The sequence below is a fragment of the Hemiscyllium ocellatum genome, chromosome 2, assembly GCF_020745735.1.
Source record: "Hemiscyllium ocellatum isolate sHemOce1 chromosome 2, sHemOce1.pat.X.cur, whole genome shotgun sequence".
In the NCBI taxonomy this organism is placed as follows: domain Eukaryota; kingdom Metazoa; phylum Chordata; class Chondrichthyes; order Orectolobiformes; family Hemiscylliidae; genus Hemiscyllium; species Hemiscyllium ocellatum.
Window position 1 is genome coordinate 57,856,376 of NC_083402.1, and position 144,179 is coordinate 58,000,554.

General features: G+C 39.9%; 1 protein-coding gene across 1 annotated transcript; it reads left to right on the forward strand.

The window, feature by feature from the left end:
* The first annotated feature begins 1,327 nt into the window (after positions 1-1,327).
* On the forward strand, positions 1,328-117,585 carry LOC132823281 (leucyl-cystinyl aminopeptidase-like). The gene is made up of 18 exons (XM_060836941.1): positions 1,328-2,019; positions 36,319-37,162; positions 42,049-42,187; positions 51,020-51,154; positions 52,719-52,839; positions 56,495-56,649; positions 66,460-66,573; positions 72,295-72,426; positions 81,034-81,165; positions 85,153-85,325; positions 94,620-94,717; positions 96,629-96,815; positions 100,109-100,265; positions 102,637-102,821; positions 109,414-109,575; positions 111,312-111,452; positions 114,333-114,414; positions 114,780-117,585. Exons 1-18 carry the CDS (start codon positions 1,998-2,000, stop codon positions 114,909-114,911), a joined length of 3,111 nt encoding a protein of 1,036 aa, XP_060692924.1. The 5' UTR covers positions 1,328-1,997; the 3' UTR covers positions 114,912-117,585.
* Positions 117,586-144,179: the final 26,594 nt, after the last annotated feature.

Genomic DNA, 144,179 nt, shown 5'->3' on the forward strand with positions numbered 1-144,179 from the left:
TGCACCTCACTTTTAAACAGTGTCCCCCTAATTTGCAAGTACCCAACCTAATTTGAGATTCGCCCACTCGTGGAAAAACCTTCTCAACATCTACCCTGTCAAGCCCCCTCCGAATCTTCTATACTTGAATAAAATCACCTCACACTATTCTAAACCCTAATGAGTCAAGGCCTAATCAAGTTAGTGATTCTTAACAAGCCAACTCCTTCATCCCAGGAAACTGCCAAATTAACCCCTTCTGAACTGTTTCCAATGCCAGTATATTCTTTCTTCAATACAAAGAACATGTATTGGACCCTCTTAATGGATAATTAGTTACCCAACTGTCCTTGGCAGTCTTGCCTCTGCTCTTCTGCCACAGCCATACCAGTTTGATACTAATACTGCTCAAGCATTTAACACTGGGACAGCATGGTGCCAGAGACCTGGGTTTGACTCCACCTCAGGTGACTGTATGTGTGGAGTTTGCACATTCTCTCTGTATCTGCGTGGATTTCCTCTGGGCACTTCAGTTTTCTCCCACAATCCAAAGATGTGCAGGTTAGGTGAATTGGCCATGCTAAATTGTCCACAGAGTCTACAATTTAGATTGGGTGCATTAGTCAGGGGTTAAATGTGGGGAAATGGGTCTGGGTGGGTTACTCTTCAGAGGATCGGTGCGGACTTGTTGGGCTGAAGGGCCTGTTTCCAAACTGTAGAGCTTCTATGATGACTGACTTTCTCTTTGCCACTTGTGCAGTGCCCAGGGCATACCTGTGCCAAATGCTCAGACGCCTGTGCCCCTAGCTTATTGTAACAGTGAAATGCCTTGGCACAGCTGTGACTGCCTTCCCTCTCCATCCTGTTTATGTATCTGCCTCTTCAGGTGGTCAGATTCTGAAGTCTGCCTCATCTTTCTGTCCTTTCGAAACATAAAGTTCACTTTCAGTGTAAAATATCTTCCTGGTCCCTTTATTATGTTTTGATTTATCCCCGTGCTACCGAATGGCATTCCTGATTCTGAACTCTTTCTTCCAAACGACCTGCTGCCTCACAAAGTATCTGAAAATGAAAACACTGGAGCGTGGAAGAAATGCGTTAGAATATCGGTATGTGAAGTATTTGGTCGATGCTATTGCTGATTGTAATTTCGAATCTGCTCTTTTTGAGACCTTCATTGGCGAACTTTATAAATAATGTAAAATAAGCAAGGACACGTGTATTATACATTTGATACCTACAAGATTTGCAGTTTCATAATTTTGACTCTGTGATGCACGACGTTAAGTGATGCAGAACAAAGAGAGTCGAGGGTTCATGCTGGTGAACGTACTGCAAACATTTTTGGTGTAAAACAATCAGGGACTGTAGATCGCCTGTGAAGTCAAGCGAGGACAGAGTGAAGTTCAATATTTTGTGTACTTTAGGTAAATTCACAGCTAACCACTGGGGAAGGACCAACAACTTCCCTGGTACTGCTGTCAATGTTTGAATCACAATAACTAGAAAGGCTGGCGCAGAATGTAACTACCAACACCAGGGACTGTGTGTCTATAGGTTCCAACAACAACAAAAATTAAAACAACCGCATCTACATGCCACACGATATCGTGAAAGTCAAGATGTGAAACTTGATATAGCAGACTCTACAGTGTGTAGCTCGTCGATCGACCGACAGCGCCTGGAGGAGGAACAGCTTACAAGTGCGAAAGAGGAAGGAAATACAAGTTAAGATGGTCGACAGCAAGCTGTCTTTCTTAAACTGCGAGATTTGCAAAGATGACCACATAAGGAGGAATGGTCTAGTTGTTCAGGAGGCCCTGTGCATTTAAAAATGTCCTCAAGAAAAGACTAGGTGACATTTCAGCTGGGCCACTCAAGATGTATTTGTTGCTGTAGTCAGTAGGTGTTGCAGTCCGGGCGCCTTGTTTATATAGCTGCCACCCTGTCTCCAACACAGAGCGGCTGCATTAGCCGAGAAGGATCGGGATTAAGAGCGGAAGGCCCCAGGCACAGTCATGGAGCCGGGTTCCCAGAGCGGTGAGTACAACCAGGGTCAGTATTCCCTGCCTGTTTGTGACAGCGGCATTGCATCAATAGGTGGGCAAGAAATGTTACAAAGTTAGTAGCAACTGTTGGGGGCGAGGAAATGTAAGGAAGGGGAGACAAACATTCAGGATCCAGACGCAAACCCGATTTTGTGAAATCTGCTTTTGCGTTTCATTTGAGTAACACAAAGGCAATTTATTTTGATTCTTGATTCGGATTTGAGTTTGACTCATCTGGTTATTATTTTCCCACCATAGGTCTAGTCTGTTTAACGTTCGCATTTCACATTCTTTCTGGGGACAAGCTGACACACCGAGATAAATCACTCTGTTCCCACTTTCCTGGCTGGTCCCAAGCTTTCCCTTACCGTCATCCCACGCTTTTCTTTTCAACGGGATTTTACCTCCCCGCTCGACAAGAAATGGGGTTCCTTGGAACAGTTACACACAAGTGCAGTAAATGTGGGACATAAATCTATTCAGAAAGCCATATAATGTAATCGGTTTATGATCTGCAGACATTAACTGAACGACTTCTTTATGACACAGCCTTGAACTTTTTGTTTTAAAAAAATCTTCCTTTATTGTATATCTGTTATTCCTGGGACGGTGCTTGCTTCTGTAGAGGGTTTCACAAACATGGAGGAGAAAGTGAGGACTGCAGTTACTGGAGATCAGAGTCGAGAGTGTGGTGCCGGAAAAGTACAGCAGGTCAGGCAGCAGGAGCAGGAGAACTGATGTTTCCGGCGAGAACCCTTCATCAGAATGTCGATTCTCCTGCTCCTCGATGCTACCTGACCTGCTGTGCTTTTCCTGCACCTCACTCTGGGTTTCATTAGCATGTTATTTCCATTGCTGTTTAACAAGTTACCCCAGTTTCTCGTTTGACATCTCCTTTCTGCCAGCCGATCCGAATCGTAACTGTGATTGACCATTCATGTTGTTAAATATTCTCCATTTCTGATATGCTAGTTTTGTCCCGCAGGTCCACATTTACGGTAGAAGGTAATATAATAGTGGCCACAAAATTATCTTGATAAAATCCCATGGAAAAAAAATGCAAGTTACAAAGAGTTTGAAGTGGTGGAAGCTATAAAGACAGTGTGGCTATCATCCCAAACATTTGTTCTGTGATGTGAATGACGGAAGGAATAACTCACAGTTATACAATATGTAAATATTGCTGAAAATATTGCAACTAAAATGAAGACTTTTGATCTAATCTTTTCACGACAGTAAAACGGTCAATAATAGCATCAGGAGTTTAATGCAATAATATTTCGTGTGATTTAAGAAAAGCTGGTATTCTAGTTAGCAACAGTTCCTTTGACTTGTCAGTCTTTATTCAAAATGATGGCTTATAGGTTCGGATGACATTGTGTTTGGTGGGAGGACAGTTTGCTTGCACTGTATTTTATTGTCATTGATGGGCCGCACCCTCACTATGAAAGCAGCTGTTATGCTGATCCAAATCCCAGTGTGTGCTTGGAATATTGCTGTCTAAATGTGGCCATGAATTGTAAGTTTTCACTATAGTTATAGTTTTCATTTTTAAAATTCAAATTCTTAAAACATTGAATAAGAATTTAAAAGCTTTAATGGCAAATTAATAGAATCCAAAATAAGTAATGCACCTTGGTGTAGGTTCCTGTACCGTACACATTGGTGTCATGTTCAGTCTGTTCAGCCAGGCTCCAGCAGTTGTATGATTGACGTGTGAGAAGGCGATCTTACTGGAAGCTGAAGGAACACAATCTGGTAAAATGTTGATCTCCCTTTCTTATCTGGCTCTCCCCTTGCCTTAAATGTATTCCTATTTTTGTCACACTTGCACCTGATTGGCTCCCATTTTATCTCCGTTCAACAGCAAGCTGAATGTGCATAAACATCAAATGCGAGTGGTGACTTGTGCCACCCTTTCTGCCTAGGACTGAAGACGGACGGAAGCAATGAATCAAACATAAAATCTAACAATGACTGAAGTAAATTAGATTAATAAAATTATTGCAAAGCCTAAAATCTTGAAAAACCTACCAGCTCCTGTGTTTTGTTCTTTTCATAGTATGTAAACTTTAGGTTTCAACTGCAATAAAAGTTTTCCGTTTAAACAAGATTCACGATTTTAGTATCATTTAAGCTTGCTGACTTGCATTGTGTTTCAGTCCAACTTTTTGTTTAAAATTCTCCTCATATTGATCCGTCCATGGTCTTGCTCTTTATTTCTGTGTTCTGTTTGGAGGTTACTTTGTACCTTAGAAAATGTTGATCTGTGCTTTGTGGCTTCGTCTATTATACGCACAAGTGGATGACAGAGGTGCAATATTGAGATGATTTTATTTCCAGTTATTTTGGAGTTTTCTTACTTTGCTATTTGTTTTTTTTAAGCTTCCTTCCCATGTTTGCTGTTACCTATTTGTCAGTATCTTGTTGCCCTTCAGTTTTGTATGCGCAACCATTATATTTGCATTGTGCATGTGTATGGAAGCAATTTTTGTTTTGTATTTAGGTAAACATTGCATTGTGTATGTTGTTTGACAAACAGATATGGACTTTTTTTAATGGGCAGTATGATTGATTAAGTGTAGAGCATCCCTAGACTTGACGTCTTGTCTCCAGCCAGAGAAATGCATCGAGAGGAAAATAATTTTGTTTTAAAAACAGTGAATATAATTTAAATTTGGATATAAATGCTGCAACAAGATGAAAAACCCAACTATAATTGACAACTTGGCTGAAAAAAATAAGTGGACATGCATATATATAAATCAAGACCTTGCCCAAGTAAAAACTGATTTGATATTTTGCCATTGTTTTGATTTTTAACATACATTTAGATTATTGTGCAAATTCTGTTTATTCAAAAACATGGTAGTTTTGAATTAATATTGCTGTCAATGGCATGTTTTGAAAGCATTTTTTTTTGGGGAGTGTGCTCTTATGATTAAATAGTGGGAAGGCTGAAGCTACTGTCTTTAGTCCATGCCGCACCTTCTTTTTTTTGCTTATTTCTGGCTCCATGCCTCTCACTTGCAACTGTCTAAAGCTGAATCAAACAGACCCTTTCAACCTTGGTGTTACATTTAACCCTGGGTAGGCTTTTGACTATATATCTACATCTTCACTAAAAATTAAGAATTACCATGCCTACACGTGTAAATGTCCAAATCCACCACTCTGCAGATGATTGTGGCTATCTTCTGAAAGCCTTAACCAAAGGACTGGAGGACAGCCAATGCTCGATAACATTCAAGAGGATGCAAAGAAAATTTACCAGAATGTAGCATGGGCTGGAGAGTTTCATTTATGACGAGAGATTGGATAGACTGGAATTGGTTTTCCTCAGAGCCTAGGAGATTGAGAGGGAACATAAATTATGAGGACCTAGATAGGATAAACAGGAAGAAACCTTTCACCATGATTGAGGGAACAGTGAAGATTTAAGGAAAGGTTTAGAGGAAATGTGAGGAAAACCATTTTCACTCAGAAATTGATGGGAAACTTGCTGCCTGTAGTGGCGGTAGGAGCAGAAATGTGCATAATAATTAAAAAGTATTTACTTGTGCAGTTGTGATGCCAAGGCATACTAGGCTATAAGCCAAGAGCTAGGAAAATGGAATTAGAATAGTTAGATGGTTGTTTTTGGCCAGCATAGCATTGATCAGTTGAAGGGTCTTTTTCTGTGCTGTAGAACTCTATCACTGTGATTCATTGTGTTTTTATTACCTGTTAAGTAGACGATTCCAGCTCATTCTTAGATTAGTCTCCCATCTTCCACCCTCTGTACAGCTCAGATCATTTTGTATTCTTTTTTGCATGTGTCCTAATTTACAGTAAGTCCCATGCACTCATCATACCAATGCTATTTATTGACATTGGCTCCCAGTCAGGCAACACCTTAACTTTAAAACTTTCATCTTGTTTTCAAATTTCACCTTCTTCCTCTTTCTCTTTGTAACTTATTCCAGCCTCATAGCCCTCCATGATGTGTGTTTCTCCAATTGTTGCCTTTTGTTCATGCACAATTTTAATGACTTCACCACTAGTGACTGCTTTCAGACTTCCCTTTTTGTTCATTGTGCTCCACCATCCCCATGTTGATTTATATGATATCTCTAATGTTATATTTCTAACATTGCCCAATTCTGATGAAAAGTCACAGATTTGGAAACAAAAGCTGTATTTCCCTCCTTAATACTTTAATGTGCTTTTGAAAACCATTTTTGTTAGGTTTTTGACCTAACCCTTCTTTATATAGCTCTGTCATTTTTTTGATAATGCTCCAGTGAAGCACCTTGGGATATCTGCTACAGCAAGTGTGCTTGATAAATCAAATTTGTTTGGCAGCTTTAGGAATGCTTTGTTACCTTCCAATTGTGCGAATTACTTGAGGATGCTGCTGGTTGAAAAATCAGTAAATGTGCAATATATTGATTAAATGTAAACCAGCAATATGAACAGAAATAATTATTTGATACAGCATTGATTGTATGCATTTATAAGGCTGTTTTTCATTGATTTCTGCAATGCTTGCAGCCTGGGTTACATTTTTGCAATTTAATAAGTCGACCACTTGCACTAGTGTTCCATATCCTTCAGCTGTGTGTGATGCATTGCTAATGCAAATGCGTTAGCTTGGTTTCTGAGCCACTTAATGAATTGAGCATAAAATGTAAGCAAATATTCCTGTTTGCTACAGAGAAAGTCAACATTGTCAAAAGATTCTAAGTGCAGTTTCAAGCCATGGCTAAATTGCATGTTTTAGTTTTTTAGATTGCTATTAAGATCCAATGTATGATTTGAATGAGAAGTTAGGTTTCCTGACTTTTGTCTCATTTCTCTCTTTATCCTCATCTTCAAAACCATATTAACGCATCATTTGTTTTATTGCTGCTGGGGTAAATTGCTGTGATAAAAATGGCTGCCGTGTCTGTCTGCAAAATGGCAGGTATCGTATTTTATTGCATGCAAAGTGTTTCTTTACACAAACTAGAGTGAGACTGTGGGTGACAGAAGCAGGTGACCCCATTTAAATTCATGTAAAAGAGAAGGGAATGTCAGAAATAAAGGATCACTAAGGGACTCATGGTGGAACTTAAGGAACTGAAAGCACCAGGAGAAAAAAATGTGACAGATAAAGTTTGGGGTAATAACTCTATGACACCCCCAGGATCTTCTGATCTTTTCCCTAACTCTCAAAGAGGTGGTTTCAGAAATAATAGATAAACATTATTATTCTGTAAAATTTCCGAGATTACAGTACAGTTCTTTTGGATTAGTAGTTATAAACCTGACATCTTGATTGAAGAAAGGAGGGAGGAGAGCAAACTGAGACCTACAGACCAATTTGCCAATTGGGATATAAGAATAAATGACCTTTTTCTAATTCTATACAGCATTGGTCAGCTCTTACCTTTTGGTGCTATGTGCAGCTTGGTCTTCATATCTAAGAAAGGCTGCATTGCCTTGGAGGTAGGACAGTGAAAATTCATGAGGTTGGTTCACTTCATTGGTCTCTTGGGATGGAAATGTTATCCTGTGATGGTTGAATAAATCTGAGAAGTTTAAAAACATTAATGGTGATCTCATGAAAACACAAGGTTCTGTGGGATTGGCTTACTGAGAAGCTGTTCCCTTGGCTGAGTATTTTAAAATATTGGGGAGCACTGACAATTAGTGAATCATTTCATCAATTAGGACAGCAATTACGATAAAGGTCGCTTGAATGATTGCAATTCTATGAAATGTCGACCTCAAAGATTGTGATGCTCCAATTTAACATGCACAATAATGGGATCATTATGTTTTTGATCATTTCAGGAATTAAGGAAAGTGGCAAGTGGGCAGGAAAATGGAATTGAGACATAGGATCAGCCACAATTAAAAGCAGGACCGGCACATGTGACCTTATGTTCTTAGAGAGAGAAATGGGGCAGATGTGGGGGAAAAGGTAATTACAAAAAAAAGTCTGGAATTGATCATGAATACTGACTTGACAATTTGGACACAGTTAGCCATTTCTTAGCTGTGCAATTCTAAGGCCAGCAGCAAGACTGTAAAAGGTTAAATGTGACCATGTCACAATTTGAGTACTCAAAATAAATTAACCCACCATTGTCCTTTCACCTCTCAAATAATATATGCAGTATTAATTTCATCGCTATATTATGCAGATTTTATTTTAAACCTCCAATATCCATTTTCAAACACTGCATTGATGATCCTCTCTCCCCGTCCTTTGATAACTCGCTGTCACTGCAGCATATGTTAGGTAGTGCATAATCTCAGCTGGACAGACAGAATTTACTTTCTGGATTGTAATCATTAAAATATGTTGGATGAATGTCAGATAGTTAAAGTGCTTGGTCCCATAGAGGAAATTTAGAGCCTCTGCTAGATCTCAGACAAAAATCCCCAGACCCCACATTGCAGCCTCATTAACACAATATGGAGATACTGGTGTTGGACTGAGGTATACAAAACTAAAAATCACACCAACACCAGGTTATAGTCCAACAGATTTAATTGGAAGCACCAGCTTTTGGACCGCTGCTCCTTCATCACAACCACCTGACGAAGGAGCAGCGCTCCGAAAGCTAGTGTTTCCAATTAAACCTGTTTGACTATAATCTGGTGTTGTGTGACTATTAACACAAATCGTTTTTGTTCTTAACCAACAATCAAAAAATTTGCTAACTGTAGCTTTCTAAATCCTCAGATCTGAAAAGGGACTTTGCAATATCTAGCACATGGCTTTCTGGTCGTTTCATTATGCAGGAATGCCTGCAATGCTCACCTATAAAATAGATGTTTTCAAGCGATCATAAGTCCTATTTTTACAGCCAGTTTGCTGGACATCTATGGGCTGCTTCATTTGTGCTGTGTTTGAGGCTGCAGGTACTGAAAGGTAACTTCTTGTCACTGTGCTTTGGATCCCAACAACAATCAGTTGCAAACAAGGTATTGAATTGTGCACAACGTAAGGCAGCTGAAAGTCAGTATGACATTTGGGACTTGTAACTATACACCACATGACATTTTCACCAGGCTGGCATTCATCCAGCTCAAGGATTCATCACTCTTGCCAAGCTTTATTGTTCAATTTGTCTTCTGTCTCAAGTTGCATGACAAGGCTAAAGGAGTAAATATAAAGGTTAGTTCACAGTTAGACACAACTCTTCTTTTACAGATGTACTTTGGGGATATACTTATAACTTTATGAAATAGGTAGTGGAAAGCCATTTTTTCTTTGTCAGGAGCTCAGTGTTTTTGAATTCAAATTAAACATTTAGGATGAATAATCAGATCATATTGGAGCCCCTGAGCTTTGTTTAAAATGCTGGTGGAAATTTGCAACCCCAACAGGATTCCTCCAATGGAGTTCACTCAAAATGACATGTAATTAATTTAGAATATCAAAGCTTGGAGGAACAAGTATTTTTATTTACAGATCACAGCATAATGCCTTTGTTCTAAGACTGCTCAAGAACTGAGTCTCCCTTCAAGGTCGACTGTGCCTTGGGGAGAAAGTTCCTGAACAGAGACTAGTGTCATGATTTGAGAGAGAAAAGATTTGTGTTGTGTTTAGATTAGATTACTTACAGTGTGGAAACAGGCCCTTTGGCCCAACAAGTCCACACCGACCCGCCAAAGCGCAACCCACCCATACCCCTACATTTACCCCCTACCCAACACTACGGGCAATTTAGCATGGCCAATTCACCTGACCCACACATTTTTGGACTGTGGGAGGAAACCGGAGCACCCGGAGGAAACTCACGCAGACACGGGGAGAACGTGCAAACTCCACACAGTCAGTCGCCTGAGGCGGGAATTGAACCCGGGTCTCTGGCGCTGTGAGGCAGCAGTGCTAACCACTGTGCCACCGTGCTGCCCACGTGTTATGCCTATGACCCTATAACGTGTTATCTTGGCAGAAGCTTCAGACTGCTTATAATGAGCTAACTAGGTAAATGGTTAGTGATTACAAAGATAGGATGAAAACTTTTACAAGTGGCCCAATAGAAATACAAAAGTTGAGAAGTTATGTTGCGGTTGTACAGGATGTTGATGAGGCCACACTTGGAGTATTGTGCTCAGTTTTGGTCACTTTGCTACAGGAAGGATGTTATTAAACTGGAAAGGTTAAAGAAGATATTGGCAAGGATGTTGTGAGGACTCAACAGTCTGAGATATAGGGAGAGGTTGGACAAGCTAGGATGTTTTTCTTTCGAGCATAGGAGACCAAGGGGAGATCTTATAGAAGAGTATAAGATCAAGACAGGCATGGATAGGGTAAATGCACACAGCCTTTTTCCCAGGGTTGGGAAATTGATGCCTAGAGAGCATCAGTTGAAGTTGAGAGGGGAAGGAATAAAAGGGAACCTGAGGGATATCTTCTTTACACAGAGTGTGGTATGCATAAGGAATGAGCTGCCAGCAGAGGTGATTGAGGTGGGTACATTAACATTTAAAAGGCATTTGAGTAGGAAAGGTTTTGAAGGACATGGGCCAAGTGCAGGGCAATGGGGTTAGCATGAATGGACATTTGGGTCAGCATGGATGGCTTTGGTCCAAAGGGCCTGTCTCTGGGCTGTAGGACTCGATGACCCTATAATAGATTATTAATAAACCATGTTTGAACAATCAGAAAGCCACACAGAAACACAGAAGATCAAAAATCTTTTGACAATCAGAATACAGACAACAAAGATGGACAGCAATGGAGCTCTTTCCTAGGTTAGATAGGGTGTTAAATTAAGACAAAAACCACAAAACCTGTGTGGCCTAGCAGATGTGTGCTCCTTGGAAATGGTATCTGAAGTTACTGTAGAAAAATGTGGAGCTGGAAAAGCACAGCAGGCCATGCAGCATCCGAGGAGCAGGATAATTGATGTTTCAAGCATGAGCTCTTCATCAGAAATGTCACAAAGTTACTGGGCAAAGAGTCTGTCAGTATTTTCTGTTTTGTTTTCTATCAAATAAACCAATTGTGTTTTTAATCATAGGACAGCTCACCTGCTCAGTTCTCTTCTATTTTTTTTTGACTGACTTACTGAGTAGCATTTTCATAGATTTTGTAGCATGTCATTTGCCAGTTGGCTAGGAGATAGCTGGCAAACGAGGTTTGAGGTGTTTGTGATTGGGAAGTACAAGAGGAATATGTGAAATCACATGAACCTCTGTGAATTTTGTCTTGCCCATACTGTTGTTGTGATCTCACCAGACATGCCTTCAAAGTGGTACATGAGCTACAAACTTGAATAGCTTTCTATTTAAAAGGAAGCAGCAGCACAGGTAAAGGTTGGTTCATTGCACAACTTCAGCTGAAAGCTGCTAAGAGAAACGTGGTACTGTTATTAATTGGAATACATTAAAAGCAGTACCGATAAAAATACTTGTAAAGATGGGCACAATTGAAATGTGGAGCTTATTCAAGAAACAACTACTGCTTGTCCTTGCTAAATATGTACCTGTCAGGCAGGGAGGAAGTGGTCGAGTGAGGGAGCTGTCATTTAACAAAGAAGTTGAAGCTCTCGTCAAGAGGAAAAAGAAGGCATATGTGAGGATGCAATGTGAAGGCTCAGTTAGAGCACTTGAGAGTTACAAGTTAGCCAGGAAAGATCTAAAGAGCTGCGGGGGGACATGAGAAGTCGTTGGCAGATAGGATCAAGGAAAACTCTAAAGTTTTCTATAGGTATATCAGGAATAAAATAATGACTAAAGAAAGATTAGGGCCAGTCAAGGATAATAGTGGGAAATTGTGCATGGGGTCTGAGGAGATAGGGGATATGCTAAAAGAATATTTTTTGTCAGCGTTCACACTGGAAAAAGACAATGTTGTTGAGGAGAATACTAGACACAGGCTACTAGACTAGATGGGATTGAGATTCACAAGGAGGAGGTGTTAGCAATTCTGGAAAATGTGAAACAGGTAAGTCCCCTGGGCCGGATGGGATTTATCCTAGGATTATCTGGGAAGCTTGGGAGGAGATTGCAGAACCTTTGGCTTTGATCTTTATGTCATCATTATCAACAGGAATAGTGCCAGAAGACTGGAGGATAGCAAATGTTGTCCCCTTGTTCAAGAAGGGGAGTAGCGACAACCCTGGTAATTATAGGCCAGTGAGCCTTACTTTAGTTGTGAGTTAAGTGTTGGAAAAGGTTATAAGAGATAGGATTTGTAATCATCTAGAAAGGAATGAGTTGATTAGGGATAGTCAATACAGTTTTGTGAAGGGTACATCATGCCTCACAAATCTTATTGAGTTCTTTGAGTTGGTGAAGAGGATACAGCGGTTGATGTGGTGTAAATGGATTTCAGAAAGGCATTTGATAGGTTATTGCACAAAATACAGAGGAAAGGTATTGAGGGTGATTCTGGATCAGAAATTGGCTAGCTGAAAGAAGACAAAGGGTGGTGGTTGATGGGAAATGTTCATCCTGGAGTTCAGTTACTAGTAATGTACCACAAGAATCTGTTTTGGGGCCACTGCTGTTTGTCATTTTTATAAGTAACCTAGATGAGGATGTAGAAGGATAGGTTAGTAAATTTGCAGATGACTCTTAAGATCGGTAGAGTTGTGGATAGCGCTGAAGGATATTGCAGGTTACAGAAGGACATAGATAAGCTGCAGAGCTGGGCTGAGGGGTGGCAAATGGAGTTCAATGTGGAAAGATGCGAGGTGATCCACTTTGGAAGGAGCAACAGGGCTGTAATGTTCAATGTTCTGTGGGGGTAAGATCAGTCTTTGTTATCCTTGCAGGCTTGTTTGAAGATTTCTCTTTCCAAAATGAGGGGAATTGAAAAACTGAAGTCAAAATTCAGGTGTGCTAACTTTGGAATTGAATAGTCAGAGGTTGTTTTTACCAGTAGTCTGAACAGAAGAGGTTTTGGGATGGATTAAAGGCTCCTTTATTTTGCTTTTACAAAATTTCTATTTGTGTCCATGGTTACCTGGTTCAGTATAGGCCTTAGTCGGTTTGCCTTCCTCTTCTCTCAATTGAGAGCACTTTCATTTTGATAGTATATCTCACATTTCTTGTTGGAGGTCTTCTCAAAATGGTGGCTTATAGTCTGTCTTATCGCAACCAAAGTAAAATGCCTGCAGTATAAACATCAGCTGAGAAAATGCTCCTTAAAGTGAAATAAATTATGCTGGGGTTCCCTGTGGTACCCTTCCAGTCTCTGTTCTCTCAGAAACTCTGAATCCTTGCACATTTTAGAAGCACGAGAGACGAAAATGGTAGTGCTGGAAAAGCACAGCAGGTCAGGCAGCATCCAAGGGGCAGGAGAATCGACGTTTCGGGCATAAGCCCTTTGTTGGCTCTACTCAGATCAGGAGGCTTAACACAAATCCAAGATTGTATCTTGTCAGATGTAGTGCATTTAGCTATTGACCCTTCACGGTGATGGGTTAAAAAAAGAAGTGCAGATGCTGTAAATCAGAAACAAAAACAGAAATTGCTGGAAAAGATCAGCAGGTTAACAGTGATGTGTAGTGTTTACCCTACATATTCAAGGAAGGCTCTCTCTTTTGTTCAATCAGTGGAAGTCTACAAATAACTACTTTGCTGATATCCATAAGTTTGTAGCAATTATTATGACCAGGTGAGGAATGGTAAATTGGCTCCACGCATTTCAACTTTCCCAGTTGACCATAATGAAGGTTTATGATTTTTTTTAACTGGAGATTATACCAAATGGGACAGCATCTAGCACAAAAAGAGGTTGAAACAACTATACAGATTAATGTCTTGATGGGTCTTTTGATTTGTAAGGTTTTAACCTGAGACCATGGTTTTTAACTGGTACATTGAATCAACATCAGTCGTGAATATTTCAGTTGTCCTTTGTGTTCTCTGTGTTATGAAGGTTCTTCTTAATCCATCATGCCACTGAGTGCATTTTCTTCTTGAGAGACAGAGAAAGGGAGTTTTCTCCAACTTCAGTTCAGCAGTCACAAAAAAATCCATCTGCACCCTTTTACCATAAACAGCAGCTTGAGATATAAGCTTGTCATCTTTTTAGTTTTTCTAATTGTAGTCAAAATTCCAACTCCAAAATGGGAAGTTTCCATGATGGTTTAAATCAAATCAGAAGATGAGGATCTTTTCCGCTGGACCCGAGTTGACAGATTTAAGTGCCTTTTGCTAGCGTGTTATTTCAGTTCAGAAGTTCTCATTTATTCCACCTTCATTCCATAAACTTGACTCGCTTGTGTGGTCAGGTGATTAGAGTGGCCGGTTAAGTCGGTGTTTTTGATCTTTATTTAAAAAATTGCATTTTACCACATGACAGTAGACAGTATTAAGACCAGATGGTGGAATTTGAAACCGATAGCCCATATTTCATCACTATCATGACAAAAGAAAAATTGACTCATTTTTCCAAGTTTTTTGAAAATGGTATACTGGAGGACATATCTGAGATTCTATCATCGATCGTCTGTTCTATCGTCTCCGCTACGGAAATTTGAATCAGAATCAGAATCAGGTTACATCATTTAAAAGACTTATTTCAATTAAAACACTTCAAATTTATCTCCATTGGTTTAGACATCAATAAAGGTTCAAAATATATGGCCATTGAGGGACTTTGCCCCAGGCCATCAGAAGAAAAATGGGAGTAAAACATTTCAGGATGTGTCATCCCTGTACGTTTTTGTCTTACACATTATGGCTCCTGCATGTTGGGAATGAACAATTAGAAATGCAGGTGTCTTGTTGAGAGCAGGAAGATAATGGGGTCTTGTGATTGACAGAATAGTGAGTTCAAGCAAAACAGAATCTGTGAGGAAGAGCTGCTCCATCAGCCACAGATTCTGTTTCTCCCATGCTGACTGTTCAACCTTCTCCCTCAGAGGTTCCCACTCTGCAACTGCTAGAGATCTAAAATAGAAACAAAATATGTTGGAGAGGCTCTGCAGGCTGGGAAAAATCTGTAAAGAGAGAAACAGAGTTAATATTTCAAGTCTGATATGACGCTTTTTCAGGATACAGGTTCATAACCTCTCTCCCACTCTTGCTGCTCCTCCATACTCAGAATCTATGACTGGATTCTTGGCTGCCTGGTGGGTAAAAGAAAGATTTCCATTTCCTGATTCAAGTGCATTTTAGATTCAAACTTAAATATTTAAATCAAAGGAATCCCTGAAAACCAAAACATAGTTTCTAAAAATCAAAAGTAGCACTCAAGATAATCTCAAAAATAGTCTTTGAAAAAGAACACAAAAAATAGGAACCAGCGGTGCAAGAGTAGGCAATTCAGCCTCAGAGCCTGACCCACTAATCAATGTGATCATGGCTGATCTCATCTTGGCCTCAACTTCACGTTTCTGCCCACTGCCCATAACCATTCAACCTGTTGCCAGTTGCAATTCTGCCTACCTCCTCCTTAAATTTACTCAATGTCCTGGCATTTACTGCACTGTGGCATAGTGAATTCCATCGATTCATGACTCTATGGCAGAAGTAATTCCTCAACTCAGTTTTAAATCTGCTCCCTCTTAGCTGAAAGCTATGACCTCTCATTCCAGATTGCCCCACAAGGAGAAATATCCACTCCACTTGTCCTTTGAATTGGGGTATATAAAGTATTAGAGGATTGACAATCTCCTGTCATTCTTCTAACCACCAGAGAGTGTAGGTCTAAATTGCTCAATTGCTGTTAAGGCCTAAACTCCTTAATCTCTGTCCATAAGACAAACCTTTCATCTCTGGACTCAATCTATTGAACTTCCTTAGAACTGCCTCCAAAGCAAATAAATTCTTCCCTAAGTAAATGACAAAAAATGTACACAGTACTCCAAGTACTCCCTACCTATATACTCTTATTTCTGTAGCAATAAATACTAAAATTCCATTTGCCTTCCTTATTCCCTGCTCTACTTGAGTACTATTTTTCTGCAGTTCGTGCACGAGGACACCCAGATCCCTTTGCACCATAGCACTCTGAAGTTTCTCTCATTTTACATAAGAAGTTGCTCTCTTATTAATGGGTAACCTCACAGTTATCCTTTTAAACTTTGGGGTGGCATGGTAGTTTAGTGTTTAGCACTACTACCTCACAGTGCTGGGGATCTGGGTTCTATTCCAGCCTCGGATGACTGTTTGTGTGGAGTTTGCACATTTTCCCTGTGTCTGTTTGGGTTTCCTCCCATAATCCAAAGATGTGCACATTAGGTGAATTGGCCATGCTAAATTGCTGATAGTGTTCAGGGATTTGTAGGTGAGATGCATTAGTCAGGGGTAAATGTAGAGTAATAGTTTAGGGGAATGTGTCTGGGTGGGTTACTCTTCGAAGGGTTGGTGTGGACTTGTTGGGCTGAAGAGCCTGTTTCCACACTGTAGAGATTCTATAAACTCTACCTGCTAGATTCTGACCCATTCACCCAAACTATCCATATTTATTTGTAAATTTCTTACTTTTCTCATTGTGACTTACATTCCCACCTATTCTAGTGTCACCTGCAAATTTAGCTATAGTACCTTCTATTCCTGCAGTATCTTCTACTGATTTTAAATGGATGGGTCCTGAAAAATTGTTTTGAATCCTGACACTGACCGCAGTCTTGTGATTTTGCTGTAATACTTGGTGAGCTATCTACTGTTTCAGCTGTTTTCACATGCTCAATTTTAGTGAACGTAAGAACAGAATATCAATAAGCAAATCTGTTGGCCTTTGAATTGGCCTAAAGAGGTTTACATCAAGGCATTTCTTTCTGTAAATTTCACACTGGATCACCTTGGCTAATAAGTCACTTTTTAAGTGTTGTTGCCGTGTTTTTAAAAATATATTTAAAAAGTAAAATCTGGATGTTTTTGAGGTAGAGTAAATGAAAATCGATTCCACTGATGCAGTGTGCCTCATGATCTAAGCTTGAATATTGTGTTAATACTGTTTCCGGTATGTATAGGATCCCATTTCAATAGCAACTACTGCAGCTTTAGGGGAATCAATTATTCTGCAGGCAATCTTTCAAGTACTTCTATTTACATGTGATAATACTGTATAATTTGGGTGTAAGACACCCTGTGATTGGAACAACAAACAACATCTAACCATAAATACAGTAACTAATGAATGACTGTAATTAGATGCAAACATAGGAATTCTGTGATCTCGTCCATGTCGCCAGAAATGTATGGCAAAAATAACAATAATAACAGTGATAGTTAATTGTAATTTCTTATTCTAATGTAAAGTGGAAATGCAAGCTTTGATATTTCCTGGAATGCTTTCAGTCTTGAGTATATTTTAAATTTGCAGATGTCCTCTTGCTCATAATGTTTTAAATCTTCTTTAATTTATTCTAAAATGAGGAAGGACAGTTACTTTGAGGAATTATCCATTGATGTTGCTTGCGTCTTTGCTTTCTGTTTTCATGTTTACTCATTTCTGTATGTAGGTGGAGAAGTGTTATATTACTAGCCATTTCAAGCTCTTGCAGTCTGGGAAAACAAAGTTAAATTTGCCTACATTCACTGTAGTTATTTTTCTGAGTAGGGGCCTCTATATTTCACAATCCACTAGATTTGGCTGGTGAGGATTCAAGCACACCAAGCTCTACGCTTCTTTGCCAAGACTCCTTGCTATTTCAGAATCATCCTGGAAAACAACAGATATTCACTTTCCCTGCTGCTGTCCTTTCTCCAAAGGCTCCTCTCCATTATTGATGCACCTCAGATCCCAAAGCAATTGCAATGACATCATGGACACTTTTGACACTGAAATCTAGAGAATCTGGTAAATTCCATCTGCTGCAATGATCTTTTCTGACAGAAACTTCTATCCACAGCTTTTTTTAGTTTCTCTCATCTTGCCATGTCCTCTCTCTAGTCTCACCTTTATTTCTGAAGCATCCCAAGATTTGTCCTTGACCTCTTCCTCATCAGATATACATGAAGCCTGCTTGTGCCATTTCTGAAATGAGGCATTAGATTTCTCATGTATACTGATGCCAGATATCAATGAGGCGATGGTGGTGTAGTGGTAAAGTCACTGGACTCGTAATCCAGAGGCCCAGGCTAAGGTTCTGGGGACAAGGGTTTGAATCCCAGCACTGTTTCTCATGAAATATAAATAAAGGCAATTAATCTGAAATCGAAAACTAGTTTCAATGAGCATGAACTATCATCAATTGTCACGTAAGTCCACCTGATCAGGAACGAACGATCAGTCCTCAGCAAAGGACTCACCTTCATCCCCCTCCGCCTACGCATCAATGAATTTAATACACGCCGTGACGTCGAACACTTCTTCCGCCGTCTCTGCCTCCGAGCTTACTTTCACAATCAGCACTCCCGCCCACCTTCCGAGGACCCATTCTCCCACCTCCAACACACTGCATCCACCTGGATACCCCATGCTGGCCTATTACCGCCCTCGACCTCTTTATTTCCAACTGCCGCCTGGACATTAACCACCTCAACCTGTCTACCCCCCTCCCCCACTCTACCCTCTCACCCTCACAATGCGCAGCCCTCCAATCCCTCTGCTCCAATTCCAAACTCACCATCAAGCCAGCAGATAAAGGGGGTGCAGTGGTAGTCTGGCGCACTGACCTCTACACCACTGAAGCCAAACGCCAACACCTCTTCCTGTCGCCCCCTCGACCATGACCCCACCCCACATCACCAAACCATCATCTCCCAGACCATACAGAACCTCGACCATACAGAACCTCACCACCTCAGGAGATCTCCCACGCACAGCTTCCAACCTCATAGTCTGCGAACTCCACTCTGCCCGGTTCTACCTCCTTCCCAAGATCCACAAGCCTGACCACCCTGGCTAACCCATTGTCTCAGCATGCTCCTGCCCCACTGAACTCATTTCTACCTACCTCGACACTGTCCTATCCCCCTAGTCCAGGAACTCCCCACATACGTTCGAAATACCACCCACGTTCTCCACCTCTTCCAAGACTTCCGTTTCCCCGGCCCCCAACGCCTCATCTTCACCATGGATATCCAATCCCTCTACACCTCCATCTGCCATGACCAGGGCCTTCAAGCCCTCCGTTTTTTCCTCTCCAGAAGTACAACAGTACCCTTCCACCGACACTCAGTCGTTTAGCCAAACTGGTCCTCACCCTTAACAATTTCTCCTTCGAGTCCACCCACTTCCTCCAGACCAAAGGGGTAGCCATGGGCACCTGTATGGGCCCTAGCTATGCCTGTCTCTTTGTTGGCTACGTAGAAAAGTCCATCTTCCGTAATTATACTGGCACCACTCCCCACCTCTTCCTCCACTACATTGATGACTGAATTGGCGCCACCTCGTGCTCCCGTGAGGAGGTTGAGCAATTCATCAACTTCACCAACACATTCCACCCTGGCCTTAAATTTACCTGGACCATCTCTGACACCTTCCTTCCCTTCCTGGACCTCTCCATTTCCATTAATGATGACCGACTTGACACTGACATTTTTTACAAACCCACCGAATCCCACAGCTACCTGGATAACACCTCTTCCCACCCTCCCTCCTGCAAAAATGCCATCCCTATTCCCAATTTCTCCGCCTCCACCGTATCTGCTCACAGGAGGACCTGTTCCACCACAGAACACACCAGATGGCCTCCTTCTTTAGAGACCGCAGTTTCCCTTCCCACGTGGTTAAAGATGCCCTCCAATGCATCTCGTCCACATCCCACACCTCAGACCCCACCCCTCCAACCGTAACAAGGACAGAATGCCCCTGGTGCTCACCTTCCACCCTACCAATCTTCGCATAAACCAAATCATCCGCCGACATTTCCGCCACCTCCAAACAGACCCCACCACCAGGGATATATTTCCCTCCCCACCCCTTTCTGCCTTCCGCAAAGACCATTCCCTCCATGACTACCTGGTCAGGTCCACGTCCCCCTACAATCCACCTTCCCATCCTGTCACCTTCCCCTGCCACCACAGGAATTGCAAAACCTGCACCCACACCTCCTCACTCACCTCCATCCAAGGCCCTAAAGGAGCCTTCCACATCCATCAAAGTTTTATCTGCACATCCACCAATATCATTTATTGTATCCGTTGCTCCTGATGCGGTCTCCTCTACACTGGGGAGACTGGATTCCTCCTAGCAGAGCGTTTTAGGGAACATCTGTGGAACACCCGCACCAATCAACCACACCGCCCTGTAGCCCAACATTTCAACTCCCCCTCCCACTCTGCCGAGGACATGCAGGTCCTGGGCCTCTTTCACCTCTGCTCCCTCACCACCCGACACCTGGAGGAAGAACGCCTCATCTTCCACCTCGGAACATTTCAACCCCAGGGCATCAATGTGGACTTCAACTGTTTCCTCATTTCCCCTTCCCCCACCTCACCCCAGTTCCAAACATCCAGCTCAGCACTGTCCCCATGACTTGTCCTACCTGCCTAGCTCCTTTTCCACCCATTCACTCCACCCTCCTCCCTGACCTAATACCTTCATCCCCTCCCCCACTCACCTATTGTACTCTATGCTACTTTCTCCCACCCCCACCCTCCTCTCATATTTCTCTCTACCCTTCAGGCTGTCTGCCTGTATTCCTGATGAAGGCTATTGCCTGAAACGTCAATTTTACTGCTCCTTGGATGCTGCCTGAACTGCTGTGCTTTTCCAGCATCTGCAGTCATTGTTTTTACCAATATAACTCCACCTGGCTCACTAATGCCCTTTACTGCTAAAAGATTTGCTGTTGTCACCTGATTTGGGCTCCATGTGATTCTGGACCCACAGCAAAGAATCTATATCCTTTAATAGCTCTTGAAATGGCTTAGCAGGCCACTTAGTTCAAGAGCAATTAGGAATGGGCAATGCTCATTTTCCATGCAAGAATAAGGGTGGCACAATGGCTCAGTGGTTAGCACTGCTGCTTCACGGGGGCAGGGTTCAATTCCAGCCTTGGGCAACTGTCTGTATGGAGTTTGTATATTCTCCCCGTGTCTGCATGTGTTTCCTCTGGTGCACTGGTTTCCTTCCACTATCCAAAATTGTGCAGGTTAGGTGATTTGGCCATGCTAAATTGCCCATAGTGTTTGGGGATGTGTAGGCTGTTTGCATTAAGCAGGGGTAGATATAGGATCGGGGAATGGGTCTGCATGGTTACTCTTCGGAGGGTCATTGTGGACTTGTTGGACCAAAGGGCCTGTTTCCACAATGTAGGAATTCTGTTTCAAATGATGAATATTAGCTGCTTATCCACCGCTTTTCTTGATCCTTCTGCTGTCTTTCTGTTTTCAGGCTGCTGAAAACCTTGATAAGCAGCAATTTCTTACAATCAAAAGTTGGAAAGTCTTGTCTTTACCCTTCAAACTGCTAATCAGAAACTCTATTCCCTCACCAATTATTGATTTTTCCCCCCTTATAATAGATGGTCATGACTGTAATGAGAAAGTTCTTTAGAATATAAAATTTCAGAATTATCTTTTCCAGACGATTGTGGACTTATTTATGAATATACTCAAGGTTAACTGATATCCTTTGGATAATAAAGGAATGAGGGATATGGTCAAAAATTATGTCAATGCATAAGTTGAGCCACAATCATATTGAATGCTATCGTAGGTTTAAAGGGCCATATAGCTGACCTCTTGTGATAGGTTAGGTTTATGCAAGTGTTGTTTTGATCCCGCCAGAAATCATGAACCCTTAAAAGGAATTCTGAACAGTCCTTGATTAATTAACAGAACAACTCATGGAATTTCACATTTTTATGCAATAAAACAATTTCAGTGCAGATGTAAAAGAATGAAGTGATGCTCCTTTTGTTAATACTATAGTTCATAGCTACTTGTGCTATGAACTCCAATCTGCTTATGTTCTCCCTTGTACATTTCAAGGATTTTGAAGATTCAGTCACTTTTCAGGACCAACCTAATGATGTGTCACAGGCTTCTAGAATCAGTCCAATTCCCTTTTATATGTAAACTTTCTTTGAGGTATAAAATTTAATAGAGAATGTTCCATTTAGATTTTTGTCAAGTGGGTATCCACATTCTTTTCAGAATTGCTTGACTTTGAACTTCCCAGCTTCAAATTGGCTTTTGCTTTCATTCTGCAAGGTAACTAGTGTAAATTTCTTCCTTTTAGCCCCTGTTTTAACTTGCATGCTTACCAATCACATGGTTAAAGATACATTGGATAAATTTGTTGTCACTGTCCTCCTTTTAGGTTGGGATCTAAAACATCTAAGCTTGTGTGGTAGAGGAAAAATGTTTGTTAGTCTAACCAGAAGAGGCTGTAATGATGTAATTTACTGCTAGGTAACATTCAGATAAAGGTTACTGTTTGTATGCAAGATACTATTACTGTCTATGAGGAAGCTCTTGACGTGTTCTTCAAGATCCTGAGCGGTCTCCTGAAAGGGTCCATATGGTGTTGGTGCCCAGTACACTCATCAACATTGACCCTTACACTGTTATACAACAACCTCCAGCTCGTCAAAATCTTCCAGCTTCTTTCCCGCAGATGAATTCCAATGCTTCAAACTGAGTGATTCCTGCTGTGAGGTGAATTATTTTTCAATCTGAGGAGCACTCCATATTTCTTCCTGTACTTTTAAACTAGCTAAATCATCCAGCTGAAGTCAACTTTCCTCTCTCGAAATACAGTCGAGCTTGGCGCTACCCATGCTTCATGTGGTGAAAGTGAAGGTTAGTGTTATCTCTGCTTAAAGTGCAGGCCAAACTGAAAATCCTCTTCTGGTTGCCCCAATCCAGTGAGCTGTAGACTACAATCTAAATCTATGGTGCAGCTACCTTTTGTGAAACTTGCCAGTTAAATTAAACAAAAACAAAGCTTCTAACCCCTACAATCAATTCCCTTTGTTAAAGTCACATACTTTTGAAAGCTTCTCAAAAAGAAATGCAAATTCATTATTTTATGTTTCACTTTGATTCTGTAACCCAAATGAAAAATTTATATTGGCAACAGAGTTTATGGCTCTCCGAAATTTTAGTCCGTTTAAAGAAGGTTCTTCCTGAACAATTGCTCCTAACCTCCACTTCAGGAAATTCTGATCAGCATAATGCTCATTTCCAATTGAAAGTATTCTTGTATGTAAATCATGTTAAATTCCACTGATGACAAAAGGTGTGATTCTCATGAACATTTCACATGAAGCTCAGTTATTCAGGATAGCTACACCACTGATCCAAAAGTAGCAAAATCTAAGCAAGTGTGTAAAGTTTTGAGCAGCAAGGAACATTGATGTTGTACGAACGTATTAAATAGCAGGAGTATTTGGCCCTTCAAGCCTGCTCTGCTGTTCATTAATGGTGGTACGATGGTTCAGTGTTAGCATTGCTGCCTCACAGTGCCAGGGACCATGAGTCTGTGTGGGTTTCCTCCCACAAAAAGGCCAATTTTTCACATAGGTTAGCTCATGTGTGGAATGAATGTCTAGATGGAAGTGATACAATTGCAACATTTAAAACACATTTGGATAAGTACATGAAAAGGAAAGATTTGGAGAGATATAGGCCAGGAGCAGGCAGGTGGGACTAGTCTAGTTTAGGATTATGGTCGATATGGACTGGTTGGACTGAAGGATCTGTTTCTTTGCTTTATGACTCAATGCGCATGTTAATTGAGCATGGTAGCTCAGTGGTTAGTACTACTGCCTCACAGCACCAGTGTCCCAGGTTCGATTCCACACTCAGGTGACTGTTTGTGTGGAGTTTGCACATTCTCCCCGTGTCTGCGTGAATTTCCTCTGGGTGCTCTGGTGTTCCTCCCAAACTCTAAAGATGTGCAGGTCAGGCGAATTGGCCATGCTAAATTGCCCATAGTGTTAGTTGCATTAGTCAGAGGGAAATGGGTCTGGGTAGGTTCACCTTCAAAGGGTTGGTGTGGAGTGGTTGGGCTGAAAGGCCTGTTGCCACAGTGTAGGGAATCTGATCTAATCTAAATTGCCCTGTAGTGTCCAGGGATGTGCAGGCTAGGCGAATTAACCGTGATAAATGGGGAGATACAGATATAGGCAAGGGGGTGGTGTGAGGGGCAGGTGGTTGGGTCTGGGTGGAATGCTCTACAGAGGGTCGGTGCAGACTTGATGGACCTAAAGAGTCATAGGGATTCTATGGTTCTATGAATAATATCTAAGCTGATCTGTTTGTGTTTTGAGATCCATGTTCTCATCAATTCTCAATAACCTTTGATTTAATTCCAAATAAAACTCCTTAAAAATAATGAATTGACCTTGTATTCCACACCTTGTGAGTCAGAGAGTTCCAAAGTCATACAATCCTCAGAGATAACATTTCTCCTAATCCCCTGTCTTGAAAGGGTACCCCCTAACTTTTAAACAGTGCTCCGTAATTTTGGACTCTTCCACAAAATCCGTTCATAACCACCTTGTCGAGACCATTCTGGATCTTATACACTTCAATTAAGTGAACCTCTCACTCCAGTGGAAAGGATCCCAACTTGTCCAACCTTTTCTCAAAAGGCAATCCACTCATTTCAGTTTTCAACCCAATAAGTCTCCTCTAAACCTTCATACTTAAATAAGGAGACCAAAATTATGCATAGTAATAGAAATATGGTTTTGCCAATGCTCCCAATAACTGAAGTGTACAACCTCCTTACTTTTATGTTCAATTCCTCATGTAACAAAATATAAATCCTGCTTGCATTTTTGAGTGTAGTTAAATCTGCATACCTTTTGTGTGACTCGCACTAGAGTGCTTCAATCCCTCTGCACCACAATATTCTGCAATCACCTTCCATTTAAGTAATACTCTGCTTTGACATTCTTCCTGCCAAAGTGAACAACTTCACATTTTCCCACATTATACTCTATATTATGTCAAATCCTTTGACCTATTTATATCTGTCTGCAACCTCCTTATGTCTTCTTCACAAAATTAAAAATAATTCAGTGCAGCACATCAAGCAACCTCATGTTTCCACCCTGTTTTTAGTAAGGCAACTGGTTTATTTGAAGATCATGCTATTTTTTAACATTTTAATTTTTTCCCTCCCTAATCGCCATCATTTTGCCATACATTATTATGCTGAAACTGCATTTAGATTTCTACATGGTGCATTGAGTCACTTACTGGACTGTTGATTGAATGGACTGAGATACAGGCTCTCTAATATTTCCTTTGTCTCTGCATTGGGTACTTAACTATGTTCTATAGGTTCTGAAGCAAAATAGTTAAGTGCAGGATCTCTTCAAATGTACATCATACCAGCCATTAGTGTTTTAATGTGCTGAAGCATTCTCCACTGATAAAAAGCTTTTAAACACTACTAATCTGAATTGCTAGCCAACTTTGCTGACCTTAATGTGCTTTAAAATCAGAAGTGTTCTACTTAGTGAGGCTAGACAGTGAAGAACAGAACTAATGCTTGGCTTAACACATTTTTTATAAACATTTATTTATAATGAACCACAATACATTGATTCACCTTCCTAAGCAATCACTACAGATTTAGTCTGTTTCGACTTATGGAAACATAAGTGAATCCTCAATTGATGATGCACAAAATTGTCACAAATATTTGGCTTACAAATATCCTTCAGGGGAGGAAATATACACAGTATGATCAAGTTGTGACTCCAGACCCAGAGTACTTTGGTTAATTCTGAATTGCCCTGTTAAATGTCCCGAGCAAGCTACTTGGTTCTATTAAACTGATACAGTAGCACAGCAATTCAGGGAAATGGTAAGAAAGAATTAGGGACGGGGAGTAAATGCTGGCCTAGTTCACTCACCAAAAATTCTTTTTTAAGTGACGCACTACTTGTCAAGAAGTTAATAATTCATGGGTTTTATTCTGTCTCCACCTTATTCACATCCGAGAATTTAATAGGCGAAAGTGGGTACTGAAGATGCTGGTATTAGATTCAAGATTAGAGTAGTGCTGGAAAAGCACAACAGGTCAGGCAGCATCCGATGAGTAGGAAAATCAATGTTTTGGGCAAAAGCCCTTCCTCTTGCCTGAAACGTCGATTTACCTGCTCCTCGGATGCTGCCTGATCTGCTGCGCTTTTCCAGAACTACTCTAATCTTGACTCCTAGAATTTAACATCAATTAACTGTAATCACTTAAAACCCAACTTCTATGCACTCAATAAACAAAAAGCACCAAGACAGATAACTGGAAATAGGAATTGTAGTGGCCTCATGCCCCTACACAAGACTTGTCACTTAGCCATATGGCTACTATAATTTACTTAGCAGTTAGAGAAAGAGCACATTGTAAGGTTGATCAAAGTTCTGGGTTGACTGCAAAAGTACATTTCAAAGCTAAAAAGGAAAAGTGTTGTTGCTTTATGTGGTGAAGTGCAACAGACCTGGGTCACCAAATAGCTGGTGAAGGTATCTACTCTTTGAAAGGGTCTTAAATATCTCAAAATATTTTTTGGCATGTCATCCATAGGTAAGTAAATTGTTGACAGACTGATAGCATAAATTGATTCAGCCTGAGCTGTGTAGCTTGTAGATCAGGCTTGCAATCTTTTTCCCAATCCTTCTGCACGCAGAGACTGATATTGAAATAATTAAATTTGAATGTGGCCTGCTTCTTGGTACTAATGATTGTCCTGTTAGTTTTCGTGAAATGTTATATTATGTTTACTGGTGATTATTAGTGAAAAAACAGGTAATTATTTCGCTCAAATTATCTTGGCCTCAAGTTCCAGAATGTCCTCACAATAAACAAAAATAGTTAGAATGCGTCATCCGTAAGTGTTAATATATATGTTTAGATTTAGTACTAGCTTGAAATGGTGTCATTAGAAATAGTTTCTGCTTTATTTTCTTATCTCTAACTATAGCCTTTTATATTAAATCAATGCACTGCATGCATTTTGTGTGGTGCATCATCTAAATTAGGGAAGAATTTAGAACTCAAGAAAACAGTCCCTATGAATATTTTACATTCTTCTTTGTTCTCCTTCCTTTCAAATTCACCACAATATTCTCCTGCAGAGACTAGATACCTTCCTCAGCTATTTGATGACTCAGGACTGTTGCACTTGACCCCCTGAAGCAACAACACTTGTGCTTTTTAACTTGGATGCCACACTCTTGTAGTGCATGCAGGACTTTGATAAACCTTACAACATGCTCGGTCTCTGTCTAACTGCTGATTAGACTGTCATCTAGGATGCAGAAGATCCCTTTCATCGCACTTAGCACCTGACCCATGATTTTCTGGTGTACTCCAGCAGCAGAAGGTGTCCCAAATGACAACCTTTTCATTCAGAACAACCCTCTCTATTTACAAATAGCAATCAGATTCATGTTCTTCTCAGTTCATTCTAATTACAAATATACATTTGACGGTTTATTTTCCACCTCTATACACTTTTTGAACCTGGAGCACCTTTCCATTGGCCAGAAGAGGAACCATCCTCATTGGCTGGCATTGGGCAATCACCACCTTGTTTACTGTTTGTTTCTGATCTCCACAAATCGAAGCAGACCCATCTGAAGTACTTCATAAGTACACTGATCATTAGCCTCTTTGTTACTCCTGCTCTTTCTAATCTATTTAGCTCTTTGCTTGTTGTTTCCAATTGTATAGAAGGCACTGGCTGAACCTTAAAAAGTGGCACCTATACATTGCCCTTGACTTTGGCTTGGAATGCCTTTTTTTTTGAATGCTGCCTGACTGGCTGTGCTTTTCCTTCTTACTCAAAGACCACTTTGCGCATTGTCAATGTCAGACATTTTCCTACTGATCCCAATTGTACAGAACTTACCAATTAGGTTACCATCATTTTGTTCCCTCATATCATTAGCAATGTCAAGTAAGAGGATACATCATCATATTTCACTCTTACACTAAACTGATATCATGCTAGAATAATGCTATTGAAACAGCTAATCATCTGCATACCAGTTTTATGCAAGTGTTTGTCACTTAGGACTTGTTGTACTTTCCTTCTGGATAAGGAAAGATGTTGTGAAACTTGAAAGGGTCCAGAAAATATTTGCAAGGATGTAGCAAGGGTTGGAGGGTTTGAGCAATAGCGAGAGGCTGAATAGGCTGGGGCTGTTTCCCCAGGTGCATTAGAGGCTGAGGGGTGACATTATAGAGGTTTATAAAATCATGAGGGGCGTGGGTAGAATAAATAGACAAGGTCTTTTCCCTGGGGTGGGGTAAGTCCAGGACTAGAGGGCATTGGTTTACAGTGAGGGGGTAAGATCTTAAAAGAGCCTAAAAGCCTGTTTTTTTCACACAAAGGGTGGCGCATGTATGGAATGAGCTGCCAGAGGAAGTGGTGGAGGCTGGTGCAATTACAGCATTTAAAAGGCATCTGGATGGGTAAATTAATAGGAAGAGTTTAGAAGGATATGGACCAAGTGCTGGCAAATGGGACGAGATTAAGTTAGGATATCTAGTTGGCATGGACAAGTTGGACCAAAGGGTCTGTTTCCATGCAGTATATCTCTATGACTCTGTGACTGTAAGTCAACTCTGCAGTAGCTATTATCAATGAGGAAAGTGTGGAACTCCAACTTTCAATTCTCCTGTGTTGGATGTTGCAATTACATAAGCCCCTTTTGATCGGATTAAATTTCCCAACTGTCCTCAATTGTCCTCAAATTGTCCCCAGTTGTCCTCGGTGCCGGTGTTTCAGTTGACTGGAATGACTGTACTGACTCCAATCTACCTGAATGTGGTGAACTCTTGCACAACGTAACAATCTCAGATTTCTCAAATGAAAAATAAAACAGAAATTCCACCCAGCCTTTGCTCTAATTTTTCTACTGGATATTGCACTGTAAGATTAACAAATGCTCAATTGCAGGCAGCTGTTTCTGAGCAACATTATTTATGTTTCCCAAATAGAAACTGCAGAAGAGATGCCAGGAAGATAAAAGCTCAAGTATTTCTCCCAAGTCATTCATATATTAGGAAGCAATTCCATGCTTGTGCAAGCTCGGTCCAGTGCCATTTAACTTATGGGCAAAAGTAAAGGCAGAAATCAGGAGAGAGACCCTCACTGGTGCTCCACCAAAATGTTCCAGGAACTTGAATCTCATTATGAGGAGACTGGTAGTCTTTTTGATGATCGCTCTAATCATAAGCTCACATCTTCCTCAACACCACTATTTGGTTGTTAAATTGAGTTAGTAACCTGTCTCTTGACAATGGGAATCCATTGTCAGGAAGTCTCATTGTGGTTAACTCAGTTGGCTGGTTTGTGGTAGAGTGTGATTCCAATTACATAGTTGGATTCCTGCACTGGCTGCGATTATAACGAAGGGCTCCCCTTCTCAACCTCTTCCCTCATCTGAGGTATGGTGACCCTCAGGTTAAACCATCACCAGTCATCTTTCTCTCTCCCTCGCTCTGTCTCTCTAATAAAAGAGCAGCCCTATGGCCCAATTTGACTACGGCAGCTTTACCTTTATATAAATTGTTCTCATTGAAACCTACTTAAAGCTGGAGTTTCATGTTGTTGCCTCCCATTGAACATTTGGACTATGGCAGCTTTGCCTTTAAATTGGTTTCAAGCAACTCCAGCTTGAAGTAGGCTTCAATGAGAACAATTTAAATAAAGCTGGAGTTTCATGTTATTTCCTCCCATTGAACATTCAATTATGTAGAACTGTTACCAATTGAAATATCAAAACTTTTACAGGGTTGTACAAGGTGGATTGAGAAGGCATGTTTCTCTAAGCTAGGCCATTTAGACCCAGGGAACATAGTCTTGAAGAAGAGGTCTACCATTTCAATCTGAAAAGTGGAATCCTCTACCCCAGAAGACTCTGGAGGTTCAATCGTTATGTTAAAGACAGAGGCTGAAGATGTCAAAGGATATCGGGATAGTGTGGTTAAATCGCATTGAGGTACAAGATCAGCCGTGATCCAGCTATGTTGTGGAGTAGGCTTGAGGAGCCAAATTCTGATCATTTTCATTAGGTTTGGCCCTCCTGAAGAGAGGTTGGTTATTACATTGTGACTATTGGCATGTTTGTCTCCAATGGCTCCCTGGAATGCATCTGCGATGTAGAATTTCAGGGTCATTGGAACTCAATGCCCAATAATGCAATTGGAACTCACTTCCTTGGCCATTATGGCTCACATATCAGTCCCACCCCTCAGGAGAGATGCCTTCTTTGGTGACCATTGTTGATCTAACCCTTGTGGTTAGGTAGACTCTGGCAGTAAGGTCACTGTCTTCATGGTCATGCTCTTGACACCCTTTGCAATCTTCTGCTGCTTCTCCACCATGAGGTGCAGCTGGCTCGGATGTTGCTGTTGTCTGGACCAAACTCCCACATACCAAATGCTTCTTCAAGTTTTGCTAGAGGACCCTCCTCCAGAATGAGTGAGGCTCATGTTACTTGAACACTGCCGATCTGACTGGAACACCCTGCTAGTAGATGTTGCAGTGGTGCTAGAACCCCTCTTGTGGCCAGGCCCCTCTCCAGTGAGATCCTTGCCAGGATCACAACTTTATTAAGGAATGCCTCAAATGACATCACTTGTAAAATTTTGACTTGACATAATAACATCAAGGCACCTACCTAATGCCATCTCCACACTTTTATTGCCTTCTCTGATCTATTGACAACTATTTCTTAGGTATCAACTCCCCCATACCTCAGATCTTTTTGTTTGTTTATTTTTGTCCATCTTTGTTACTTGAGGCTTGTTTATTTTTTAAAGAAACGTCATGTTATAAATAAGGGAGAAAAATCAGTATCTGGGTTTTCAAAAGTTGAACATCTGTTGGAAAGATTTGGGAAGAGACTGTTGATTGGAGATGGTGAATGTCGTACTGTTCTGAAATAATGTTGGTTGGATGGGCCTTTAGTCTGATGGAGCAGTCATTGCTGCCAGTGACGCTGTTAAAGTGTTGTATTAAATTGAATTGTGAATCATATACTGTTACATCTTCCATGAAACTACATTACTGCAGGAGAAAAAGCTGTGAAGAAAAGTTTATAACCACAATGCTTTGTCCATTTTGACATACATTGTGAGATGCTCAACGGATTAGATAAAAGTTTCCTGAACAATTTCTTTCCGTATTCTTTCGTGCAATGCAGCATTGTTGATGAGGTCAGCATTTTTCTGTCCATTCGTATTTGCTCTGAATTGAGTGGCTTGAGGCTCTTTCAGAGAGCAAATATAGGCCTTGTGTAAGGATGTCCGAATTCCTATCTGATGAACGAACAACAGGAGCATTAAGTGGGGCCTCTGGAATACGAGCCCAGTAACATTACCATTACATCACCATCTCCCTGATGTATTAATTATTACAAATTAATTGTGTATGTTCTTAAATCTGCTTCTTTGATTTTTGCAGGTGAGCTAATTGTAACAATTTAGAGTAATAGAGTGTTCAAACAATGGCCATCGTGTCTCTGCCAGTCATCAAGCACCAATCTACTCTCATTCCATTTTCCTGCATAGGCCTTGTGTGCTATGGCATTTCAACTGATCATTGAAATACTTTTTAAAAGTGGTGTGATGGTCTCTGCCTCTATCATCTTTCAGGTAGTGAGTGAGTACTAAATGTCCACCATTCTCTGGGTGAAAAAAAATCTTCCTTAATTCACTTTAAAACATCCTGCTCTTTACTTTAAATCTATTTCCCTGGTTATTGACCCCTCGAGTACCAGGAATAATTTCCCTATCAATGCTCCTCTTAGTTTTGCACATCTTAAGTTTCTTTTTAGGTTCCATGGAAAGCTGCCCCATTTTCGCAAAGTGACGATTAAACAGGCATATTTTAAGTAAGTCAGTGAATAAAATAGGCACAATGTGACCATTTTAAACAAATTTAGCTACGGCCATTTTAAAGTTTACTGCTGCACAAGTTTGTTCTATTTTGGCTGAATTCCTAAAGAAAATCAACAGTGCAGCTGAGTACAGGCAAGCTGTATATTTAACATTTATATTGGTCACAGCAATAAAGTTGGAATATATTAAATTGTCAATGTAATTCTTAATTGAATTTGGTTCTCATAGTGAATAGATTGTGATTTTTATTTTTGGTCATGTGATTTCCCACTTATCTTTTAGACTATGATGTTTTGATTTCCAAGGAGTGTACAGAATTATTTAATTGCTTCCACATATCTTGAACAAAGAAAGGGAAAAAGGGAATTTGTTTGCAAATACAGCACAGTGCACACTACACAAGATTGAAAAGGAGCACTTTCAACCTGCACAGATTGCTAAATTCCTGATTTATAGTTTTGCACAGGTTGTTCTGCTATAACCTGACAGCCACGTTCTTCTGCAACTTTACGCGATAGAAATCGCACTATGGAAAACTGTGATTAAAAATTGTCTTGTAGAAGATCGCTAGTAGAAAATCAGTATACCAGTTCAGTAGAAAGTTCACATTATCCAAACAGTGTTCACAATTTGTCAATCATGTTGTGGTCAATTCGTGTTGATGGAATGCGCATTATACAGAACAACCTTATTTGAGTTCTGTGTTTCCCCTCCCAGGCTAGAATTGGCTATAACTTTCTGTCAGTTCTTAAGGGATTAGTAGAGTCATAGAGATGTACAGCACGAAAACAGACCCTTCGGTCAATCTCGTCCATGCCAACCAGATACCCCAACCTAATCTAGTCCCACTTGTCAGCACCCAGCCCATATACCTCCAAACCCTTCCTATTTATATACCCATCCAGATGCCTTTTAAAAGAGATCCTCAGCTCTATCTCAACCTCTGGGGAGGAAGCCATTCAGCCCTCAGAGTTTGTACTAGCAAGGCGTTCACCTGTATCCCCTAACAGCTCAGAGACTTTCATCTCAGTGGACTGGGGAGAACAATTCAATGAGCGCTCCACTGACATTTCTGTGGCTGGTCAAGGTCAAAGTGCCCTGGGTTGCTCTGCCAGAGACCAGGCACCAGCTCAGTTGCAGGGAGAAGATGACCCCATGATGTGAGGCATTCATGACTTTGTCAGAATTCACATACAGTCACAGAAGCAGTAGGCAGATTTGTCAGAGACAGTTGGTAAATGGAGTTGAAGAATGGAGGAGTTCACCAATGTGACCAGTACTGTAATGGTTCTGGTGTCTGTGCCACTGGCCATCTCCATGGGCAGATTGGGTACCACTGTGGAGGCCCAGGTCCAGCACAGTATCTGCATGATGCATGCATGGACTTGCACTTTGACATTCTAGGTGATCAGCATTAGTGGCAGTGCCACCATTTGCTCACAGGAAGAGTTGCTACACTCGAGATCTCCAGAATGCTGCCTCACAGCACCACGGTCCCAGGTTCAAATCCAGCCTCGGGTGACTCTCTGTGTGGAGTTTGCACATTCTCCCCATGTCTGTGTGAGTCTCCTTCAGGTGCTCTAGCTTCCTCTCACAGTCCAAAGATGTGCAGGTTAGGTGAATTGGCCATGCTAAATTGCCCATAGTGTTAGGTGCATTATTCAGAGGGAAATGGGTCCGGGTGAGTTACTCTTCGGTGGGTCGGTATGGACTTATTGGGCCAAAGGGCATGTTTCCACATTGTAGGGAATCTAATCTAATCTAATCGAATGCTACCATTGTGCTAGCCTCCACAACTTCCTCTGACAGCTCATTCCATACACACACCACTCTCTGCGTGAAAAAGTTGCCCCTTAGGTCTCTTTTATATCTTTCCCTCCTCACCTTAAACCTATGCCCGCGAGTTCTGGGCTCCCTCTATCCCAGCGAAAAGACCTTGTATATTTATCCTATCCGTGCCTCTCATGATTTTATAACTCTCTATAAGGTCACCCCTCAGCCTCCGACACTTCAAGGAAAACAGCCCCAGCCTTTGCAACCCCTCCCTATAGCTCAAATCCTCCAAACCTGGCAACAGCGTTGTAAATCTTTAATGAACCCTTTCATGTTTCACAACATCCTTCCATAGTATATAAATGTTATCTTTGCCAGGTTGTTTGAGAAAACTTGTAGAATCTTTCTCTTAGGTAGGCCTTCTTTCAGATGAGTCTTGTATGGTACTGAAAGCTTTTGTAAATGCTGTTTTAAGACATTGGGTAAAAAAGTGTCTTGAGCAGATTTCAGATTTTGTTTTACAGGGAGAAAACAATCTAAACCACATTCTATCCAAACGGCTAATGTTCTCATGATCAACTAAATATTTCCTACAGGAAACTATAAGTCATTTGACCTTTTCATGATTTTTTTCCCTTTCCATTTGTAGCAAAGGAACTGACTGAGATGACTTATAAGTAATGCAGATAGTACAAACCACATTTTCCTGCCTGACAATGAATGTAATAGTTAAAGAGTTTAATCTATTTGAAAAAATTCTGGTAAAAAACAGTAAATGCAAAAAAAAAGACCATGAAATGAGTTTCTAAACAGTTGCCAGAAAAGTAAAAGGTGTTGACATGGTAATGATTGTTGCAAGCTTAAAAAAGTCCTTCAGTGTCAGATAAAAAAAATGATGTGCAAGTGTTTGGAGTGTTTCACAGTCATGCCTTTCTCAACGTAAATGACCTTTGTATAACTCGCTGTAACATTGCACCAAGTGAAGTTGGGATTTAAGTATTTCTTGTGACCATATTGGTTTTAGTCAATATTTTGTTTTGTCTTTATTTGGAGGACCAGCATTTAAATAGAATTCTTCAGTGTCTCAAAGGTTTTTACAGTCTTTGAAGTTTTTTGGTGTTACTGCAAAATGGCATCCAGTAACCTCATACAAACAGTACTTCTCATGATCGCATAAGCTGTCTTTTCAATTATATTTATTGAAGGATAAAGCTGGGAGACTAGGGATAAATCCTCCATCAATTCCTATGAATGACAATGCAAAACCTCCTCAGTACTGTGCTGGAGATTGTTGTCCTCGAGAGGAACCTGAACCCACAATATTCTGACTTCAACAAGAGTACATACAACTGAATGACATTTCATATAATGGATAATACTGATGTGGACTCAATGCACCAAATTTTCTCTTTCTGTGCTATAAGAACATAAGAATTCTGCCCCTCTAGCCTACCTAGCATTCATGAAGATCATGGTGATCTACCCCAGACCTTAACTCTTCCATGTAAGCTCCCAAGTTTTGATATTTTATACCTCCTCTTTAAGTACTTGCAGTGACCTAGCTTCCATAACTCTATCAGGTAGAGAAGGTATTATATTCCAGGTATTCATCCCCCTCTGGAAAGAGAGATTATGACCCATCTCAGTTTTAAATGAGTATCTCCTTTATTTTGGAAACATGTCCCATAATTCAAGATTTTCCCAGTAGAGCTTTTCAGCATCTACCTTGTCAAACTCTCTAAGAACTTTGTATGTTCCAATAAGATTACCCCCTTCTTCTATACTCTAATGAATAAAGGTATAACCTGTTTAGCCTTTCCTGGTAAGTCAATTCCATCATCCCAGGAATCAGCCTAATGAATCTCGTTTGAACATTGTCCAATGCCATGACAAGCACCAATGTTACACCATAGTTTCACCAGAAACATCCAGGCATTATCCTTAATCCGTGCTAAATTAATATTGAATTCTAGAACTTATTAGTTTCAGTTGTGAGTATCCTGTGGCCTCAGGTAAAGAGTTAAGGAACGTAGCAATCATTCAAACAATCAAACCTGCTGTATCACCATCTGATAAAACTTGCTGGTTCTTATTAGAAGCTGGCTATCAACAGGTTATGTTGATAGCCAGATGTGAACAACAATGATGGTCTTGCTCCTTGAGGTTGATGCTAGGCCTTATATTCTTTATTTAAGCCAAAGAAGGAAAATCCTGAAATTTGAACTTACTGTGGTTTTGAAATTTGAATTGTAGAGTGGTTATGTACAGAACTATTATAGTTTTGCACTGCAGTTCAAACTGTGTTTCTCTTGTGAATCCTAGAATTTCACAAGTTGCAGGTCATCAGAATTCTATAATACTTTACAACCCCATCAAATTTTCCCTTTTCATACATAGGAAATAATAGATGTTAATTAAATAGTTTTCACTGAAATAGTATAATTACTATACATTACATTTTGTAGTGAGTGGAAGCCTATTGCAACTTTCCCCTCTTTCAGAAATATTTGACTCTTGCTACTTCAGATATATGTCAACATCAACAAGCCCCTACCACAACCTGAGCTGCACATGTTATTTAATTTCTGAATAACAGATTTGATGTAATGGCTAATTGTTATAAGAATTTGATCCTGAATCTATCCGTTAGTAATTGGATGACATAGAGTATCTAATATTTATTTTATAATTTAATAGAAATACCATTCATGAGGCATTTGCCCTTGAGCTTGCTGGAAATATTTTGTACAGTACCAGTCTATGTAAAACACCCTGAATATATTTGAAACTATTTTGATTTGTGTCTTTCAGAGCGAGCCCAGTTGCCCAGAAACATGATTGAAAATAGCATGTTTGAAGAGGAACCGGATATAGTTGACTTGGCCAAAGAGCCACGCCTTCATCCCTTGGAACCTGATGAAGTTGAATATGAGCCCCATAGTTCACGACTGCTGGTGCGTGGCTTAGGAGAGCATGACCTGGAAGATGATGAAGAAGACTATGAATCTTCTGCAAGGTTATTGGGCATGTCATTCATGAACAGGAGTTCCAATCACCGCAATAACATGTCAGGGGTTTATAATCGGGAAGCATCATGGGGACCTTGTTCCTTTTCTTCTGCTCGGACTGTACTTGTTGGAGCATTTGTCGTGGTAATTATACTTTCAATAGCGATGGTCGTCTACTTTCTGCCAAAATGTACCTTCACCAAAGAAGGCTGCCATAAAAAGAATGCAACTTTAACTCCCATATATCCTTTGGCAACCAATGGCCAGGTATTTCCTTGGCCAAAGATGAGATTATCTAATGCTGTTGTACCAGTGCATTATGATCTTACTTTGCATCCCAATCTTACCACGATGAAATTCACAGGTTCTGTGCAAATAACCCTCCTAGTCAAGGAGGATGTCAATAACATCACTCTCCACAGCTATGGTCTCAATATCAGCAAAGCAACCATTGTTCCAGAGGCATCTACTCAAGCAAAGGATGTCCAGATTTTGGAATACAGACCACATCAACAAATTGCAATTACAGTTAATCCAGCACTATTGAATGGAAAAACATACACACTGAATCTGGAATATGCAGCAAATCTGTCTGATGGTTTTTCAGGATTTTACAAAAGCAGCTATCAAAGTAAAAACAAAACAAGGTAAACTAATTCTTGTCAGTATGATTTTCTTTGTGTAGTTATTATTCCCCACTAGATTGCATTTGTATATCGGCTTCAAACAAGGAAATAAGTCTTCTCAGTTTTGTCTGATTTGCCCTGTTGTGTACCATTGTTGTGTAGACTAGCTATTTGTAGCAGTTCACTGATGAAACTATCGTTTTTCTCGAAGTATACTGTTAAGTATTAACAATGAGCCTAGTTACTACATAAACTGGAAATTCAGGATATGAATTTAAATTTAATAAATCTGGTAATTTGTGGATGAGCACTCAAACTTAGCCATAATGGTCTGAAAATGACTGATCTCTAAAGTGCTGAAAATGTGTTGCTGGAAAAGCGCAGCAGGTCAGGCAGCATCCAAGGAGCAGGAGGATCGACGTTTCGGGCATGAGCCCTTCTTCAGGAAATGCTCCTTGGATGCTGCCTGACCTGCTGCGCTTTTCCAGCAACACATTTTCAGCTCTGATCTCCAGCATCTGCAGTCCTCACTTTCTCCTGATCTCTAAAGTGCTCAATTGTCGTTGATTATTCAAGTGACTTCTTCAGGAAAGAAAATCTGCCAGCCCAAATCAGTCTGTTCTACAGGAAGCAAGGCTGCATTGTGCAATTAATTCTTAGAGTCCTCTGATGTGTCTAGCAATAGATGGACAGTAAGTGTGGTTTTATCAACATTTCCCAGCAACACATTGTTTTCTAAGAAAAAAGTTAAAAATGTGGCCACCACTTTCTTTACACATTTCTGCAATTCGATGACAGGTTCACAATTTTTTTTTCTTCATTGCGATTTGGCCACAAGATGAACAACAAATTAGTTTTGGTTTTGGTTGGGAAGCACTGCAGTGCTCATTGTTTAAAATGGTCTTCTTGAACTTCAAATGTTTTGTTTATCTGGTCTTGCTTGTTTAGCCATCTTTGACTGCCAAAGCTATGCACTGGTCTTGTACTTCTGTGAACTTCTTTATCAGACAGTGAAAAATGGAATTCTTTTGGCATTGGGCCTTGAATCTGAGCTGAGTCCCTGACAAGCCTGAATTCAGGTTGGTCACTTTGTGACATCAAAGAATAAGGAAATCCACCCTTGCATGGACTTGGAATCATAGAATCATTAAGTACAAAAAAGCCCTTCGACCTGTTGCATCTGTACTGCCAAAATGCACGACTGTGTGCGCTAGGCCCTTAGCCTTGAATGTTATGACACTTCAAGACCTCCTCCAATTACCTTTAGAAGATTGTGAGGTTACATGCCTCAACTACTCTCCCATTCAGTGTATTCCAGTACACCCCACCACACTGTGGGTGTAAAACCCTTCCTATAAGATCTCTCTAAACCACTTGCTTTTTACTTTAAAAATGTGCCTCTTGTTCCTGACCCTTCAGCTAAGGAGAACAACTGATTTCTAAAAACCTTGTCCATGCCCCTCATACTCTTAAATACCTTAATCAGCTCCCCATCAACCTTCTGTGCTCCAAAGAAAACAGTTTGAGCTTATTCAGCCTCTCTTCATGACGAAGGTCCTCCATCTCAAGTGACATTCTGGGCAATTTATCCTTACATCCTTCCTATAGTATGCTGACCAGAACTGCACATGATACTCCAGCCATGGCCTAACCATAATCCTAGTACAGTTCGAATATAACTTCCCTGCTCTTATCAACTATGCCGCAACTAATAAAGGCAAGTGTCCAGCATATTGTCTTAACTACCCTGTTAACCTGTCTTGCCGCCTTCAGGGATCTATGAATAAGCATTCCAAGATCCAACTGTTCATCTGAACCTCTTAGTGTCCTGCCATTTATTGAGTACTCCATTGTCTTGTTACATCTTTCAAAGTTCATTATCTCACATATAGCAGGGTTAATTTCCATCTGCCCCACCGATGTGCCAACCTGACCAATCCACTTTGATCCTCCTGTGACCTAATATCTTCCTCTTCACAGTCCACCACCAAATCTTTGTGTCATCTCCAAACTTACTTATCATTCTCCTCCCCCACATTCTCATCAGCATCATTTATCATAAACAATAAGGGATCTGGCACTGATTCCTGTGATACACCGCTGCACACTGGGCTCTAGTCACACAAGTAGGCTTCTACCACCACCCTTTATCTCCTGCCATTAAGCTAATTTTAGAACCAAGTGCCAACTCACCCTGGATCCCATGAGATTTTACCTTCTTTTTCAGTTTCCCAAGTGGGATCTTGTTGAATGTCTTGCTGAAGTTCATATGAACTATGTCAACTGCCCTACCCTCACCTACACACCTAGATTTGTTAGGAGTAAGCACCTTCTGACAAAGCCATACTCAGTATCCATCCATTATTCAGTCTTGCCTACCTAAATGGTGATTCATTTTTCCTTGACTATTTTTTTCAATAGTTTCCCTACCACTGAAGTAACATTTACTGATAGTCCCCTGTCTTGTAAAGTGGAATCACATTAGCTGTCATCTAGTCCTCTGGCACATCCACTGTGACCAGAAACAATTAAAAGATTTGGGGCAAAGCCCCTGTTAAATTTTTCCCTTGTCTCCCACAACAGTCTAGGATACAAATGTAGCATGTGTACAATCTACAAAATGCATTGCAGAAACTCACTAAAGATCCTTAGAAAAGACCTTCCAAACCCACAACAACTTCCATTTAGAAGGACAAGGATAACAGATGTATATTGAAACACAACCACCCTCAAGTTCACCTCCAAGCCACTCATCATCCTGACTTAGTTGCTGGATCAAAATCCTGGAATTCCCTCCCTAGAGGTATTGAGTATTAACTCCCAGCAGGTGGACTATTGCAGTTCAAGAAGGCAGCTCATCACCACCTCAAGGGCAACTAGGGATGTGCAATAATGCTGGCCAGCCAGCAGCATCCACATCCCACAAATGAATAAATAAAAACACAATTACCTGGATCTGGGGATCTGTCCAATTTTAAACCAGCTAAATCTTCCAATTCCTCCTTGCTACTTATATCAATCCTCCCGAAAAATTCTCAATCCATCTTCTCAAATTCTGTGCTTGTACACTTCTTTCAAGTAAAGACAGATGTGAAGTACTCATTTAACATTCTATCAACGTCCTCTGGCTTCATGCCCTTGGTCCCTAATGAGTTCTACACTTTCCCTCCTTATTCTCTTCCTCTTGATATTCTTGGAGACTATCTTGGGATTCTCCCTGATTTTGGAATTCTGCCTAATCTTTCTCATCGCCATTTGTCATGCATCCTCTTTCCTCTCCTAACTGCTTCTTTCGTACTTCTCCAGGGCATCCATAAGTTTGCGCTGTAACTGATACATATCTATCGTAATCTTTTTATCCAGGCCTGAATATTCTTAGACATCCAGGTTCTCTGAGTTCTTGCTTTACATTTCACCCTAGAGAGAAGATGTAGGGCCTGTACTCTCCCAGTAACTTTTTGAATGCTGTTCTGCTGTAGATTTACCCATGGTGACTCAGTGGCTAGCACTGCTGCGTCACTGCATCAGGGTCCTGGGTTCGATCCCATCTTTGGGTGACTATCTAGATGGAGTTTGTATGTCTGCCTGGGTTTGCTGTGGTTTCCTCCCACAGTCCAAACATGTGGATTAGCCATGGGGAATGAGATACTTTTTAAGGGTTTGGTGTGTCCCTGATTGGCCAATGGTCTACTTCTGCACTGATATGATTCACGTAGTTCAAAGTCTGTTTTGGCCAGAATCTGCCTTGTTTTAATAAAATCTGCCTCACCCCAATCCAAAACCCATTTTGCAGACCATCTTTCTCCTTTTCCATAACAAACTTAAAACTGATGGAGTTGTGTCACTATCACTAAAATGATCCCTCCCTCCTTTGTTCCCCAGAATTAGGTCCAGTGCTGCACTGTCCTTTGTAGGATCTTCAAGATGTTGATGTGAAATTTGCCCCTTCTAAATCCTTTATTATATGATTATCCCAATTAATATTGGGACAGTTGAAATACCCAACTGTATTGTTATTTTTACATGCTTCAGTGAGTTAGCTACATATCTGCTCTTCAATTGCTTGTTAACTATTTAGGTTTTGTTACAGTCTTTTGACATCTGGCTTATTATTGTGAAACACATTCAAACAAAATTGAAGAACATCCTTGATTGAGCTAGAAATCGACAGGTTTGGTCAACTTTTGTTCTTCTGGCATTTGCAATCTCCAATCTGACCTTTATAGTTACTGTTCATTTTGAACTGAGGGCTGAGTTGCTACTCAGTGGATTAAATGAAGAGTGCTTATTGGTGTAGGTGTGCATAGTTTCCAGAAGGTATCTCAGGATAGCAGTTAGAAGAGACACGTATGCACATCTTTGGATTGTAGGTGGAAACCAGAGCATTCAGAGATAACCCATGCAGACAAGGGGAGAATGTACAAACTCCACACAGACAGTCGCCTGAGGGTGGAATCCAACCCAGATCCCTGGTGCTGTGAACAGCAGTGCTTACCACTGAGTCACCGTGCCGCCCCAGATTCTAGATCTGGCTAGATTCTGTCACAAGTGAAAACAAGGTCAATGTGTGGACCCTATAAAGTCCCCTAAGAAGCTTTCATATTTCAGTGAGGTCTCCCCCAACCCACTCCATTTCTCGTTATATGAAAATCACTTCATACCTGAACCTTCTGCAGACTGCCTCAACTGTCAGTGTACTTCTAAGTATGATCTGACTAGTGTCCTTTATACTCTTAGCAAGACTTCCTTACTCCATTCCCTTTGAAACTGAAAGTTTAAGGTTCAATTTCCTTTTAGGTAAGGTCTGAAAACACAAAATAATGGTTTGAACCATCACAGAGTATACAAGATTTCTAATAATTGGAGTTTATTTTCAGAACAACATGCTTTTCTCTGTCCTTTTACAGAATATTGGCTGCCACACAGTTTGAACCATCTTCAGCACGAAAGGCTTTCCCATGCTTTGATGAACCAGCTTTTAAGGCAACTTTTACAATCAAGATAATCAGGGAAGCTGAGCACATCGCATTATCCAACATGCAGAAGGTTAAGGGAAACTTTTTTTCTCATAATCTTATAATAAAACTATATGCCCCAGATTTTGCTGAGGTGAACTCCATTCGTTAAATCTAACATGACATGTTTGTTTACATTTTCAAAATTTTTGTTCATGATATAGTTGTAAATTTGAGCTGGTAATGGCTCAGTTTTGGAAATGGGATATCTGAGACCTTGACGAGCAATAGAACAAGAAGTCTAGCTCCCTAATCAAGAAGATTAAAGAGTTGTCAAATAAATAGAATGACAGAGAAGGAGGGGAACTAAATTGGGTGAATTCACAATCTAATCAGGTTCGCAAATGCAGACAAACAAGAAAAGAAAGATTGTTTTAAAGATGGAAAGGAAAAAAGGAAAAGTGAGAGGAATTTTTTTAAAGCCTGGAAGAATTCAGAAGCTGGAAGAATGGAGTGTCTAGCTTAACTTTTATTTTCTGGGCGGCTATTAAAATGTATGAACATGTGAATTCAAAGCAGGAGTGGGCCACCCAGTCTCTTGAGTCTGCTCCACTATAAAACATTAACAATATTAGGCCATTAAAAGGTATTATTTAGATTACTAGAATTAATTTTCTGTAATGAACTGAATTACTATTTAAATATAGTAACATCATGAAGATTACAGGGAGGCTAATGCAATATACTGTTTTGTGGCTCAACTGAATTAAGATTTCGATAGCAGATGGGAGGAAATAGTTATGGAGACTTTCAAAACTGGGAAGGTAAAAGTGGTCAATCGTTATGATGAGACAATACAAGATATAAGCTTAGGATTTAATAGAATACTAACGTGACAAACTTTCGACATAAAGATGGAAGGTGGCAGGACAGGACAATGAAATTGATGGTGTTGTCACAATGTTTCTGGGAAAGGGAAAAGGCTGTGTTTAATTGGAGTAAGTTTCTGTTCAACCAGGTTGAAGAATCTGTCTAACACTGCAATACTGTGGAAATTTGAATGTAGAATCGGTTGTGAGGTAGGGCTATGTGTTGTCAATGTATACATGGAACTTGATGCTTGAGATAATATTGCCAAGGGGCAAGAAGGAGTTAAGAAAGAAGAGGATAGGTATTCATTTGATTGTAAAGATAATGGCATCCATTTGAACAGTGAAGCCATTACTGGAGATTTTCTGTGCTTGCATAGGCAAGAGTGAATCAAGGTGAGGGCAGTTAAGCAAAGCTGAATAAAGAGAGGAATTGTAGAGGGATATTTGACTTAACAATGCCAAAGGGTGTCAAAGAATTTCAGAAGGAATGGGAAGGATATCGCTTTCCTGTCAATCAAGATGTTATTTATGCCTTTTCATTAGGACTGTAATAGTGGTGTTGAAACTTAATTGAAGCAATTAAGAAGTTACTGAAAAGTTAGGCATGAATTTTGGAAACAATTGCACTTTCAAGGACTTAGAAAAGAAGAATTATAGATGGGAGTTATATAACATCTATCATTTCGTGAATGTAGTCGATCTCACTATTTAAAATGTGTTGGGTTCTTGCTGTTGGTTTACTGCCCAAAGAATGCTGCAGCTGGTAATGGATATGTGTGGAAATGGTTGGCCTTTCCTCCGATAACCTTCAAACTTGCTACCAATGCTAACTAAAGAAGAGTCATTATGTGACAAGGTTACAATGTTTATGCATGCAGTCAGTACATTTAGGAGACGCAAAAGGAGAATGAAATCAGTAGAATGAAGATACAGTAACCTTGTCAGCACTGTTTGAAGTTAGAGTTACTGTGAGGAATTGAATGTTGCTATTACATTCCTTACGCTTGTCAAATGAGGTATTCCTGTTGTTATTCTGATGCATGCTTTTCTTTCGGAAAGGAGAAAGCTTTCATTATTCAAAATAAATTCCCCCAGTGTAGTACAATCTACAACAATCCAGGAGGTTGAAGCATGTTAGCTGATGACGGCAGACGGTTTGAACTATGTCTAGTTTTAAGTTGGCTATGAGGGAATAAAAGAGAAGCAACAGGTTTTTTTAAAGTGCATATTTAGATGTTACGTAAGACTGCAATTCTTTCACTTCTTCCAATGTTTACTTTCCTGATGATGTCAAGTAAACTTGACATTCATTTAAATTCTGATGAAAAGTTGCCACTTAAACAAGGTTACCAGAAGATCTCTGACATCTAGACATCAGCATCTTATCATAGGTTATATCTTAAGAGCGCGAAAAAGGTTACATTTTAATTTGTCAATTTTTGTTTTTTTTCATTTATGTCATAGAGTCAGAGGGTCCTACAGCAGGGAGACAGGCCCTTTAGCCCAAATTCGTCCATGCCGACCAAAATGCCCATCAACGCTCACCCCACTTCCCTGCACTTAGCCCATATCCTTCTAAACATTTCCTATCCATGTATTTGTCCAAATGCCTTTTAAATGTTGTTAATGTACCTGTCTCAACCACTTCAACCTGCAGCTCATTCTGTACGCGCACCACCCTCTGTGTAAAAACGTTGCCCCTCATGCACCCTTTGTTCTTTCCCATCTAACCTTAAACTGATGCCGTTTAGTCTGTGATTCCCCCAACCTGAGGAAAATGACTGAGTATATTCACTCTATCCATGCCTCTCATGACCTTACTCACTTCCATAAGATTCCCTCTCAGTCTCCACACTATAAAGATAAAAGTCCAAGCTTGTCCATGCTCTCCCTATAACTTAGACAGTTGAGACCTGGCAACATCCTTGTAAATGTCTTTCACACCCTTTCCAGTTTAATAACATCCTTCATGTAGAAAGGAGACCAAAACTGAACACAATACTCCAAGTGCTGCCTCACCAAAATCCTGTACAACTGCATTATAACTTCCCAACTTTTACTCTCAATGCCCTGACTAATGAAGGCCAGTATGCAAAAAGCCTTCTTCACTCCCTACCTACCTCTGACTCCACCTTCAGAGAACGGTGCACGTGATTTCCAAGGTCCATCTGTTCCACTACGCTTAATAAGGCCTTACAATTCACCATGAAACTTCTACTTTGATTTGACTTTCCAAAATACAAGAATTCACACTTAACCACAGTAAACTCTATTTGCCATTTCTCAGCCCAGTTCCCCAACTGATGAAAGTCCTGCTGGAATTTCTGATACCTTCCCCACTGTTCACGTTATCTTCTATTTTAGTGTCATCTGCAAGTTTACTAATCATGCCTTGTATATTCTCATCCAAATCATTGATATAGATGACAAACAGTAATGGGCCCGCGGCAACCCCTGTGCTACTCCACTAGTCACAGGCCTTCAGTCTGACAAACATCCTTCCACTACTACCCTCTGCTTCCTACCATCAAGCCAACCGTGTATCCAATTTGCCAGCTTTCCAGATTCCATGCGATCTAACCTTCCAGAGCAGTCCACCATGTGGAACCTTATCAAAGGCCTTACTGAAATCCATATAGACTACATCCTCCACCTTGTCCTCGTCAACGTTCCTGGTCACTTCATCAGAGAACGCTAACAAATTTGTGAGGCGTTATCTCCGACACACCAAGCCATGCTGACTATTCCTAATCAACTCGGAGAAAGTGAGGACTGAAGATGCGGGAGACCGGAGTTAAAATGTGTGGTGCTGGAAAAGCACAGCCAGCCGGAGATGGTCTCTCAAGTGACAACAGGTTATCTGACTTGTGGATTATAATTATTCTAGCACAGTCCTAAACTGTTCTACGTTACAGGAAAGTACAAGTGTTGCAAAAGATGAATAATAGAAGCTAATACCAAAAATCAATAGGAGATACAAGGTTTGGTTAGGAATAGCGTCAAAAGTGTGGTGCTGGAAAAGCAAAGCCAATCAGGCTGCAGCTGAGGAGCAGGAGAGTCAGCATTTCGATCGTGAGCTTTTCATCAGGAATGTTGGGTGGGGGGCCAAGGGGTCTGAGAGATAAATGGAAGGGGGTGGGGCTGGGTGAAGGTTTAACACATGCACCAATCAACCCCACCGTCCTTTGGCTGTATACTTCAACTCCCCCTCCCACTCTGCCAAGGACATACAAGTCCTCAGCCGTCTGCACCGCCAAAATCTAGCCAGCTGATGCCTGGAGGAAGAATGCCTCATCTTCCGCCTTGGGACCCTCCAGCCATTTGGCATCAGTGTTGATTTCACCAGTTGCCTCATCTCCCCTCCCTAGCCTTATCCCAGATCAAATCCTCCAACTCAGCACTGCCTGCTTGAACTGTCCTACCTGTCCATCCTCCCTCCCACTTATCCACTCCACCTTCCACTCCAACCTATCTCCATCACCTCCCACCTTCACCTACCTATCATATTCCCAGCCATCTTCCCCCCAGCCACACCCCCCTCCCATTTATCTCTCAGCCTCCTTGGGCCTCCCAACATTCCTGTTGAAGAGCTCATGCTCAAAACATTGATTTTCCCACTCCTCGGATGCTGCCTGACCGGCCATTGCTTTTCCAACACCACACTTTGTGACTCTACTCTTAATCAAACCCTGTGTCTCAAGTTGATTTTTGGTATTAGATCTTATTATTATTGAGTATAAGAGTTGGGATGTCATGTTGCGGCTGTACTGAACATTGGTTAGGCCACTTTTGGAATATTGCGTGCAATTCTGGTCTCCTTCCTATAGGAAGGATGTTCTGAAACATGAAAAGGTTCAGAAAGGATTTACAAGGATGTTGCCAGGGTTGGACGATTTGAGCTATAGGGAGAGGTTGAATCGGCTGGGGCTGTTTTCTCTGGAGCGTTGGAGGCTGAGGGGTGACCTTACAAAGGTTTATAAAATCATGAGGGGCATGGATAGGATAAATAGATAAAGTATCTTTCCTGGGGTAGGGGACTCCAGAACTAGAGGACATAAGTTTAGGGTGAGGGGGAAAGATATAAAAGAGACCTAAGGGGCAACTTTTTCACACAGAGGGTGGTGCGTGTATGGAATGGGCTGCCAGAGGATGTGGTGGAGGCTGGTACAATTGCAACATGTAAAAGGAATCTGGATGAGTATATCAATAGGAAGGGTTTGGAGGGATATGGACCAGGTACTGGCAGGTGGGCCTAGATTGGGTTGGGATATCTGGTCGGCATGGACAAGTTCCATGCTGTACACCGCTGACTCGATGAGCTTTGCATTGTACTTTCCTGCAACATAGAGTATGTAGGAGTGTGCTAGAATAATTACAATCCGTAAGTCAGACAACAGCATTTCATGCGCAAATGGATATGAGTGTGAGAACAAAGCATTTAGCATCCGCAGCCTGCATAAGTGTATCTTACTGACCTGTTGTTTTCAGCTTCTCCTTTTGGTTTCTAGCATTTGCAGTAGTTTGTTTTTTTGCGAGCTTATTAGCCATGTGATTGTAAGTTTATTTTAAATGGGAACTGAAGCTTATGTGTGAATTATAACTGCTAATATAAATTGCTGTTACATATACTTAACAAGACTGACTTCTTTAGATATGTTTAGTGGAAGATTGTAGCTGAAAATGTGTTGCTGGTTAAAGCACAGCAGGTTAGGCAGCATCCAAGGAACAGGAAATTCGACGTTTCGGGCCAGAGCCCTTCATCAGGTGTAATGTATTTAAATTAATCATGGTTCCATAGTGATTGTGTTCCCTTGGGCACAAAATTGGAACTGACAAACAGTACAGAGGTCAATCAAAGTGAGAGGTGTGGTGTATTGACAAGCAGTTCACCTTCTACCCAAGGTCACTGATACAACTTTTGTTCGAAGCATGGGTGGCTCAGTGATTTGCACAACTGCCGTATAGTGCCACAGACCTGAGTTCAATTCCACTCTCGGGTGACTCTATGGAGTTTGCACCATTCTGCCCATGTCCCTCCAGGTGCTTCAGTTTCCTCTCACAGCCCAAAGATCTGTAGGTTAGATGGATTAACCATCTAATCCCATAGTGTCCAAGGATGTGCAGGTTAGGTGGACTAACCATGGGAAATGCGTGGTTGCAGACATAGGGTAGGGGGATTGGTCTGGGTTGGATGTACTTTGGAGAGTTTGTGTGGACTTGATGAGCCGAATGGCCTACTTGCACTCTGGAGGGATTATATGAATGAAATGTGAAGAAAATGCAGTTCCAGCAAGTAAAAAAAAATCTTTCCCATTAAAAACCCATTAAAAACTCTTTCTCAATGAAAAACCTTGCTATTAAAAAAGGGCAGATTTTTAAATTGGAATAATTATCACAAGTGTTAATAATTCTATGTGAAGAACTGAAATATTATGCCAGAAGACATAATTGTACAAAAATTAGAACTGTAGTTGTTTCTCGTGATGATGATTAGGCTGTTTTCAGAACCCAATTTACGAAATATTCCAGTGATGAAATATGTTTTCTGTTCATCTACATGCCTAAAATAGTGTTTGTTTTCAGTTTCATGGGCAGAGGTTTCCCAGCCTACATGGAGCTTTTAGAAGGAACTTGGATTGGAGTCAAAAAATATATCTGTTTCCTGATTTTGGGTTAAAGTTTTGGAGTGGGGTTCTCCAAAATGTACAGACGGTTCTGTTAAAATGTAGACTTCAAAGCAGGAGTTTGTTGATACAACAACTTCTAACCCTCCTGTAGTGCTGAAGAGTATATTTTCATTTCCTTGGTGAGATCTAGAATGCTAAAAATTGCTTGTTTTTAGTCACTGAACTAGGCTATAGGGTGCCAGAAAATAGTTTACAGAATAGAATGTAGCTTCAGTGGTTAAAGTAAATTGGGTAGGATTGAAATTCTTTCCACTTTCTTCCAGGTTTATGCTAATCTGTTAACCAGTGAGTTTCCGACTGGACCAATAGTAAGACCTTTGTCTGCTGGCAATTGTTTAATTTATCTACTCATGGGTTATGGGTGTCGCTGGCTGGCCAGCACTTAATGCCCATCTCTTGTTGCCCTTGAGAAGGTGGTAGTGAGTTACCTTCGTGAACTGCTAGAGTCCATTTGTTGAAGGCAAATCCACAATGCCATTAGGGAGGAAATTCCAGGTTGCTGACCTAGCGACAGTGAAGGAACAGTGATATATTTCCAAACCAGGATGGTGAGTGGCTTGAAGGGGAATTTGCAGGTATGGTGCTCCCATGTATCTGCTACCCCTGTACTTCTAGATGGAAGTGGCCATGGATTTGGAAGGTGCTGTCTAAGGATGTTTGGTGAATTTCTGCAGTGCATCTTGGAGATAGAACACACTGCTGCTACTGAGCATCGGTGATGGAGGGAGTGGATATTTTGTGGATGTGATGTCAATCAAACTGTTTTGTCCTGGATGGTGTCAAGCTGCTCCCATCCAGGTAAATGGGGAGTATTCCATCACACTCCTGACTTGTGCCTTGCAGAAGATGGACAGTTAGGAGGTGGGTTACTTGCCACAGTAGTCCTAGCCTCTGACCTGCTGTTGTAGTCACTGAGTTTATGCGTCAAATCCAGTTTCTGGTCAATATTAATCCCCAGGATGTTGATAATGAGGGATTCAATGATGGTAACATTATTGAATGTGAAGGGGCAATGTTAGATTATCTCTTATTAGAGCTGATCATTGCCTGGCATTTGTGTGGTGCGACTGTTACTTAACCATTTGCCAGTTCAAAATGACAGATAAAGTTTTAATTGGTTAAGTTCCTCTGAGATATAGGATCTTTGATATTGATGGCTAGGCCAGCATTTATTGCCTGTCCCTAATTTCACAGAGGACAGGAGTTAACCACATTGTTGTAGGTCTGGATCACATGTAGGCCAGACCAGGTAATACCAGCAAATTTCCTTCTGTAAAGCACCAGATGGGCTTTTAAGCAATTCACAGTGACTACATGGTTATTATTAGACAAGTATTTCATCCCAGAGTTTTAATGAATTCAAATTTCTCTGTGCCACATATTGATTTGAAAACATGTCCCTCGGACATTAGCCTGGTGGTATAAATAAGTTTGCGGATGACACAGTAATTCATGGGAAGGCAAATGGTGGGGATGGCACAAATGAACAGGTTAAGTGAGTGAGCAAATACTTGGCACAAGAAAAATAATGTGGGAAAATGTGAGGTTATGCATTTTGGCAGGAGAAATAGAAGAACTGAATATCATTTAATTGGAGATAGACTGCAGGAAGAAGCAGAACTGAGGGGTTTAGGATTCCTCGTCCCGAATCACAAAAGGCTCGTACCAAGTTCAGCAGATAATAGGGAAGGCAAATGAATATTTGCTTTTATTCCAAAGAGAATGGAACGCGATAGTTAGAAGGTTGTGTTAAATCCATACAAGGTAGCAGTCAAATCACAACTGGAATACTGTGAACAGTTTTGGGTGTACTGGCATTGGAGGCAGACCAGGGAAAATTCACCCGGCTGATATGTGGTATGGAGGGACTGTCTTCTGAGAAAAGGTTGAGCATGTACTCATTGGAATTTAGAAAACTTGAGAGGCAAACTTATGTAAACATACAAGATTCTAAGAGGACCTCTGACAGGTTAGCTGTGAAAAGGCCATTTCTCGGGAAGAGTCTAGGACCATAGTGCATACGATCAGAGTAAGAATAGCATATTTAAGACAGAGATGAAGAGGAATTTCATCTTCAGTGGTAAGTGAACCTGTAGAATGCTTCACTGCTGAGGGTTGCCAAGGCTGAGTCAATAAGTATATCCAAGAATCAGACAGACACATTTTTTTTATCATGAAGGGAATCAAGGTTACAAGGAAAAGACAGCCAAGTGGAGTTAAGGATTATCAGATCAGCCATGATTTTGTTGCTGTAGTAAACTCAATGGCCTAAATGACCCATGTCTGCTCTTATGTCTTATAGACTATGGTCTTAAAACACTGCAGATCTTTTGATGATCAATATATCTGTACAATCTCTTCTAGAATGATACCATATCACTTGGCAATGGACTGTTTCAAGACACATTTGCAGAAAGTTTAACCATGAGCACTTATTTGGTAGCATTTATTGTGGCTGAATTGAAGAATGTCAGCAAGGTGACTGAAAATGGAATTCTGGTAAGTCATTACTATTCTGTAGTCATTCCTTCTATTTCATAGATGCTGGCAAGGCTTCATTTATTGTCTGTCCCCATTCCTCCAAGAAGGTGATAGTGAGCTTTCTCCTCGAATCACTGCAGTTGTTGCACTAATGCTAAACCTAAAATGGTGTTTGATACAAGTTCCAGGATCGAACCCAGTGAGAGTGGGCATTGAGTTCAAGTCTACATGGGAAGTAAGATTGAAGTGACGCTGTACCAATAACATTGACCTTTTTTTTTCTGATGGTAGAGTTTGCAACGGAAATAAGTGTTAACAGTGTAGCTTTGCTGAATTAATGTTCTACATGCTATAGCTTGTACATGCAGCCGCCACTGTGTACCAGTGGTGGAAGAAGTGAGCATTGAGTCCATTTGCAGAAGCATTAATCAAGCTAGCTGGCGCATCATTGATTGTTGTACCTGAATCTGTCTAAATGTATAGGGAGCCTTTCATCAGACAGTAGTCTTGTGAGATGATGACACATCTTTGAGGGAGCCAGTCATTAGTGCCCACCTGCTGCCCTGCAGGCACACTGTTGATGTGGTTGGTGCAATCCAAATTCTGGTGAATAGCGATCCACAGGATACAGCTGTTAAGAAACTAGTGTAGCTAAAAATCAAGAAACATTAGTGGATATTCTCATGTTTAAGATGCTCATTATGCAATGTATTGGTGGTACAATTTTAACTTGCTATTTAATAGCCCGAGTCTAAATGACATTATTACCAAAGGAGCTCTGAAATTATTAGTGAACAGCCCCAATCCTGATCTTACAATGATGAGGGAACGTCATTGATAAAGCAACTGGAGGTGGATAAGGTGAAAGACCCATCTCTGAGAAACTCCTGCCACAGTGTTCTGGAATTGTAACATCTGGCATCAACAATAATAAACATATACCTGTTACCAGTTGAGATGCCAGTTGTCGAAGAGGAATTCCTTTGGACTCCTGTTGACTTCATTTGTGCAGAAACTCCTTGATGTGTTACTAAGTTGAATGCTTTGAGATTACCTTCACATCTTGTTCACATTCAGCTCTTGCTCCCTTAGGTAAAGGGGATTTGGGGAAAAGAATTTTCACCCATAGTGTGCAGGGGGTCTGGAATGCACTGCTGGAGGATAGTTGAGGCAGGAGACCTCAACAACCTGTGAAACATATTTGGATGAACACTTGAAATTTCATAACGTTTCAGGCTGTGGGCCTAGTGTGGTAAAGGAGGATCAGTGTAGGTAGTTCTATATTTTTATCAGTACACACTGATGGGCTGAAAGGCTTCTTCTGTACTGTATAATTCTATGATTAGGCAGTATGAGGGTCAGGACCTGAGTGGAACCAGATTTACGCATTGGTGAATAGATTATGAGCGAGAATGTGTTTCTTGTTACCACAATGCCCAACGTTCTGGCCATGGAGATTGTTTTTAAAAGACTAATGGTCTGTTTGCCCACCCGATTCAAGAGGTTTTCTGGCAATGTAACTCACTTGTGACAAAACAATTCTATTTAATATTTCTAATCTTATTCTCTTAAATTTAACTAGGTATCTGTATATGCTGTTCCTGACAAAATGGATCAAATGCATTATGCGTTAGAAGCATCAATGAAGCTTCTGAAGTTTTATGAAGACTTCTTTAATATATCCTATCCTTTAAAGAAACTAGGTAAGTTAGAATAAAAACTTTTCATAATAAAGTCTGGACAAGCTGCTGCTGTCTGTCTATAACTGAGACTGAAAATAGCCGTAAATGTCTCTTGTGCATTATGCTATTTGGTGAAGTGTTCAAATGTCAGATACTGTGCCTCTATGTTAAATGTTATGTGCCCTAACACTGGAAGGACAGTCATGCCTGTGACCTCATTGGGTCATAGTTTCATGTGTATACATTAGATTATGAATGCATGTGCAGCCTGCATGCTTAAAGGATATCCCTACTCATCTGACTGAATGAAGCAATTGGATATGATTTACAAACCAACACTAAGCAAAATCATTGATTTTGTTGAAGTAACAACATTTGCACAAATATAAGAATTATAAATTTGCCACCTTCCACATTCCCTTTGACTTCTTTGTAGGGGGTATACACTTGGGGGGATTATTGCATGGCCTGAGCATGTATCACAACATACAAGTAGACTTCATCTTAGCTAACAATCCAACCTGTCAAATAGAACAAGAATCTTTTTTTGGCTATTAAATATGATGATACTTTCAGAATTCACGACTAATTCTGCATGGTGGAAATTAATTTTCTGAATGTCCAGTACAATGTTTAATTAGACACTCTTCAACATTGTAATTGATTAGATTACTTACAGTGTGGAAACAGGCCCTTCAGCCCAACAAGTCCACACCAACCCGTCGAAGCACAACCCACCCAGACCCATTCCCCTACCTGACACTACGGGCAATTTAGCATGGCCAATTCACCTAACGTGTACTTCTTTGGACTGTGGGAGGAAACCGGAGCACCCAGAGGAAACCCACACAGACATGGGGAGAATGTGCAAATTCCACACAGAGAGTCACCTGAGGCGGGAACTGAACCCAGGCCGCTGGCGCTGTGAGGCAGCAGTGCTAAGCACTGTGCCACCGTGCCGCCCATTGCAATTGAGATACTACAACCCAAACTGAGTCCATGGAAGCTGTATCTTTATAATGGAATTTGTCTAGCAGATATTCAGCTCTTGATGCAGCTATTTCAGAATTTCATAAAAGACTGAAGACTAAAGAATGTTATTCACTTATTGCCTACACTAAATTGAGAGGAGAGCCAAGGGAATAGATGGTACAGTGAGTCAGTTCATTTCCTTTTCTCTGTCAGTTGTAAATGGCTAAAATTAGATTCTCGATTGATGTCCCACTGCAAAAAAAATGTTTTTAACAGTTGAGCAAAAAATACCACCTGTTGTTGAGTATTAAACGGCAAGCTCACTCTGATTGTCTGAAGGAAATAGCCCTGTTTGGAGATCTGTTTAAAATTTATTACTAATATTCTCTCGAGGTGCATTTCCCATAACAAGGCAGTGATTCATCAGTAACAGATGTCAGTTTGGTCAGATTTGTATTTTCTGCAGAAGTACACATAACTAAAGAGGATGGCAAAAGACAGGAGATTTCTTAAAGAATGAACTTGCCATATTGCAAACAGAATGAAAGTTGCTAATTCAGCTCAACTTCTGTTAGTTCATTACTGCAGCTAGCGGCAAGCCCATCAGTACCCCTCTTCTTGTGTCCTGCCACTATCTGAACATTGGATCCATCTTACCTTGCACATTCTCCCTGTGTCTGCATGGGTTTCCTTTTGGTGCTCTAGTTTCCTCCTACAATCCAAAGGTGTTCAGGTTAGGTGAATTGCCATTCTAAATTGCCCATAGTGTTCAGGGATGCATAGGTTGAATGTAGAGTAATAGGGGAATGGGTCTGGGTGGGAGACTCTTTGGAGAGTTATTGTGGACTTGCTGGGCCGAAGGCCCTATTTCCACACTGTAGAGATTCTATGATTATCCATATCCATCCCTGTGACTCTCTTGAATTTCTCAGAAGGGTATATAGAGGTGACTAATGTTGTCTCTTCACAAGCAGCAGCTCCCACTGTCTTATCCTCTTCTCACTTGTTGACTTTCTCTCCTAGTACATTTGTCAAAAACTTATCAATTTACTTCTTGACCTGCACTGTATGTTTGAACTCTGACAGAAAAAAATCAACAGACACTGCCTGCTGTACATTTTCTTCCATCATGAGCATTGTCCTTTTGTCTTCCTTTGTTCTTTCTCACTATATGGTATTCTCCTCATTCATAACCACTCCCTCAGTCTTACTATCTCATCTGACCTCTCTGTCATCATGGTATCAATCACGGGATCATCTCTGACCACTTCCTGAATTTCCCACAATCCCTCTCCATTTCTGGGCCCAGCCAGTGCCCATCAAAACAGAGTTGAACAACAAATATCCTGTGTCCCCAGGACACCTGAGATTCTAGGGACACCCCTCAAGTTTTGGCCAGTTCATAGGAAACCATTGCAGCCATCAAAAACTACAGTTGGTTCTGCTATAATGCGTGTTTCTTCAATGTGAATTGGCGTTAATGTGATTGAAGAATTTAGACTATTATTTGTAGAAAGCAAACTTTCCTTACCTATATTGGCTATACTGCGATTAGTTTATAATAGCACGGTTATTGCATGATTTATTTATAACACGAGATTGCACGAGAACAGTACTATCATGTTATATCAGAACTGACTGTCATGCTAAATTGCCCAAGCAGACACATTTCTAAACTTTTATTTGAAAGTAAAAGTAGTTAACTGTATAGAAAAGTCATATGAGTCAAGGTTGATTGGCAGACAGGAAAAAAAAACTTTACAAAGAAGAAAAATAAACGCAATGAATGTGGTAAAATTAGTGAAGCAGGAAGAAAGTTGGCCTGATTGTTTTCATTTTATCTTTCTGTACCCATGAGAATTCTGCTGTTTATTCTCCAGCTCTACATCTGGCATTTGGATGAAATCATGTCAACACTGAATACTTGTGGGTTTGCCTCCTAGTGTTCTCAATGAAGCAAGGACATCAACTATCATTTCCTCTTCTGAGCCATAATAAGTGTCATGGTCAGGTTAAGATGAGCTTTTCATATCACACACCCTTCAAATAAATGAGTCAATCAATCTATAAGCTTTGTGGTAACTCAGGACTGGTCCATATTATAGTTGTATGCCAAAGCTTCAGCATATGGATTATGGCACATTCAAAATTCTTATATTCTTAAAATTATCTTTTACTGTGACTAGATACTGTGCAAGTTGAAAACAGGAATAGGCATAAGCCCATCAAGGCTCCTTTGCCATTCATATGGATTGTGATTGATCCATTACCCAACTCCATTTTCCCTCCTTCTGGTCCATATCCCTTGATATTTTGCCCACCTCTCTGCCTGTTTTTTGTGGTACAGTCATTTGCAAATGTGAATACTAGACTGACCACAGTGTATAGAATGTCTTACCTATTAACGTTACTTGACCTAATGAATGAGAAACCCAAAGTGCTATAATCTGATAAAAAGATCATTGATCTGACTAGTTAACTGAATTTCTCTGTTACAGATGATGCATGGCCTGCTGTTTAGTTTTGGCATTTTCTGTTTTTCTTTCATCCACAATATTTTGGGTTTGCAAAACAAAATGTCTGTAGCTGTATAACCCTATATTTTGAAATTCTGCTCTGTTTATTAGGAGGAGATTTGCTCAGTAAATTAACCTTGTGCAAGGCATGGCATTGAGTATTGTATTATTATGTCTTCCTTTCCCAGATTTGGTAGCTATTCCTGATTTTGAAGCAGGAGCCATGGAAAATTGGGGCCTAATCACTTTCCGAGAAATAACACTCCTTTACAAAGAAGATTCTGCATCAGTACTGGACAAACAGATAGTTAGTATGGTGATAGCTCATGAATTGGCTCATCAGGTATTTTGTTTAAGTTTCCATATATTTTGTAATAAATATTTCAAGCAGGCACTAAATGTAATTTTTCAAAAAAAAAGTTGTTTTATGGGCTGTGTGATTCTGACAAGGCCTATCCACAATTGCCCTTGAATTGAGTTGCCTTTTAAGCTGTTTCAGAGGGTACTTAGAGTTAACCACATTAATATGAATCTGGAATCACGTGTAGGTCCAACATGTAAAGGTTAAGAGTAGAAGAGCTGAATATTATTTAAATGGGCAGCACAGAAGGGCATTCTCATAATGAATCGCTAAAAGTTCAGTGGAACATAGGGAAGGTAAAATAAATGTTGACTTCTATTTCAAAGGGAATGGAGCATAAAAATATAGAGATCTTGCTAAAACTATATACAAGGCACTAGTCAGACCACAATATTGGTCCCCTTAATTAATTCACACAGGTGATGTGGGTATAGCTGGCTGGCCAGCAATTATTTCCCATCCTCGTTACCCTTGAGTTACTTCTTGAACTGCTGCAGTCTACATGCTATAGATTAGCCCACAATGCTGTTAGAAAGGGAATTCCAGGATTTTGACCTAGTGACAGTGAAGGAATAGTGATATATTTCCAAGTCAGGAAGGTTAGTGACTCAGTGGTGAACTTGCAGGTGGTGGGGGTGTTCCCATATATCTGCTGCTGTTGTCCTTCTATATGGAAGTGGTCATGGGTTTGCTATCAAAGGGGCGGCACGGTGGCACAGTGGTTAGCACTGCTGCCTAACAGCGCCAGGGACCTGGGTTCAATTCCCGCCTCAGGCGACTGACTGTGTGGAGTTTGCACGTTCTCCCCGTGTCTGCGTGGGTTTCCTCCGGGTGCTCCGGTTTCCTCCCACAGTCCAAAGATGTGCGGGTCAGGTGAATTGGCCATGCTAAATTGCCCGTAGTGTTAGGTAAGGGGTAAATGTAGGGGTATGGGTGGGCTTCGCTTCGGCGGGTCGGTGTGGACTTGTTGGGCCGAAGGGCCTGTTTCCACACTGTAAGTAATCTAATCTAATCTAATAAGGGTCTTTGGGGAATTTCTGTGGTGCATCCCGTAGATGGTACATACTGCTACTACTGAGTGTCGGTGGTAGAGAAAGTGGATGCTTGTGAATGTGGTGCCAGTCAAGCAGGCTGCTTTGTCCTGGATGGCATCAAGCTTCTTGAGTGTTGCTGGAGTTGTATCCATCCAGACAAGTGTAGAGTATTCTGTCACTTGTGCCTATAGATGATGGACAGGCTTTGGAGAGTTAGGAGGTGAGTTACCCGCTGCAGTATTCGGAGCATCTGACCTGCTCTTGTAGCCACTGTGTTTATGTGGTGAGTCAAGTTGAGTTTCTGGTCAATGGTTGATAGTGGGGGATTCAGTGATGGTAACACCTTAAATGTCAAGGGGCAGTGGTTCGATTGTCTCTTAGTGGAGATGCCTGGCATTTGTGTGCCATGAATGTTATTTACCACTTTTCAGCCCAATCCTGGATATTGTCCAGCTCTGGTTGCATTTCAACAAGGATTGCTTGAACATCTGAGGAGTTGCAAATGGTGCTGAACATTTGTGCAATCAATAGCAAACATCCCCACTTCTGACTTTATGAAGGAGGGAAGGTCAGTGATGAAGCAGTTGAAGATCGGCCAAGGACACTACCCTGAGAAAGTCCTCAGAGATGTTTGGGAGCTGAGATGACTGATCAGGCATGATTTTAACCAATGGGGAGTTTGCCCCGATACCTGTTGATTCCAGTTTTGCTTGGACTCATTGATGCCATATTCATTTGAATGCACCCTTGATGTCAAGGGCTATTACTCTCACATCAGCTCTGGAATTCAGCTCTTCATCCATATTTGAACCGAGGCTGCAAAGGGGTTAGAAGCTGAGTGGTCCTGACAGAACCTAGACTGGGTGTCACAGAACAGATTATTGCTGAGTAGATGCTGCTTGCTAGTTGTGTTGATACCACCTTCCATCACTTTACTGATGATTGAGAGGGGACTGATGGGGCAGTCATTAGCCAGGTTGGATTTGTTCTGATTTTGGTGTACAGGACATACCTGTTCAATTTTCCATATTGCCAGGTGGATGCCAAAGTTATAACTGTGCTACAAGATTTTGACTAGGGAAACATGAAATTCTGGAGCACAAATTTTCAGTACTATTGTTGGAATGTAGTCAGGGCCATAAGCCATTGCAGTATCTGGTGCCTCCAAATGTTTCTTGATATCATGTGGAGTGAACCGAACTGGCTGAAGACTGGTACCTTTGATACTGGGGACCACTGGAGGAGACTGAGATGGATCATTCTTTCAGCAGGAGATTGTTGGAAATGCTTCAGTCTTATATTTGCTGCGATCTGTTGCACTCTTCCTTCAGAACCTAACACACTGTGAGCTCCAGAATTTTTGTGTTTTCAGTCAAGATGTTTCCTTGCCCATGTTTAACCTGAAGACTTCAAGGGGTCCAGAGTCAATGTTGAGGACTCCTAGGACAACTGCCTCCCAACTGTATACCATTGTGCTGCCACCTCTGCTGGGTCTGTCCTGCCAGTGGGACAAGACATATCGGGGGATAGTGATGTTGGTGTCTTTAACATTGTTTGTAAGGTTTGATTCTATGAGTATGGCTCAATTAGGCTGTTGCTTTACTGGACTGTGAGACAATTCTCCCAATTTTGGCACCAGTCCTCAAATGTAGTAAGGAGGATGGTTACCAGGCTGACAGAGGTGACACGGTGGCTCAGTGGTTAGCACTGCTGCCTACAAGGGATCCAGATTTGATTCCAGCCTCAGGTGAGTGTTTGTGTAGAGTTGGCACATTCTCCCTGTGTTTGCTTGGATTGGTCATGGTCACGGGAAATGCAGGGTTGTTAGGGTAAGGGAATGGGTTTAGGTGGGATGCTATTCAAAGGGTCAATGTGGACTCTATGGGCTGAAAGCCTTCTACAATGTAGGGATTCCATGAATCTGCCATTGTTTTTGTCAGTGCCTAGTTCAATGTCAGGTGGTACATCTAGTTTCATTTCTTTGTCAAGACGTCATGGCGATTGATGCAACAGAGTGGCTTGTTTTAGAGGGCAATAAAAAGTTCACCACATTGCTGTGGGTCTGGAGTCACATGTAGGCCAAACCAGGTGAGGATGATAGATTTCCTTCCCTGAAGGGCATTAGTGTGTGTTTTTCTGACACTCGACAATAGTTTCATGGTCATCAGTAGATTCATAATTCCAGATTATTTTAACAAATTCAGATCTCACTATCTTTTGTGAGAATCAGGTTCTGTGAACACTAGTGAAATTTCTGGATTAGTAGTCTCGCGAAAATACCCTTTAGGTGTTCAAAGTTTGGGAGAAGATTTGTAGCTCGGGTGCTCGTTGTTGTGGTTGTGTTCGCCGAGCTGGGAGTTTGTGTTGCAAGCATTTCATCCCCTTTCTGGGTGACATCCTCAGTGCTTGGGAGCCTCCTGTGAAGCGCTTCTGTGATCTTTCCTCCAGCTTTTATAGTGGCTTGTCTCTGCTGTTTCCGGTTGTCAGTTCCAGCTGTCCGCTGCAGTGGCCGGTATATTGGGTCCAGGTCGATGGGCTTATTGATAGAATCTGTGGATGAGTGCCATGCCTCTAGGAATTCCCTGGCTGTTCTCTGTTTGGCTTGCCCTATAATAGTAGAGTTGTCCCAGTCGAATTCATGTTGCTTGTCATCTGCGTGTGTGGCTACACGAAACAACATGACTAGCTATCCTTAGTAGCCACACACGCAGATGACAAGCAACATGAATTCGACTGGGACAACTCTACTATTATAGGGCAAGCCAAACAGAGAACAGCCAGGGAATTCCTAGAGCCATGGCATTCATCCACAGATTCTATTAACAAACACATCGACCTGACCCAATATACCGGTCACTACAGCGGACAGCTGGAACTGACAACCGGAAGCAGCAGAGACAAGCTACTATAAAAGCCGGAGGAAACATCACAGAAGCGCTTCACAGGAGGCTCCCAAGCACTGAGGATGTCACCTAGAAAGGGGACGAAACGTTTGCAACACAAACTACCAGCTCGGCGAACAGAACCACAACAAAATACCCGTATTGAAGGTTCATTAGGTTGATTTCAGGTGTTTTATGAGGAGTGAATAAGGAAGTTGGGCTTATGCTCATTCGAATTTAAAAGAATGAAAGGCAAAACCTTATTGAAACGTATAAGTGGGGAGGTTGTTTCACCGCATGAGAGTGTTAGGACCAGAGGATATAATTTCAGAATGAGAGATTACTCATTTAAGACAGAGATGAGGAGGACATTTTTCTGAGGGTCATCAATCTGTGGAATTTGTTTACCACATTAGGCTGTTGAGGCTGGGTCAATAAGAATATTCAAGGCTGAGATCGACAAATTTTAATCAGTAAGAGGTACAGGGGCTATGGGGTAAAGGCAGGAAAATGGAGGTGAGGAATATCAGATCAGCTATGATCTCATTGAATGGCAGCGCAGATCCTGATAAGTCGAATGGCCTGTTCTCCTCCTATGTGTTATGGATCAGAAGATTAGATCACTGAGTGCTTTGTAGGGCTGAAGGAAGTTGCAAAAATTGGGGAGTGATGAGTTCCTGAGGGATCTCAACATGATATGCAGTGCATAAAAATAACAAAAAAGGTCAATTTTAATAAAATGGTACAAAATTCAACAATTCAGTGCAGAATTTGGCTGTTAAGATTGATCAAACGCCCTAATAATATGTTTTTGACATCTCAAAGTAAATCTATTTTGCTGTTGGATATTGTGGTTCATTTTGCTTTGCATGCTAAGCTTCCTATCTGAAGCCTTATTGTACTGGTAGATATGAATCTTTGCTAAAGATCATCAAACATCTGATTTCAGTTTCCAAAGTATGGTGTTTTAAATTTCATGTTTTGTTCTTAAGTTGTGGTACACCACTTTTTGTTTCAGAAATACTCTGTTTCATTCGACAGGAAAAGTTACTGACAAATCGAATTATGACGGCTAAATAAGATCACTGTTTTGGGACATTAATTAGATTTTGATGTAAACAGTACACTTTCTAAGCTGCCAGGAAGCCTCATTGTCTGGCAGATTATATGTCTTCTCATTTCCTGCGGATGTTCAGTTTGTGGCTGGCTGGAGTACACAACCTTAAGCTGCAATCTTGCAGCAACCTACTGTTGTCTTGACCTAATTCAGGCACTGTCCTGGGAGAACTGCTATTACAGCATTTCTGCAAGAATACAGCATTGAAAGTAATCTTGATTTGCATAAACATTTGTTTTCTTTTTGAAATTATTCCACGTATTGAGTGTCTGTTTGGCCTTTAGTTCCCCTGACTTGAGGAAATGCCTAGTTGATCCATTCAGTCGTCTTTACCAATGAATGCTAGTTATGTGCCTAAGCTAACAACTTGTCTGTTTCATTACATTTTGCCCTTATCGCTCTGGAGAAGTTGTTTGTGAATCTGGATTGAGCAGTGTTTAGAATTTGCTTCCTTGTAATGTATTCATGGTGTGTCCTATATTACTGTCAATAACATGTTAATGGTCTTTTTGTGGCTTGTTACAAAACCTTTTGACATGAAGTTCACTGTCAGCTGGGCACGAAAGCAAATCATTTTAGTTCAGCAACAGTCAATTGTCAACCTTTTAGACAGCAACAGGCACCACTTGTTATGGCTAAAGAAAACAAAAGACTTCCATTTATATAACACCTTTCATGACTGTGAGACATCTTTAGTAAATGAACCTCAGAGGAACCTCGATTATTGGAATGCCTCGGGCAGGGAGTGTTTTGTTCGGATATCGAATGTTGGGGCAATCGAATGTTCGGATAATTGAATGCTGGATATCACAGTTTAGCCAAGCATCGGGACCTTGCAATCTTGTCCGGATAATCTGAAATTTGGATAATCGAATGCTGGATAATCGAGGTTCCTCTGAATTTTTGAAATGTGGTCTCTGGTGCAATTAAGAAGCATATCAGTCAATTTATGTACAACATCCCCCACAGACAATAACATGAGAATTACTAGATATTATTCTGTTTTTGTGCTATTTGTTGATGTAGGGGAGAATTTAATCAAATTCCAAAAAGTCTCTATGAAAGGATTGCTCCTTTTAGCTAAACTGTAAATTGAGAGAAAGAACAAATAGAGGGAGAGATGTCTGCAAAACCTCCTCTGATACTAGTTTAAACAGAGAATAACATTTCCAGTCTGGAAAATATTTTGAATGGTTACATTATATTCTGAAAGCCTGGTTAACTCTTACAGGGATAACAATACTTGGAGTGGTGTAGAGGTAGTGCACTTATCTTTTAACACAATTTCAAGCAACAGTGTAACATTGTTCGGGAGCTGAAATAAGTCCTTTGATCTCTGCATTCTTGCTGCCGTGCTCAGTAAGTGGGCGACATTTACATCAAAAGCTGCTTTTAACCATTGACATTTGAGTGTTAGAAGCTAAAGATCAGAGGAAATCATCAATGTATTGAACATTGCGTTTCTAAACTATTAAGTACACATGAAATGAAGTCAAGGTTCAGTCTGTAAGGGAAATATTGTCCAAAATATAATACTTGCGTGAATATAAAATTGCAATTATAAACCTGCAAGTGCTTTTTGCTTACATTAAATCCAATATGCAGGCTTATGATCACTGTTCCTGAAATGTTACCCCACTGAAACTTGGATCATCTGGCATTGTTCGTTCTCTAATATCAGGTTTAGTGTAGCCCCTGCTCGAGCTGGACTATTTACATTTCGTTTCAGTAAATCTTCCTGGGCACACCTCACAAACTCCCCTCACCTGCTCCATCTACCCATCCAAGTGCCTGGCATTAAGCAAGGCCCAGTCTATGCAGGGGAAGCTAAAAAGTCACCCAACACAACAACAATCCTTTTGTTTTTACATTTTTCCATTATCCATCCACATATCTGTTCCTCTAGTACCTGCTGGCTGTTGGGGAACCTGTAGGATATTGGTGTTCATAACAGACTTCATTCTAGTGAGCCTTCTCTGAACTGCTTCCAGTGAAATATCTTTTCTCCAATAAGGGGACCAAAACTGCTCACAATACTCCAGATATGGTTTCACCAGCACCTTGTACAGTTGCAGTAAGATTTCCCTACTCTTATACTCCAACCCCCTTGCAATGTAAGCCAACTGGAGAAGAAAAATGTTGGAATTTGAAAAGGCTGTCTCTGCTCATCCAGAGCAGTGAGTTCCTCCTCTTCTTACCTATTGGTGGGTATATTGTTGATGCTGGACTCGGTTATGGTAGGGTCCAGAGTTGAAAAATGTGGTGCTGGGAAAACACAGCAGGCCAGGCAGCATCTGAGGAGCAGGAGAATCGATATTTCAGGCATAAGCCCTTCTTCAGGAATGAGGCTGGTGTGCCAGGTGAGCTGAGATAAAAGGTAGGGGGGAGGGAATTTGGGGGCGGGGCGCTGGGAATACGATAGGTGGAAGGGGGTGAGGGTGATAGGCCGGAGGGGGGGTGGGGGCAGAGAGATCGGGAAGCAGATTGCAGGTCAAGAGGGCAGTGCTGAATCCGGGGGTTGGGACTGAGATAAGGTGGAGTGAGGGGAAATGAGGAAGCTGGAAGCTACATTCATCCCGTGTGGTTGGAAGGTTCCTAGGCAGAAGATGAGGCGCTCTTCCTCCAGGTGTCATGTGATCAGGATCTGGCGATGGAGGAGGCCAAGGACCTGCATGTCCTTGGCGGAGTGGGAGGGGGAGTTAAAGTATTCAGTCACAGGACAGTTAGGGTGGTTGGTGCGGGTGTCCCAGAGGTCTTCCCTGAAACGTTCCGCAAGTAGACGGCCTGTCTCCCCAATGTAGAGGAGACCACATCGGGTGCAACGGATACAGTAAATGATGTGTATGGAGATGCAGGTGAATTTGCGACGGATGTGGAAGGATCCATTGGGGCCTTGGAGAGAGGTGAAGGGGGAGGTGTGGGCGCAAGTTTTACACTTCTTGCGGTTGCAGGGGAAGGTGCCGGGAGTGAAGGTTGGGTTGGTGGGTATGTGGACCTGACGAGGGAATCGCGGAGGGAGTGGTCTCTCCGGAACGCTGATAGGGGTGGGGAGGGAAATATCTCTGGTGGTGGGGTCTGTTTGGAGGTGGCAGAAATGACGGAGGATGACAGGATGTATCTGGAGGTTGGTGGGATGGAAGGTGAGGACCAGTGGGGTTGTGTCCTGGTGACGATTGGAGGGGCGGGGTTCAAGGGCAGAGGTGCGGGAAGTGGAGGAGATGCGGTGGAGAGCACCGTCGACCATGTTGGAGGGGAAATTACGGTCTTTGAAGAATGAGGCCAATGGGTTGTTCGGTAGAAGGTTCGGTAGTCCCCGGAGTTGCCGTCACTGCAACCACTTGCGCCCCCAGTGACATCACTCACCTGCTCAAGGACCACACCGCACACTACCCACTCCCACGTCCCACATTTTTCAACTCTGGTCTCCAGCATCTGCAGTCCTCACTTTCTCCCTGCGGTAGGGTCTAACTTATTTAAATTGAACTAAAATAGCTTTATGGTTTTCCCCAGCCTTTCGACATGACACAATCTTACTCTTGCCTTTGTTGAAATTGGACCTTTAGCACTTATTGGTGTATTGATTAAAGTGAGCAAGGAGGGAGATTGGAGATCACAGCTCTAGGACAGGCAGCAGCTGCCTCTAGCCATAGCTGAGCTGTTCAGTGACCAGACACAAGTTTTGAGAACATAACAAATGGATAAGCGAGAAGTCTTTCAGCCAACTTCAGAGACAGAAGGGGTATTTAAAGAATGTGTAACAGCCTACCTGCAATCTCTTGTCAATGTGTGGTGCAATTTTGTCCTAAAAGAATGCTGCAGAGCAGGTAGCAACTTCACAGTCATCTACAGGACAGCTGTGTATCACAAGCACTGTACTGGGTTTTGTGACTGTTTTAGATATTCTCTCTATCAACGTTTCCTCCATCAACCGGTCTGAATATTTTACATTCAGGAATATGCCCATAACTAGCTACCAAGAATATTACCTAGTGATGCAGTGAAATGATCTAACTGTGAAAATGTGTTATCATGTCTCTTATGTGCTCCTCCAGCATTTGAGTCAGTTATAAATGTTTGGTCAGGGAAGGCTAATAAATATGAATATAAAGCTCAAATTTTTTTTCAGACAACTTGCATGTCCTGTCTCTTTTTGTGGGCTGACTTGCATATCAGCATTCCTTTCTGGTAGACAACTCCTCTTTGTAAAACCTGATCCCCAGCAATTTTACCGACTAGCTCCAGGCTAAAAGTTGTGTGTTGGGACCTTCTGATCACTGGAAATAACAAGGCCATGTTCTTGTAGGCTGCAGGGTGACCATGTCAAATACCAATTTTGTTTGCAGACACATTTAGAGAGCAATCTTCACAGCAATGGACATTGTGTTTGTTTACACTGTGACAAGATGACTACCCACTCAACATCTGTAATGTTGGTTGATTAATTCTGGCTGGAAATCAGTGATCCTTACAGCAATTTGAAATGAGTTGTGAGATTCTCCAAACTGGTTTATCTTTAACTCACATTTCTCAGTGTTTGCAATCTTATGTTTTACTGAGTAATTTTATTTAAAAAGGACGTAAGTTTTTCGATATTCTTTTCCATTTGAAAGACATGGGAGACCATCATTCCAATAGCTAGGGAGTTTGCCAGCTTTCAGATGCTTAACCTATTTAAGACATTGTTCATGATATAATATAGATTGGCATTAGAGTAAATGTAAAATAGCTACCCTTCCTGAATTTGTTTTATTTTTCTCAGTGGTTTGGTAACCTGGTGACTATGGAATGGTGGAATGACCTTTGGTTAAATGAAGGATTTGCCACCTTTATGGAATTCTTTTCACTTGAAAAAGTATTCCCTGAACTCCAAGTGGTAAGTAAATAATTTAAAATTTGTGTTGCATCTTGAAAGCATTGTTCATAGCATGAACAGGGAACGTGTCATTCTGAGACTTCTGTTTAATCTCAATGACTATAGTTCATACATGGAGCTGGGGTGGTGTATATTAAAGTTAACGGAGGCAACTAGTGTACTTTTATATCCTAATATTTGTTGTTTCCTAGGAGTCAGAAGTTAAGCAAATCCTCTCAAACATGTTAGTACAGCTGAGCAGCAACAAACTGTTCGAATCAAATCCTTGACTATTTGGTTATGAAACAGTTAGTTTGTACAGCTGTACTGCCACTAGTGCCATCAATGTGCCACTAAGGAAAGTCATATATAAATGATTGAGAAGAAGTAGTGATTGCTGGTCCTTCATAGCTTTTTGTTGGAAATATCAACTTGTCATAGCACACTGGTCAATTAGCTGATCTACCTACTCACATTTCACTGTATAGCTACCTCTGAACCTGCCACAAACTGTATACCAAACATAGAAATGTTCCACAACTCCCACAAAATGCTGTCAAAATACAGAGATATGTACTGAAAGAAATATGTGATCATCTCCAGTAATACCATTGACAGCCTCGGCAAACACAAATTAAATGCTCAAATTATACTTCAAATAAAGGGAACATCTAACTGTAAATCATCTATGCCACAAAGGTACGTCTTGTTCAACCATAAACACACCAGTCACTTCTTGAATAGCTGTGGCATAAGACGCAAATTCAGTCTTTCCAACAGGGCCTCACTTTCCCATTAAATTGATCCTCAAGTTTGTTCACTGGCAGGTGTATTCCATTGGAGTTTTCTGGATATGTTTAACGGTGATAAGGAACATGTTTGTGAAACCTACCTCCTCACCAGCCTATTTTCAATCCTGATAGTATAGCCTTCTACAGTTTTTATTCAACCAACCTACTAATGACACCCGATTCATGATCTGATCCTTTGATACAAACTCTTGGCTCTTCTGAATATCTGAGCTATTTACACCACTTTTTTTAGGATCCAGTCCTTTTGGCTTGGTCATACATCATTTCTTCGGTCCACGCCCCCTACCAACCCACCCTCCACATCCGGCATCTTCCTTTGCTGCCGCAAGAGGTGTGAAACATATGCCAACATCTCCCACCACACATCCATCCAAGGTCCAAAAGGATCTTTTCACACCCAGCAGAGATTTTTCCTGCACATCCATCCACCTCATCTACTTTGTCCATAGCTCTCAATGTGGTCTCCTCTACATCGGGGAGACAGGACACCAACTTGTGGAACATCTCTGGGACAAACACACTAAGCAACTCCACCATCCTGTGGCCAACCATTTCAACTCCCCCTCTCACTCTGCCAAGGACATGCAAATCCTGGGCAGCCTTCACCACCAAATCAAATCCATCCACCCTGGAGGAAGAATGCCTCATCTTCTGCCTTGGGACCCTCCAACCACACAGCATCAACTTTGCCAGTTTCCAAATCTCCGCACCCCTCACCTCATCCCAGATCCAACCCTCCACTCGGCACTGCCCTCTTGACCAGTCCTATCTGTCCATCTTGCTTCCCAACTAACTGTTCCACCCTCCCAACAGACCTATCACAATCACCCTCCACCTGCATCCACCTATCGCCTTCCCAGCAACCATCCTCCCAGTCCCACCCCCACCCCCCCATTTATCTCTCAGCCTTGTTTCCCCCTCCACATTCCTGATGATGGGCTTATGCCTGAAACGTCGACTCTCCTGCTTCTCAGATGCTGCCTGACCTGAAGTGCTTTTCCGGCGCTATCCCTTTTGACTCATACATCACTTTCCCAGAGTTTTGGGGTTCATTTCTTTTGCAGTCCAAACATAAAGCTGACCATTTTATAATGAGCTTGACTTGCTCATAAACACACCAAGTACTAGATAACTCCATCCTGCTGCAGAACTTTGTCTAGACCTGGATTCTGAATGCCTTTGCCTCCAGCTCTCCGTTTTGTCTGCCAGCCGCACAGCTTCTATTCTTAATTTCCTTGTTAAAACTGCTTCAATTCAAGGGCAGCAAGCTCACATTGACTGGTGGGTTTTATTATACAGAACATTAATATTGACTCCTTTACAGTTGGTGCAAATTCTTAAAATTCCTTTCCATACATTCTTAAAAAGGTATGTAGAAATATTACAGACGTTTGTATTGTTTCAAAATTGTTTGCTTCTGCATCAAAGGTGATCACCAATATTAAACATCTGCTGTTGAACTCCTCAGTTGTGCTTCCATCACCTCTAGAATGGACTTTTCCAGCTTCCTCCTGGCATGTCTCTCACATTGCATCCTCCGTGAACTTCAGGTCATCCAGAAATTTCAGCAGGTCCTGTTTCCCTCCTTTACTCCCAATAACCTACATCGGTTCATTTTCAAACAATGTCTTACTTTTAAAATTCTTGACCTTGGTTTCAAATTATCGCAAGGTCTATCCCCTCCCTATTATTGTTATCACTTTCAGCTGGACAAACTCCCAGATATCTGCATTCCACTAATTTGTGACTCTTGTGCGTCCCTGATTTCAATTGCTCCAACATTGCTGATCAAACAAGTTATCTCTCACGCATTATAAACATTGTTCATACAGATGTTGCTTCCAGAAGTAGTTCAAGTGTAGTGTGCAGATGAACTGGAACTTAAGGGTTATATACAATTAGAGCTTTGGATTGCTACAAGTAGGTTTGTGGTCAAGTGTTCAGTTATCGATGACAAAGGCCTGTCAATGACTGTGATTGGTTCTTAGGTACCTGGACAAATTGGGGCTGTGTACAGGCTAGTGAGAAGCCTTTGAACCTCCATCAGCTCAGGAGCTGCCTCAGCTCCTTGCAGTAAAAGATATTTTAAGCCTGAAGAAATCTAGTTTACTGTTCATTCAACAATTGCTGTAAGCTATGACTTCTAATTAATAAGTCAGAGACCTTTTATAAATATAAACCATCGCCTGTGCCTCCTACAAACAGTATACACATCCAGAGAAGGAAAATTGAGAATCATATTCTGATAAGCACAAGAACTATCTCAGTAAATCTTGAAAATAGTTTTCCCTCTGTCCGTAACACCAACATTACTAATGGTTTTTATTAAGTACAGAAACCTGGTCTGTGCTTTCTGTCAATCAGGGTCCAAGAGTCAAGTAGGGAATGAGACCATAAGACCATAAAATATAGGAACAGAATTAGACTATTTGGCTCACTGAGTCTGCCCCATCATTTGATCAGGGCTGATGTGTTTCTCAACCCAATTCCCCTCCCTTCTCCCTGTAACCCTTGATTGTTTTACCAATCAAGAATATACCTATCTCTGTGTTGTATACACATGTGGCTTAGCCTCCACAACTCACTGCGGCAATGGGTTCCACAGATTCACCATTCACTCGCTGACGAAATTCCTCCTCATCTCAGTCATAAAGGGTCATCCCTTCTCTCTAAGGCTGTGCCCTCGGGTCCTAGTCTCTCCTGCTCATGAAAACATCTTCTCCATTTCCACTCTAACCAGGACTCTCAGTATTTTGTAAATTTCAATGAGACCTTCCCTCAACCTGCTCAACTCCATTGAGTAAAGACCCATAGTCATCATATGCTCCTCATATTATAAACCCTTCATCTCTGGGATCATTCTTGTAAACCTCCTCCGGATCCCACCAACACCAGCACCTCTTTCCTTAGAAATGGGCCCAAACGGTGCAAAATATTCTAAATGCATTCTGATCAGATCCTTACATATCCTCAGCAGTACATTTCTGCTTTTGTATTATAGCTGTCTCAAAATAAATGCTAAGATCGCGTTTGCCTTTCTAACTACAAATTGAAACTGTATGTTAACCTTGAAGAGAATCATGAACTGGGACTCTTAAATCCCATTTTGCTTCACAATTCAGAGGTCTTCCCTCAGTTAGAAAGTAGTTTATGCCTTTCTTCTTTCGACCAAAGTTCACAACCTCACACTTCACCACATTTATTGCATCTGCCATTTCTTTGCCCTCTCCTAATCTGTTCTTCTGGCATTTCTTCACTCCCCATTACTACTTCTCCAGCCTCATTTACCAGCAGTCTAATATCCATTGTTGCCTCTCTCTTCCCTTTATATATCAAAAAAACTCTTGCAATCCCCTTGTATATTATTAGTTAGCTTATCCACATATTTCATCTTCTCCTCACTTATTGTTTTTTTTACTTATCTTCTGGTGGTTTTTAAAGGCTTTCAAATATTCTGGCCTCCTGCTGATCTTCACTACATTATAGTTTATTTTTGCTTTTACAGTGTCCTGACTTCCATTGTCAGCCATGATTGCCGGTTCCTACCCTCAGTCTGTTTCTTCTCCTTCGGGATGAATTTTTGCTGTGCATCCTGAATTACACACCCTGCCATTGCTGCTCCCTTCTAGGTTCCCCTTTCGATCAACTCTGGCCAGCTGCTCTATCACATCTTTGTAGGTACCTTTACTTAATGCTAATAATGTTACATCCGATTTCAGCTTCTCCCTCTCAAACTGCAGGATGAATTCTTTCATATTGTGATCACTGCCCCCTAGGGGTTCCTTCACCTTCTGCCTCTTTCCACATCATTAAATTCAGAATTGCCTATTCCCTTGTGAGTTGTACCCCAAACTGTGCCAAAAAATTTCATAAGCATTCCACTAATTCCTTTTCATGAAATTCACTACCAACCTGATTTTCCCAGTCCACCTGCACTTTGAAATCCCCTATGATTATTATAACACTGTATTTCTTACATGTCTTTCCTATTCCCTGATTTACTTTCTGTCCCACATCATGACTATTGCTAGGAGGTCTGTAGACAACTCCCATCAGAGTCTTTTTCGGGTTTATGGTTCCTCAATTCTAACCACAAAGATTCTGTGCCTTCTGACCCTATGTTCTTGTTATTGATTTAATTTCATTTTTTAGTAACAAGGATACCCTGCGCTCCCTGCCCATACCATCAGAGGCTGACAGATTCTTTGATAGAACCTTTTAAAAATCATTAATTTTTTTGACTATTCTAAGAATAGCAGGTTTTGATTTCAAGTTTGTGACCACAGTGTGGCATGATAACGTCTGTACCTGACATTACACCTTTACTATACTTCATAAAACTTCTCTAGCTGAACAAGTCTTTGTCATCTGACCTTATAACATTTTACATGGCTTGTCATACTTCATTTTTTAGTGCTCCTGTGAAGCACATTTTGGGATGTTTCATTGTCATAAAGACGCACATAAACTGTATAATATACTATATAGGTAAAAACAATGACTGCAGATGCTGGAAACCAGATTCTGGATTAGTGGTGCTGGCAGAGCACAGCAGTTCAGGCAGCATCTGAGGAGCAGTAAAATCGACGTTTCAGGCAAAAACTCTTCATCAGGAATAAAGGCAGTGAGCCTGAAGCGTGGAGGGATAAGCTAGAGGAGGATGGGGGTGGGGATCATCTAGCTTATCTCTCCACGCTTCAGGCTCTCTGCCTTTATTCCTGATAAAGGGCTTTTGCCTGAAACGTCGATTTTACTGCTCCTTGGATGCTGCCTGAACTGCTGTGCTCTTCCAGCACCACTAATCCAGAATATATTATATAGCCTAATTTTCAAATGAACTAGTCAGTATGTTGCTTGCAACTATTATGTGTGAATAATAACTGTTTGGAAAGACAATAGATCCCTTTTTATTTTTGTGGTTTGTTTCCAGGCTGATCGCTTTTTACATACTCGATTTAAAGCAATGGAAAAGGATTCGATGAATTCATCCCACCCTCTCTCGACTCCAGTTAAAACTGCCGAACAAATTGAGGAAATGTTTGATTCAATTTCATATGAAAAGGTACGTGTGTAAAGACCATATTTAAAAAATATTTATGTTGCACATAAATGTGGGTTTGCCTACTGATGACAATTGTAGTTCTAATTCTGTGACTGTCCCCATGTACCCATGCATGTGTACATGTATAACACCCTATTGTGGCTGGGTATTCAATGGAAATGGAATCAAAGCTTCTCCAAAGGCAGGAGAAATGATTAAAAGAATAATGCCATCACCACCTTTCAGTTGTCCACATATTCAGGTGAGTGCTTGAATTAACCTCAAATAAGTAACCTCACCTTGCCATGTGTTTCCGATGTGGTCCTCACATCCTTGTTCCAGCTATTTAGAGGGGTAGCCCTACCATTTGACCTGGATTCTTTCCCATCTGTGTCCAGATAGCCAAGGAACTAGTACCTGATAGCAGGATGTCAGAGCTCCACAAGCAGCTTCAACCACTCTCTTGACTCTGAAAAGTAAGCTCTATCAGCCTGTGGTTATGCCCTCTGGATGTGGGGAATTGGTTCAGTTTCATCTGAAGTCTTGAAGAACTGTATTCCAAATTGGGCAAACAAAAAAATCCAAATAGTTAAGTAGATTTGGAAAATCTTAAATCTGAGGTATTCTTGTGGCATTAATCTGAGCAGCTAAAATAAAAGCAATCTGTCCTTGTTGATCTTTGTCTCTTTCATCTCTGTTCGCCCTGCCTTTCAAAATTTTCCTTTTTAAAGTACTTTATCCTTGAAGTTTTGGCCTGAACAGTGCACCTGAAACTATTAATTAGGTGTTTGTCACCTTTGCACGCAACTTTTCCAATAATCGTAACCAAACACTAACCTCCTGGGTTCATTGCATGGGTTTAAACACAAATCACTGCTGTGTGCACTCAGACAAATAGGATTTTATTCAGACCAATCAGTTCAGTCTGGCAGCTGGCACTCTGTTCAGCAATACAGCAATTTTAAACTTCTTTTTCTGATTTTCAAATTCTTTTGTATCATTGACAACCTTAATCTTTGTATACTCCTCATCTCAACATCCCATTCAGTTTTGCATCTCTGCTTGTAGTTTTTGGCTTAGTCAGTAGCAGTAAATTAGTCTTTGAGAAAGAGGGTTGTGAGGTTAAGCCCAATACCGGGGCTACCGCATACAATGCACATTTTCTTGCTTGACACTGAAGTGTCGTAATAAGGGGTATTACATTGTCTGATGTATGAAATTGAAACTGAGGCTCTTTCTTTCTATTCAAGTGTAGAAGATCCCAAGCAATATTAAAGAGCAGCTGAGAATCTTCTGATATCCTAGTGAAAGTTTGCACTTGACCATAAAATGCAGGATCCTGATGAAGGGCTTTTGCCCGAAATGTCGATTTTCCTGCTCCTTGGATGCTGTCTGACCTGCTGTGCTTTTCCAGGACCACTCTAATTTAGACTCTGATTTCCAGCATCTGCAGTCCACACTTTTGGCATAAAACACAGGAGCCATGCAGCCCATTGAGTGCTTTGCCATTCAATGCAATTGAGGCTGTTTGAGACATGATAATCCTCAATTCTACTTTCTTGTCTTCTCCCCTTACCTCAGTGGGTTGAGGAGTGGCAGGTGGAGTTTACTTTGGATAAATGAAAGGTATTGCATTTTGATAAAACAAACAAGGGCAGGACTTATACAATTAATGGCAGCGCTCTGGGTAGTGTTGTAGGACAGAGAGACCGAGGGGTTCAGGTTCATAATTCTTTGAAATTTGCATCACAGGTAGAGAGAGTGGTTAAGAAGGTGTTTACCACACTTGCCTTCATTGCTCAGACCTTTGAGTATAGGAATTGGGACGTCATGTTGAAAATGTACAGGATGTTGGTAAGACCTGTTCTGGAGTACTATGTGTAGTTCTGGTTGTCCTCTATAGGAAGGCTTCAGAAAAGGTTTACCAGGATGTTGCTGGGAATGTAGCATTTGATTCATAAGGAGAAGCTAGATAATCTGGAACCTTTTTCACTGGAGCGTAGGTGGTTGAGGGGTGGTCTTATAGAGTTTAATAAAATCATGAGGGGTACAGATAAGGTGAATAGCAAAGGTCTTATCCCTAAGGTGGGGAGCTCAAAACTAAGGGGCATATTTTTAAGTTAAGAAAAAAAATTTTAAAAGGGCATGAAGAACAGCATTTTTTACACAGAGTGATTAGTATGTGGAATAAATTATAAGATGAAGTGTGTATTCAGGTACAGTTCCAACATTTAAAAGACATTTGGATAAATACATGAATAGAAAAGATTTGGAGGGTTATGGGCCAAATGCAGAAGGGTGGGACGGGTTTAGTTTCGGAACATGGTCAGCATGGACTGGTTGGACCAAAGGCTCTGTTTTCAAGCTGTATGACTTTATGACTCTGGATTTCTTTACTGATAAATAAAGCTTACCTCAGCCTTGGATATAATGAAGAACCCAGTTTTGACAACCCTATACTATAAAGGATTCCACAAATTAACTGCCCTCTGAGAGAAAAAAATCCTCCTTGAATTGGCCACAAATAAGTAACCTCACCTTGATGTGTGACCCCTTACTCTGAGATTATGCCCTCTGGTCTTAGATTCTCCCACAAGGGAAAAGACCTCTCTGCATTTGCCCAGTCAAGTCCGCATGTTTCAATGAGGTCACCTCTCATTCTTTAACTCCAGTGCGTACAAGGGCTCAAAGTACTCAACCTCTCCTCGTAAGATAGTTGCTCCATATGTGGGATCAACCTGCTGACCCTTCTCTAGACTTCCTCCAATGTCAGTATCCCTTTCCATAAATAAAGGGACCAAAACTGTTCACAGTACTCCAGCTGGGGTCTGACTAGCACTTTGTATAGATTCAGTCAAACTTCTCAAAAAACAACCTAGTCATTCATCTACAATTTGGACTTTAATGAAGATTCCCACATTTGAACTTTCTTGGCTTGAAATACTTATTGCTCGACCTGTCTCCAAAGTTAAAGTAATCCTTAAAATGCACTACTTGAAATGCATTGACACCTAAACAACATGTATGATTAGTCTAACATCAATTGTGAATCCTGTTGCACTTGTTACTGGCTCAATGTGTTCCTGAGGTCAACCCTTGGAATGCACCGTCATGTGTGAGTTTGTTTAAAATGAGACGTTGGCCTGAATGCCTCTCAGGCTAACCGGGATAACTGGTCAAAAAGCCAAAGCAATGTTTACCGATCGCTCACACACATGGTCTCGGACAATGACATTTTAACAAATGTAGATCCTTCATATTTGCATACGGCCAAAGAAATTATGTATTGGCATCAATTGTTAAATTGTAATTTGATATACTTATAAATTATTACATCTCTCCAATTAATCTGGTACAGAATTTGCTTGTTTGAGTAAACCTTTTCAAACCATGTGAAGTGTCTTTGGGCTTAGATTACAACCTTAGGCTACACAGTTTGAAGTCACTGCCATCTACTTGGACAGAGCTTTAAAAATTTGTTCTAGTTGATATTAATAACAGTTGAAGTGTTAGCTTTGCTTTTCACCATTAATGAGTGCAAAAGCTCTATTCTGTTTAAGGTTCTGTATAGTGACCGACCTTTCAATTCCCCAGTGCTGGTAAGTGAGAAAGGTGAAATCCCCGTCTGATGGAATTGAAAGGTCAGCAGGATGCCTGCCTGCTTTAGTGAGGAAATGTGATCTCTTGTTTCTTTCTCTCTCCTCCCACTGTGGGTATCCTGACAAGTCCAGATCACCTTATTCATAAATACCGGCAATAGGAGAGTTGTAGAAAATAAAATAAAATATATTTTTATTTCTTACTTCTCTCTCTAATTTTCTTTCTACTTGCTAATCATTTTTTTCTGGGTGCAGTCAGTTGCCCTTAAGTATGTTTCCTGCTTAGTCTTAATAAACATTTTCTTGGTGACTTTGACATATCCTTACACATTCACCTTCCAGAATGGGGCATTGAACAGTACTTTTCAATTAATTATATATTGATGTAGGCTTTCAAATCCTACATTTAATGTAGAACTCTATAAACCTTATAATTTAAAAACAAGTGTGGTTATTGGACAATAATACCCTTTTGTCGCGTATTTCTCCCATAAACGTATAAAGTAGTTGCAATTAATTCTGAGCAACTCTGACATTATTCCTACAGCTCATGGAAATGTTAATTGGCAATTGCTTCATCAACAATATATTAGTTGGGTATTTTTAACATACAAATTGTACTTTCACAGCAACATATGAAAATACAGCAAATCTAACTATGTCTGCATAGTCCCTCCCTCTTGCAATTTTAGCATTTCTCACCTAGTGCATGATATGAAGGCAGACAGAGCCTCTGTTAAATGTCTCATTTTCTGGTAATGCATCAAAGTGCTAGGCTTATTTCTGTACTCGGTTTTGTGGAGTGTGACTTCTGTCCAATGTTACAGTGATCATGAAGATGAATAATTCACTGAAAACAGATTAATTTTCCAGTAGGTGAATGGACAAATTGCAGGACAAGATTTCATATTTTATTGTAGCTAGCAAACTAAAATCCAATGCAACTGAAACATGCTTTAAGAATCTTTTTACTTTATGCCACATTTCCGCATTTATGTAGCAATATAAGATTAAGTCCCCATTTTTTTCTATGCTTTAGAAATCCATGACTAAATGGTAACTTTTCAGAAGGCTCACTTCTCCCTGATATACTGGGCCAAATCAAGGGTCTTTCAAATATCATTCCATTCAATCAGAACATCCCAGAATTAACTTCACTAGCAAGACCCACAATGGCTTAGCCCTATTCCAGAAATATTCAGAAGTATCCATCTGTTCCTTTACTGTCAAAACAAAATTCGCTTTTCCCAGCATTCTGCATAGACATTAGCCCAATAAAAGTTAATCCTGTTCTTTGCAATAAGAACTGCTATCTCTCAACAAGTAGCAATTCCATTGTTTGAGTATCTCTCTCTTATTTTCTCTTTCTTACTCTGTATCTCTCTCTCTCTCTCACGACAATGCAGCTGCCCCTTTTTCTATGTTAAGATGTAAAATCTCTCACTTGGTGTTGCATTTTCTTTAGGATAGAAGCACGAACCTTTTAGTCATGTGGGCCTGTCTTCAGGTAGACTTTTATTGTTGGACCAGTATCCCTAGTAACCATCTTTTAAAGGAATAATTTTAAAAACACAAGCAAGGTCTTGTAAAGCCCTGCATTAGTTACGCTAAAGAGGACATTTAAGCTAATGACAAGTACTAATGACTACTAAGTCAATACTTTCCAACTAAATCCATTTTGAGATTTGAAAATGGTCATGACTCCTCAGGCCGTGGGGTGAGGAGGAGAGGACCAGTGAGAATAGAGAGAGGAGGGTTCACAATTGCTGCCTTGAAACTTGTGACCCTAAAATTTGAGCTTATGACCACATTTGGTGTCCTGACCTCCACTTTGGGAAGCGCTGCAGTGAGAGCTGACTCTGTACATTTGAAAATACAGAAATAAGTTAAAGAAATAGCAAATGCCTTTACCATAGCTTTCATTCATATGTGCAAAGAGCAAAATGTGCAAAATGACTGCAGAAGGTAAATGTGACTGTCCCGATCCATAAAAGGAGGCCAGAATAAACTCAGAAATTATAATCCAGCTAGGAATTATTTCCCTCAGTTGGTTAGTTCAGTTGGCTGGATAGCTGGCTTTTAATGCGGAGTGATACCAACAGCTTCAGTTCAGTTCCTGCACTGGCTGAAGTTACCATGAAGGTCTCTCCTTTCACCTGAGTTGTATAGACCATCATGTTGAACTACCACCACCACCACTTTAACGAAAGGGCAGTCCCATCGTTCTGTAGAGCGATGGCAATTTTTTTGAGTTCTGTAATTTTTATTGTAAGGTGAGATGACTAAGGAACTATGGTGGGTGTAACTTACATGCATTTCAAGATGTATTTAATTATATTTGGTAATGATAATGGCGCAGAATATTGACAAGAATTGTGCCACATGGATATGAAAATGTTTCGAGGACAGAAAACATGTTACAGCACTGCAACAATCTATCAAGAATGACAACTGTGGTGGTTAACAAGAGTCTACGTTCCTTATTTATTATGTACATAAGTAACTTGGACTTGGAAATTCAGGGAAACAATATTTCAATTTTGTGATATCACAGCATTTGTGATTTTGTGATAAAAATAGAGTGGAGAACACTGAATATTAAGTAATTCATATGAAAGTTAGAATGAGAAAATGAAATAATTATTTAAGCATTTAAATTTAAGAAGAAATTAATAATTGTTTTTGCTGGTTAGTTGAACAACATTTTTAAGGCATTAATTTAAAAGCATTATCAAATAGATTAGGAGGAGTTTTTTTATTCTTTCATGAATTATGAGCATCACTAGTTGGACCAGCATTCATTACCTGCCCTAATTGTCCTACACAAGGTGGTTGTAAGCTCCCACATCGGTCTATAGCGTAGGTGTCCCCATAGTGCTGGCAGGGAGAGAGTGCCAGGATTTTTACTCAATGTCAGTGAAGGAATAACGATATAATTCCAAGTCAGGATGGTGAATGGTTCAGAGGGGAATTTACAGGTAGTGATGTTCCCATGTATCCATTGCTCTTGCTCTTCTAGATGGTCATGGTCATAGGTTTGGAAGGTGCTGTTGAATGAATTGTAGTGAGTTCCGGTGGTGTATCTTGCAGATGGTACACACTGCTTTCTGTCAATACCACTTGATGCCTTTATCATCTATACATTTAAAGATTTCATTCTTAAACCATTCAATGACTTGGCCACCATAGCCTCCTCATAGAGAATACTACAGTCTGACCAACTTTTGAGTGAAAAAGTGTTTCTTCATCTCACTCCTAAATGGTTTACCTTGAATCCTGGCACTCTGTCTCCTGGTTCAAGGTTCCCAGTCAGGAAAAGCCTCTTCCCTGCTTCTTTCTGTCTAGCCCTGATAGAATTTTATGTTGCAATCAGATCTCCTCTCATTCTTCTAAACTTTGATTCATCTAGGCTTGTTTTCAATAATCTCTCCCAATCTGACAATCCTGTCATTTCTGGTATCAGCATAGTAAATCTTTTCTGCACTCCTTGTCTGGTAAGTATATTGTTTCTTAGGTAGGGAGACCAGAACTGCACCCAATATTCCAGGTTTAGTCTCACCAACACCCTGTATAACCTCAGTAAGACATCCCTATTTCTGAACTCAAATTATTTTGCCATGAAAACTAATATACCATTTGCCTTTGTAATTGCTTCCTGCACATGTCTGTCTGTTTTCATTTGCGTCAAGAGTGTGGTGCTGAAAAACACACCAGGTCAGGTAGCATCTGAGGAGCAGGAGAGTCAACATTTTGGGCACAAGCCCTTCATCAGGAATGGGGCTTTTGCCCGAAACGTCGATTCTCCTGCTCCTTGGAAGCTGTCTGACCTACTGTGCTTTTCAGCACCACATTCTTGACGCTAATCTCCAGCATCTGCAGTCCTCACTTTTTGCCCTGTATATTTTCATTGACTGCTGTTACTGTACATTAAATATAGATAGTTGATGGACTGAAGACACTGTATATTATAAAGAGAGAGGGACACCTTTAGAAGAGCAGACCCCTATAATTGAAAATATTCATACATTCAGCTCAGGAGCGAATGGTGATTATCTAAAAAATCTAAATAATGCAGACTACAAACAAAGAGAAGGCAAAATGGGTAACTTTTACACCAGAATGTCACATTTTGTGATGTCATATTGCTGTCTTAAAGCTGCAGGCTTCTATGGTCTGGAATATGCACTATAATACAACACCCTGTTTATATCTACTTATCCTTGTAATGGAAGGCTGATGTTGTGCTATAAAGTCATAAGGGTTTTCTATTTTGGGGAGCAGATGTGCTTCTGTTTCTGAACTTATTTGTGAAGTTAAGGTCCATTCCAGCAGTTGTGTTCCATCAGCTATTGACCCAAATTTCTTTGTTGGTGTTGGAGTAGAACGAGAGGGTATGATGAGTGGGGGTGGGATAGAATTAAAGCTTGAATAAGAAGATATTTAAGACAATTGGAAACACTTCATTAAGATGAAGGCAAACCTAAAGGGACGTGTCTTCAACTTGTGAAGTCAAAAAGTACATGACGCCATTGGGATTTTGCTTAACAGCTTGGCCTCCCAACTTTACTGACTGATACATCTAGTCGGCAGTTGGGTGAGCAAGTTCCTGCTGCAGGCTAGGAAAAAGGTAAGACTGTAGTTTACCTTTTGTAGTTTACTGTCATGAATCTGTGTTTCTACTTTGCCATTCACTCTGAGATCTGGGTTAACGCAATTGATGACTGTCCTTATGTAGAGAAAGATCTAAAACTGTAACTGGCCAATTTGCATTGCGTAAGAAAGTGGCCCTTAAGTCCAGAACTCAATTTCAGGAATGATTTTATTATTTTCTTTTCTTGCTATCAATTGTGACATCTGTTTTTAGAGGAGCAGGAACATATATGTCCTCAAGGACCCTATAATTGAAAATATTTGTACATTCAGAGCAGGAGGAAATGGTGATTACCTAAAAAAATCCAATACAGACTAAAAACAATTTGCATTTCAAAAAAGACTTCTGAAATTAACAATATTCTGTCTTCTCCTTTAGGGGGCTTCCATTCTTTTGATGTTGAAGGACTTTCTTAGTGAAACAGTTTTCCAGCAAGGAATTAAGAGATACTTAAATGAACATAAGTATCAGAATACGAAAAATGAAGATTTGTGGAACAGTATTGCAAAAGTATGTATCATCACGTTAATACTTATTGTAAATCTAGAATCATTATTTTGATCTTCTTAGATACAATAGTAGATATTCACATGAGAGAATAGCCCAGAATTTGCTCCCAAAGTAGTGGCGAATTCAGGGATCCTCCCCATGTTTTAGATTTTACAGCTTGTAGGGGATATTAATAAATTACAAATCAATTAATTTACAAATATGAACAATTGATGCTGCTGATGTTACCCTCGCTAAAATGTTAAGCTGCCTTAATGTTCTTAATGAGTTTTATGGAATTGCTTCATAAACTCACTGCCAAACGTTAGTTTTGTCTCATAACACCTTAAGTATGTTTTAATGAAATGTGTATTTCTACCATACCAATCACACTGTATGGCCCAGAAAATGAAATAATGTGAAATATGGAGTCTCACTCCTGGTAAATTGTTGATGATAAATATTTGACCTATTTTCTGATGGCATTTCTGTTCCATCACTAAGAATGTCTACTTCCATCTCCAAAACTACCCCTAATTGGTATGCTGTTGGCTTATCTTCCACTGGAGTCTTTATCTATGCCTTAGTTACCTTTCCATTTAGTTTTTTCATGCTGGTTCCCCAGCTTCTAGCCCATATGAATTTGAACTTATCTAAAACATTTCATCCAGTTTCCTAAGTACCATTCACCCATTCCCACTTTGCTTCCTGACCTACACTGCCTCCTAGTTTATTAATGCCTATATTTTAAAATTCTCAATACCACTACCTCCCCATCTATATTACCTTCCACATCCCTGTAAACCCATTTTCTGCCTCCTCTAGTCCAGGTTTCTTTATGGATTTTCTGTTTCTTCCCTTGTACATTGTGTGACTTCAGCTGTGTAGGCCCGAAGGTCCAGAATTCTCTTCCTACATGTTGGAAATCTATCTACTCCTTCCTTTTTAAGATGGTCCTTGATCTTATCTCTTCGATTGAGATTTGGACCGTCTGTTTTAATAACTCTTTTGAAATATTTGATGGCTTGGAGGTGCCAGTGATGGACTGGAGTGGACAAAGTTAAAAATCACACAACAACAAGTGATAGTCCAACAAGTTTATGGGCTGCACAGTGGCAATGGATGGCACGGTGGTTAACACTGCTGCCTCGTAGCGCCAGAGACCTGGGTTCAATTCCCGCCTCAGACAACTGTCTGTGTGGAGTTTGCACATTCTCCCCGTGCCTATGTGGGTTTCCTCTGGATGCTCTGGTTTCCTCCCACAGTCCAAAGATGTGCAGGTCAGGTGAATTGGCCATGCCAAATTGTCCATAGTGTTAGGTGTAGGGGAATGGGTCTGGGTGGGTTGCTCTTCGGAGGGTCGGTGTGGACTTGTTGGGATGAAGGGCCTGTTTCCACACTGTAAGTAATCTAATCAAAGTTTATTTGGAAACACTAGTGCTTTCAAATAAACCTGTTGGACTATCACCTGATGTTGTGAAATATTTGAAATTAGTTATGAGATGACATGGGTGGTTTAACAATATTAACAGCATCTAATAAATGTAACTTATTAGATATTTCCAAAATGTTAAAAGTAATGTAGAAAAGGATTTTGTCTTATATCCAATCCTTCTCACTTTCATAATACGGTATTTCTTTCTGTTTTTATATATTTGATTTGACATATTCATCCTCTTTAATTTACCTTCCTGTTCTTTATTTCTAAAACCATGAATCTTCTTAATTAAGAATAAATGTTGCTGGTCTTGAAGGTTCCAGATCCCCCATTATCATTTTGTATTGTACAAATTACAGGAATAAAATCTTTGGGTGGGGAAAGAAAGTCTTACTGTTGAAACACACCTTAAGATGCCCTGATTCAGTAAATTCTGGGCCAATGTTTAATCTAAATGATTGTAGCTTGGAATTAAACCATGTCTGCATATGACTGCTCATGGTGCTTGCTGCAGAGTTTGGTAAAATAGAAGGATTTTTTTAACCTCAGAGGTTATAAAGTTGTAGACAGAATTAAAAAACTGTCTCTAATGGTTGGTGATGGTGAGAAGATAAGTAGGGTATAATAATCAATCTAATTTACAGCATCAAATATTCCAGTACTTTCTCAATAGTGGTGTGAATTAATTACATTAATATGGTCCCTTACAAGCTTCGGCCATGTCAAAAGTTTTCATGTAAAAGTGATAATATTTTGCAGTTGTTGATTGTTAGAATGGCCACCAGCGTAGCCACCAATATAAGGCCACACAAACCAATTTGCTGATAGTAGAGGATTAAATGGCACATAGGGCGTGAAGGATATCTTCTTTGCTACACCTTGGATGGCGTATTTGAATCTTCATGGACAGACAGAATCTCTCTTTAGTGTCCCACCTGACAGATGACAAACAAAGCAACCTCTCTGTCCAGTGCACAAAAATGTGGTATTAGGTTAAAGTACCAATAACTTGCATGATTCTTGATTAACAAGGGGTGCAGTGGGATACCGGGACAGGCAGTAAGTGGCGTTGAGGCCAACTCCAGATCAGCTTTACTCTTATTGAATGGCAAAGCAAGGTAAAGGGGCCAAATGGCCAACGCCTGCTTTAAGTTCAAATGTTCATATGACTCTTAGAGTGAGAGGGTATGACACCTATCTATTTTTGACAATCTATCCAATCAAAACTTTGAATTCAGTCCAAGGCTTTTGTGGGGTGCCTGAGAATTGTTCTGTTCTTGAATATTCTAATTTCACCCACATTTAGTAGTTCAGAAAATAAACACTGTACCAATCATTTGTAAGAGAATTGGAGGAGTGTTATGTTTTGTCATCTGTCTTGCATAAATGCCTTGTGGTTCATGCGTTCTATTTATACTTAACATTAGTTGAATATTGAAGAGTATAAGACTGCCTTAAGACGGTTGTCTAGTAAAAGTTCAACTGTTAACCAGCTCAGCAGATCCAGATAAATTGTTTGAGTTTAAAGTGCATTTCTCCCCTCAATTTCCTTCTGCTTTACACCATGTGACACCCCCTTTAATATAAAATCAATGCAAAAATTGCAAATGAAAACAATAGAATTTCCTGCATTCCAATTTTCTTGTATCTTTAATTAAACCAGCCACCACTGCAGTGACAGAAAAAAATTTACAATTGCTCAGTACTCCTTGGATAATGGATTTGCCTGGTTACCCTGCCATTCCCTAGCACTCTTCAACAAATCCTGCTGGAAATGCATCTGTGTTTCTGTCACATAACAAAAGTATTGAGTACGTCTGTGAGACTTCCATCTGAAGGAAATAGTCTGCTGATGTTGACTATTTGACTGGTAGCTTGACTGCACTGGTGGGTCCATCAACATAGTCACTGTCTTGCAGCAGGTGACTGATAAGGGACAAAAATGGAGAAAATAGAGTCCAAATGAACATGGGTCTTGCCTCCCAGTTTGCCTTGCTCATTGGGGTCCACAGGGCTAGGATGATCAGTGCAAACCATATAAGGAGCTTTTGTGAATTAGTTATGGTCTGTACAGAAACTAATGAATGGAAGTGGATACCACACAAGTGCTGTTACTCTTAAATACTTGTAAAACAGTTTGAACAGAGGCCTTTTTAATTTATAATTCATTCACAACAGTAGTGAGCACATCAGTGAGAATGCACTGTGATGCCATGATGTTACTAAATTAAGATTTATTTAGCATTATTGTACATTCTCAACAGTAACACTCTTGTTAAATTAACATTATCCAAACGGTACTGTTTTCAAGATATTCAAAATATAGAAATTGAGGGCTCCAATTTTGTTCATTTAACTTATCAAATTAGTTAGTGCTTTTTATTTATGTTTCTCAAATTACAGCTATTTCACCTGTAACTGAGATTAATGCAAGTAATAAGTTAAATTAGTAAAGGCGTCTCTCTCAGTATTGATACTGTATTCTGCCTCTAAATAACTAATCTTTCACCAAGTGATCTCATTGTGCCATAGTCTAATCTCTCAGTACATTGTATTTATTTATTCCACAGGTAAAAAATGTAGATTTCAATGTGAAAGAAATGATGAAAACTTGGACGCTCCAGACAGGGTTCCCTGTGGTCACTGTTAAATTAGACACAACTGCTAATAAAATCCACCTCAGTCAAGAACATTTCCTCAGGATCTCCATTTCACAGGATCCATCATCCTCACCCAATTCCAGGTACAGCTGGTGTAATTCCTAAATATAATTTTATCGTGATAACCAAACATTCAAAGTCTCCTGCCCATGAGGTCCTCATTAGTTTGTGGAAGAAATTTTATTCAGCGTGATTCTAATTCCACTGCTGGTCTAAATTGACCAAACAGACCACTCAACAGAGTGTTTTCTTTGTCAGTGTTTCGTAAAAAGGATCTCTCCACTCTCAATATCATTAACACAACAAAGTAAACCACGTCTGCAAAGACAAGTTGATATGCTTACTCCTCTTCCTCATGACTGTCCATCTGGAAGGTTAGAAAAAGAAGGTTGGCAGCAGAATGAATTATGCACTGCAACCATTCTGTGAAACTCCTGCTCTTGGGTTTGAATGTGATCAGATTAACCAAATCAATGGCTGTTAGTTGGTTGTAGATTAACTAAGTAAAATTGGTCATTGATGAGCTATGCAAAAAGACCTTTCCTCCAGACCAGGCGACATCCTTGTAAATCTCCTCTGCACATTTTCCAATGCTTCTACATCCTTCCCAAAATATGGTAACCAGAACTGTACACAGTATTCCAAGTGTGGCCACACTAACATTTTGTATAGTTGCAGCATAATATTGTGGCTCCGGAACTCAATCTCTCTACTAATGAAACCTAACATACTGTATGTCTTCTTAACAGCACCATCAACCTGGGTGGAAAGTTTCAAGGATCTATGTACATGGACTCCAAGGTCCCTCTGCACATCCACATTACCAAGAATCTTTCCATTGACCCTTCCTGTTATTCTTCCCAAAGTGCATCACCTCACATTTAGCTGCATTTGCCACCTCTCAGCCCAATCCTGCAGTTTATTCAAGTCCCCCTACAATCTGTAACATTCTTCTAAACTGTCCACTACTCCACCAACTTTAGAGTCATCTGCAAATTTACTAACCCATCCACCTATGCCTGCGTCGAAGTCATTTAAAAAATGACAAACAGCAATGGTCCTGAAACAGATCCTTGTGCCACACCACTAGTAACCGGACCATCACCACCCTATCTCCTGCCATTAAACAGATATACACAGAAACACACACGCGCAAAACCCTCCACCACCACCCTGTCTCCTGCCATTAAACTGATATACACAGTTTAACATGAGCACAAAGAGAAAAGCTACCAGGAGCTGCAGACTAATAATGCAGGGCATTCAGAAACCTAGGAGAAAGTGAAGGTCGAGAGTGTAGTGCTGGAAAAGCACAGCAGGTCAGGCAGCATCTGAGGAGCAGGAGAATTGACATTTTGGGCATAAGCCCTTCATCAGGAATGAGGCTTGTGGGTGGGCGGGGCTGAGAGATAAATGGGAGGGGGGGATGGGGTTGGGAGGAAGGTAGCTGAGAATGCGATAGGTGGATGAAAGTGAGGGAGAAGGAGATAGGTCGAAGAGGAGGGTGGAGCGGATAGGTGAGAAAGGTGATGGACAGGTCAGGAGTGCTGGGTTGGAGGTTTGGGACTGGGATAATGTGGGGGGAGGGGAACTGAGGAAACTGATGAAATCTACATTGATCCCATGTGGTTGGAAGGTCCCAAGGCGGAAGATGAGGTGTTCTTCCTCCAGGCATCAGGTGGTAAGGGTTTGGCGATGGCGGATGCCCAGGACCTCCATATCCTTGGCAGAGTGAGAAGGACAGTTGAAGTGTTCAGCCATGGGGAGGTGGGGTTGATTGGTGCAGGTGTCCCAGAGATATTCTCTGAAATGATCCACAAGTTGCTATCCTGTCTCCCAGACGTAGAAGAGATCACATCAGGAGCAACAGATATAGCAGATGACATTGGTGGAGGTACAGGTAAGTTTCTGTCAGATGTGGAAGGATCCTTTGGGGCATTGCACGGAGGTGAGGGGGGACGTGTGGGTGCAGCTTTTGCATTTCCTGCCGTGGCAGGGGAAGGTGCTGGGAGTGGGGTGTAGGCTGGTGGGGGGCATGGATCTGATGAGGGAGTTGGGAAGGGAATGGTCTCTCCGGAATGCTGGTAGGGGTGGTGAGGGAAATATATCTGTGGTGGTGGGGTCCGTTTGTAGGTGGTGGAAGTGGCAGAGGATGTTGCGATGTATATGGAGATTGGTGGGGTGGAAGTTGAGGACCAGAAGGGTCCTGTCCTTGTTGTGTTAAGAGGGGTGGGGTTCAAGGGAGGAGGTGCAGGAAGTGGAGGAGATGCGCTGGAGGTCATCGTCGATCACATGGGAAAGGAAATTGCAATCTTGGAAGAAGGAGGCCATCTGGGATTTCCTAAAGTGGAATTGTTCATCCTGTGAACGGATGCGGCAGAGGTGGAGGAGCTGGGAATAAGGGATAATGTTTTTACAGGAGGTAGGGTGGGAGGAGGTGTAGTCTAGATAGCTGTGGGAGTCCGTGGTTAGTTGGTCACCAAAGATAGGAGATGGAGAGGTCTAGGAAGGGGAGGGAGGTGTCCGAGATGTTCCAGGTGTACTTGAGGTCAGGGTGAAAGGTGTTAGTGAAGGTGATGAACTGTTCAACCTTTTTGTGGGAGCACCTAGTGTGCTTTCTGATTTGGAATCACTAAGCTGCTAAGCTGCAGCATCCACAATGATGAGTTATTTAAGAAGAATTGACTGTCACAGGCTGGATGTAAGTGGAAGGAGCACAATAATTTTTTAAAAATGTCTACAGGAACATTGAGGGGAATCAAAGTGAATTCCTGAGAGTTGTGGTACACCATGGTTTTGTACCAGTCAACTTGAAGGAATCACTGAGTAATTGTTGAGTGGAATTACAAGTAGAACAAAGAGCTCTGCTAAGATTTTCAACTTGAAAGTATAAGTGTTTACAAAATCTAGTCTTAGTCAGTAGTGCTTGAATTGTTTGACTTGTGCAAAGTAAAACCTTTTGTGTAAAACAGTAAATCTGGTTCTTTTAGTTTAAAAACCAATTCTTTTAGTTTATGCATTTCTTCCAATATTACCAAAATGCTACCAATTTTGGGAATTTTAGTCACCATTACTTTGTGGATGACCTATAATATGATTAAGATGGCTATAACTCCAGTTGACACATTTAAGTGAGCTTGACATGCTAAATTTTACAGAATAAATTGTGTTTCACGTAAACATAGGAATACTGACTGACTGGTTTACTGTGTCTCACAATGCAGCCATTTACAGTTCTGACCTCTTCTTTCTCACCCCTCACTAATAAAATCCTTGGCAGATTGATGAAATGAATACCTAATCTTCAATTAAATAAATTCCAGAGACTGAACTACTTCAGTAATCCCACTATTCTCAGCAATTCATCCATTATCATTCACACAGGACATTTTTCCAACTCTCACTTTAAAGTAAAAAAGGTAATCTGCAATTCCCTCTGTATTCAGTACAGCAAAAAGGATTCCCAACACCTAATTAACCCATCACATAATATCCATCTGTTCGAACTTTTCCATCACGATCAAAATTATAATAGATTGTCCAGTTCAACAGAATATAATTACTTCTTCATTTTATAAGCTGTAAACAATGTCTCTCAGTCTGTGTTTCTACAATGATACTTTCTCCAATTAATTTCTGATTGCAAAGATTGATTATCATTTTGGATGCTTTTCTCTGCACTTCCTCAATGGTTTCTATCAGAACTGAACACAATGTTCTCAAATGTACCAAGATCTTCTACAGCTTGATGCAATGATGTAACTTTCATTTTCACTGCCCTAACCTGAAATCTAAATTGCCTTTTCAATGGGCTCATCACACCTATTTGTGGACTTTCAGTGATTTATTAACCACAGTCCTTGGTTTCCTGCTTGCTCTTTAACTTCATTGATGTCCCCATGATGTATAATGTTTTCACAACCAGCTCCACTTAGTCGCATTAAGGGGCATTAACCAACAGGGGCTGTGAAGACATTAATCGCAGTTGCTAGTTTCAACATTTTGTCACTGAACTTGTCAAAATATTCAAAAAGTCATAATCAAAGTCTTTAGATCACTTGTGGAATTCAGAGAACAGATGATGTAAATTTTAATGAAACATTTCCAGATATAAACAAAGGGTAGATTTTCTGTTAGGTAATTAGCCAGAATGCAATGATTCTTCCTGCACTTTCAGAATGACTTTGCAAAAGTGACTAGCAGATTACAAGATGTCAAGTCATGGTGTATTAAGTGGCAGTAATAAGACATTTACATTAGTATTACAGTGAACGCAAGACATACCTATTTTCAATTTGCGTCTACCCTTAGGTTAAATATTGCCCTGCAAGAAGCTAGATGTATAAGGTAAATGTATTCCTGCAAGAGGCCAAGAAACAGGTTCAGGATGATGGGATGGAATTTGCAGTTAGGTTGTTTGAACTTTAAAGGCCAGTAAAGCAGAGGGCATCAAGAAACACTTTTACACATGTATACCATAAGACCATTAGACATAGGAGTAGAAGCAAGGCCATATGGCCCATCAAGTCCACTCTGTCATTTAATCATGGCTCATGGGCATTTCAGTTCCACTTACCTGCACTCTCCCCGTAGCCCTTTATTCCTTGTGAGATCAAAAATTTATCAATCTTTGCCTTGAAGACACCCAATGTCCCGGCCTTCACTGTGCTCCATGGCAATGAATTCCACAGGCCCACCACTCTCTGGCTGAAGAAATGTCTCCTCATTTCTGTTCTAAATTGATCCCCTCTAATTTTAAGGCTGTACTCACGGGTCCTAATCCCCCTGCCTAATGGAAACAACTTCCCAGCATCCACCTTTTCTAAGCCAGGCATTATCTTATAAGTTTCAATTAGATCTCCCCTCAACCTTCTAAACTCGAAGGAGTACAATCCCAGGATCCTCAGTCCTTCATCATATGTTAAGCCTACCATTCCATGGATCATCTGTGTGAATCTCTGCTGGACACGCTCCAGTGCCAGTATGTCCTTCCTGAGGTGTGGACACAGTATTCTAAATGGGGGCCTAACCTACAAAGTCTCAGAAGCATGTCACTGCTTTTACATTCCAATCCTCTTGAGATAAATGACAACATTGCATTTGTTTCTTAATCACGGACTCAACCTGCAAATCAATCTTTAGAGAATCCTGGACTAGCACTCCCTGATCCCTTTATACTTTGGCTTTATGAATTTTCTCACAGTTTAAAAAATAGTCCGTGCCTATATTCTTTTTCCAAAGTGCAAGACCTTGTACTTGCTCACATTGAATTTCATCAGCCATTTCCTGGACCACTCTCCTAAACTGTCTACATCTTTTTGCAGCCTCCCCACCTCCTCAGTACTACCTGTCCACCTAACTTCGCATCATCGATGAACTTTGCCAGAATGCCCCCAGTCCCTTCATCCAGATCATTAAAATATAAAGTGAACAGCTGCGAGACTCCACTTGTCACCGGCTGCCATTCTGAAAAAAAAACTTTTATCCAAACTTTCTGCCTTCTGTCAGACAGCCAGTCCCCAATTATGCCAGTAGCTCACCTTGAACACCATGGGCCCTCACCTTACTCAGCAGCCTCCCATGAGGCCTTTTGGAAGTCCAGATAGATAACATCTACTGGGTTTCCCTGATCTAACCTATTTGTTACCTCTTCAAAGAATTTTGACAGGTTTGTCAGGCATGACCTCCCCTTTCTAAATCCATGTTGACTTGTTCTAATCAAACTCTGCACGTCCAAGAATTTAGAAATCTCATCCGTAGTGATGGATTCTAGAATTTTACCTACAACCGAGGTTATGCTAATTGGCCTATAATTTTCCATCTTTTGTCTTGATCCTTTTTTGAACAAAGGGGTTACAACAGCAATTTTCCAATCATGTTATACGTGCTCATTAAAAAGTTAGCTCACCAGAATTAAGTTCCATTTCCCAGCTAAGCTCTCTACATGTGAGCAATTTATGCCTTCAGATTCCTGACTGCCTGACCTGAGTCTGCAGCAGGCAAGGTACTGTGCTTGTTGGACTTTGGAGTCAGTAACTACCGTTTTGTCATCTTTAGAGTGCATTTGTTAATGCTGTGTAATGAGATTGGGTTGTAATAGTCTAACTTGCAAAAGGCACATTAGATGTCTGAGGGGAAGAAGCTAGAGTGCAATTGGCACAGGTCAACAAGGCCGGCTAAGGGTGAACGTCTGTCTGGCCGGTGGAGGTTAGTAGACCAGCTGAGAATGGGAAGAGACATAATGTTTGGCCACAGGCATCCACTCTGAGAGGCCCAGTGGTGATCCTGGCTTGCAGGGAATGAACGTCTACCTGGATGTCCTACAAATATAGCAGTAAGTCATTTAACCTATTCTGTCACAGGATTAATCCTTGTGCAAGCATAACAATAATTCTGCCATTCCTTTGGGTGGAATGTGCCATTTTCCTTTACAGGAATTTCAAAAGAAGTTGAAGAACTTTCACGTAGTCCTGTTATAGGGAATACATTATTCTCCATACCTGGAGACGGTTCCGCAAAGATTTACCAGAATTTTGCCAGGAATGGAGGTTTTGAGATATAAAAATAAACTGGAAAGACCGGGACATTTTCCACTGGAGTGTAGGAGGTTGAGGGGTGACCTTATTGAGGTTTATAAAATCATGGGGGGGGGTATAGATAAGGTGAATGACAAGGGTCTTTTCCCTAGGTTGAGGGGAATTCAAAACTAGGGGGCATATTTTTAAGGTGGAAGGAGAAAGACTTGAAAAGGACATTACGGTCAACATTTTTGCACGGAGAGAGGTTGCGTCTGGAAGGAACAGAGGAAGTGGTGGATGCAGGTACAGTTACAACATTTGAAAGACATTTGGATAAGTTCATGAATAAGAAAGGTTTGGAGGGATATGGGCCAAGTTTAGTTTGGGAACATGGTCAGCATGGACTGGTTGGACAGAAGGGTTATTGACATGCTGTGTGTTATAGTAATAATCTTGTATAACATCTTTAAGATACAACTCAATGCACTTTACAAAAGCAATAGCAAATGAAATTTGATGGATCTACATAGGGAAATACAAAGACAGGTAACTAAAAATTGGAGAAGAGGTATATTTCAAGAATGTGTTTTGAAGGAGAAATGACAGCAAGAGAGCTGATGTTGTAAATACATACATGGCCCTAACTCAGGAAATCTGCTGAAGTTGAGGAGGTAGTTATGTGATGGCCAGAACTCCTTCACTGCTGAAGATAATTTAGGATCTATTGTAGCAGAAAGGCTAAGCTAAGATAAACACAAAATTAGTTTGTATTTTTTGTTACAGAAAACACAACGTGTAGTTCAACAAATAGGTGTGATTTTCCATTTGTAATTGTGAACAACTTTGCATTTGATCCAGATTCTAATGTTAATAGTGTTCCACCATTTCCATCTCATCTTGATTGGAATTTATCATGTTAATTATGACCATGAGTCATAATGCAAGATTTCTAATTGACCTGTGGCTAACATTTTGAGGCACACAAAGCAGGAAAGGTGAAATAAGTGATTGCCATAAATCCTTATCTACAAACATATGACCATATGAATTTGGAGAAGGGTAGGCCTATTCAATAAGATCATGGCTGATCTGATTATGGCTACAGTTCTATTTTCCTGTAGAATGCAGAACTCTTTGACTCTGTTGTTAGTCATGAATCTATCTACTTTTGCTTTAAAAAAATTGTTAGTCACACTGCTTTTACTGCTCTGTGGAGAAGAGACTTCCACAGACTCTCAGCCATCAGAGAGAAAAAATCATCCTCACTCCTGTCTTAAATGAGAAATCCCTTGTTTTCAAACAATGTATCCTGTTCTAGTCTTTGCCATAAGGGGAAGCATTCTTTCAGTAGCCATCCTATCAACTCCCTTCCCACATAGCCACAGTGATCCATCTGCAGATGCAATGTTTCACCTATGACGCCACACCATGAGTGAAACACAAGCTGTAGTGTAATGCCTGCATAGATCATTACATAATTTCAAAAAAAAATGTACTTTGATTTTCTGAAAGGCTGAATGGCTTTATGCAATAAAATTTAAAGTGCTGAGGTAAGGTATGAACATGCAGGTTGAAATGGTCATCAGAGGAAGATAACTGGTGGTGAGTTAAACCTGAGGGTCACCACACATCAGGTGAGGAGTGCGGTTGAAAATGCAGGAATTCATGGTGACCTCTGCCAATGTGGGAATTGAACCCATGCTAATAGTGTCACTCTGCATCACAAACCAACCAATAGTCAACTGAGTATAAATGATCTATTAAAATACAAAAACAAATTCAAATGTAAACACACTTTGCACTTTGAATGCTTCTGTCAGGCTTCTCTCAAATGTACTTTCATTTCTTCAGTCAGTTTTTAATTTATTTATCATATATAGCTCACTGCTGTTGGGTGTGAATTAAAAGGCACATTCCAGTTTTAAGTATGATGACACAGTGCTCCATCAAGTGGCAGTGTTGGCCACAAACAGTCAATGCAATATGTCCTTTCTTAAATAAGGAAAGCAAAACTGTACAAGTACTCTTGATGTGGTCATTACTCTGTACATCTATAGCAAAACATGCAATAACTTAATATTCTATTCCTTTTACAATAAATAAACACATTGTATTTGTCTTCATTATCAATAACTAGACCTGCGTTCCAAATTTTCATATGCCAGGACATTCTTTGTGCCTCAGAATTCTGAAATCTCAATCCACTGAAATAATACATTGCTTTTCCATTCTTCCTGCTGAAGTAGTCATGTTTACATTTTACCACATTTTGTTTACTAACTTATCCATACCCTTTTTCAGATTCCTCATGTCTTCCTCACAACTTACTTTTCTGCCCATCTTGTGTCATCAACAAAAAGACCAAACTTGCTTTCAGTTCTTTCATGGCACACCAACATTTGCTATTGTGATACTGAATTTGTTACAGTCTAACAACCTGAACATCATCCATTTGTCCAGCCACCTGTTTCCTGTTATTAAACCAATCCGCTATCCATTCTAATAACTTAACATCGCACCATGACTTATAAAGGAGCGTTAGGAGTTTTTTTAAAAAATTGTTAACATGAATTGTTCATAAGAGACTGGGTTTTTACCTTTTTATTAAGTTGACAGTAAAATTTGTATTACGATTGAATGTACCTAAGATTTTTGGATCATTTTAATAGTGCATGACAATAGTTAATTCTTTGTGTTTTGCTTTTGTGTAAGAATGACCATTACATTAGAGAGATAATGATTTCAGTTGCTGCAGCTCACAACGTAGATTAATTATTTAGCTACTTTTTTTCCAGTCTAATCTCTGTTAGTTTTAAACCAAGTGAAACTGACTTGAAGCTCTGATTTGATTTTTCTCAGTTACCTGTGGCACATTCCATTGACGTACATGACCAGCAGTTGCAGTAATTATGGCCAACCCCAGTGTATCAAAACATGGTTCCTTAAGAGCAAAACAGGTGATTGTTTTTGACTTCAAGAAATAAAGCAAATGGTATCTCTGCTGAGTAGTTTTGAATGGGTCTTTGGTGAGTTTTACTAGAGCTGTGGTTAGTCATCATATACAGGCTTCACACTGGAACATAAGACTGACCTGAAGCTATTCTTTTAATTATCTACAGAGTTCTGGTCTTTGATGTTATTATTTGGAATTATACATTCTGATTCAATCTTCCTTCATTTAGAATGCTAGTGAACATTCGACAACATTTGCTATATAATCCTGACAGTGTGAAGAATTACATTGACAACTAAATTTTGATTGTCACTCAGCTTTGCAGTTTGGAACACCTACATTTACTGGAAACTACATGTATTCATGCACAGGGCCCTGATCTTTGCAGAATGAATATGGCATGCACTACACGTATTTCAGCTAAACAAAATGAGTGATAGCCATTTCATTTCTGATTTAAAATGTAAACGAAGCCTAACAGTTAACTGTCAATCATCTTTAACTGTTACATTTTCTAAGACAAAGCATCTATCAATCAGAGTCTACTAACTAACCAACAATCATATCTTACGTATAAGTGTTAGTTTCCATCTTCGTAGGTATACTTGTCAATTATCTTGATGAGTGCAAGATGAAAAACATTAACAAAATGTGTCTTTTTTCAGTAATACTCAAGCTCTGTACTAGCAACCAATGGTTTTTTTTTGTTGCTAGTGATTGGTCTTTCTACTTATTCCATTGCTAAACAATCTGTAGTTCAACTCAAGTGTATTTAAAATTGAATTAATTAGAACATTATGATATCAGTCATATGTTGTTGATTTAAGTGGCATTTTATCCTAACTTCCTATTATTGTATGCCCCATATACACCCACTATTCCTGACATGTTATTTTCTGTTAGTGAAGACTGACTGACATGAATGTCCTCAGACACTTCTTATAATACTTATATTCAGATGGCAAGTAGATAACTAACAAGATATGTACATTTGTGTTGATATTAACATTTAGTGGCAATTAGTGGCATCTTGATGGTACTTTGTTACATTCCTGAATAGCAATATGCAACTTTCTATTCTTATATTAGCATGTTAGAATTGATCACCTCTACTGTGGAGATTTGCAGAATAAAAACATTAATTTCCCACCAGGAGAGAATAGGACTACAAAAATGGGAAAGTCAAGAATGATTATTATAAAATTTCCTTGGAATATCTGTGTCAATATAAAATATTTACTGAATATAGTTTGTGCCAAATCTTTGTATTCTGATGGTGTACATTACTTGAGATATGTTCAATATTGTAACACTGGTTTATATTCCTTCATTATAACATGCTCAAATGCCCCTCCCAGTGATCTGATTTGTACATTAGTATCCTTTTTGCTCCCCTTTCTTTCCAATTTTAGTCTTCACAATCATCACCACCAAAAATATGCTGACTTATTGAAATGCAAGTATCTTCCAGTTACCTAGTGCGCCTTCTCTGTAGTTACTAGGCAATTTAGCCACATGAATTATCACGTTTATGCCCTCATTTTATGTTCAAACATTTAACTTTCTACTCAAGATTGCTAGATAACATTCAGGGTTTGAAAATGCAACCGATTTTCCAATCTCTAAAATAAGGCACTGGGCTAATTATACCATCAAACAACATGGCTAAGAGTATACCAAATCTGTGTGGTTCAGTCATTAACTAAATACATTTAATGCACTGGCTGATGTGCAACTGTATATCTTTCAAAAGGTAGTCCGTTTGAGGTTTCAATGGCTTTTGTGCAGAACCATATGACCTTGTATGACTGAATTAATTTCATCAGGGAATATTATTGTGTCACTTATCAGTGTCCAATTTTAACAGTGATCTGACAGTTTCATAGAAATGTTTTTACATTTTATTTTCTATTAGATGTTATTGACCTTCAAGAACCAAATGTGACCTGGGTGAAATTTAACGTGAATATGAGTGGGTATTACATCATACATTATGAAGGGGACATCTCGATGGAATTAAGTGGATTATTGCAAAATAACCATTTAGCTCTCAGTGACCAAGACCGAGCTGGCCTCATTAATAATGCATTTGTGCTTGCAAGGTAATCAGTTGTTTTAGCCTATTTGTTTTTGGAATTTATTTATGTTTAGTACATTATAACAAGTATATCTTTGGTGCTGCTTCAAATAAATGTTAATCACCATTGTTACTTTCTTAGTTCAGGTATGCTGAGAAATATATTGGTTATGCTGTACTTTAACTCATGTCTAGAGGGATAGAATTTAAACTTGTGCAGATTATTGCTTAGACCACTTCTGGTGTACAGTGAACAATTCTCATCTTCATTTTATAAAAAGGATATAAAAGGCATTGGAGATGGTGCAAATACTGGTGACATTATTAGTAGTGGCACAATGGTTAGCACTGCTGCCTCACAAAGCCAGAGACCCGGATTCAATTCCTGCCTCAGGTGACTGTGTGGAGTTTGCACATTCTCCCTGTGTCTGCGTGGGTTTCCTCCGGGTACTCCGGTTTCCTCCCACAGTCCAAAAATGTGCAGGTTAGGTGAATTGGCCATTCTAAATTGCCCATAGTGTTAGGGGCAGGGGTAAATGTAGGGGAATGGGTCTGGGTGGGCTGCGCGTCGGTGTGGACTTGTTGGGCCGAAGGGCCTGTTTCCACACTGTAAGTGATCTAATCTAGCTCATGGAGAGGTCATACCTACCAGAGACAAATGTACAAGCAGGGTCTCTTTATTGTGAAAAGTTGAGGGGTGAGGTCTTTAACATTATGGAGGAGTTTTTGAAACTAGACATAGATAAGGTGAGACCAGCACAAAGGGATATTAACAAATCTTTTTTCTAGAATATGGTCAGAATATGGAACTTGTTACCATAAGGAGCAGTCAAAATGAAGACCTGTATTTTAGGGTAAGTTAAGGTAAACACAAGGAAAAGAAGAATATACGAATGATGAGCTTGGATGAGATGAGGTTCCATGGAGCCCCTGCTGTTCTTTAGAGGCAGCTCCTCCTCAATCACAACGTGTTCAAGGATACTACTGTGACATCCTGAAAGACCCCTTGAATACTGCAATCTCCACCCGTGATAGCAACAGTCCATATATTCTTTTTTTATATGAAAGTAGTGAGGTGTTGCTAAAACTGTACTAGCCAGACCACAGCTGGAATATTGACAACAATTTTGGGCTCCTTATCTTAGGAAAGATTAACTGGCAATGGAGATAGACCATGTAAGGTTCTTAGGCTGATACTGGGTACAGAGATACTATCTTAGAAGGAGTGCATGGGCCTGTGAAATTTAGAAGTATGAGAGGCAACATATTGAAATATACAAGATTCTTAGTGCATTTAGCAAGGTACATGCAAAAAGGTATTTGCTCTTGTGGGAGAGTATAAGACTTGAGGGCATAATCTCAGAATAAGGGGTCACACACTTAAAATAGAGATGAGGAGGAATTTCTTCTCTGAGGTTTGTGGATCTGTGGAATTCTTTCCAATAGAGGACTAATGAGGCTACATTAATAAGTATACTAAGCTGAATTAGACAGATTTTTAATCAGAAAGAGAATCAAGGGTTACTGGGAATGAGTATAAGAGTGGAGCTGAGGATCGTCAGATCAGCTGTAATCTCATTGAATAATGAGAGTACTTGATGGGCTGAATGGCCTACTTCTCCTCCTATATCTTATAGCCTTATTGCAGTTTCAGTTTAAGATTCCACTGCACTATTGGAACATCAGATCATTTCTGCTTTTGTCGAATTAAAGCTGAAACAATACCCATTAGAGGCTGCACTAATTTTGGGTTAGCAGGTGTACGAGCAATGCAGTTGACCACTGTGCCCACACTGGGAAGGATGGTGCACAAAGCCATGGGCAGAGATGGGGTTAAACCCCTTCATACTCTTTGACAGTATCCGCAGATTTGCCAGAACACCAAGGCTTTCTGAGTGTTTATCCCTTACCTTTTTTTTGTATGGGACTCTATCAAAGTTCTCAAAAGGTGGAATTAAGCTGAAGGAGCAGAGATATTTGGTGTATTCAGACCACTGTGGAGATCGTCTAGTGAACAATCTCCTCATGTTTGTTTTCTTAGTGTTAAGCACTTCAGATTGAGCTTCAGGCTAAGCAGAAACATGAGATTTACACTTAAATTTCTTTGCACTCTGCTTTCACTGCTGGTCACCTCCTGTAATATTCTTGTATCTTGGGTTCTAAGGGGAATTCAGATTCCCAAAGATTTAAAACATTTAGCGGTCAAGTAGCAACCAACTGGATCATCATTTTTATTTATAAATGCAAAGGCTTATTCCTGTAAAGAACATTGTTTTAAAAATAGGATCATGGGGTTCATAGCTTTTTACATTGAAACCCATATTAAAACAAGAATGTTATTCTAAACCCTTCTAAGCCACTGATTAGGTCTCAGTTAAGTAATAGTGTCCAATTCCAGGCATACCATTTTAGAAAGGGTGGCCTTTGAGAAGATGTAAAAGATATTTGCTAGAATTAAACCAATGTTGAGGGAAATGATCTTGAAGAGGCTAGAGAAATTGGAATAAGACCAGAGGAAGTTAAGAGGGATTTAGTCGAGGTCTTCAAAATAGAGGTTTTCATAGAGAAACAGTTTCTACTTGTGAATGTGTCAGAACCAAATAACACAGAAATAAGATAACTAACAAAAAGTTAGAAGGTGAGAAGCAGATGACCAACTAGTATTGTCATTTGACTAATAATTTAGAGCCCCAGCTAATATTCTGTGGACCTAGGTTTGAATCCCACCATGGCAGATGATGGAATTTGAATTCAATTAAAATGTGGATTTAAGAGTCTGAGGAAACTATTACTGATTGTCAAGAAAAACTCATCTGGTTCATTAATGTCCTTTAGGGAAGGAAACTGCCATTCTTACTATCTCTGGCTTAACATGAATTTAGAATCAGAGCAACGTGGTTGACTTTCAATTGTCCTCTCGATAGTTAGGGATGGGAAATAAATGCTGGTCCAGCCAGTGATGCCCACATCCCATGAATGAATTTAAAACAAAAGGATTGGTTTTGTTATAATTTGGAACTTGCTGTCCAGAAGATTAATTTACACAGATTCAGAAGTAACTTTCAAAATGAAATTGCACGTAAACTTGAAAAAGACAGCTTTGCAAGGCTGTGATAGAACAGGAAATAAGATTACTTGTATAGTTCTTCTGAAGAACCAACACAGGCAGAATGGACAGAATGGTCTCTCTCTCTGTTCTAATTCCAAAAACGCTATAATGCCTGTGAATCATGCTTTACATGCCACATTGGAATCCAAGCATGTAGTTTTCAGTGGCAGAGTGGTGTGACGTACTTTGTTTTCTCTTACTGCCTGTAGTACGGGGAAAGTCTCAATGCAACAGGCATTGTCCATGACCAAGTATATGAAAAACGAAAGCAGTAATGCACCAATAGCTGAAGCATTGTTTCAACTCCACAATATCTACTGGCTTGTACAAAAGAGGGGAATGCTGCAACTCACTGACCGGATGGAGGTAATTGTTTTTTATCCATAGTGTCTCATATGTTTATCTGGAGCAGTATTGTGAAACTATTGTATTCCACCTATCACAAACTGTACCTTCATAAACTATAATGAAAGGCAGTAAGTCATTATAATAAGATAATGGGAAGCATCGAAATGTAAATAACTTCGTTATCTCAATTTTGTCACTTTGTGTAATGCTGTTTTTGCTTTCTTGCTTGGTTGTTTTAGAGCAGCAAGTTCGGTATAGCCAGTATTTTGTCTTAGTCCCTCTCTGCCAAAATTCCTTCCTTCGTATTAAATTTACCTGTTTACATTTTTCAATGTTTGAGGGGTTTTATATTTATCTCATAGTGTCATAGAGATGTACAGCATGGAAACAGACCCTTCAGTCCAACCCATCCATGCTGACTAAATATCCCAACCCAATCTAGTCCCACCTGCCAGCACCTGGCCCATATCCCTCCAAACCCTTCCTATTCATATACCCATCTAAATGCCTTTTAAATGTTGCAATTGTACCAGCCTCCACCACTTCCTTTGGCAGCTCATTCCATACACATAGCACCCTCTGTGTGAAAAAGTTGCCCCTTAGGTCTCTTTTATATCTTTCCTCTCTCACCCTAAACCTTTGACCTCTAGTTCTGGACTTCCCAACTCCAGGGAAAAGACTTTGTTTATTTATCCTATCCATGCTCCTCATAATTTTGTGAACTTCTATAAGGTCACCCCTCAGCTTCCAAAGCTCCAGGGAAAACAGCCCCAGCCTGTTCAGCCTCTCCCTTTAGCTGAAATCCTCCAACCCTGGCAACATCCATGTAAATCTTTTCTGAACTCTTTCAGGTTTTGCAACATCTTTCCGATAGGCAGGAGACCAGAATTGCACGCAGTATTCCAACAGTGGCCTCACCAATGTCCTGTACAGCCGCAACATGACCTCCTAATTCCTGTACTCAATACTCTGACCAATGAAGGAAAGCATATCAAATGCCTTCTTCACTATCCTAGCTGCCTGCAACTCTACTTTCAAGGTGCTATGAACCTGCACTCCAAGGTCTCTTTGTTCAGCAACACTCCCTAGGACCTTACCATTAAGTGTCCTGCTAAGATTTGCTTTTCCAAAATGCAGCACCTCGCATTTATCTGAATTAACTCCATCTGCCACTTCTCAGCCCATTGGCCCATCTGATCAAGATCCTGTTGTAATCTGAGGTAACCTTCTTCGCTGTCGCTACATCTCCAATTTTGGTGTCATCTGCAAACATACTAGCTATACCTCTTGTGCACACACTCAAATCATTTATATAAATGATGAAAAGTAGTGGACCCAGCACCGATCCTTGTGGCACTCTACTGGTCACAAGCCTCCAGTCTGAAAAACAACCCTCCATCACCATCCTCTGTCTTCTACCTTTGAGCCAGTTCTGTATCCAAATAGTGAGTTCTCCCTATATTCCATGAGATCTAACCTTGCTAATCAGTGCCCCACAGGGAACCTTGTCGAATGCCTTAGTGAAGTCCATATAAATCACATCCACTGCTCTGCCCTCATCAATCCTCTTTGTTACTTCTTCAAAAAATTCAATCAAATTTGTGAGACATGATTTCCCATGTATAAAGGCATGTTGGCTATCCCTAATCAGTCCTTGCCATTCCAAATACATGTACATCCTGTCCCTCAGGATTCCCTCCAACAACTTGTCCACCACTAACATCAGGCTCATTGGTCTATAGCTCCCTGGCTTGTCCTTACCACCTTTCTTAAACAGTGGCACTACGTTAGCCAACTTCCAGTCTTCCGGCGCCTCACCTGTGACTATCAATGATACAAATATCTCAATAAGCGACCCAGCAATCACTTCCCTAGTTTCTCGCAGAGTTCTAGGGTACACTTGATCAGGTCCAGGGGATTTATCCACATTTGTATGTTTCAAGACACCCAGCACTTCCTCCTTTGTAATATGGACATTTTTCAAGTTGTCACCATCTATTTCCCTATATTCTATATCTTCCATGTCCTTTTCCACAGTAAATACTGATGCAAAATAGTAATTTAGTATCTCCCCCACCTCCTGCGGCTCCACACAAAGGATCTTTGAGAGCTCCCATTCTCTCCCTAGTTACCCTTTTGTCCTTAATGTATGTGTAAAAAGCCTTTGGACTCTCCATAACTCTATTTGCCAAAGCTATCTCATGTCCCCTTTTTGCCCTCCTGATTTCCCTCTTGAGTATACTCCTACTGCCTTTATCTGATCAGTAAGTTGGAAGAAGGAAGAGCAGAAAGTACTGAAGGTTTTGATTTATTCAAGAAATTGGAATTGTTGTGGGAATTGACCATATCCTGGAACACCACTGCCAAACTATATGTAAATATTTTGCAGAAATATATTTTTGATATTTTTGGTGACCTGATTGATCATCAGACCTGGAGTAATGATGGATCATTGTCTGAAAGGCAACTTCGTGCTATCCTTCTCACTGTAGCATGTGACTACAACTATGGCAACTGTGCCCAGAATGCAAGTGAACTGTTTAACACGTGGGAGAATACCAAAAACCTGAGTGTGTAAGTAGTGGAGTTAACATTATTTTCTTGCTGTTTTTAGCTATTTGAGTGTCAAAATGCCTAGAGATTCAATTATAATCTCAAATGATGTTGTGGTTCTGTTCGCCGAGCTGGAAGTTTTTGCTGCAAACGTTTCGTTCCCTGGCTAGGGAACATCATCAGTGCTATTGGAACCTCCTGTGAAGCGCTGCTTTGATGTTTCTTCTGGTATTTATAGTGGTTTGTTCTTGCCGCTTCCGGGTGTCAGTTTCAGCTGTGGTAGTTTGTATGTGGGGTCCAGGTCGATGTGTCTGTTGATGGATGTTCTTGCCGCTTCCGGGTGTCAGTTTCAGCTGTAGTGGTTTGTATATGGGGTCCAGGTCGATGTGTCTGTTAATGGAGTTTGTGGATGAATGCCATGCCTCTAGGAATTCCCTGGCTGTTCTCTCTCTGGCTTGTCCTATGATGGTAGTGTTTTCCCAGTCAAATTCATGTTCCTGGTTGTCTGAGTGTATGGCTACTAGGGATAGCTGGTCGTGTCGTTTTGTGGCTAGCTGATGTTCATGGATGCGGATTGTTAGCTGTCTTCCTGTTTGTCCTATATAGTGTTTTGTGCAGTCAGACTACTACTGGTCCTAAGCCAGACTACTGCGACCCTTAGGACTCATAACAGCACACAAGCCAACTTCCACACTCAGACAACAACTCACTAGAACAAAGGACCCAATAGCCAGCACGAGCCAAACTAACGTAGTTTACAAAATACCATGCAAGGACTGCACAAAACACTATATAGGACAAACAGGAAGACAGCTAACAATCCGCATCCATGAACATCAGCTAGCCACAAAACGACACGACCAGCTATCCCTAGTAGCCATACACTCAGACAACCAGGAACATGAATTTGACTGGGAAAACACTACCATCATAGGACAAGCCAGAGAGAGAACAGCCAGGGAATTCCTAGAGGCATGGCATTCATCCACAAACTCCATTAACAGACACATCGACCTGGACCCCATATACAAACTACTACAGCTGAAACTGACACCCGGAAGCGGCAAGAACAAACCACTATAAATACCGGAAGAAACATCAAAGCAGCGCTTCACAGGAGGTTCCAATAGCACTGATGATGTTCCCTAGCCAGGGAACGAAACGTTTGCAGCAAAAACTTCCAGCTCGGCGAACAGAACCACAACAACGGACACCCGAGCTACAAATCTTCAACCAGACTTTAATCTCAAATGATTTTTAAATAATATTTTGTTTGGCGCTTGCAATGTACCTATGCTATCGGAACGATGTGGTGAAGCATGAGAGGGTTCAGAAAAGATTTACAAGGATATTGCCAGGGTTGGAGGGTTTGAGCATTAAGCAGAGGCTGGATAGGCTGGGGCTGTTTTCCCTGGAGCATCAGGGACTGAGCTTTGACCTTATAGAGGTTTAATAAAATCATGAGGGGCATGGATAAGGAAATAGCCAAGGTCTTTTTCTCAGGGTAGGAGAGAGCAAAACTAGACGGGACCAGTTTAAGGTGAGGGGAGAAAGATTTAAAAGAAACTTAAGCAACTAATTTTTCACGTCGAAGGTGCTGCATGTATGGAACAAGCTGCCAGAGAAAGTGGTGGAGACTAGTACAATTACAACATCTAAAAGACATCTGGATTGGTATATGCATAGGAGGGGTTCAGAGGGATATGGGCCAAATGCTGGCAAATGGGACTAGATCAATTTAGGATATCTGGTCGACATGACTGAAGGATCTGTTTCTGTCCTGTGTAACTCTATTCAATGTGCCTCACAAGTATTATTTATTCATACTGGAAAAAAAAGCTCCCAAGGAGTCACATCACCAGAGTGCATGTCAGTCAACTCTACTTCAAAATACAATCCAAAATGAAAGAGATAACGGACAAAACTCGCATTAATCTAGTATCTTGCACAACTTCAGGGCATCACAAAATGCTTTGTCACCAATAGAAAGGAATTTCTGAAAAGTAGCCATTGTAATAGTGTATAAAAAGGTGCAGAGGGAATTTGCAGCTTCTAATAATTCCTGATGCTCTGTAGCGATGAGTTTATGAAGTGCAGAGTCCTATGCTTCCACTGTCACACCTTTCTTTGGTCAGTTGCCTGTATTAAGTCACTTGCCATTAGTTTGGGGTTTAGTCACAAAGGAGCTGCTTAAGCCACATTAAACAGGCCAGTTTAAATTTTTCATTAAATACTGAAGCTCCAGTGGTCGCTAGAGCTGTCATCACTGCTGCAAAACCTTTTTGTTACCTTACTGATTTTAAATTTTGGGAAGAGGCCAATTCAGTGGGATTGAACTGAGCATAATAAGACTCATGATAAGGTATCCTAACTCTGCTTTCAGTTGAGAGCGCACATCCGGTCTTTTAACTGGTCATCCCAGATACAAATGTGATGCTGGGAATTTAATACAAAAAAATTTTTAGATTCATCTGTTGTCAGTGCAGGATTCTTAAACATCCTCATTACATGCAGAACTGAACTCTGAGTTTTATGCCCTCACAAAGTGTGTCCCTGTTACAATGCACTGCAACACATTTATTATACATAATGGGGGCTGTATTTGAAGTTCATAATTTAACTGTTTTGATTTGTTAAAAGCCTTATGACTTGTAGATAAAGGCCTTTAAATTGTCTAGCTTCCATTGAATTTTTTTTTGGGCCTGAAAATGTAATTTCACTGATTAGACCACTGCACCAAGTTTACTGCTTTGGAACCATTTTCCATTTTTACCCATCATCCTGTTCAGTGATCTGGGAGCTAGAAGATGGTCTCCATAACATGCTTCTGAAGAATACAAAAAATGTCTCACAACTATACGAATCTTTTTGTTATTAAAATTGTTGTCATATATTATATAATTAGGAACCTATTTAAATAGGATTGTCTTCCGAGAGATGGCTGCTTTGGAATTAACAAGGCTTATTTTAAATTAAGGTTAATCAATAGTAGCCTAATGGAAACTTAAGAAAATAAATCTCCTTTTAACCTTTTAACACAATTGAAAACTCCACACCAATGTTTATGCTCCACAGGATTACAGTTTTTACGGGAACCAAACCAGTATTAATTACAGGTTCTCATGCGTTCTCTTCTCCCTGTTTCAGAGAATCATGTCATCTGGTGCCTGGTCATCTAGTTACCAGAGAAGTCCCTAACCTATTACCACCAGTAAAACTCACTTTAATGATTCTTTCTCCCGTTGGCTATGTCAAGATGAATTGGAATTCCTTTGATTGCTATGAGATGCATCTCTTTGACCAAATAATCTTTCATTCTGTAATTTGCTTCGTAGTCCACAGAAATGTCACATTCTTTTGCTGATCACACTAGCTGCAATTCTTTATTTCCTTATGAGTCCCTTCTCTTTCCTTCTCCCTCCATTTGTCTCTATGTCTCTCTCTCTCTCCCCCAACCCTTGCCGACTTTTCCCCCCCCTCTCTCTCTTTATCTCTTTCTGTCTGTCTTTCGGTCTCCCTCTCTCTATCTCCGTTTTTTTTTCTCTCTCTCTCTACTTATATGTCTGTTCAAAGTCTCAGGGACAGAAAGTCATCCCATCATCAGCCACAGTTAAGTGCTGAAAAACCTCACCAGGCTTGGAAGCATCTGTGGAGAGAGAAGTAGAGTTAATGTTTGAGTGTGTTTGACTCTTTTTCAGAACAATGAATAAGAGCTATGAAAGACTCAAAATGTTAATTTGTTCTGTCCCATAAGTGATCACCTGACTCTTCCCATATTTCCACTTGCATTAAATTAAAACAATGCTTCAATTCACTAATCATTTTTAAAATTTGGCAGCTTGTTGACTGATATTTAAACCTGGCTGACAATAGGTTTTCTCATAAGAAATTTGGTGTTGTCACAAGTGCATTTTGAATACAGAACATTCACTTCAAACATTTCATTATGAAGTTTTGATTGAAAATCCTGTTTTACTGTGTCCTGTGTCTGAATGACCTCCCTTCAGTTATAACCGTGTATTGTGAGGTTTGAAGGTGGTAGCAGCATTCTGCCCGATCAGTCGAGTATCCAGACAGACTTAAAAAGCTTGTTAAATCCTTATGACTGTTTTATGATTATAACTAGAGCTGGCCTGAGTATTGGGTTCGTGCATTGCCTCAGAGAGCATGGCAATTATTGTTGTAGTTGCATTGTTCCTTTCATTTAAGGATTAAGATTAAATATGTGGACTCTGAGTTATGCAATAGGAATATTATAAGAGAAAAATTAGAATAGTTACAGCACAAATGAAGGCATTCTGTCTATTATGCCTGAGCCAGACCGTCTGAAATATGTGATATTCTCCAATTCCATCCAAACATCACTGTAGGTGTACCTATTCCCATGGGGTTCAGCTGTCCTCCTACTCATTAAGAATGCTGGAACACCTTCTTCATCCACATGCAAGTTACTGACAGTCTGAATCGTTTCCTTAATAATCCTGTTGCTCATAATGTACTGATAGAATAACTTTGGATTTTCCGGGCTGTTACTGAAAAACATCCACGAAGACAAGTATCCCGTATCCAAGTCGCCCTTCATTTACATGTGCATAATATATGGCATTGTTCCAGCTAGCACAAAACCGGCTCCTAGAGTGAGCAGAACCTCCGACACCCTTTTTATATCTGTCAGCCAGGGCTCCTTGATTGGGCTAGGTTAACACTACCAATCCGGGAACTCATATTCTATGAGATCCACCTGACTGACCTCATAACAATCACTACAATCAACAGCTGACTTTTTTTGTTTTCTTAATTTCCAACATTAAAAGATAAAAGTTCATAACTTAAATTTTGAGAGATTGCAGAACTCTGAGATGAAGAGGCATCTGGGTGCCCATTTGCTACTAGGTGTTGTGTTTCTAGTGACTTCTCTCATCTTTATCTCTGTCTGAAATAATGAGCATTTTGTACCATGAAGGAATAGCCAACATTTGTGGCATATCCTTAACTTGAATTATTTGCCTTGCTTTCCATCTGTCCCAATGGAGTGTCGAACTTCTTCATTATCTGCTGTGCGATAATCCTTCATCCACTCCAACTCTTTTTTAAAAGTTCAGGAACTGAGCAACTAAAGAAACTCATGCACCTCGGGTTTGCCAGAGTATTTGGTGTTTTGAAGACTCTTTCAACTTTTGGAAAATCCAATCCAATATGACATGGGGTAAATTTAAAATACCAACACAGAAAAGATTTATCCCATGCAGCAATCTGTAAAAATTCAAGTGACCAAGAACTATGTAAAGTAAAAATTAACAACTTTATTTCTTAAAGTATAATAGACAGTAATTAACTAACCACTATTTACAATTTCTTTCTCTAACCTGCCTTTTACCTTCCCTTTTATAATACTAGTCTGATAAAACTCCCAATGAAGACTTACAAAACAACACCTCTTATTTCAAAACCAAGCAGCTTTAGGTTCTAGTCTTTGGATCTTCCTGTGTCTTCTTTTCTCCTTGTTAGGAATTTCTGCGTGAGAAATTACTGATCGCAAAGGTACTTTTAAGAGGTTTTTTTCAAGCAGTCTGTTACATGCTAGGAATTGGCAGTTCTCACCTCAACTGGTCAATTTTCCCTGGTCTTATACCTTTTAGCATTGGATTGTGTCATTGGCTTTTAAGATTGTCAGTATACTCAATTCAAACTTGATTTGAAGTTGTTTTTTTCGGGGTATAATTTAAACTGATTGGCTGAATTTGAATTTGTTTTTGTCTCCAGGCAATGAGGTAATCAAGTTGTTCAACCAAGTGTTACGTACATTGTTGCCTTATTGAGAACACTTGGTGCTGTGTCTGGTAGTTCTGCTGTTTTTAACTCTCTTAAACTACACCCACATCTTCATAACAAATGCAATTTCACTACAATATCAGTTTGGAGAGTTATAGTAAATAGCCTAGAGCCATTGGAAATCATGGAACAATGTTCATTTTGAGCTGCATGTATTTCAGGCACTGAATATCCATTCAGGCCAAACCCCTGTAACTGAAGATGGAAGAAAAAAAATACATTGTACGTGGATTGTTTAAATTCACATTCAGGGTGCATTCAACTATTTAAAAGCAAAATTATGCAAATGGTGGGAATCTGAAATAGAAACAATGTATTGTAGAAACTCAGCATGTTTGGCAGCATCTATGGAGAGAGAACAAAGTTAATGTTGAGTCAAATATAATTAATCTTCAAAACTTATTTCTTAAGAAGTCAGATCAGATTTAAAATGTTAACTGTTTCTCCACAGATGCTGCCAAACCAGCTGAGTTTCTCCAGTAATTTGCATTAAAATATGTTGTGTTTAAACACTATCTGCTTCATCTGTTTTGGTCGATACTTTTATTGTAATTGCATTCACTGAGATAGTACTCAGCATATGTTATGTACAGACGGTGCAAAATAAATAATCACTAACAGATTTACTTACAGATTTTATTACCTTCAAACCATGCCTCTAAATCTGTTGTTCAGTTCTAGTTTTATTCCATGTTTATTCTTAATCCATTCCTATATCCTTATTCCTTTCCTAAAGTGAATGCCCATATGTAGATATATCATTTTAACTTCCTTATTGCAGCTTACCATCTGATCTCACAAGGACAATCTATACTGTTGGAGCACGTGATGACAAGGGCTGGACCTTCATACGTCAGATGTATAATACTTCGCAGGTGGAGGCAGAGAAAAGGAAAATGCTACAAGCCCTGGCAAAAAGCAGCAATCCTCAACAGCTAATTGGGTCTGTACATACCTATTCAAAATCTACGAAGCAATTGTAAATACATCGCCACAGAAACAGCATTTACATATGATTTTCTCCCCCTGTCCCTTTCTGCAATGTTCCTTTTCTAATTACATTACAAATTAAATCTTTTTGTTCCTTTCGACATGTAGTTGTTCATAATGTTTGAAATGTGATTTTTACTTGTTTTGTCAGTTTGTCTGCACACTCAAAAAATATGCCTGAGCTCCAGCATTTCTAGCATTTTCTGTTTTAAGCAATATTGTACAGAATTATGTCCACAGAAACTAGTAGTATAAACATAAGTAATATTTAACATAACCACTATGTTGTGAATCATAACTGCCATTTACTGTTAACGTAAAATATCAAAAAGTGGATTGAAAGGGCAGAACAATACATTGGGATTGGAATGAACTGAGGAAAGCTTGTATGACTCAGTCTATTGATTATGTAACTAACAGTCTCTAAGAGGGAGCTGGTTAGTCCTCTTTAGTCTGTCTGCAGTTAGTTATGAGTTGGCTTAGTATTTCCCTGGAGATACCAATGTATCTTTATCTAATGTTAATATAGTTAATTAGTCTTAAGCTGATGTTACTTCTTATCTTACCATCATGGAATAAATTACTACTTGTTATTCAAGTATGAACCTCTTCTGCCAGAGACTTAATAGTAACTAAGCCTTCACCAGGTAATACCAGTCAGCTCTGTAGAATGGTATTAAAAGAAGGCTAAGTGGTAGGCTGTCCAGGCAAGAACAAACCTAACCAAATTAACCTTAACTGCAGACATCTCTCACAATGGCACCCTCAAAAATGGCCAGCAAATCTGATCAGCAGCCAGAAAAGACACTACCTAATGAGACTACATGGACATTCACAGGAAATGTTGTGAACACTGGAGACAGGAAGATTCAGGCTTTTTGAAGGGGGAATGTTCAGGCATGCTAGGGACAGGAGGTAGGAGTTCCAGATTTGCAAACCAGACAGGAAGACACAGAATGGGATATGATCAGTTTTGAGCAGTGGTATAAGGGAAATGTGAGAGATACAGAGAGGATATAAAGGACGTGAGCTCTTTTCACATCTTTTTCACCAATCTCACTTATTCACCAAATTAATGAAGAAGTACTCTTCTCATTGCTGGACTGTTTTTCACTTCCTAACATATTTTATCCATAAGATTGTGCAAGCCTTACCCATCTCTCTGTATCATGGGGATCAGCTCAAGAGTGGATGAGAAGTCAGTGAGTTACTCACCTGTTATATTTTGTTTGTCCACCCTGCTGAAACCACTTGACTGGGGGCTGTAAAATCTAACCCTTGGCTGCTTCTTTTAAAATAAAATCACAATTAATGAATCATGCCCTCAGATTTCTGAAACAAAATGTTTGTGATAAGATCCTCAAACTGTTTTACCTTTGGAATGGAAATATTTTTGGAAAGACGTTTCCTGTAGTATTATAAAAAGAAATTATAACTGTTGAAGTAAGAGGAAGTGTTTAGGATTTCTCTACAATTTTCACAGAGAAATCTCCTCCTGCATTGTTGAAATTAAGTAATAATGTCCATAATCACCTAAATTATATCCAGATTACTGGTTTTATTTGAATTTCTGAATCTTTCTTTGATTTAAAAAAACACTATAACTCCAGATCATTCTTCTGATCTCTTTCTGAGTATTAGGTATTGGTTTGCTGATTCTAAGTACGATATTAATGCTTCACTTCCCAGGTTAATGCAAGAAAGCCTGCAACATGAAACAATAAGGGCACAGGAACTGCCTTCCATTCTTGCTACTGCTAGCAAAACCTTGGTCGGATATCTCTTTGCTTGGGATTTTGTGAAGGAAAATTGGGATAATATAGTTAAGAAGTAGGTCCTGATGACTTTTTTTCCATCTTATTTGGTATGCATATTAGGAGCTTCTTACAATGAAACCTTACTAAAATTGAATTATATTTATAATTATCGTACCAACTGATCCTTTTATGAACATTTTCATGCTACTTTATAAGCTTCATGATATATGTAAAAATTTGTCAGTTTTACATAAGCTTATAACTAGCTCTTGGCTTTCGATGTATTGTACTTTTACACAAATACTTTTTTGTTGGTCTTATCAACCTGAGTTTCCACTTGTAAGATTCTGTGCAGCTGTCTCCTCAAGTCCCTCTACTCTTCCACAACAGCCATTGCTTCTATTCACAGGTAATACCTGTTAACTCCTCAAACAGTTCTGAGCTTTGTTGAGTAAGATAGCACCTATTCAGTTCTATGCTAGTTATTTCTAACTGGTTTCTCAATCTAGATATGAAATTATTTTATCCTTAGACCATTTCTCTTTAAGGTAACCTATGACCACAATTAAGCTAACTGGTGGTAAATATCAGAACGCAAGATGTTAAAATATCTTACAATAAGTGCCTTCCAGTAAGATGTTGTATAATTACAAGTTACTTTCATAGACTTTGCTCAAGCAAAGGGGAGATCAATATATTACTGAGAAAGGATCTTAGATTGAAGATGTAGAATCAGCTTGGGTGGAGCTAAGAAACAGCAAGGGACAGAAAATATGGGTGGGGTTTGTTTGTAGGCCACTAAACAATGATAATGTTGGGCATGGTATAAATTTGGAAATTTGAGATCCGTGCAATGTGGTGATACTGTAAAAATGAGTGACGAATACTTACACAGACCGAGTTAACCAAATGAACACTCATGCTGTACAGCATGAATTCCTGGATCGTGTACCAGATTGGTTTCTGAGGAAGGGTATTAATGAACCAACTAGGAATTGGACTGTTTTGAATTTAGCTTTGTGTAATGAGAAATGGATCATAATAACCTTGCTGGAATCTTTTAGAATTAGTGAATATTAATATTATACAATTGTACATTAAGTTTGAATCTGACATAATCCATTCTGAAATTAAGTTAGTGAATCTGAAGAAGAGAGGTATAAAGGAATGAGGGATATGTTGGCTATGATTATTTGAAAAGGAATTTGCTTAGGAATGGCTAATATTTAAAGCAATATGACATAATCTATTATACATTATATATAAAGTATGCATTCCTTTAAGGCACAATCATCCAAATGAAAAGTTAAATTAACTAGGTTAATAAAAGAAGTTAATGCATTGCATAACATCATATGAAGTGGCTTTCAAGGATGCCAGAAAAAGTGGTTGCCTGAGGATTGGTAACAATTTAAAACATGCAAAGAATGACCAAGAAACTAATTAAGAAAGTAAAAAGAATATTCTTTCTTCCAGAAGGCTGTGGAAGTTCAGTCATTGACCAGGTTCAGGATAATAATTGCTAGGTTTCCAGAAACAACTGACATATAGGGAAATGGAAGCAATGTAGGAGAGTGACATTGAGGCAGGAGAAAAGACATGGCACGTAGAAAGCCGGAGTGATGTTGAGAATCACCTGATTTTAATATTACAGTCAGACAGATTGGGTGGGAAAGGACTATGTGAGCAAACCATTCCATTTAAACACCTGGTCCAGGCTGGTTTAAATAAAATCAAAGCCATGAAGTCCAAATGTATTGGGATACTGATGACACTTCTGCTTCACACTCTTTTTACTCATCCACTGCCTTTTTGTTGAACTGCTTGTCTGATAATCAATCCTGAATGAGCTATAAATGTTAATCCTGGGATTTTCCACAAGTATGTAGACATACCCATGTTCCTGTTCCCTTTGGAGCTACTGTTTTTGGTTGGCATCATATATGTCTGACTTGCCCTGACTTGTTTCTCACACTACATATTCAGTATCACCAGGGCTGCTTATTTTCAAGTCTGCAACATTATCTATTTATACATCAGCAGCTAAAGCTGTCTTCACTTCTATTGTTATCTCAAGACTCAACTCTGTGTGATTGCTTTGCTTTCCCAGAGCATTTTCCACAGTCTGTAAACTGTAGCTTACACAAAACTCTACTTCTGGTATTATTTTAGCATATAGTACTTCCTGGTCCTTAACATTTGAAATATAAAATTCTGATCCGTGTGTTTAAACATTTTCAGAGCCTTACCCCTGTAGCAGGCTTTTAGCTCCAAAACATATGGAATAGGTGTGGATTGTTTAAGTGTTAAAATGCTAAATCAAATCTAACTCTGGCCAGCCAGGTTTCATGAGACAGAAACCTGACAGCTATAGGATGATGAGGATTGCTGGAACCAGAAATGAGTTTTCATTTGCCTGATGTATTGAGCTTTCCTGCAATCCAGTCAGTCCTCAAGCATTAAAATCTGTGAAATGTGAGGAAATCCATTCTTATAGGTTTGCTGACTGCCATTTGCTCCCCCATCAACCATTAACAGCTGCTCCCAAACCCACCAACTCAGAGTATAGGTCTGGTCATCTGTCATTGTGAGCACTTCCTGCCCCTTTGCTTCTGAACCCACTTCTTCTAACCAATTTCTCCTTTCTCATTTCCCTGTAATTGGCAGTAGAGCTCTACAATTCCCCTCTGAAATATTTCTGTCTCTCCTCCACCCTTTTTAAAACATCCTTTGTTCTGAAAAGAACAATCTTTTCTCTAATATCTTCTGCTTTGTATTGGCATTCTTTTTCCCTTGTGTGGTCTTCATGTGGATACTTCACAATGTGTTTTATTTAAGCATGTTACTAAGGCAAGGTGCTTTTAAAACTAACAAAATCATGCTAAATGTGCTCTAATATATAATGCTACTTGACTTACTGTATATAAATGTTTAACTTTATAAACACTATCAGATTTCAGCTTGGATCATTTACTGTTGAAACCATCATTACTGAAACAACATCCCATTTTTCAACAAAGACTCGCCTGTTTGAGGTTAGTGTCATGTTAATTATGTAGCAGTTGCAAATCATTTTATTTCTTAGAAATGTTGTTTAAGATAAATTGATTATGCTATGATGAATTAAAAATGCTTATTGAGGAGTTGAGGTATGGCCTATTCCCGACTGTTTGCTATTTGGAATGCTATGTAGACAGTTGTGACTTGCTCTGAGATTCCCAATCGATAAACATACGTGGCAGTTTATGGGCCTTATTCGTGCTAAATCTAAGCTAAAGAAGTGGGCATATTCCCAAATGTCATTGAAAGAAAATTGTCCTGTATTTATAATCTAGTCAGAAAATATGTTTTTCAGTTTCCATGTCATTTGCTAAACTAAACTGACTTCTTTTAATCACAGATTCAAACATTTTTTGATTCACTGAAGGACGAGGGTTCACAGTTGAGGGCTGTCCAAGAAGCACTCGAAATAATTCGTCTGAACATTCAGTGGATGGACAAAAATTTGAAAAGCCTAGAAGAGTGGCTATAGAATTTATTCTGTATTTTCTCTTCAGTAAATACACCTATGTGCTAAGTGATGCTAAATTGCAGTAGTATAAAGCAGGATGAAGTCAGTCGTCACTCACAGTAACATCAGTTTGCACTATTGGAGGATTGTAGTTAGCTCAGGGTAACTTACTGTTTGTTTAATCATTGAAATTTAGTTGTGATTGTGAGGAGCTGCAGACCAAACGCTAGGAATCTGGTGATGGGTGAATGAATTTACAAAAGAAAAATAAGCAAAATAGTTATTTTGAGTTCTTGGTTTTAACTATTTAGCATGTGAGTGGGGAGATCAAGAATGTGTGTTAGGTAGCATATAAAGACAGAATGTTCAGCTTACCCAGCAATGTAACTTTCTGTTTTGCCATGTGCTTTGCAGTAGGGATTGTTCATTTGTCCCATAATGTTTTAATGTTGGATGTGGCATATTGCTGCTGGCCCTCACCATAATAATTCAGCAACTACTGAAAAGTGGATACTCACTCCTTTGTAAGGCAAATTCATGGCCTTTAGCACAAAGCTAGTCATATGTAGTATATGGTGTATTTCCTTATATTGTATTAGGAATACAAGCAAAATGAACCCATATAACCTGAATTCCTACATCATTATTGAAGCCACTGTTTTGACCGAAAAGAATGTGATCCCCAAAATGCTGAATCCAACAAAACAAGAAATTGATTTTATCCAGTTGTTATGACCTAGAATCTCCAGCTACTGTACATTTTTATTAGTTGACCATCACCTGCAAGTTGAATCAACTGAATTATACATTTTTTGTTAAAAAATGACTTGGCGATGTATTATGGAAAGAACTGTGAAGCTCTGAGTTTACAATACCACCTTTTATTCTAGGATACTATGGTGACCCTGTCGAGCTTTGCTATCATGTGGTCAGATTCACTCGAACAAGTTTGTACCATGTCTCACTCCCAGTCATCTATATTTATTTAACAGATTAATGCATTTTATGTACAACTGATGTTTGCAAATTGTGTGAGACAACCAATCAGAGTTTAACAGAATTTTTAAAAAAGGCTACTTCTGTGCTTTATATCAGAATGTATTACAATTGAGTGAATTACAAACAGTTATGTGTCAATAAATGCAAAATATATTTACAAATGACGGAAGTTAGGCATGGACTTTGTGCTATGAAAAATCTAAAGGATGTGCAAAGAATTTAACTAATTCTAGTGTTAAATGAATTATTAACCTCAGGTACTGACAATAACGTGGATTAAGAAATGTTAAGTGTGATATTTACTGACAAATCTGGATGGTCTGCTTATGCAAAAGAATCATGTTCTCTGTAAATAAGCTGAGTAAACTGAGAGTACTGGTGCAATGTTACTGATGCAAAGAACTCAATCCTCAAAAGTACACCTATGACCAAGTAATTTGCGTTTTGACCTTTATTCTAGTCTTTTCCCTTACCATCTGGTGAACACATTTTGTTTCTTCATAATTGCCATTAGCAAACTTCTAAAATGTACTTTCTAGTCATTGAAGCCACTTTTTTGTGGGAAAATTAGAAATATGTAATAAATAGTTTGCCCTATGTATGTAACCTTAAATGGAAGCCATATTCACAAAATTGAAAAACAAAAGGAAAGGTACCCAAAATAATGCTACTGTATTGACACTGCTCATCTCTCAGGTCTAAGGCTTTAACTATACATATGTGGTTTGTAAGAGTTTAATGGTTCAGAGTGAAAATAGAACTGCTACAATTTGGAAAACTATACATTATTTTTGAAATTTTAATAAAACTTCATTAATCATATAAATTTCAGTTTGCAGTTGCTTTACAAACTTTCAAATATATCTTTTAACTGTTTAAAATGTGGTGTTATATGTATTTAAGATTTTTTTTATTCTTTCAAACTTGTATGATTGCACAATATTTTTGCTTGTAATTAAGATAGATCTTTTATGAACAATGACAAAATGTTTAAATTACTATTCCTTCTCATTTGTTTCTCTGAGTCTGATTAGTAAATTTTATCAAAATTTTGGATTGGTAGCTTTGGTTGTTCACAAACAAATGTACTGCAAAATATTGGTGCAGTTTGTGAAGTATAAATAAATTGTTTGATGATGGCATTTCTGAATAGACAGCTCTGCAAATTCGTCTTTGTATAGTTTTATAAGTTTATGCAAGTGTGTCTTTTACTTGATTAACTTGATGTGAAAGCATTGCTGAAAGGCTATCACTTAATGTATTTTGAGCTGATTAATTCCAAATTGAAATTTATAGTCTGAAGTTCATATTGTAAACAGAGATTTTGAGTATTGATAGCTTATACCATATCACTGTGATGTTTCCGAAATAGATCACCCAAGCATGTTTTGACATTTTCCATGACCTATTATCTGTATTTCTGGAGAATATTGACTGCATTTGACAGCACAAATAATATTGACATCTTGCAGGATTTGCTAATAAATATGCAAAAAGAAATTATGTTGCAAGTGTAATGCAGCATCACTTCTTGCTTTGACAGAAAGCAACTATTGGGTATAATATATTCTTTGGAATCCTTCCATCTGTGTAAGATAATGGACATACTAGACATGATGCAGAATACTTCTTTGACAGTTTCCTGGTGCAATATATTACAGAGCCAATTAGCAATAAAGGTATTTTGGATCTAGAATTGCACAACGTGGATGGGTGCATTTTTGCTTTATTCATTCATGGGATGTGGACATCACTGCTGAACCAGCATTTATTCCCCATCCCTAAATGCCAAAGGAGAGTTAAGGGTCAACCATATTGCTATGGATTTGGATTCACATGTAAGCCAGCCCAGGTAAGGATACCAGTACTTTCCCCCCAAAAGACATTAGTTAACCAGATGGGTTTTACCCCAACAATTGAGTCATTGGTAGACTCTTAATTCCCGATGTTTAGTGAATTCATATTCCACCATCTGCCATAGCCGGATCCCCAGAACATTACTTGGATCTCTGGATTAATATTTCAGTGATAATATCACGAGGCGATCACCTCCATAAAATTAGTAAAGCCATAATACTGGAAAATACTTAGCATAAAATTGAATTCCGCACTATGTCTGAAAATGACAAACTGCAATTCCAAACAAGAATCTTAAACAACCAGGTTGAATGGGTATATAGACTAAGAAGTATGGCAGTAAACAGACAATAGAAAAGTTCATGAAAAGGGAAGAAGTTGATTAAACCATTCAGGAGCATGTAAAAGCTCTTATTAACTGCTTAAACTAGGTAAAGGGGAAGAGAGAAGTTAAGTAAATCCCTTTAAAACAACAGAAATAATAAATGGAGAATGAGGAAATGACAAAAATATTGAGTGAATATTTTGTTTTCTTCTTCACTGTAGAAGGTACAAGTTACAAATCAGAAATTAGGTTCGTTGGGATGTGATGGAGGATAGGGAATGCTAATTGAATTGAGAAAACTTAGGTAATTGACACCAAAACAGAAAAGGTACTGGAGAAACCCAAGGGACTAAATTCCAACAAATTCCTGGGAATTGGTGGTCTAAAAGACAGAGCATAAGAGATGATGGATGCATTAACAGCAATTTCCTAAAATGTTCTTTGTTCTCACAGATTGGCGATTAGCAACTTTAGAATAGATATTAAAAAAAAGGGAGGGGAAGAGAGAACAGGGACTGGCCAAAATGGTTCTTTTTCAGAAAACTACTCCCTATGGAAATTTTTTATCTTCTCACAGTCTACAGTGTATGTGAGGTTTTTGGATTTATTTAAAGGGATAAGGATTTATACCTGGAGATGGGCGATATTTTAGTAAAGATGGAGGATTAGTTAATAGACAGGAATCAGACAAGAGTTAAAAAAATGTTCACGTCGGGGGATCCAAGATGGTGGCGACCTGAGAAGATCGCATTGCAGAGCTTCGCATCGCAGCACAAGCAGGATGAATTTTTAACCTGCTCAACACAGGCCATCGTGATATCTTGGGACTTCAGAAAGATCGTGGAGACCCAAGAAACTTCTAAAAATTAACTTACCTGTGTTTCCAGCCATCCAGAGATGCTGACAAAGGAAGGAGGAGCATCCGAGGCTGGGTCTGCAGTTCAGCCTGCAGTAACCTCAGAGCCGATTACTTTCCAGGCCCTGGTGAACGAGCTCTCGAAATCTCATGAGATGCTGGAGAAACAGAGTGAAGAGAAGCTGGCTCCAATCTCTCATGCTGCAGAAGCATGAACAGCAGCTGGGAGACCTGGAGAAGAGGGTGGATGAAATGGAACACAGGGTCACAGTGGTGGAAGCTGATGCCAGTTCATCCAAGGATAGGATCCAAGCTCTGGAGATGCAGATCCGTAATTTGCGCAACCAAGTGGATGATCTTGAGAACAGGGGTAGGAGAAAAAACATTTGGATTGTCAGTCTGCCTGAGGGTAAGGAAGGTGAGTGGCCTGCGGAAGTTGTTGAGGACTGGCTGCCAAAATTCCTTGACTTGGAGGCTGACATGAGAGGATTGAAGATAGAGAGGGCTCCCCAGGTCGCAGCGCGGAGATCAGGTCTGGGTCAACGTCCTCTTCCTCTCCTGGTACAGTTCCATCATTACCGGGATAAGGAGAGATTCATGGAGGCTTCCAGAGTCCAGGGGAAGGATCCGAAGGGCCTAATTTACAAGGGCTCTAAGAACATGTTCTTTTAGGACTTCTCAGCGGCGGTGATCCAGAAATGAAAATCTTACGACGGTGTCAAGAGAAGACAGAGGGACCTTGGGATTCAGTAGTCCCTGAGGTATCTGGTGGGGCATTAGTTCACTTCAGATGGATCCATGCATCTATTTGACATGTTGGAGAAAGCAAGAAACTTTGTGGATAAACTAACGTAATTTAAACAATTTTAGTATGTATAAATAGTGTTGTTTGGGTATGTGTTTATTATTCTGTAAAAGAAACGGAGGAAGTCTGGTTGGAGCTTTATCTTTCTCTTCTTTTCCTCTATTGATAATAATTTGATTAAAACTATGTCTGGTGGCAATTGAGAAGTACATTTTCAATTTCAAAGTTAGGATATACCAAAAGATGGATGGGGTATTTATTCCCCTTTCTTTTAAAATAATGTTTTTTATTCATATTGGTATTCTATGGGGTGTTTATTCTTTTCTGCTTGTGTTTGCAGTGCGGCTCTAGCTGGGAGAAGTGAAGGTGGTTGGGATAGTTAGATGCCTATTTATGGGAAGATTGGGATGGGCAGGGGATGAGTTCTCCTACTTAACACTGTTGGCGCTTGATATGTTGGTTTGTTTTTTTTATTCTCAATAGTTTTGTAGATTTGTTAAATATAGTGGTTTTAGTTTATATAGTTTTTATATTTGGTGGATCATGTAACACTAAGACTCAGTAGTTTGTGATTCAGGTTCCTCCTCTCTGGAATTTAAATGTTATTGCAGAAGATTATGGCTAATGATTTGATTAAATAGTGTACCTGGAATATCAAGGGAAGTCAGTCACCAATTAAGAGGAAGAAGGTACTCTTGAGTCTTAGAAAGGAGAAGGTGGATATTGCTTTGTTACAGGAGACACACTTGGATGACAAGGAGCATCTGAAATTACAGCAGAATGGCTTTGACCGAGTTTATTTTTCATCATTTAATACCAGAAGTAGGTGAGTGGCTATATTGGTTAGGAAGAATCTCCCATTTAAGTTGTTGGAGTGTGTTAAAGACACACACGAGAGGTTTGTAATTCTTAAAGCCTTGTTAAATGGGGAAGAATGTGGTGTTTTAAATGTTTATTGCCCTCCAGATCATCCCCTTAAATTTTTGGCAAACACTTTTTCTAATCTGTTAAGTCTCAAGTCCAGGCACATCATCATAGGGGGAGATTTTAACTGTCTCATGGATCCCACAGTAGACAAGTTGCACAAAGATCCTTCAATATCCTGTGTACAAACTAAACAGTTAGTGGGACTGTGTGGGAAGCTAGGGTTGGTGGACGTCTGGAGGCATCTCTACCCTACAAGTAGGAATTTTATGTTTTTCTCCAATCCACACAGATGTCACACGAGAATTGATTTTCTTCTGAGCCCTGCGGTAACCCTGGATCTTGTACGTTTGGTAATATTACCATCTCTGATCATGCTCCAGTGTACCTTATGGTTAAGATTAAGGATGTTACAATGGGTTTGAGGTACTGGTGAATGGATCCCTTTATCTTCAAGGGTAATAAGTTTGTGGAGTATTTCTCTTGGGAATTTCGGGGGTTCCTAGACATCAACATGGGCTCAGTTGATAGCTCATCCATTCTCTGTGAAACCGCCAAAGCTTATGCCATAGGGTTAGTTGTTTCATATTCCACCAGTAGGAAGTGGCAGAAGAATGAGCAGCAACGTCTCCTTGAAGCACGGTTGAAGGCAGCCAAGAAGGCCTACTTTGACAGACCCTCATTGGTCAAACTACAGAAGATTATGGCACTGCGGCCTGCATTAAATTCCGTGCAAATTGATGTGTAATTCCAAATTTATAGGCTCATAGTATTTCTGTCTTGCCCTCCCTTTTAGGCCAACCATAAAGTCAGGCAATTTGTCATATTGCTCGCAGTGATCAAGAGCAAAGAATTACAGATGCTTGAAATCAGAAAGAAAACCAGAAATTGCTGGAAAAAACTACTGAGCAGGGCTGGCAGCATCTGTGAAGAGAAAGCAGAGTTAAGTGACTCTTCAGCACTCTCGTAAAGTGGACATGTTGCTGAAGGGCACTGTGCCACATCAATGTAACACCTGCACAAGTACCTGCAGCATACACAGCAAAAATACTGAATGCACTTTAACAAAATATTATGTCTTAAAGGGGAGGAATCCTTAGTTAATTCTCAGAGGCTGTTTTCAGCTGGAGAATACCAGTAAGTAAACATCCCTGTCAAAGCTGTCTCTTAGCAGCCATATCTGAGGTAATATTTCCCACAATGCAACTGTTAAGGGCAGTTCCTGGCTGACCTGGTGTACAACTGAGGTTTAAATACAGCTCCAGCAGTAGTGAGTAATTCTGTAGCTCGTGAACACAAGATAGCATGAGAGCAGTGGCATAGAGGAGTGGTGCATACATAATATGGTAAGCAGCAGAGTATTACATCAGACAACTCATAGGGCTCACAGAAAGAAATCCTCTGGGACACTCCCAAAATTGACTCGAAGTCAAGTTTTGGTAAAATTCTTCCAATTGTCTTTATATCTACATTAGACTAATTTTACAACATATTAGACAAAGCATATTTATCATATCGAATACTTCTATGACTTTTGACAGATTGATCAGATCTACGAAAGTGAGTTCACTTCTTTCTTTCAGATAGATTCTTCAGTCAGAACACTGCTAGCTAGTGGTCTCTTTGGAAGTGGGACTTTTAATCTCAAGAAATTTCAAGGCCCTCCCTCTCCACTTCTAAATAGGGCCTTGTCACCCTTTGATTGACCTGGCATGTTCTTTAATTTATCTTAATTATTTATGGTTTTTGTGCATAATAAATCTTGATAATGTGTTCCCTGAATTTAATTTTAAATACATGTCCTTACTTAATTTGTACAACACCTTTTTTCAGTTTTTTTATTATGAGCTGATTTGAATACAATCTTTGCTTCAGTTTGTGTGCATGTCCCAACTTTGGATTTCTCACTCTTAAGTAAGTAAGGAGCTTTTAAGAGTTTAGATTAATCTTTCACATAAAACATTTTGTAAAGCATATATAATACAAACCTGCATGAGTTTAAAGTCAGTTCTTATAATAGAACTAATAATTATGGTTAATTCCTGAAAACATGAATACCTAAAGCTTGAAATTTAGTGAATTGTCTGCCTTTATTGCTGACGTCCAACAAAATTGCCATGGTTACTGGAATTTATATTTTTAGTTTCTCAAACATTATAACTCTGTTAGTAGTTCATGTAGTTTGTTAAACATAGAAGAGCACTGTTTCAAAATTGCAATGCCCTACGTTTTATAATCTAATGATTCTGAAAGGGCTAATGTTTGAAAATACATTAAACTCCAACAATCTGAGGATGTCGCATGGACTTAGATGGGGAAATGCTGAACAGCTTATGATCTCATAGATGGTGATCTATATCCTATATATTCTCATGGTCTCAGGAACAATGTTTTAACTAATATCTGATTTCCATAATGCAATATATACACGTTTAAGACAACAGCCTCTTCTTGTTAAGCCTCCTTGCTGGCAACAACTATCCCAACCACAAGCAGGTAATCATTAGTATTGGAGAACATTCAACATTATTTAAGTCATGTATTCCTTCTAAAAGATGACTTTTTTTTAATGAGTTCTAACTAAAGCTTTTCAAATATTTATTAATTCAACCATTGTCTTCAATTACAATGAATTGACTTTTCCTATCTTAAAATCGATTATTCTGAGCGAGCTTAATTTATTTCCAGTACAATAATATTAAAAAGTGCCTACCGTCAAGAAATCATGTTACTTTTAAAGTGCCTTCCTTTGATCCTGTTAGCTAATCCAATAAGTTTTAATCTGAGAATGATTGGTCTTCACTAAAACAAATCTTTTCAGCCACCTTGCAAAGCGTAAGAGGTACTGCCATAAGAGAAACAGTCAATGTAATGTAAAATGTAAAAGGAGGTGCCATTGTAAACAGAGGAAAGCTGCAATCTCTTCACCGGTTCCAAGAGGGGGAAGCATGGGACATTACTTTTGTTTGCGTCTCCCTAGTAACCCTGCAGCCTCACAGACCAGCTAAAACTGGGTTACCCAGTGCTGGTTATATTGTATCGCAATTGTACTCAATCAGTTGTACATAGTCGACTAATATTTTCCATTTCTAGTTACACAGTTGCTGTTCTGTTTAGTTTGATTTTATTTTGGGGTTTGTATAAAGGTGCCTCCTGAGCTCTGCTGTTCAGATTCAGGTTTCATGTTTTGGTTACTGCTGTAAACAAATAGATCTGTCGGAGCCTCTCTGGAATACCAATTGCTACCAAACTTGAATCTCACACTAACTGGACAAGTGAGTATTCTTACAAAGAATGTAAGTAAATCTCACATACTGCTCTGATGCAAATCTTAAACTACTTTAGAGTGCATTTTATCTGATCTAAGACAATATTTTGAATTAGGAATGAAAGAAAATGATGATGAGGAACATTCATGGTCATGTGAAACTGTAAAGAGTAAGTTACTATGTTGTACTTCAAAGATATTTCATTATAAATTTTGAAATATTCTAAGCATTTTTACTTGTTGTACAATGTTAGAGACCTTTTTGATAAATTGATAAGTCCCATATTTTATTCTCTCTCAAGCACTTATCTCATTTTCTTCTGAAAGTTACTTTTAAATCTGTTTCACCACCCTTTCAAGCAATGCATTCAAGATCGTGAACCTGTAGATATTCATGTTTATTATGTATCCTTCTATTATCATCATGAAAGCAGATAATTTAGACATCATCACATTGCTGTTTCTGTTTTGAAACATTTGGTTGTGCTACACAGTGGTCACACTTCAGAAATACTAAGTTGGTTACATAGTACCTTGGGAGATTCTGAGGTAATCAAAGACACTATCAAAATGCAATTTCCAAAGAAGAGTCATATTAGATTTAAAATGTTAACACTGCCACACTCTCTCTTCATAGATGCTGCAGACCTGCAGAGATTTTTCTGGAATATTTTAATACTTCATATTTCCAGCATCCACATTATTTTGCTTTTATCTAAATGCAAGTACTTTATTTTGATTAATTCTTTCTTGCTCAGTTACCAAGTATACATGTAGTCCATAGCCAATTCATCAATTGTATGTTTTTGATTTTAAAGGATTCTGGGTTTCTGCTCGATGGAGTTGAAAAGGATGAGGGGGATCTAATTGAAACTTACAGAATATTGAATGGCCTAGCTAGAGTAGATGTTGGGAAGTTGTTTCCATCAGTAGGAGAGACTAGAATCTGAGGGCATAGCCTTAGAGTAAACAGAAGACCTTTTAGAATGGAGATAAGGAGAAACTTCTTCAAGCTAGAGAGTGGTGAATCTATGGAATTCATTGTTGCAGAAGGCTGTGGAGGCTAGATTATTGAATATGTTTAAGACTGAGATAGATAGGTTCTTGAGCATCAAGGGGTTCAAAGGTTACAGGGAGATAGTGGGAGAATGGGGTTGACAAACTTATCAGACATGATTGAATGGGGGAGCAGACTCAAAGGAGTGAATGGCCTCATTTCTACACCTATGTCTTATGGTCTTAAGGTCTTAGAGTCATAGGGTCATTGAGATGTACAGCATGGAAACAGACCCATCGGTCCAACCTGTCCATGCCGATCAGATATCCCAACCCAATCAAGTCCCATCTGCCAGCACCTGGCCCATACCCCGCCAAACCCTTCCTATTCATATACCCATCCAAATGCCTCTTAAATGTTGCAATTGTACCAGCCTCCATCACATCCTCTGGCAGCTCATTCCATTCACGCACTACTCTCTGCATGAAAAAGTTGCCCCTTAGGTCTCTTTTATATCTTTCCCCTCTCACCCTAAACCTATGCCCTCTAGTTCTGGACTCCCCGATTCCAGGGAAAAGACTTTGTCTATTTATCCTATCCATGTCCCTCATAATTTTGTAAACCTCTATAAGGTCACCTCCCAGCCTCCAACGATCCAGGGAAAACAGCCCCAGCCTGTTCAGCCTCTCTCTCTATATCTCAAATCCTTCAACCCTGGCAACATCCTTGTAAATCTTTTCTGAACCCTTTCAAGTTTCACAACATTTTTCCAATAGGAAGGAGACCAGAATTGCATGCAATATTCCAACAGTGGCCTAACCAATGTCCTGTACAGCCGCAACATGACCTCCCAACTCCTGTACTCAATACTCTGACCAATAAAGGAAAGCATACTAAACACCTTCTTCACTATCCTATCTACCTGCGACTCCGCTTTCAAGGAGCTATGAACCTGCACTCTAAGGTCTCGTTGTTCAGCAACACTCCCTAGGACCTTACCATTAAGTATATAAGTCCTGCTAAGATTTGCTTTCCCAAAATGCAGCACCTCACATTTATCTGAATTAAACTCCATCTGCCACTTGTCAGTCCATTAGCCCATCTGGTCAAGATCCTGTTGTAATGTGAGGTAACCTCTTTGCTGTCCATTGCACCTCCAATTTTGGTGTATATTTGCAAACTTACTAACTGTACCTCTCTTGCTCGCATCCAAATCATTTATGTAAGTGACAAAAAGTAGAGGGCCCAGCACCGATCCTTGTGGCACTCCACTGGTCGCAGGCCTCCAGACTGAAAAACAACCCTCCACCACCATGCTCAGTCTTCCACCTTTGAGCCAGTTCTGTATCCAAATGGCTAGTTCTCCCTGTATTCCATGAGATCCAACCTTGCTAATCAGTCTCCCATGGGGAATCTTGTCGAATGCCTGACTGAAGTCCGTATAGATCACATCTACCGCTCTGCCCTCATCAATCTTCTTTGTTACTTCTTCAAAAAACTCTATCAAGTTTGTGAAACATGATTTCCCACACACAAAGCCATGTTGACTATCCCGAATCAGTCCTTGCCTTTCCAAATACATGTACATCCTGTCCCTCAGGATTCCCTCCAACAACTTGCCTACCACTGAGGTCACGCTCACCGGTCTATAGTTTCCTGGCTTTTCTTTACTGCCCTTCGTAAATAGTGGCACCATGTTAGCCAACCTCCAGTCTTCCGGCACCTCACCTGTGACTATTGATGATACAAGTATCTCAGCAAGAGGCCCACCAATATATCCTATCCAGCATATATACCTGACATATGCTTCCTTCTTTTTCTTAACCAAACCCTCAATTTCTTTAGTCATCCAGCATTCCCTCTCTTAACTGGGTTCTCTCCTTAGTCCTCCAAGAAAATGCAATATTTCACAATTATTTATACTCAATTTTATAGGTCATTTACATCCCATTGTGCAAACTAGTTAATAACTTTCATGGTTGCAGGTCTAAAAATATATACTGCACCCAAATATTCCAAGCAATATGTTAGTTTCCAACCTTCTGGAACCTTTGATAACCATACTGATCACATTTGGTCACTGTTGAAAAATAATGTTCAAGGGATTTTGTTAAGTAGAACTTTATTTTTGATAATTAAGTCATAACGACTGGTCTGTGGGAACATTAGATTTAATAGCTCTTACATTGCTCAATATATAATTGTCCTCTTTTCTGATATTTTCCTTTGGTTTAAATGAGGAAGATTTCTGCAGAGTTTTTCCCATTTATTACAATGTTGATAGATTACAGAATCCAGAAATGGTATAAATAATTTTCTTGTTTCTTTTTAATTCAGGGATTTTTAAAATCTTATTTTTAACTTTCTATAAATGATTAGAATAATTACTGTATTAATGTAACCCAATAATTTTAGCATAAAAATATACAAAGACTAACCAGATTTTTCTGCAGCCAAATAACAACCCCAGTCAGTTTGTCTTTTTGCACTGTGTTCAATCAAGTTATGAGTTTGCTTGCACTTGATGTGATTTTGTTCTATGTTTGTTGAATATTTGCAGAATTTCCATATTGCTTTCAGAAGCTGATAGATGTGCCGTAGAATAATGCAGGCTATTAAATCCTACAACTGTATACGATGTGGCACTGACTTTGCCAGTCAAATAGCATTAAACCATCACTTTCAAGCTAAACATATTGGAAGAGTATACTGTGACAAGTGTGGAATTGAAGTTCTCCGAGAAAATCTGAAGGAACATGAAGAGGTATATATCAAGAAGTATTTGTTATGAATTATTGTTTAGCATTCTGTAGAACTCCGCAGTTGATAAAACTTAAAGGAAAAAAAGATCCTGCATTAGATCAATGTAGAACATTGATTGAAAAAAATGTAATTTTGCAATGTTGTGAGGCTTAATTACTCTCGTAATTGTAACACCACTGTTTAACATTGAATAGCCCAACTGTCCTTCCAAATTGAATGGATACTGTGGAAAATTTTGCATAGACTAGACTCACCTGGGCTTTTTCAGTTCAATGTTTTCTCATGCTGTTTTCCTAAAGATCTCTGATAACCTGTTTTTCTTGAAGAAGCACAGTGCAGAGTCCTTACCCAGCATAGGACCTAATTAGGATCAGTAATCGCGCGAGATTCAATGGTAGCACTCTTGTCTTTGAGTCTGGAAGTTGTGGGTTCAGATCTATGTTAGAAGGTTTGAACATAAGGCCAGTGCTGCACTGGCCAAGCTGCCATCTTTCAGATGAGATGTTCAACTGGATGGCAACATTCCATTGGCAGGGTTGTTGGTACCTGCAATAGTGCTTCAATCATGCCCATTCTTTACTAATCCAACTTTCTAAGGTGGAGTCTTACTTTGCTGGTCCATCTGAAACAATCCGAGGTCTACATGCGAAGAACCATTTCCAATGGACTCCAATGGGAGCCATTCTGTTGCTAGAGGTGCAAATTGATCACACTGTGCTTGATTAACATACTTTAGTAAGGGGTTAGAACAACAAAGGGATTCGTATTGGAGAGTAGCTGGTCTTTCAAGGAAATAAAGGAAGAAATTTCTTGTTAAAGTCCAGAAATGCTCCTGTCATCACACCCTCTTAATGTTTCATGGCTTGGTGGATGATCTGGGCAGCAGGCCAGGCAGCATCTGAGGAGCAGGAAAATCAACTTTTTGGGCATAAACCCTTCATCAGGAATGAGCTTTGTGGGCCAACAAGACTGAGATATATTCATGAGGGAGTGGGGTTGGGGGGAAGGTAGCTGTGAATGTGAAAGGTAGATGAAGGAGGGGGAGAAGGTGATAGGTCAGAGAGGAAGCTAGAGTGGGTAGATGGGAAAAGTGATGGACAAGTCAAGAGGACGGTGCCAAGTTGGAGGCTTGGGACTGGGATGATATGGGGGGAGAGAAAATGAGGAAACTGGTGGAATCCACATTGATCTCATGTAGTTGCAGGACCCCAAGTGGAATATGAGGCATTCTTCCTCCAGGCTTTGGGTGGTAAGGGATTGGCGATGGAGGAGACCCAGGACCTACATGTTCTTGGTGGAGTGGGAGGGAGAGTTGAAATGTTCAGCCATGGGGCGGTGGGGTTTGTTGGCGCGGCCGTCCCAGCGATGTTCTCTGAAACAATCTGCAACCAGGCATCCTGTCACCCCAATGTAGAAACAACCACATCGGGTGCAACTGATACAGTAGATGACATTGGTAGTGGTACAGGTAAATTTCTGTTGGATGTAGAAGGATCCTTTGGGGCCTTGGACAGAGGTGAGGGGGGAGGTGTGGGCACAGCCTACATCATTTCCACCACCAGTGACATCACTCACTGGAAACCAGTCCGCAACGTCACATGTGAATCACCTCCGACCCCTTGGACACCGCTGTGGGCCCCACTTCCGTCCCCCTTGTCGAGCATCACTTCCATTTGTGATGTCATTCCTGACTCTACAATCACCCCCACTCAAGTGACAGTCTCTGCCTCCACACCAAGCTCCAGCCCCAGCCCAGGTCCGAGCTCCCAGCTCTGCCGAGCCTTTACTATTCCCCCAGACCATCTCCTCACTGAGGATGAATGTTTAGTCGTCAGCAAAGGCCTCACCTTCATCTCTCTACGTTCCCGGATTAATGGGTGCACCACATGTCACGACCTTGAACATTTCTTATGCCACCTCTGCCTCCGGGCCCACTTTTTCAATCAAGACTCCTGCTGCCCACCAAGGACCCCTTCTCTCTCCTCCAACACACCCCATCCACCTGGATACCCCATGCTGGCCTGCTACCTGCCCTCGATCTCTTCATTTCTAACTTCATTTCTATCTCTTCATGTCATAACTTTGACTGCCTCAAACTGTACACCCCCCTCACAATGCACAGCCCTTCATTCCCTCTACTTCAACCTCAACTTCACCAGCAAACCCCAAAGACAAAGGGGGACACAGTAGTAGTTTGGCACACCAACCTTTACACCACTGAAGCCAGGCGCCCATCTGGCAGACATCTCCTCCTATTGTCCACTTGACCACATCCTCACCTACCACCACCAAACCATCATCTCCCAGACCATCCACAACCTCATCACCTCTGGGGATCTCCCACAAACAGCCTCTAATCTCATCGTCCGTGAACCTTGCACTGCCCGATTCTACCTCTTACCAAATATTCACAAATCTGACTTCCTCAGTCCACCCATTGTCTCAGTCTACTCCTGTCCCACTGAACTCATCGCTGCCTACCTTGACACCATCCTGTCCCCCTTAGTCCAGGAACTCCCCACCTACATTTAGGACACCATCCATGCCCTTCATCTCCTCCAAGACTTTCATTTCCACTGCCCCCAACTTCTCATCAAGGCAGAAAGTGCAAAACCTGCGCCCATACCTCCCCCCCTTACCTCCATCCAACACCCCAAAGGATCCTTCTACACCCAACAGAAATTTACCTGTGCCTCCACTAATGTCATCTATGATATCTGTTGCAACTGATGTGGTGTCCTCTACATCAGGGAGACAGGATGCCAATTTGCAGATCGCTTCAGAGAGCATCTCTAGGAGACCTGCAGCAACCAACCACCCCATGGCTGAACACTTCAACTCCCCCTCCCACTTCACCAAGGACATGTAGGTCCTCAATCTCCTCCATCGCCAAACCCTTACCACCGAATGCCTAGAGGAAGAATGCCTCCTATTCCACCTTGGGACCTTGCAACCACATGGGATCAATGTGGATTCCATCAGTTTCCTCATTTTCCCTCCCCCCACATTATCCCAGTCCCAAGCCTCCAACTTGGCACCGCCCTCTTGACTTGTCCATCACCTTTCCCATCTATCTGCTCTGGCTTCCTCTCTGACCTATCACCTTCTCCCCTCCTTCATCTACCTATCACATTCACAGCTACCTCCCCCCCAGCCCCACCCCCCTCCCATTTATCTCTCACCCCCTCCGGCCCACAAACCTCATTCCTGATGAAGGGCTTATGCCCAAAATGCCGATTCTGCTGCTCCTCGGATGCTGCCTGACCTGCTGTGGTTTTCCAGCACCACTGTCTTGACTCTGATCTCCACCATCTGCAGTGCTCACTTTCTCCTGGCGAAAGATCTACCCATATGAATGTTTGAATTAAAAACAGAAGCAGTCTATTCAGCCCTTTGAATATTAAGTAATATCATGGCTGTTTGGCTTGTCTTCCAAATTCCACAATCCCATTTATCTCTGATAATCTTTGATTATTTTTATGCAAGGGAATCAAGCTGTTGTTCGTTAAAAAATTACTCAGTGACACCACCACAGTGTCCTCCCTTCCTAGACTCACTATACTTTGGAGATTTAATCTAAACATAATACAGCCTCAGCAAAACTGGGTTCAATCCCATAGTTTGTGCCCGTTTCCCCAGTGGCAGATTTACATTCTTCAAAACCATGAATTGTGGGCCCATGTGTTTGCAACAAATTTTAGATACAATGTTAGAGGAATTTCATTGTAAATTAAGATAATTTCTTTTCCTTTCATGGTTAACTATTCTTTATGGAGTTAAACCTTTTCATTAAATTTCTTTTAGCAGAAACAGTCCATCATTGTTTCAATTAATTATGAGGGGGAGGCAATGGCCTTGTGGTATTATCGCTGGATTGTTCAGAGTAATGTTCAGAGCACCTGGATTTGAATCTTGCCATGGCATATGCCGGCATTTGAATTCAATAAATATCTAGAATAAAGAATCTAATGTATGACTATGAATCCATTGTTGGAAAAACATAGCGTCACAGCGCCAGGGACCTGGTTTCCATTCCTGCCTTGGGCGATTGTGTGGAGTTTGCACATTCTTCCCATGTCTGTGTGGGTTTCCTCCCACAATCCAAAGATCTGTAGGTCAAGTGAATTGGCCATGCTCAATTGCCCATAGTGTTAGGTGCATTAGTCAAGAGTCAATTCAGGTTAGGGGAATAGGTCTGGGTGGGTTACTCTTCGGAGGGAACGGTGTGGACTTGTTGGGCTGAAGGGCCTGCTTCCATACTGCAGGGAATTTAACCATTTGAAGATGTTTCTATAGTAGTGACCTGTGGAATGTTTATGCATGTTATTTTTGTGGACTTCCAGAAGACGTTCTGTCAGATTTTTCATAACAAACTATTAGCTGAAGTTGAAGCTTATGAAATTGAAGGCAAATTATTGAGCTGGTGACAAAGCTCATTGAGCAGCGTATCTGCAGGATTCGATTCTGTTTAGCCTAAATCTTCAAATTGCAGTCAGGCCGGAGAGATAATGGATCAGTAATAGAATGATATTATAATTGCCAGGTTGCAATTAGAGGTCTTCCGCAAGGGTCTGATATTTTATTAACAACTGAGATAATTGGCGAGATAGATATATGCTCGATTTTGCTGAAGAAATATTGTAAGTGTTATGGATGGAAGCATAAAATTACAAACTGTTGTTAGTAGATTAAGCAAATGGGAAAAAAATGTGATAAAGCAATTTGAATGTAAGCAAATATGATATCATTCATTTTGGAATGAAAAAAACAAGTTTGTCCAATCTCTCCTCAAAACAGGTAATTTACAAGCTAGGTAAAAACCTTTTTTATACCCTCTCCAAAGCCTTCATATCTTTCTGACGGTGTGCTGGCCAGAACTGTAAACATATTCCGAATGTTCTGTATTCAGCTTACCAGCTCACTGCGGATCCCATGTGACTGCACCTTCTGTACTAACCTGCCATTAGGCACCTTGTCAAAGGCCTTGCTAAAGCCCACACACTCAACACCTACCACCTTGCCTTCATTAATGATCTTTGTCACTTCCTCAAACAAGTCAATCAAGTTTGAGAAACATGACCTTCACTGCACAAAACCATGCTGCCTAGTACTAGTAAGTCCATATTTTTCCAAATATGAGTAAATGCTGTCCTTAAGATTCTTCCCCAATAATTTCCCTACCACTGACTGTATTATGCTTATCCATAGACAGTACATGATCAAGATAAACATACATTGGTGTGCAAGAATCTGTGCTGGGACAAACCCTTGCAACGAGAGGACAAATTTGTTGCGTCAGAAAAGGCTGTGTCTTGTCGGATGTGTGGCAGGGTGTTTGGGACCATCCACAGCAGAGAGCAACATGAGAGACAAGCACACCATTTTACAGCCAGCCAACGAGGTAACCTACATCCAAATGCTTATGGAACGATATTAGTTTTTATACCATTTGGGATGGGTAAACCAGTTCAAAACCTATATGTCATCAGGTTTGTTCTGTTGAACCTAGACTTTTCTTGATATTATCATCTGTTTTTAGGTGGGTTTATGATAACTGCAAGAAGGTAGAGTGTTGAAACTCCATAGGTAACTGGTAGCATTATGTGTAATGCCTCAATATTGTATCTACAAATAGTAGTTATCATATATATCTACTTAAATTCACCCTGTAACAGCAGCTCAAATCCCTGTTGCATTGTGCAACATGTAATCAATCTCACAACTCTTCCTAGCTCCTCGGACTCTGGTTTAGAGCTTTGTGTAAAGGTACTCTGTACTCAGAGACTCTGTTCCAAGAAGCACTTGGACTTGACTTGTGAAAATACAGAAAGGTGAATTGCTCAATGCTACTTGGATGAACTGTTCAGTAAAGAGGTTTTCGTGAAGGATTTTTGTTGATGACTTTTATTTTGAATTCTGGCCAAGAGGGCATTATGATGGGATATGTGAAGTGAATGAGATGGGGTTGGGTGATACAACATGGAAGTGAGGAAGTGGAAGCAGAACTTTTCAATTTATTCATGCACAGTTCCACTGACTTATTTGGTCCAGTATTTTCAAGTTCTTGAACCAAATAATCATTGACCTCTCCTTTTAAATTACAGAAGCAATCATATGCTACATCAAATTTCTATCTCACTACCCACCAGAAAGGTCTCCTTAATAGCACATACATCACCAAAAACTTAGCAAATTATTAAAACTAAACTGACCCAGTAATGGAGTTGATGACATAGCAATGCAAGCAAGACAGCTGCCCTGTCACGCTTCTGACAATAATCCCCACCACCTATTGTCAGGAAATTTGAGACCTTTATTTCCTTTTGATTTAAAAATGTAATTTAGTTTCCTTTGGCAACCCCTATATGTTTTTTGCAATGAATCTGACTGCACAGCTGTTTGGGATTTGCAAGAAAGTCAGTTTTGGAAAAGAAAAAAATGCATTAAAGAAACTGTTTGAAATATAATCATTCAAGTTATTTAAATTGGAAAGCTAAATTCTCAATTAGATTGAGTGCTGCAAGTACAGATTCTTATAAAAACTTGAAAGCTCAGTGGGAGAAGGAAAATATTTTTCTTTAACCTATTAAAAGTTTAGAAAGCTGGAAATAAGTAAGAATTGTAAGTTGTTCAACTACTTACATAACTTTTATTTACCAATATGTAGGGACTTCTTAAAAAAATGACTTTTTACTTCATTTTTACAGCAAGAATGTCAACAGCATTCTCCCCAGACAGTGTGTTAGATCTCACAAGCTCAGTGCTATTACAAAACTTTATGGAAACATACCTTCAACCAGAAATGGGATTTGTGAGAATGGCTTGTGCTGGAGAAATAGAAGAATGTATTGATTTAATTCAAAAATGCTGTCCCATATCTGTGACCCGAATTATCAAGGTAATGGGCTTTACGTTCACAAAAGTTTTATTGAGGGTGGTGGGGAGAGAACTATGAAAAATCTTAGACAAATTGTACTTTTTCTTAAATATTTCATGGAAAAGAATTGATTGTAACTGACATACAAAGCTCGCCAGATGACCCCGAAGAAGAATCAAAAAACAATTGCAATTGAAGTTATTATATTCTTTGGTCCCAACTGATTTAACTTAGTGTCAAAAGATATAGTAGACCAATTTCAAAAGATATTTCAGCTGGATGGAAGGATATATACTTGACCATTCCCAGAATTTACACACAAAGCTGTTTGCCTAAAGGCAGATTCACAATCTGAATAGAACCTGCTGGACAGCAACTCATCGGTTCCATTGTCAAATACAATAGGGAAATATGCCGAAGAGATTTGCATCTCACATTTCTAATGAATATAGCTACAGTTGAAGTAAGAATGTGTATAGGGTATGAGCAGGTAGGGAAAGAGTTAAGTTTTGAGTTTTATGAAACAAGAGGTGTGGCTGAGCATGACTCAGATCAGATAAGAACTTGCAGTTACCAATGGGGTGCTGAATGCAAGGGTAATGGGTTAACAAGGTGGAAAAACATTCATTATGTAGAGCCATTTAATGATATTAGAATCATTCACTATGTAAAGTCAGTTAACAAGGGGAGGAGTATCCATTATGTGAAGCCAGTTATTCATTGTGTAACAGCAGATGGCTTAATCTCTACAATTGACACTCGCTGATTGTAACGGTCACCGAATCAATATAAATGTTGCCTTATCTGGATTCTCCTCCCTGTAAGTGATTATATAATTCCTTAAGACACTGCTGTTCCAGAGAAGACAGTGAACTCATGTCCCTGTGCACATGGACAATTGTTCTCTCTCTCTAGGGCCCTGAAAAAAGTTGAAGGAGGTAAAACTACTCTGTGTCTCTGAGCATTTTGCTTCAACTGAGGGAGGAAACAGGATGACAGAAGTATATTGACCTACAATTTGAAGAATTTAAGCTAATAATTTTCTATATAGTTGAACCTTTGCCAATCAACAAAGGAATTTTCCCATATCTCGGAAAGGCAAAAATTTTCACTACGCGAGATGTGAAACATAGGCACTGTCAAGTGAACCTAAATGAAAGCAGCAGCTTTATAACTACATTGTGGATGCCATTCAGGAGATACAGATGATTCCACATATTAATTGACATTTCCACGACTCCACAGGGTGTCAAAGCAGACAGAGTGAAATAGTGATCTTCTTGAAAAAATTGCTATAGTAAGTGATATACCCGTTTATGAAAGGGAATGACAGTGGAAGAAAACATTGCTAACCATAATCAAAATTGACTCTGACTGACATAAGAGCTTGTCAGATGACCCTGGAGAAGAATCAGAAAACAATTAGTATTAAATTTTTCAGAAAGTCATCGGTCAGGTACAGGCAAGAAAAGGTCTTCACCTGGCTCCCAAAAAAAAAGCTGCAGCATTGATTCAAAAACCAATGAATATAAATACAGTGCAACAATTTATTGGACTCATCAACTGTTTAGTAAAATTCTATTTAGTAACTTGAAGTTAGAATGTAAACCATTGAACATTCTCAAGGATGTGCAATAATATTGGGGCACAGACCAAAAAGCAGCACTGTCGCAGTGCTAGTGCTGAAATGTTACGGTGTAAATGTTGAAGTCACCTTGCAGTATGTCACTAGTGAGACTTGCAGCAATTTTAATGGAGCAAGGACAATTGGTTACATTTGTATCCAGGGCATTAACACAAATGAAACAATACTGTGTTCAAATTGAGGAAAAGTGCCTGGTCATTGTCTTTGCTTATGGATATTTTCATCAATATCCACTTGGAAGAGGCAATGTGATAGTTGAGTTTGACCATAAATCACTTCAAAGCATTTCCTGAAGTCATTACTATCTGCTCCAACAAGTCTGTGAAGAATGTTACTCTGGTTAAAGCGATATCATCTGGACATATCGTACAGGCGAGTGAAACAGATCTACATCCTGAGGCATTGTTGAGAATAGCACACTATTTAAAAGAGGAGAGAACACTGTGACAGAGTATAATAATATCTAAATCCAACATAAAGCTGAGGAGGTCATCAACCCAGTAGAAATATTGAACTTAATAGACAAACAACTTACCTAAAACTACCTTACAAGATACAATTCTCCAAGTTGCAAGAAGTAGTATTTAAGGGATAGACTGAAAGCCTCAAGGACAATCATGTGGTCTCAAGAATGTATTGCAAATGCAGAGATGAATTGACAACTCCAGATGGTGTATTGTTCAAATAAGGAAGAGTCAGTATTGCTAAAGAATTGAGAGGAGAAATTTTAAAGAGTATTGATGCATTCTACCAAGGTATTTAGTTGAGTCTGAGGAAGAGAAGTGTCCTACTGGCCATTTGTGAAATTTGCAAGAGAAAATAAACTGAGCGATCGGTGATTTAAGATCACTGAAGTTGGACAGAGGCTTTGAGAGCGTAATATAAATCATGGTCAAGAAAGATTTTAGAATTAGCATTCCAGCAAACCTTGAAACTTATTTAGATGAGCATCAAATATTAAAGATTTGAGAAGCAAAGATTCTGACAGATACCTATAATGTCTCCCATGTTAGGAAATGGTCATATTGGAAGTCCATGAAGAACAGGAGGAATAAACTACCTAAAAATGAATGAAGTATTCATCCTTAGGATGTATGCGGAAGTATTAAAGGAGAAAACTAACCACAAAAAGTATATGAAGAAAATAGCTTATTTCCATTATATTAAGACTGGACGCATCAAAGAAATTTCGAGAAGCTAAATGGGAGATTGCTTGTAGTTAATGGGGATGTCCAAGGAATCTTCAGAAAAGAGGATATCAGGAAAGGAACTAGTATTAAAACTGTAGCTTCAGTACAAAGAGAACTAATTTCCTGTATGCTTTCTTCACCACCTTGTTTGCCTGTACTGATACTTTCAGGGATCTATGGACTTGTACACCAAGATCCCTTTGTTCCTCAGTATTCCATAGGTACCTACTATCCATTGTGTATATCCTTCCCTTATTAGACCTCTGAAGATGCATCACCTCAAACTTATCAAAATCAAATTCCCACTGCTATGGCTGTTCCCCATGTACCAACAGATCAATGTCAGACTGTAGCCTGAGCTCATTCTCCTTCCCATCAATACCATCAATTCTCATGTTATCTACAAATGTGCACCTCCTACATTCATATCCAAGTCATTATGTACATAACAGACACCAAGGGTGGCAGTACCAATCCCTATGATACGTCATTGTTCACAGGCTTCCAGTTACAATGAAATTCCTTCACCATCACACTTTGTCTCGTATTTGCAAGCAAATTTTGCATCCAGTTTGAATACTTGTCTTGGGTCCCATGGGCTGTTAGTTCTTGATTTTGCATTCCATGTGGGATCTTGTCAAAGGCCTTACTGAAGTCCATTTAAACAACATCAGATGCACTACCCTTATCAATATATTTAGTCACTTTTTTAAAAAATCAATTAAATTAGTCGAACAAATCTGTTCTATTTCTGATCAATCCCTGCCTTTCCAAGTATTGTTTAATCCTGTCCTTCAGAATTTTCTTCAAATAATTTTCTACCTCTATCATCAGACTAACTCATCTGTAATTACCTAGTCTATCCCAGGTTTTTATTTAGGAAATGGCTAGTTTCAAATATTGAGAGGGGGATGTAGAATGAGAGTAAAAGTAAAAGAAATTAAAATGTTGCAGGAGGAATATCTTGGATATTTTCTCAGCTGTGTATTGACGAGCTGTCAGGCTAATAAGGTTTGGGCAGGAAGATGAGGAGTCTGAAGATAAGGAGTTGAATTGAAAATTGAGGTCTTGAATACCATTTTTGAAAATGTAAATGAAAAGGATGAAAGTAAAAGGAGTGAGGCTGACATGTTTCAACCATCTTCTTTGATAGAAATACAACAAATGAATTCTGAACTGAGAGTTACATTCAACCACTCAGAAATTGAATCAAAACCAAAACCTTAGTATTATGAGAAAATGGAGACCATGATACTGCAGTAAAAAGCATATCTGAATGTAGCTAGTTTACTTTCCTCATCAATTGCTGAAAGCTGTGACTTTTATGGAATTATGTTTGAGATCGTTACAAATGTGAATCCGTAATCCTGTGCTTCCTGTAAACAAGCGGAAGAACTGGAAGGTGGAAGATCAAGAATTCAAATGAGCAAAGGGACCATACCCGTAAACACAGAGGACAAGGTTCACTGAACTGAGAACACTCTTTTTTTGTGTCTGTACATGTGTGTAGAGGAGCAGTTTTAACAGTGGTTTAGAGTTTTAACCAGTAAGTTGACAGTTCATAATTGCTTAATCTTGTGAATCTCTAAAACAGTCATTGCCATCTAATTCAAAAAGTGGACATCGATCTATTAAACAACCAGAAGCAATGTGATAGGGGTGTAATTTTTCTGAATTTGTCTGAGCTGTTCTGTGATGGATAGTGTGAAGAACAGGTTGAGACTTTTTGTTCTGCACTCTAAGATCATTATTACTGTCTTTTATATTTAAACAGTATGGCTTGTTGCATTTCTTCCTTTGTGTAATAAGCTTCTGTTGTCAAAGAAAATCTGCAGCCTCATGTGAATATATCTCAGTGACTAGCCATCATGGTAACTAACTAAACAGAAAAAGGCTTATATCCATCAAACCAGGATCTGATTTTCTCAGTAAGACCGCCAGCTGGAATCATCATGTAACTTGATTAAAGTCTATGAATTCAGTGCATGTGCAGAGACCGATGTGAATAACAAACTGCTATTGCATAGTGTGCATAGTGGTAGCTTGGATAATTTGCAGTGGAAATAAAAATAAAGCAATTTATTTGTTTTTGTCTGAAAGAAAGATGCTTGGCAATGCTGTACTAATGTGCCTAATAGATTGCTGTAACTATGTCATCTCTGCCATGATGCATGCATTGCAGGAATCCAAGTCAGCTTCTTGTCCTCTGAACAGGCAAGTACGTTTGAAGTGGAGGAGAGCTGGTGCTATCTTCTCAATGTTCCTAATGCACAAGGGGTACTCTCCAATAATACTGTCCCCTGCTTTCTTCCTGCTAAAGTAGACACTTTAACAAAAAATCTGCTCACCATTCCTGCTTGGCTGCTCAAGTCAACTGTTTTATGACAAGTTCAATACCCCCTTAATTATTTACCTGCATACGGTTGGCAAGCTGCTGATTTTGGTTCCCAGCCACCCACTGTATTATTGTGTTGCAACCAGGAGTGAGCAGGGAGGTGCAAAGCTAGCCATCAACCTATGTTACATTCCCCCTTCCAAAAATACATATGTATGTGCATGTAATATACAACCCATGGGCATATTACTGCAATCACTTTTATCTGTGCTTGTAAGTGAAATGGACCGGAAAGAATGCGACAGAGAGGGATATACCGTCAACCTCTAGTTAACTGTTCAACTGCATAATCAATCTACAGAAGGATAAGGTAACTTCATATTAAACTGGTACCGGTTACAACTAGTGACAAGAAATAATTTAAGCACTATGTTGATTTATTACCTTTACCAACATTTCTAAAATCTTTATAAGTCAAGATGGTGAATGATTATTATAATTATTAAATAAGTAATTAATGCTACTAGTGAAATATCCCCAATACTTTTGAGCAAATTGTTTGAATGGTTATGGAAAATGGGGATGTTGTTACTTCAAGTCCACTCCAGAAACTTAAATACATTTTCCAGGATATTATATCTGTTCATTACTGAAGGCATACTACTTTATTGGAGTGTATCTTATAAATGAGATGTTAGAATTTCAGTCTCTCCTCTCAAATGTACATAAACACCCACAGCAATAATCAACACAGACCAAAGGAATTCTCGCGACGTCCATTACAATATTTTTCCCTCCGGCAGGACCTAGAATAAATAATCTTATTTCATTATTGTTTCTGGGAGTTGGTTGTGTGAATATTGGCTACTATGTTTTCTGTATGGTAGCAGTGTCTACCCTTTAATGTACTACACTAGTTGTAAAGCAAACCTCCTGAGGTTGTAAAAGGTGCTCATAAATGCAAGTCTTTCTAACCTGTACTGTAATCTTTATAATGTATCTTCATAGGGTGGCTCTTATTTCAAAGGGACAGACACCAGAGATTGGTCTGATATTGATATTGTGATGTTTAGCTCTGCACTTATGAGCCTTGATGACTGCAAGGAGAAGATAGCGTCAGTGTTACGTGATCTGGAGTATAATTTGAAATTATCTTTAATGACCAACAGGTAAGACAAAAAATGTATGTTATTTAAAGTTTGTTAACCCTGGTACTTTGGAACACAAAATAAAAATAATGAAAGTGTAAAGCAGTTACATTTGTATTGAAAAAGTAAGTCAATGTTGCAAGAGGGATTCTTCATCGGGTGAATCCATTAACCTGCTTTTCTCTACTGCTGCTGACTAGTTCATTTGTTTATCTCCAATATTCTTAAGTTTTGAAGGTATTGTGCTGTGCAAGATATTCTCTGCAACCATGTCCCCATTCTGCTGCTACTTGCACCTGATGGCCAGTTTTGTGAATGACTTCATAGAAATTAGGCCTACCATTTGTGAACAGCATGTAGAAGACATATTTAGCTCTGTTGGATCTCAGTTGAGCACTGATATAATTTGATGTTCCAGAAGTAAACAATTAACATTAACAGTGAATCGGGTTATTTGGTAAGTGTAAGTATAAGACAGTATCCACTGAATTCAGTCCATATTGATATTGAACCATCCCATGGTAGTTAATAGCATGAAATTCAGAGGAGCCTGACTTTAAGGATCACTGTGATTGGGCCATTCCTATTCCTGACCTGTTTCGAAGTCTCAAGGAGCATTTTCTTTCTATCCGTCTTAGTATGAAAACTTGACTTTCTAATTGAAAAGAAAATTTAACTCGTTGCCTCCAAGGCAATCTCGTCCAAGCTCCTGTCTCTGCACTGTCATCGATGAGGTACTCCCTTTGCCTCTTCCAACAGCTGCTAACCTGTGTATTAAAAAGTCATGTGTTAATTCTGGGTAAGTTGCATGAATGAATTGTGAGAATAGTAAATCACAGCACAATCAGCACGTTATCGTAAATGGGACACATATATGATCCAAACTATTTGATGTTTTAGGATATTAATGGAAAAGAAGTCCTCACTCTCTCTTCGATTTCAATTCAAGTGTTTCAAGGATCTACATATTCATCACTTTGACGTTATGCTTTGCTGTGATTTATTAGGACCTACACCAGCCCAAGGTTTGCACTTAATTTGTCAGTGGATTATTTGGATCTCAGCATGTAATGCATTTAAAAGAGAATACATCTTTGTTCTACATCTGTTTTATTTTATAAATATTTTTCCGTAATTTAAAGAAGAAATGATATATTTTATGTTATACCTTCCATGTTCAGATCTTTTGGGAAATATTCTACACTTTGTAGCAAATTAATCTGGAGTGCACTGCCTAAGAGGTTTGGTGAGGCAGGAAACCTCACAACCTTTAAAAAGTACTTGGATTGAAATGTTATAGTACCGGCCAAGTGCTGGAAAGTGGAACTCCAGTAGAGTTAGAGTAGTTTTTATTGGTGCAGAATTGATAGGCCAAAGGGCCTTTTTTGTACTGTACAACGATTCTATGATTTTCTAATCAATAATAGCAGGTACACTAGAGTAGTGTTATGGTACTGTTAGTAACCCACACACACAGCCACATGACAAAAAGACAAAATTTCACATCCAACCACAACAGCCAGGGAATTTAAATTCATGATAACAATCTGGAATGTTTAAATAAAAGGTTATTCTCAATAATGATGAACTTGAAACTACTAGATTATCATGAAATTTGACTGGTTGCTTTAAGCAGGGCAGTCGATTATCTTTATTCATTCTGACCTGTTCATGACTCTGACCCCACAGCAATGTGTTAAGCCTTCTATACTGGCTTACTGAGCCATTCAGTTGTACTAATCTGCTATGACAAAGTACAATAAGAACATAATTGGTCAGACCTCATATCATCAATTTACGCAACAGCCACCATCACTTAGCTCCAGACCTCATTATAATTTTGTCCAAACATAAATCAAAGAGATAAATTCCAGAGGTAAGAAGTGACTGCATTTTACTGTTTTCAGCTCCTAGACCTGTTCTGAATCTATCCCGTTCAGCACAGTTATGACATGGAGGTGCCAGTACTGGACTGGGTTGGACAAGATCAAAAATCACACAACACCAGGTTATAGCCCAGAAGGTTTATTTGAAAACACAAGCTTTCAGAGTGCTGCTCCTTCTTCAGATGCTTGTGTTTTCAAAATAAACCTGTTGGACTATAACTTGGTGTTGTGTGGTTTTTGACCGTTTAGCACAGTGACAGTGTCTCAGACCACAATCGAACATATTCCCTCTCTGTAGTTGGAATTTCATGTCCATTAAAGACTGTGTAGTGTTCAGCCTTGTCAATTCTGTCATGTATGGATATATCTATGGCAGATAGACAAATGGAGGACAAAAGCAATTACATGTTTCCCTCATGGTTGTGGGCTCATTGCCAGTTGCAGGCCCAGTATGGCAATTCCTGCCTTTGAGACCTCAGTCAACCATCTGTAGTGGTGGTGTTGAGTCAATCTTGGCCATCGACATTGAAAAATCCCACCCAGAGTACATCCTTTGCCTTTCCTACCATTTATGCTTTTTCCAAGTAGTATTCATCATGAAGGAGCTCTGATTCTTCAGCTGAAGGTAATCAACAAGAGGTTTCCTTCCCTATGTTTGCTGAGACTTCAGCAGGACATAGATTCATAGAGTCATATAGTCCCATTTGTGAGCATTTGACCCATATCCCTTGAAACCCTTCTTATTCATACACCCGTCTGGATGCCTTTTAAATGTTGTAATTGTATCCACATTCTCTGGTAGCTCATTCCATACATACACCACCTTCAATTTTGGTGTCATCTGCAAACTTACTTACCATACCTCTGATGTTCACATAGAAATCATTCCTATAAATGACAAAAAACAGTGGATGCAGCACCCATCCAGCTGGTTACTTACATCCAGTTCAAAAATCAACCCTCTACCACCATCTCTCCTACCTTCAAGCCAATTTTGTATCCAATTGGCAAGCTCTCCCTCGATCCTGTGTGATCTAACCTTACTAACCAGTCTGCCATGAGGAACTCTGTCAAATGCTTTGCTGAAATCCATATAGATATCGTCTACCGCTCTGGCTTCATCAATATTCTTTGTCACCTCTTCAAAAAACAAGTTGGTGAGACACAATATCCCACACACAAAGCCATGTTGACTACCCCCAACCAGTCTTTGCCTTTCTGAATATATGCAAATCCTGTCCCTCAGAATCCTCTCCAACAACTTATCCACCACTGACATAAGGCTCACTAGTCGATAGCTCCCTGGCTTTTCCTTAGACCCTTTCTTAAAATAATAGCACCACAGTAGCTAATCTCCAGTCTTCCGAGACCTCACCCATGGCTATTAGTGATACAAATATCTCTGCAAGAAGCT

Bases quoted from the DNA above. Each gene is read 5' to 3' on its own strand.
- LOC132823281 (XM_060836941.1), top strand. From the start codon at position 1,998: ATGGAGCCGGGTTCCCAGAGCG. The intron at 81,166-85,152 runs GTATGTATCATC...TTTATTCCACAG, and splicing joins TGTGGAACAGTATTGCAAAA to GTAAAAAATGTAGATTTCAA. The intron at 100,266-102,636 runs GTAATTGTTTTT...AATATTTTGCAG, and splicing joins AACTCACTGACCGGATGGAG to AAATATATTTTTGATATTTT.